Genomic DNA, 135,737 nt, shown 5'->3' with positions numbered 1-135,737 from the left:
CAGCTCAGCAGGCCTGCAGTCCCCAGTCGTCTCCCAGGGCGACTCAGAGAAGAGGAGAGGCACAGCTCTGTCCACCAGGAGCAGAGCAGGGGGGATCCGACCCTCGTAAGAACCTTTGGGGCGTGGTGATCCCCTTCTTTTAGCGGTTCGGTCCGAGTCTCGCTTCCTCCCACACCTGGCCCGGGGGCTCTCGAATACAGGGTGAGGAACAATGAAGGTTTCCAGCATCTCTGCAGGCCCAGCACTCCGCTCCTCACATCCAGACATCACTCCAGTCTCTCAACTCTTATTTGGCTCGTTGTTTTTGGGGTCTTCTCAGTACATTCGGAGCGGGGGACCCACACAGCATTCTGGTCTTGGAGTCACTTTGCATAACCCCCCTTCCCCCTCTCAGGTGTCTTCACTATTCTGGGAGAGGTACAACTTAGCCTCGGGCAAGGCTCTGCTAATACAAAAGGAGCGATTAGCCACAACGACCCGTGATTACAATAACAAAACACGCAGAACTTCGGCAGCTACAGTGATCTGGCTGCCTTTTTTGTAACTTTTTCTCCCAAAAAAATTTTAACCGAATTTTTGTTCATAACAATTAATGCCACTTTTTTCCTAAAGTTTTGGTAGTCTCCATGCTGGCTTTGTGGATTTGCCACCCAGCCCCCCACTCTGTGCAGAACAGTAGATGAATCAAATGCCTCGACTCTGTGTGAGGATCGTCGTCTTGCAGAGGGGGTGGAAGAACTCCGGGGACAGCAGCGAGAGCGGCTGCCAGCCCCCGGCAGAGGGGCAAGCAGGGCATTGATAAGGCGAGGGGGAGCTTTGGATGTTCCAGGGGGAGAGGAGGGTTAAGGGCGCAGGTGTGAAGCTGTGTCTGGGGGGGCCGAGGAGGCGGCCCGGGGCAGGGCTACCTCGAGGGGCGGCAGAGGAGAAGCGAAAGGCTCGTGATTGCCGGAAAAGGCGCGCCCTGGTGCGCGGGGAATCGAAAGCGAAAGGGACGGGAGAGAAGCGGCCGGGCAGCCATGGAGGGGCAGCGGCCGTGCTCCTTCCCGCTGCTGGTGCGGGGGGACTGGGGCCCCGCCGAGCCGCCGCCCTCGCTCAGGAAGAAGCTGCTCTGCTACTTCCAGAGCCAGAAGCGCTCGGGCGGCGGCGAGTGCGAGCTGCGGACCGGGACCGACAGCGGGACCATCCTCGTCTGCTTCGCCCGGCCCGAGGGTGAGCGGCCGGGCCGGGGCGGACCGGGGAGAGGGGACCCGGCGAGGGCAGGGGCCCGGATTGGCGTGTGGGCGCCCTGCGGGGGTGCTGGGGTCGTAAATCGCAAGTCTAAACTTTCTGCAAGTTAAAAAAGACTGTTGCATGTAATACTATATCCCGTCTGGTACGTGATGTGCAGTATCTGTAGTATATAATATGTCGTATACACCCCCTCCTGTGCAGTATAGAATAGACTGTATGTAAACTTGGTGTGATTCTTGCGGATGTCCTGTGCAGGTCCAAAAGTTGGGGTCGATCTTTGTGGGTCCCTTCTAACTGAGAATGTGATATTTACTTATATATATGCCTAGATTTGGTGCTTAGCACTAGCCTCTGGTTTGTGTTTGGCATAAAGGCTGTAAGTGAATAAATATATCCTAGGAGGAATATATACATGCATACTCATCTTGATGTGCAGTAGTATTCTCTAAACTGCACTGGGAATAATCAATCTTGTATTAACCTAACAATTAAATTAGTTACAGATATATATTAAAAATGTGACATCATATTTTTATGAACTTGCAGGAAACCGGTAAAGGATTTCGCTTCAGTTGAGTTAAATGTATAGACATGCTCGTATGTGCAGAAACACACAGATACCTATGTGCAATGTTTCCTTTTCTTGCCTTAACATGCTTCCCAGTTGCTGGCTCTCCCTGCTGGTAAGTTCAGGACATACAGCCCCAAGCCATTTCGGCACTTTCTGGAAGAGGATTTTCAAGGCCTGGGGGGCCGGTACCAGGCCTCTCAGGGTACCACCATGAAACCCGTGACAGACCGAGTTTTGCATCTCTGGCAGTTTTTCGCGGGAGTAATGTCCTCTGCTGCTCTTCCTTTTTTTTTTTTTTTTTTTTTTTTTTTTTTTTTTTTTTTTTTTCATTAAGGAAGAAAGCCCCGTGCATTCTGCGTCAGCGTTATGAGTTTAAAGCTCTTCCATTTCGCGGGACGGTGTATCTGTATGTCCTTGTTCCGGCTGAGGTTAACATTTCCAGGAGCCGGGAGGGCACAGCCAGCTCCCTGGGGAAATTCGATCCCCCTGAGCCGTGCGGTGGAGCACGGAAAGGGAAGGGAGGGATGTTTTCCGGCGTTTGCCGAGTGTGTTGTCGGGTGAGCAGCGGCCCGAGAATCGTTCACCTGTCGTGTACACTCTGTTATCAGTACTGATGTCGTTCCTGCTCATTTTTCGTACTTCGTTGCTGTTTGTTTGTAATTTATTGTTCTCATCTCATCCTGTAGTGCTTAGCGGTTTTGTGCCTTCAGTTCTCCTCTCCATCCTGCCACGGCGGGGAGAGCTCACTACCTAGCGGCGAGGTCTGGCTCCTTTCAGTGGAAACAGTAAATTGCAGAATTCCATTCTTAAACTGCGACAGTGTCATAATGGTGGGAAAGTGCCGTGCAATGTAAAGCTGTGTTTCCGTTCAGAATTTCACAGGGCTTTTTTGCTTTTATTTAGTCAAGGAACGAGTTCTTAGGAGACAGTCTCATCAGTTGCATTTGGAAGGACAAGGAAAACTGAGGTTGTTTGTCACAGAGTCTGAAACAGCACGAGCTACTAAAGAGGAAACATTTGAAGAAAAATCAGTTCCCACAAAGGTGAATAAAAATTAACCAGAGCTTTGAAATAGTGGTGAGAGTGTCTAATCTGTCACTGATGTTTGGCTTTCATTTTATTTTAGGCTTTGGATGCCATGAGCAGCCTTCAAACAAAAGGTAAAATGTTATCCATCACTGTATGTGCTGATTCTTCAGAAAACAAAAGTGTTGGTGCTTTTCTCCACACATGGCCTCCAGTTCTCTAAGTTGTCATCTATTTTGTAGTTATACTAGAGAGGAAGCTGGAAATCTTCAGATTCTGCTCTCAGTTACTTCCTTGAGTCAGCCTCGCTTTCAGTTTTGGCTTTTTGGTATTTTCTTCATCGGACAGAGTGGAGGAAATTACTCCTTCATTGGTCTAGAAATTAGTAATTAGCCTCAGAAGAACTGTTGCTTCTTATTTCTTTAGTTTTCTTCTTGGTGGTGGTAGGCCTTGAAAGGCAGCTGTCTTTTGGAGATGTTATGGGTTTGGTATCAGTAGTTTTTGTACCTCAGTGAGCAGGCAGAGCCAGCCTGTTGGTGATTCACCTCTGGCCTCATCTCTCTGCAAAGCTGGTGACGTGCTTGCCCCTGGCAGACCCTGTACTTCTGAGATACTCAGTGGGCACCTCAGATATATTTTCTATTTGCAAGATGTTGTTGCATCCCTGTGAGCCCTTTGTGCACACAGGCCCTCCAGCTCTGTCATGCTGCGCTGATGGCAGGGCACAGTGGTCATCAGGAGGCTTTACACCAAGTCACACAAAGCTACCTGTGCATATCCTGAGCTATGTTCAGGCTTGTTTGGCCTGCACGGGGCTGAGAAACAGCTGCAGAGGCTGCAAGGTCTCTGCCACCCCTTACTGACATCTGAGCAGCTGTGGTCTGTTATCTCAATGGATTTTAGTTTTGTTTAGTCTCTGACCAGAGACATACCAGTGACATTGGTCTGTTTTTGTGCCACCAAAAAAGCTGCCTGCAGCCCTGCTGAATATTGCATCTGGGCTGTTTTGGATCTCAAAATGTTCAATGGTACTCTGCAGTATTTGTTTGGCTAACAATCTCTTTTCTTGGGAAAGGAAAAGAGAGAAAGGGTAAGAAGAATCTGTTCATTCCAGGAAATGCCTACCAACATTTTATGTGCCTTATCTTTCTGCTGCAGATGATACAAAAGCCTTGAAGAATGCAGAGAGTTTTGTTCCAAGCAGTGAACTCCAGGAGGAGGTTGACTCTGCAGAGGCCTCACCTTCGGTGGTATTTGAGAACATAGAGAGATGCAGTCCAAAGTGCTTAGAGATGCTGTTGGAGAACATCAGTGGCCTGACTGTAGATGCCGACTTTACTGTTGAACTGATACCTGAAATAAATGTTGCTGTAGCAACCTTTTTAAAAAATATTGGTAAGACAGGATGACACCATTATTAATTTCCATGTATAAGCATGAGTAATAGCTTTCAGAGCTCGATTCCTCTCCCATTAGAGATCCAGACTGTTTTTAAAAAAGCACCTGGATTGCAGTCTCTCAAGAAAAATGTCTTATGTGCAGCCCCACAAAAGTGCCTGTGATCCAAATGTTACACTGAAAAAAGAAAATGGTGGTATCTTTATTATTGAAATTGGATTTGAATGTTTTGTTGTTTTTATCTTATTTTGGATTAGATGAAGAAGAATTGAAAGTGCACTGAGTGTGGGGATTGCATGAAGTCTCCTTTAGAGAAGGCAGTAAACTTATGAGATGGGAACAGAGACATAGTGGTAGTGAATAGCAGAGAGTCACATGGTTGTGTGCTTTTCCTGTTTTTTTAACAACATAGAGTTATTTGGCACCAGAGACAATTTTGTTCCAAATATGGGGAGTAGACTCTGCTCATTTCTCTGCCTGAAGTGATAGCCAGTGCTGATAATGACACAGGAAAACACAGTCAGTCCTTACTGCTCTTCTGTTTACAGATACTAAGGAACTTGTCGAAAAATGTTCACAGCACAAGAGAGTCAGAGAATTCAACATGACTGCCTGGCTTCTAGAATCAACACAGAGCATCAAGGCTGAAAACCTACCAGAGAGCATTTCCTCAGACTACCTCACAGTGTACTTTGAGAGCGCACGGAACGGAGGGGGGCCCGTGGCAGATGTCCAGCTCTTCCCTGAGGAGAACTCAGCCATCATTACATTCTGTGACCACAAAGGTAATTCTGTCCTTTGCCTGACCAAGGTACTCGCAGGCAGATAACCTGCCAGGAAGTTACTGAAAATATGGGCATTAGGAGAAGCCTGGCTTTCTGTTACTGAAGTTAGTGTACACTGTCCTGTTCCTAGGAAGTGCTTTGGATGTAGAAATACTGCTGCATGTCTAGGGATTCAGTATCTGTTGAGGGGGGGGGTTGTTTGTTTTGGTTTTTGTTACCAGAGATTTATTTCAATATCTGCCTTGTCCATGGGGTTTTCTCACTGGTGTTCTTTCCCCATTTGCAGAGGTTTGAATATGCAATGTAAAATTAATGGTACTTACAGGTAAAGGGACAGAGCAGAATCCATGTCACTAGGTCAATGACTTAGTGTCAGTAACACAGTTAACTTTCAGAAACTTAATAAGGTCAAATATCCTCATTTCAAGCTAATTAAGTCAAATATCTTTGTTATCAGGGAAGAACAGAGCTAAAGAAAAAACTTGTTACTATTTCTTGTGTTCCTCGAATCACTGTCCGGTTTTTGTGCCAGTGCAACTTCTGGTAAATATCTGTGAGGAGACTCCTGGCTTAATAAATTTACTTTGAGAAAAAGCTTTATCTGCCAGGTGATTTTCTTCTGATTCTCAGGATTTTCTGAAGAATATTTTGTACTTGAAGGTAAAACATAATTTGGATCATTGTAATGGAGTTTTAAGCTCCTGCCAACATTATAATTTCTTTGCTTTTTCCATTCCAACAAAAATGACAAAAAAAAAAGTAAAAATGTGCTGGCACTAGGAGATTTATTTTATGTTGAGGGTAAGGAGTATTTCATAGTAGTACGTTGAAAAGGCCTTGCTCTGTGGTGGAGTTTCCTTGGGAAATGAGCAGGGTGTAGCTCTGCATGGGAATGCAGGCATGAGCATATTTACCAAACAAGCTGGAGCCAAGGTTTCTATCTTGTCCCCTGCAGAGTTGTTTGGAAATCAGAAAGACATAAAAACAGTTATTTGAAATGAAAGAAAAGGAAAATCAATGTAATAATTCTAAGAACAGAGACATTTGCCTGATTTAAAGTTAATGATCTATGTTTGTTTGTACATTTGTGCACTGACTTTCAGATGTAACCACGGTCTTGAAAAAGAAACATTTACTGGACCAGACACTGATTTCTGTGCATCCATTTTACCACTCCCTGGGAACAGCTCTCTATGGAGAAGAAAGACCAGCTTTCAAGATGCCAGACCCCATTGGGGTGCCACTAGACCCGTATGTATGGCAGTTTTTACAAAGGCATGCCAATCTGACCCAGGACATAAACCAGGAAATGGCAGTTTGCCATTCTGAGCTCAAATGGCCCCAAGCAGACTGTGCAAACCCAGAAGTTATGCTGTGCCCATCACCATCTCTCTGCAAGCAGAAAAAGCCAATGATTAAGTTGCTCAAGACATGGCAGCAAGATGCTTCCACTGAGTTCTCGCGTATCATGGCACGTTACATAGCTATAAAGTGTAAAGTCAATTCATCAGGTTGGGAAGATGTGAAAAAAAGGTTGTCAAAAGATGTTGCTCTGATCATAACTGATATTTCTGAGGAGATGGTGGTGATTGCAGGCAACAGAGCAGCAGTGGACAGTGCAGAGAAAGAAGTGAGGGAATGCATGAAGCAAAGTGAAAGGGAAAAACAGAGCATAGAAATTTCTGTGTCAGTGATCCCAGGGAAGTATGCTGTGCTGCACAATGCTGGGTTAGAAGAGAATATTCAGAAGGAATATCCATGCCTAAAGCTCTTTTATGATGACAAAAAAAGGACTGTTCAGTTGTGTGGATTACCTGCAGAAGTATATAAAGTCAAAGCTGAGTTACTGGAAAAGGTATTGAGTATGCCATGTACATCAGTTACCACTGACCCCCATGTTTTCCACTATCTACAGTGTGTAGATAATAAAAAAACATCAGATATATTATTCATTAGGGAAAAAATTATTGCTTTTTATGAACTTCAGGATGATACTGTGTTGCTATATGGAGATGCTCACAAAGATCTTCTAGAAGCAGAAAAGCAAATAAAAACAGGTTTAGAAAGCAAGTGCATCAATGTGGGGGATGGTGAAGTTACTAAAAAGGATCAGTGGAGCAATCTTCTTCTCTCCTTGCTCAACACATATAATTCTTCCCAGGAAATTGTCATCACTTGGGAGTCCGTTGGAAAAGAAAATAAAATTATTATTGCTGGCTTTTCTAAGGCTGTAACAGAGGTTTATCAGAGACTTAATGCTTTTGTAGATAGAAACAAAATCATTGAAGAAGTAATCCCAGCTAAATCAGCGGTAATAGTGCAGTTTGTAGAGAATGAGAAGTCTGGCGTTTGTAAAGAATTGAAGAAAAAAGGTGTGACAGTATGTTTTGACACCAAGACACCATGTATTTCTCTGAGGGGACCAAAAGCAGAAGTGCTAGAAGCATTCACCATGTTTGAAAAAACTGTCTCATCCCTTTACTCAAAAAATGTGCCAATTGATAAACCAGGGGCAAAGGAGTTCTTCACCGACAGGAAAGATTTATGTATTTTAGAAGCAAAGCAGAAATATAGCTGTTTCATTAGGATTAAGGAAGAAGAAGAAGAAGAAGAACAGAAGGGTGGAAAAGCTGGTAATAAAGTGAAAAAAAAAATGTACTGTGAAAAAAACCTGCCAGGTGGAATTACGTTAGGAGTATATAGAGGTGACTTGTGTGACTACCCGGTTGATGTTGTGGTGAATGCATCTAATGAAAAACTAAAACACATTGGTGGCCTGGCTGAGGCGCTGTCAAGAGCAGCTGGGCCAGCACTGCAGGAGGAGTGTGATGAGCTGGTGAGGAGGCTGGGGGATTTCCAGCCCGGTGGCGCAGTGATGACGCGCGCCGGGAAACTGCCCTGCAAGAACGTCATCCACGCTGTCGGGCCCAGGTGGAGCGAGAGGGAGTCACAAAAGTGCATGTGGTTGTTGAAGAAGACAGTGAAAAGATGTCTACAACTAGCTGATATATACAATCATCGTTCCATAGCTCTGCCTCCTATAAGTGGAGGGATTTATGGCTTTCCACCACAGATCTGCGCGGATTCAATTGTGTCCTCCATTAGGGAGACCTTGGAAGAACTCATGGAGGACAGAAACTTGAAGGAGATCCATCTTGTGAGTAATTCAGAAGAAATTGTTCAGGTTCTGAGTGAGACAGTAAAAAAAGTGTTTTCAGCTAAATCATTCTCCCCAAAACGGCCGACGCTGAACAAAAGCCAGAAGGAGAATAGAAAAGGGGATCTGAAGATGATTACAACGAATGAAGGACTTTGCATCCGAGTGGAGAAGAAGAATATTCAGGAAGCTGTGGTAAGTCTTTACTTTTCGGACTCCTTTCTAACTTGATGGTAAGATCTTTCAGTTTAAATGAAAAAGGACAGACAGTAGGTTTTACAAGTGCTTGCAACATAAGGAAAACCAGCTGTGTGCTAGCTAAACAAGGATGCAGGCTTGCAAAACTTGAGTGTAGGTTGAGATCTGTTACTGCAGCCATTTCTAGAGGGCAGCTGTGAATTTCAGAATGTTTCAATTCCCAGCTAAATCTTGTTTGTTTCCTAGATCTAAGGCCAACAAGTAAAAGAGTTGGGGTTTTTTTTCTTAAAGGGGAGATACTAAAGTACTTTGTACTTTGTAAAAGTAACTGTCTTGGGTGGATATTAGGGGAAATAGGTACCTGTCTAGGCTGCTGTTTTGGGTATCCACTGGCATCTTGTTTCTTTTGCTTTGTGTTGCATTGGTAGGGCTTCTAATCTTGGTGCATTTTTTGTTGGAATTCTAGCTGTAGCTGTTTTCATTGTAATCTTGTTGCAGACGGATGTTGTTGTCAACAGCGTTGGCACAGATCTGCTGTTTGGCGAGGGGCCTCTTTGCAAAGCCGTGCTGGAAAGAGCTGGGCCAGCTCTCAAAGTTGAGTTTGACACCAAGAAAAGTCAGAACTCAGGTCCTGGGAGTGTGGTCTGCACCAGTGGATATGCTATGGCCTGCAAGTCTATCTTTCATGCCATAATACCCAAGTGGGGTGGAGGACAGACAGAGAAGGTATATAATAATTATTAACCCCAAATCCACCCCAGCTATATATTTGTTTGGGATCTGGCCTGAAATTTCAGGTTTAAATATAGTTAATTTAGATGGCTTGACTCCATTCTCTTCCATTGGAGTGACCTTAAAGATGTCTTGATGCACTCAGAGCTGCTTATCATACTGGTTTCTTTGGAACTAATAATAAATTATGCCTTTAGAAAAAAGTACCTTTGCTGTGTTTTACAGGAGTTAGAAGATGCAATCAATTTCTGCTTGAAGAAAACTGAAGAACTTGGACTGAAAACAATCACTTTCCCAGCTATTGGGACTGGAGGATTTGGATTTCCTAAAATCCTTGTTTCTAAATTAATGTTTGATGTGGTATTCAAGTTCAGTAGTAGTCACACTCTGAAGAATCTCCAGGAAGTTCATTTTCTCTTGCTACCACAAGATCTTGATAGCATTCAGGTAGTTCTTCTAAGGACAAATCTGTCTTTGTAACATACTGCTCTATTTACACTTTAATAATCTGTTTTACTTATACTGCTTTCTAAGGGAATCATTTGGCACTTTCTTACTGCTGTGGGCCAGCAACAGTGGGATGTCTTTCCAGTGTCTCTGAAATATAAACTCTCAGCAAGCAGAAGCTGCAGACAAAATTGGCCTTGCTGTTGGCACTCTGAAGATGCTTTAGATGCTTCCTCATCTTTTGCCAGAAGAGTTCTAGCAATGCAGAGCTATCTCTTATCACACTGTCCACACTGGACCTTCTGCTGTTATTAACAATTAAATATGACTCTAAAATGTGTGAGGTGTCTCAGCAAGAGGCTACACGGCTGTTAATGTTAATTACAGAAACATTCAGTGTACATACTGTGAAATACTATCTTTTTTTCTCTTCTTAGGCTTTTACCACTGAACTAGCACGTAGGGCAGGTGAAAGTGGCACTGCTGCAGCAGCACAGCCAAGTAAGTTGTGTGTGTAGAGGTGGGACAGAATGTAAATGCTGTTACATGGTTTTATGTGTATCAGGAAACAAAAGAAATGTCATCAGGGCACAGGGCATTTTTTGTCCTCCTAATGGACTTGCATTCTTAAATGTCATTTGTAAAATTCTTAGGGAGGAATTTCTTTTGTTGAGGGCATGCTGAACTCTTAGTGAGGCCGGTCTTATCAAAACAAAAAGGGTGTTCTGATAGGAGACACAGTAGTTTGTCCTGCTTAAAGGATATAAGAATTTGCAATCACTTGGCCAAACAAGCCATAAATAACATGTATTTCTGTAGCTTTAGTCTCCTACAAATATATATTTATATATACAGAGTGGATAATTTCCTTTCCATTTATTAATTGACAATAGTGGGACACAATAGCCAGAACATGTGTGTACTTCAACAAGGGCAGAGCCTTATTTGTAAGGATATAAAGCCCTTCCTCCTCAGTTGCTGAGTATCAAAGAGATGAAGTTAAGAGTGGGCAGATAAAATACGAGCTAGGTTAGATAAGTTTAGACTACAAGAAAGGAATAGTTTTGTATCCATGAAGGCAAGTATGAAATAACTTACAAAAGGGATGTGATCTGATCTCCATTACTGGCAACACTTAAGCTGGATGCTCCATTTCTTGTAAGAATTAATTCAGGAAACTCTGTTACAGAGCTGGTCAGGTCAGATAAACCTGAAGCCATTTTCTGAATTCATATTGCATAAATTTACAGGAACAGAAATGGTTTCACTTCCATAGCACAAACAGGAAGAATACTGTACCTCTCAGCTTTCAGAAATGGAATAAAGAGAAAAACAGAGACACTCTACATCCATCAAACTGATCTAGAGCATATTCCTTAGAAGGATAAGGAGTTTCAATCAGTGGAAGAGAATAACGCTCCAAACTAAAGGAGAAGTGATTTAATGTATTTTTCTTTCCCATGCAGGTTTCATCAGGCCTGTTTCTACTGACCTGTTGGGAGCTCATGAAATGAAGATTGGTTCCATCACACTGCAAGTAATTAGTGGAGATATTACCAAGGAAGATACAGAGGTTATTGTAAACATAGCAAATTCAACATTTGATGGCAAAGCAGGTAATATATTGAATATGTAGTTCTTTAGCAATAAATCTGGGCTAGTTTTTAGAAGGGGGTACAGGAAAGAATTGTCCACAAGGAAAACTTTTATGAAACATTTTTCAGATGAGTTATTTTCATTAGAGTTATGATTAGCCAGGAAATAGATCTTAAACAGGTTTTTTACATGTCCTGAATATTTGATTTCATTTTCAAACAGAAGGCTTCTGACCATATTTTTCTTGCTTAAAACCATAAGTGTTTAAATGGAATTTTTAGATTAAGTATAATTCTAAAAAAATGCTCTTATCCTAAAATGTTTCACTGGAAGACAAAGCTCTGGTTAAGTAAATTGCCCTATAAGAAGCAGAGGGTTTTTACTAATTATAGTGAATTATAAGCATGCGAGATACCAAATGATACCAGTTCAAAGCCATTGGAGAGTTTGGTGAGAGCCATATGGGTTTGTTGAGTGAAACAATGAAATAGGAGTTTTTAATGACTTCTAACCAGCAGTGAAGGAAACATTTTCTCTGCAGCCAAAGCTGTGTGTCATGGACAGTACTTAGGGAAAATGTCACAGTTTTGAACTTTGTGGTCTCTTGCCATACAGCAATTTAGGGTATTTGTAGGGTACAGAAGTTGGGTAGAGTTTTGAGTAAAGATAGTTGTGGAGACTTAATGAATGTGTGTGCTTTTCTTGTGTGATTTAAGGGGTCTTCAAAGCAATTATGGATGCTGCTGGTCCCCAGGTAGCAAATGAATGTGCTCAATATGGTATGTTAAAGCCTGTTATTTTTTTGATAATTCTTTTTTTGTCGTGTTCATTCTCACTGAAAACTTAAATTTGCTTTATAATTCTCTACTCTGACATAATTGTTTTATCTGAATAATACAGCTTTCACTTTTAGGAACTTTGAAAAGTCCCCTGCTTGTTTTGACATACTACCTTGAGAATTTTTTCTTTTCATAGTTGTTGATCAATAACTAAAACATCTGTGTTACACACTTTATTCTCATACTGGATCCAAAACACAGCCCTGAACTGGCTACTAAGAGGAAAACTAGCTCTATTCCAGCTGAAATCAGGACAACCCTGATCATAAGTTCTTCCATAGTCTGCATTCTGCCAGACCAGCAGAGCAGTAGAATTCCAGCTCATGGTGGTTGGTCTCTGCAAGCACAGAAAGGGACATTTTAGATGCATAACCTAAATGTGCCTGCTCTGAATCTGGAAACTGATTTTCAAGATGGAGTTTCCTAGATTTTTTTCCCAGCCTTTGGCTCTGTAGGAACTTTTGTACAAACAAACATATATCATTAACTTCAAATCAGGTAAATGTCTCTGTTCTTAGAACTATTACACTGATTCTTATTTTCTTGTTCTTTCATTTCAAAGAGCTATTTTTATGTCTTTCTGATTTCCAAACTACTCTGTAGGAGACAAGATAGAAACCTTGGCTCCAACTTGTTTGGTAAATATGCTCATGCCTGCATTCCCATGCAGAGCTACACCCTGCTCATTTCCCAAGGAAACTCCACCACAGAGCAAGGCCTTATCAACGTACTACTATGAAGTACTCCTTACCCTCAACTTAAAATAACTCCTAGTGCCAGTGCAGTTTTTACTTTTTTGTTGGAGTGGACAAAACATAGAAATGATAATGTTGGCAGGAACCGAAAACCCCATTACAGTGTTCCAAATTACATTTTACCTTCATGTACAAAATATTCTTCAGAAAATCCTGAGAGTCAGAAGAAAATCACCTGGCAGATAAAGCTTTTTGTCACAGTAAATTTATCAGTCTGATCTCAGTGCTTGCAGAGCATCTTACAGTCATTACTTTTGTGATCTGTGAGGTGGTCTGGGACTCTGTGCTCTTCAGTCCATTCATCCTCACAATATGGCTCCATTTTGTAAGCAAACATGAGTGCTCTGAGAAATCACAAACATCTTTTTAAAAATTCCATATTGTTCTTAAGTCAATTGGTCATAATCTTAATGATACTCTTTTAGCCACTCAGCTCTGCTGCAGTATAAGAATTCAGGCTTTTAAGGAATAAGTTGCATAAGAAAAGTTTTCACATATAAATTAATTTGGCATGCTTTTAAGTAGAAGTGCGATGTATTCAAAGTCATCATAAATTCTTATATTGTCCTTAATAGGAAAATGCTTTGTAGCAGAGGTCTCGGGAAATTAGAAAACACACATTTACTTGAATTAATTTTCAAAGAAACTCTGCAGATTATTTAAAAAGAAAACCAGAATCAAGTAAACCCACAAAAAAATAGCTCACAGCGGATTTCTTTCCACTTTTTCCACTTCTCTTGTACTACCAGTATAACAGAAAATACTGCCAAAAGAGATTGCCACTTTGTAAATATTATGTCTCCTCCTTTATCTTCTCTCTTCCAGCTGGGAAGCATCAAAGTGGCTTTATTACAACACAAGGTGGGAACCTGTTGTGCAGTAAAATCATCCATTTGATTACTGATAACCAGGTGAAGAGTCAGGTCTCCAAAGTGCTTCATGAGTGTGAACAAAGGATGTACAAATCTGTTGCCTTCCCAGCTATTGGAACAGGTTTGTGTTTTCTTGGGAAAGCAATGTGTGATGGGGGCAGTTCAGAAACAGACAAACTTAATATGGGTAACAGTAGACTTGCACAAAAACTGTTCACTGATATGTGCCTTTTATTTTTGTTTAGGTCAAGCAGGACTGAGTTCAGCCAAGGTAGCTGATGAAATGTTGGATGCTGTTGTGGAATTTGCAAGACAAAAATCAGTACAGCATTTACAGACAATTAAGATCGTGATCTTCCAGACAAATATGCTCAGGGACTTTTATGAAAGCATGAAGAAAAGAGAAAATTCAGATTCATCCACAACAGAATCAGAATCATGGATATCTATGTTTAAGTGTAAGTTGTTTTCTGTGTGCATGGGCAAATAAAACTGAAGTTCTTTTATTTACAACTAATAATTGATGTATTTATCCACAGCATTTTTTTGGGGCAGAAAACAATCTTCTGAGAAGAAAAAGTCCATGATTTTGGAGAAGAAAGTTCATTTAGTCACATTTCAAATTTGCGGAGAAAGCCAAGAAAAGGTGGATGCAGCTGAGTCCTGGATAAAGGATTTAATTTTAAAGGAACAGTTTGAAAACACCATTTCAGATGAGGCAATTGAAAATTTTGATGAGATGCAATTTGCTATTTTGGATGATCTCCAGAGAAGAAATCAAGTCACCATTGAGATTTTCAATAAGCTTTCTCCCCCTCAAATTACAATTTCTGGTATTAGCAGGGATGTCTGTTCCGTTTCTCGAAAAGTTCAAGAAATGGTCCAAAAAATTAAATCTACTGAAGAAGAGCAATCCAAGGCAGAACTGCTTTATAACCTGGTAGAATGGAGGTATCTAGGAAGCAATGATAGCTTTGTTGCTTTTGATAAACTGACAAATATGCAGCTGGAGTCTGCCAGAATGGATAAAAAGCCAAATCTGAATGTCAGAATTAAAAATAAGAACTACAAGGTGAATCTGAAGACTCTAAGGGCTACTGATGACCAAGGAAAAATTAAAATCCTTCAACGTGTGACAAAGGATGAAGGTAAATAACACTTTTGTTAAATAAAAAAAACTTGAATAATTATTATTGAATGATGATTTAGATAAATGCAAGCTCAGGTATCCCAAAGAAGTAAGGTATTCCTTAGCTTTTTTCCCTTTTTCTTTTTTTTTTTTTTCCTCAGCCAGGAGTTTTGAGTTTCATAATCAGTGGGAAGTATGAGTGAAATCAGAACATCAGTTTTAAGTGCAAATATTGTCTGCATATATGTGACTGGTGAGCATAGATTTCATGCTTTAATCTGACAAAGGAGGTGGTGTATGAAGAATACATAAAATTCTTCTGGAGTTTCAAAGCTTGTTTTTGTTAGATATTGGTATGGGGATGATTAGACAAAATTTAAAGTCTTTACAGTGTATTACAGAACCAGTGATGTTTGGAGGAGCAAGAGCACTCGTTGAATGAGTTATTGCAGAAGGTGTTGTCCTCTTTGTCCTCTCTGTGCTTTGTAAGATGTGCCTGTGGAGCTGAGCTAGTTGTCTGTCAATAATGCAACCTCTGTTTTGCAGATGTGCAGTCAATAGAGCTGCCTAAGGAGTGGACAGACATGCAGAGTGAACAGGTCAAAGTGGTGGAGCTCAAGCCATCACATCCTGAATACACAACAGTTGAGAAGATGTTCAAGACAACATGTGCTAATTTTAACATAGAGAAGGTGATACCATATGGGGTGGGGAGGGGGGAAAATGTCAATGCTTGGGCAAGAAACAATGTACTTCCTAAATATGTGCTTATGAGGTGTCTGCAACCCAGTACACCCTTTGTGTGTCAGTCTCCCCAGCATTGCACAGGGTGAATATAAATCACAGCAACTTTCCTAAGAGCTGTTCTGCCATTTCTGGCATGTAATGGTGCAAAAACAGTGACTGTCAGTCTTCAGGCTGACTCTTTGTTCAATTCATGTGCTAATCTCTAGCTATTATGGTATTTCCAATTAGGAAATTCTATATTGAAATGGAGGCCTGAGCAAATGCATTTAGAATACAAAGAAAAATACAAAGTCCTTGCAGACTGATATAAAGCTTTGGACTAATTTACAACTTCTCCCCTGTCATCCCAGAGCCTTTCAGGCCTGCCTGTCAGTTTTAACCAGTGTCAGTATTTGATCTTGCTTATTTAGAAGTCTGCAACACAATGCACAGAGATTTAATTGCCAGGAAGAAGATGGAATTGTTCTGAATCAAGAGAAGAGATAAACAGTAGAAAATACAATCAAATTAGGAGTGAGGATAATGTGCTTAAAAATTTTTCTTCCATCACGAGCTTCAATGAGCATGGTCATGAAAACACACAAAGAGAGCAAAATATTAATGTATTACAGAAAAAAAATCAAGTTAGTGACATTATGTCTTTTTCTGTTAAAAATGCAAAGCTGTTACAGAAGTGTCTTTAAGATTATACTTTGTTGGAGACACTGCTTTCCCTTAAGCTATATTCACATTGTTGGCATAGGGAGACAGCAACATCCATCCTCCCACCAAGTGATTTTTATTTAGTAATTTCTTATGGGTTGCTAAGCTACACATTAGAGGAAGCAATTTTGACTTGCAAGCTTAGATCTTGAAGAGAAACTTAACCTAATGCTATTGCTACACTCTGTCCTTTAGTGAGAAAATCATCAGTAAAGATGATGAGGATGTATAGAAGGCATCTTCCATCATTGCCTCTAGCAGTGGTACAGCAGCCTGTTCCTAGAAATGACAATGCACAGCCACCATGACTGCTGGGTACCTGGTACACTGGGCAAGACAAATGGATACCCAAAATTACTGAGCTTGAAACTCTTATGAGCTGCTTTGGTTTGTGATTTTTCAGGATGCCTACATATTCAGTTCCTTTACCCAAACCTCATAGTACCAGGACATAGTGAAAATTGCTCTAATTCTTTCAGTTTGATTTCATTTTAATGTTTTTCTGCCATGATAAATATTCATCCCTACCTCATTTTCCCCTCATATAAATATAGTTAATTTTTTAATTTTGCAGATTGAAAGAATACAAAATCGCATCCTCTGGCAGACATATCAATTAAAAAAAAAATCTATCTGTGAAAAGAACAAAAATCAAAATAATGAGAGGTTGCTATTTCATGGGACAGCTGCATCCTCATTGAGTTTGATTAACTCCTATGGATTTAATCGTGGATATGCTGGAAAGAATGGTGAGTCATTATCCAAATCAGTTGATTTCCAAGGCATGTATGAGAGCTGCAGGGTGTCACTGTTGTAGTGCTGTCAGCACAACATGAAAGCTTAATAAAATTACAGAACACAATAATAAACAGCTCCTGAGATTAATCTATATGGACAGAGGAATTATTCTGTTCAGTTAAGCACTTGTTGCTGGATGCCACCAGGTAAAGGATATCAAAAAGAGTTCCCCTGCTCTGAAATGAAGCTTGGGCAGCTTCTGGGAATTGTTTTGTGTCATTTACCTAGAGAAAGGAACAAGGAACACTGTTCAACATCCTTAGCTGATGTAACAGCCACTAGCTGATGGTGTCTCCTCTCCTCTTAGACAAAGACAGGTAGCAAAGTAGAAGTGCAAATCCTTCTCCTGTTGCCTCCAAAGATTAGGACAGTTTAAGATCCCACATCTGTACCAATTTTATGCTTACAAAATCTGTGAGATCCATTAGTTAATTCTTAGCCTTTAATAGTTGTTAGAGACAACTTAAATATTTAACATAAAGATATTATGCAGTAGTTCAAAGCTTGTTCTGTCCACTTCTAGTAATCTTGTTATGTGTATTATTTGGCAGCACTCAGAGATGAAGGACAGGATCCAAAGAAGTGGAATGTGGACTGAATTGAGCTGCTAGTTGATTTTAGTGGCCATGAAACCTCACTTCAGAAATCCTTAATTTTTGTTCTTAATGTTTTCTTCCTTGAGACAGAGTTGTACATGCCTAGGGCTGATTTGATCTTGAGAGAGCTGGGCAGCTTAACTCAGATCTAGTTGATACTTCAGTGTGGTCTGGATCCAAAGACCTTTCTCTGTCTGGATCCTCTGCAGGTACTAACTCTGAGATTTTCTTTAATAAATGAAGCCCAGCATACACAAAATATATCAGGTTGTGCACAGGTAGGAAATGCAGCCACCATTTCTTTTTAAAACATGGTCAGAGGAGATGTAGTTTTGTTTTCTTGCTCTTTGGTAGTGTCAGGAGGTTGGATTTATTCAGGAAGCAAGAGCCCTAGATCCCCATGTCCTTTCTCTGTTTTTCATCCACCTTTTCATCTCAGCTGTGATTAATGATTGGGAAGGCACACTTGCCTTCTGTGAGGCTGAGTAGCCAAGCAAAAGTATCCAAAGATCAGGGCAGCCAGATAGGAAGGACCTGTTTGGTCTGAACAGCGTTATACCAATGTCAGAAAAAAGAAATTTGTCTTGAACAAAGACATGTGATTTCTCTGACTTGCTGAGAAGTGTGACTAGAAAACTATAATTACACTTATATAGTCGTAAGTCCAAAAGTCTCTGAAGAATTGCAATTTGATGGATTGCAGGCTAAACGATGTTAAACAGAGGAGTTCTTTTCTCCATAGGAAAGAGAAGTCAAAACCTGAGTGTTGATATTTATCTGCTATCTATGTGGGTTCATATTTGATTCTGATACAAAGGGTTAGTACTAGAATTTTGTGTTTGAACTCTAACCACATTTATAGATTCTGCAGAGTTAAAAAAAAGGAGTTTTAGAGATTCTGAAGAGAATAAGAACAGTTAACTGTATTTGAAAATGTTGTTTTTCCTCACAGCTGCAGCCATTGGAGATGGAACCTACTTTGCTGTCCATGCAAGTTACTCTGCCCAGGATATTTATTCTGTTCCAGATGTCAATGGCAGGAAACACATGTACTTGGCTCGGGTCCTGACTGGGCAGTACTGTGCTGGGAGAGCAGGACTGAAGGCTCCACCAGCAAGGAGCCAAGCAGATCCTACTGACCTGTTTGACAGTGTGGTCAATAACGAGTTTAATCCCACAATGTTTGTCATATTTAATGACATTCAGGCATATCCACAATACCTTATTACTTTCAAATAGTAGAATGATCTTAATAGTCTTGAAAATTTTAGTGCCTTTTACATTTAAGAATTTACAGAGCAATTTTAAATTCTTTTTACATCTAGGTTTCTTCTTTATTGATCTGTCCATGTGTTGAAATATGTCTTCAAATTATCAACAGGACCAACATAAGCAAATATTTTAGAGCATGCTATTTCAGTACTCACATCTCAAGTTCAGTTATGCAGAGATGTAGGCAAGAGCTGTGAGAACAACTTTAACTTCTTCCTGCACAAGGCAGAGGGGAGTGGTAGAGGAGGAAGCTGCTCTGCCTTACCTGTGGCCAGCAGTAAGAGGTGTGGGGTCGGTCAGAGAACCTCTGCATGTTCCTGTTTCCAGTAGTCACCATAAAGCACTTTCTTGTGAGAATTTATTCAAAATGCTCTGTGCTGAGGGAATCTGAAAGGTCTTTTGCAATCAAAGCAGTGCTGTGATTCTAATTACCTCACCCACCAGCAGAGTTTTCAGTCATCCTTAGGTATCCACTCAGCCTTGTTGGTGCTAAAAGTCTGGAAGAAAAAGAATGCCAATATGAACATGCACTTTGCATTTATTATTTCAGACCCCTTACCTACCTGTCTGTTACCCTAGCATACTTTGGTTATTCCTTAGGTATAAATCACTGTATTCATACCCACTTCTTAGGGGAATTCTCTGTAGTCCCCTCTTGTTACTTCCAGCTTCCACAAAGTAATTGCTTTTGCAGTTTTCAAGACTGGAAAGAGAGACTTTTAAATTTTTTTCTTTTTGACACTGAATCATTGACGCTTTGTAGAATCACCAATTTGCAGAGTCAATATAGAGGCATAACTCATTTTACATGCTTAAATAACTTAAAAATTTTTAAAGTTCTCTAAAAACTGTAAATAATAGCATCTTTTCAAGTAGTGCTTTTAATCACATCCTAACCTTAAAACTGCCAATCAAAAGCCATATACTCAGTTTAATAAAAGTAGTTTCAAACAGCTACATTGTATTGCTGCGCTGCTAGAGGTACACACTTTACTTAAAAGTGTTGCTTCATATTTGAATTTGTTACAGTGATGCAATAAAGATTTCCAAGACAAAATGGTTTTCTTGTGTTGTTTGAGTGACATGACTTGTCTGTACAATTTCCAGGTGAAATTATTCTGCCTTAGCCAAAAAAGGACCTGTGCTGCAAATAGCTGCCATGATGTCTTAAAACTTTGTCATGATGTTCTCATTGTCTGCAAAGAAGAAAAGGGTTTACAGTATTTGAAGTTTGCAATATAAACAATTTCTGCTTTTCATAGCATACTGCTCATGCAGCACTTCAGATGAATAAATGTCCTGCATAAATTCCCATTTAAAGCAAAGCAGAGTGTTACCCACTCCCACTTAATAGATTTTGTTCCCTGTGAAAAGGTGAGGAGTCCTTTAATATTTTTCTGCTTTTGGGGGTATTTTTCTGTGTCATGGAAACACTGCAGCAGCCAAAGCAACTCGGTTTAGCTGAAAGCACCAGGCATCCACGGCTTCTCCCATTGTTGTCACCAAGCAGCTTGGAGAGCCAGGACACACCACTTTGTATTTGTGTGGCCTTCTTTATACCTGATTATCTTGGAAAGCAGCAGGAGCTGCAAGATAAAGAACCTCAAAAGCCCAGATAACTTTCATCACTGGTGGTAAAAGTTTCTTCAGTCATTTCCATAGCAGAAATGGGGGGGTTCCTCTGTTGTTCAGTGTTTGTGGACTGAGAAGCTGGGAAAAGCCTGTGTTGTGTGTGATTAATAAAATCCCAGTCACAAAAGGAACTGGGTGTGCTGTTTGACAGATGGCTGGCTATGAACCAGCCCATGCCCAGATGGCTGAGAAGATCAGTGACATCCTGTCTTGTATCAGCAATAGTGTGGCCACAGGACCAAGGGCTGTGACTGTCCCTTGTGCTGGGCACTCATGAAGCATCTTAAGTTCTGTGCTTATTTTTAGGTCCATCACGACAATAAAGACATTTAGGTGCTGGAGTGTGTCCAGAGAAGGGAACAGAGCTGGGGAAACTCACCCTGGAGAAAAGGAGGCTCGGGGTGGATCTTATTGCTCTGTACAACACCCTGACAGGAGGCTGTAGCCAGGTGGGGGTCGGGTTCTTCTCCCAGGTTACGAGAGACAAGACAAGAAACGGCCTCAAGGGTTTAAGTGGAACATAGGGGAAAATTCCTTCACAGAAAGGATGGTCGAGCATTGGAATGGGCTGCCGGGGAGGCGGTGGAAGCGTTCAAAAGCCGTGTGGATGTGGCGCTGGGGGCACGGTTTAGCGGTGGCCTTGGCAGCCCTGAGGCAGCGCCGGCCCTCAGGGGGCTCCTGTCCTGTCCTGTCCTGTCCTGTCCTGTCCCGTCCCGCCCCGCCCCGCCCCGCCCCTGTCACTCCGCCCGCACCTCCCGGGCCGCCTGCTGTCCCCGCTTAGCTCCAGCCCCGCCTCTCTCGGCATCGCGTCCAATCAGAAGCGCCCGCTGCTCCCGTCCCGGCCGCCCATTGGCGGAGACCGCTCCCCCGCCGGGCGCTGCCTCCATGGCGACGCGGCGGACGGGCACTCCAAGATGGCCGCCGAGCCTGGCGGCGGGCGCGCCTGGCCCATCCACTGCTGCCGCCCGCCGCTCGTCGCCTTCACCGCCGGGCTCCTGCTGCTCCTGCGGCTGCCCCCCAGCATCTCCGCCTCCTCCTCCTGTCACCATCGCGTACCCAGCGGCGACCAGGTGGGATAGCCGGGGGTCTTCAGGCGGCCGCGAGGGGTGTTGGGGGGCAGAGGCGCCCTTGTTGGCCGTTCCCGCTGTTGCATCCGGGCCGGGCTGTGCCGGGTCTGGCCCCGCAGCCCCGGCTGTGGGCGCTAAGGACGGCGGGTGGGCACGGAGCGTCCCATTGCGGCGAGGGAAGGGTCGGGAAGCGCTGAGGGGGCTGGCTCGGAGCGGTGCTGCCGGCGGGAGGGAGCCGGGGCCGGGCCGCAGTGTCAGCCCGGGTGAGCTGCCTCATCCCGCCTCGTGCCTCTCCCTGCCAGGTCGTCTATCAAGTTCCTCTAAAGGAAAATCACGTCTCGAAGAGAAACGTGGATCAACAGCTAAGAATTAAGATTGTGTATGACAGAAGCGTTGAGGAGTGAGTATAATGGTGTGGCAGATTTTTTTTTCCCCCCATGGCTGAGAATGGAAACCTTGTGAACTAAAGCTCGTTTGTTTTGTTTTTTAAATATAGTTTGCTGCCTGAGAAAAGACACCTTATAAAGGTACGTTATATTTGCTTCCCCTTTTTGTTTGTATGTAATATAGATGAAATTAAGTTTAAAGCCAGTTTAACTAAAACCTTGAATGCCAGCAATTTAGTATTCCCCTAGTCTAGGAAACCAAAGCTTTGTGTATAGATTATACCTCCATAACAAATAATTCCAGAGTTCTGCTGCAGGGTGTTTGCTATATCCCAAGGTGCAAAAGTATTAGTGAGAAATGCATATAAAGTTTTTAAAAGCCTCTTTGAAATTGTACATTCTAATTAATACTGTTTTCCTTCCCAATTTCTCATTCCAATAACAACATATGGGAATACTTAAACAAAGTATTTCCTGAATATGTTCATAATAATTGAACTTCTCAGAGAGTCAGGCTTTCCCCTATTGTGCTAAACCACAATATCTAGCAAGTTTCCTGTAACTTGGTGGTTAATGCCTTTGGAGTGAGGTGTGTCTGCACTGCTCTGGGTGACTCTGATTTTTGCTCTTTTCAGAACAAACTGTTCCCACAAGCTATATCTTATTTGGAGAAGACATTTCAAGTGCGCAAATCTGCCGGTGCTATATTGCTTAGCAGGTGAGTGAAAGTCTGCTGAAAATCACTTGCTATATTTGATATTTAACACTGTGCTGCGTAGCCTTTGAAAGAAGATTAGAGTGTAGCAAATGCCCTGCTGAATCAGATCAGTGACCCATCTGATCCAGTGGCAGATGCTCTTGTACAAATCTGCCAGTCTTCCACAACCAACACCTGCATTTGCTGTAGCAATTGAAATATTGAAATTGTAGATATTCAAAGCTATACATGCTTCCAATTCTCTTTTATGTGTACCCCCATTTATGAACCTGTTTCTAGTCTCTCTTTGAGCTTGTGGATGCTCCATTAACAACTGGAAGCATTATGTCTTCCTTGGTAAAGTAATTAATATTTTTTACTGTGAAAGCAATATCAAGTACCAACAGAGTGCTGTAAGGCTATTCTGTAGTTCTCCTTTAACTGTCTCATGTTTCATTGAAGGCAATGTGTGACAAACCAATATTTAAGGAGGAAAGCTGACCCTCACAGATATTGCCAAAAAGCCTGTGCAGACCATACAAGGTGTGGGCCAGTTATAGTTCCTGAGAAACATCTCCAGGTAAGCTCAGCTGTCCAAGTGTTTCCTAATCTTTGAAATATTGCTATTTATGGTAATTAATGAAAAAGTGAATATTGGTAATTGTGCATAAGTGACCTGTTTGCTGGAGACTAAGTCTGAATGAAAGAATAGAAAAACTTAAATTAGTGTCAGTTTCTGTAGTTTATGTTGTTGAATCCAAACTCAAATAAAAAAACAAACAGGAACTGGTTACTGCCTTTTGAGCCAGTGTTCTAATGGCCTCTAAAGAGAGGATGAGATTTGGAGCTTGCTAAATTGCCATTAGTCACTTTGTTATTCACCTTGGTCAATGAGTTGGAATTTCACAGAGTTAATAGTTGATTTTTTAAGACTTTGTTTGAAGAGGTAATCCACTCAGGAGCATGGTGCAAGAAATGCTTCAGACTTGTTTTCTTGATTCAACTGCAGTATGTGATCGGTAGATTTCTGGTTTTCTTTCTTTAACTTAGAAGTTTCAAGTGTGTCATTAAAAATACAGATTACATGAGAAACTTATGTATACTAATTTTGTGAGCCAAGATTTTTTTTTTAATTTATAAGAAATACGGGGTGCTAATCCTGGGAAGCTTGACAGGCTTTTTTTTTGTTTGTTTTTTTAAAGCTGCCACCTTCCTTGTATCTAATAAATCATAAGAGTTAGTCATTTGAAAGTTATCCCTTGGCTCTGGTTTTGTTTGCTGCTCTTCACAGGATGTTTTCTTATCTTCTGCTGTCTATTAGGATTTATTCTTGGCTTCAAGCTAATTGAATTGTGTCAAATGTTGGTGAAAAGTGAAGTGTTTAACAGTTGCCTTTGCCCACTGTACAGCAATGCAGGGTGTACAATGACAGTGACTGGCACCGCAGGCCCACGGGCTCCCCCGAGCAGGAGGGGGTTCGAGATGCTGACTTTGTGCTCTACGTGAGTGCTCTCACCACTGACAGGTGTGGCCATGAAAATATCATTGCATATGCAGCCTACTGCCAACTGGAAGCTGAAATGGACAGGCAAGTATTCCCTCTGCTGCAAACTCTGTTTTTAATTAAACTTTTGAGTTTCTTGATTGTTCGGATGTGGGGTTTGATTGTTTGCCTTTGTTGTATAACAAAGGAGGTGCCATCATGGACAAGCACTGCATTTATGTAAAATCACAAACCCATCAAATAGTGCTTTACTTGCAGAGTTGAGAAACAGAACTGAAAACTGATCCTCCACTGTTACTGCCTAAACTTTTTCTCAAGATCCTGTTTCTCCAAGGTGAATGTCATGATTTCATAAACTTAAAGAATGCAAGTTCCTACTTATATTTTGTTTCCATTCAGTTGTAGTTACTGTCACAGTCTTTGTACCTCCCTTAGGATCTTACCTAGAATTCAGGTCCCTTGTCACTGACACCTGTGCAGAGTACTAGATATAGAAATTGATTGACCCCATCCCACCACTCTCCATCCCAACAGTAAACTAGTCACTGTGTTGTTAACAGATATTTATTAATTATTGGGAAGGACATATTTTTACATTAGTCTGTATCTTCTTTAGATCTTCTGCTGCTTCAAGTTGAGCAATGATTTGAATTTTGTAGTGTTTTTCCAAAAACCATTTCACTTTAAAACTCTCTTCCAGGCCAATAGCAGGATATGCTAACTTGTGTCCAAACATGATTTCAACGCAAGCTCAGGAATTTGTTGGCATGTTGTCTACAGTGAAACACGAGATAATCCATGCACTGGTAAGAGTTGATAAAATGTTGCCCTGAAATGGATGCCTGCTTGCTCACATGCCTCCAGCTTGTTGCCAAGAGAAGGATATTTGGTGGAGGGAAGCTCTTGCTTTGCCTCCTTCAATTTGTGTTAATTGCCTTGCAGTGTTGTAGTTCAGTTTGTCTCTGGTGAGTGTGGGGATTCTTTCATGGTGTTTCACTTTGTATATGAATGTCTTACCAAAGGTTTCCATGTGCTTGTTTTTTGACTTGAAGGGTTTCTCTGCTGGACTGTTTGCATTTTATCGTGATGATGATGGAAAACCTTTGACACCAAGATATGCAGATGGACTTCCTCATTATAATGAAAGGTATTTTTTTTGATCTTTTGGTACTCCCAGTGAAGAATGTTTTCATGTTGCTTTTTTAGGATGTATTCTTGCCTGTTAAAAATCCAGTTCATTCCATTATTAGAGTGACTTTCCTTTATAATGTTCAAACAGTGGTGAGTGGTGACTCTCTAGTGTTTCCTTAGATTGTCATTAAGCACTTATACTATCCACATATACCATAAACTAAGAGAGGATTTCATTTATCAGAAGGCTGGAAGTTAAGCCTTACAATTATCCGTGCTGCCTAATGTCAGTGCAGTTCATTTTTAAGATTTATGGTTATGCAGAACGGATGATGTGTGTAATCTGCTATGTGAATTTTCTGATTTGTTACAGAATTAGCAGTTTGCATGCTTTTTTTCACGTTTTAGTTGGTATTGTAGATATTATTCTAGGAGATGGAGGGGTAGAGAGCTTTTTTTATAATAGCAATACTGAGGGGTTTTATTTAATTTCTTATATTTTTGGTAACTGTAGAAAACGCACCTTGAGTCTATAACTAATCTTACTTTGCCTTGTTAAATCAGTTGTGTGTATAATAAACACATCTTAAAAAGGAGAAATGCTGCATAAAAAAATTTTTATGCAGCATTTAGAAAGCATGAGGGAATATAGAGATTATTCATGATTCTGTTTCTTATGGAGATAGATCTTTGCACAGTACCATGCCTTTCTTTGTGGGAAGGATTTGTAACCAAACCTTCTCCTTACAGCCTAGGTTTGTATCAGTGGAGCAATAAAGTTGTTCATAAAGCAGTGAGGCTGTGGGATGTACGTGGTGGCAAAATGCTGCGCCATGCTGTTCATCTTCTGGTGACACCTCGCGTCGTCGTAAGTGTGCATTGCCTTTCAAGCTTTGTGTGCCAAGGTTGCCAGGACATTCTTGAGTCCTAAATATTTCTTATTCTTGAAGAATGCTCATCCCTGAAAGCATGGCCCAAAGCCCTTGCCATTGACATTGTGTAATTGAGAGGGTGTAGCTAAAGTAAAGTAGAAAATGGGTGACAGACAGTATGAAATTAATAAATTGACATAGTAAGAGAAAAGGAAGGGAAATGAAATGACAGGAAGGTGAATTATAAAAGGTTAAGCAAAACAGATGTTGAAGAAATTCCTTAATCCTACTCTTTAGATGTTTTCCTACAGACTTAAGACACCTCCTGCTCCTTTAATATTAATATTTTGTCATGTTTAAAAAGAAATTCCTCAAGGATTTTCAGAAATCTTTCTTGCTTCCCACGCGTCAGACTCTCTCTTTGTGCCCTCAGCAGAACATATGCTCAAGTGTTAACAAATTGGATTTGGAAATAAGTCATAGTGTTAATCTCATTTGGCCACAAATAATCTTTTTGTTTTAAATCTAAGACAGTATATAGAGCAAACATGGATTAATTACCCCTGGTTTTGCTCATTTATTTCAAGGAGATGAGTAGATAGTATGATAGACTTGCTGTTGGGGTGCTTGCTTAGTCAGCCTCTGAGTAGAAAACAAAATGGTAGAAAAAGAAATGCTGAAATACTTTTAATAGGTAATTCCAGAGCACTAGGACTTCATGTGGGTGTCCATCTCAGTATTTTGAGAGCTGTGTTGAAATGTTTTCTTTCTAGGAAGAAGCCCGAAAACATTTTAACTGTCCAATTCTAGAGGGAATGGAGCTTGAAAATCAAGGTGGCATGGGTACTGAGCTCAACCACTGGGAGAAGAGGTTGTTGGAGGTTTGTGCTGATACTAGGAATGGAAGGGAACGTGGAAATGTCTGCTACCTGTGCTTTGATTTTTAGGTTTATGGTGGTACCTACTGGAGCCTTGAAAATGCAGGAGTATCAAACCTCATTGAAATACATCACAAATAGTACTTGATACTTAAATATTTAGAGGTCAGATTTCTAGATACATCTGTCTTTTAGCCTTCTTGCTAGGTTTCAGAGTATGAGATCAAGTGTTACTGAAAAGCTAAATGTCTCTTACTCCTGTCTGCCATTTACCCTTTTGAGAAGGTTTGCTCCTGTTTTGTGGCAGAGGGAGTAGTCCTTTTAGTCAATTGAGTTTTGTTGCCCTCTGCCTCTAAAATACTTCATCATTCTATTTATTATCTTGACTTCATCTTTTTTCACATGCTCTGGTTTAGCTTTTGTTCTGGCTCCTCCAGAACGTAGCCTGACCAAGGAAACACTTCCCTCTTGGCATTTAAGCTAATTTTTATTTGTAACTTAGCACTGTGTGATATTTTTGGCAGAGTTACATTGTCTAGTCGTTGTTTTATGCAGTAAGGTAAACAAGAAGGGAAATACTTCAGGACAGTCTTTTTATGAAGGAGTATGGGATTTGATTGGCAATAGTAAAAAGAGAACAGAATAAAATGCTTTTTCCTAAGAAGCATTTTCTTACAATAATGATTTTGAGTGGCTTATCAATCATAACTGGTAACTTTCAGAATGAAGCAATGACTGGATCCCACACTCAGAATCGAGTCTTTTCCAGGATCACCTTAGCATTAATGGAAGACACAGGGTAAGAATTGAGAACGGGAGGGTGGGTTTTAGTTCATTTGTGTTTGGTTTGCATTGTACTTGATTTTATTTCAAATTGATGCACTTGTGCTTATCCCTCTGCAGCAGAGTGGAGTATCATATAATTAGTTTTACATTACACAAGTAATCGTACCTTGTATGTTACTTTTTCTTCATGTGTTTCAAAACCCATTTTTAATCTAGCCTTAAAAAGCCAGGCATTGCAATCCAAAGTGCTGTTTGTAGCATTTAGTTTTTGTCTTAATGTAAGCATTCTTTCAATTGTATCCAATACATATTGATTTTTTTCAGCTCTTCTTGCAGTTAGAAAGCAGAAATTGACTAAGGTTTCATCTTTCTGTATGCATTGTTATTTTGCAGATCACAACATTTTCTTCTAGTTCATTGTGACTTGAAAAATAGTGAAGTCATAATGTATTTTCCTATAGGCAGAAGGGGATGCAGTTTCCCATTTTCTTAATTTGAAAACCTTAAGGCATAATATGAAATTTTTGGAACTGCTGTTTTATTAATCAGAACAGTAATTTTTGAAGTAACTGTATTCTCATTTCAAAATACCTTTACAGATGGTACAAAGCAAATTACAGCATGGCAGAGAAATTAGACTGGGGACGCAATAAAGGCTGTGACTTTGTAATGAAGAGCTGCAAATTCTGGATTGACCAGAAGAGACAAAAGTAAGAATACAGTCTTAAAAAAAAAATTAAAATAAAGAGGAAACCCTGATGCTTGTCTACATTTGTCTTTCAAATGTACCTCAGTACAAAGAGGCAGAGGTTGGTAGAGATGAAAAAGGAATACTGCTCTGCATCTCACCTAATTACAAGAAATAGAGGCAAGCAGGGTGCAGAATGCTTTTACACCATAAGAAGGCTGCACTTTAGAAAGGACAGGTAGGACTCACTCTAAAAGTTTTTGCCTTCTTATTTTATCCCTTTTGATTGGGAATGCTGCCTGTGTCATTTTGCTGGACTGTACTTAAAGCAGCTGAAGGAGATGGCAGGCTGTGTCTGGAAGATGGCTGTCTTGTTTGTTCCTTAAAACCTTGTTTGTTCTTTACAATCCTCAAGCATTTCTGGGACACAGCTGCATAGTGGGGCTGTTTTGCTTATATTTTTTGTTCTTTAAAATTTACAAAGCTGTGTCATTAAAACTAAATAGCTGAATGCATTGTAACTTTGTTTGCTGGCTTGATAGTCTTTAAATCAGAAAGGTCAAAACCAGACAAATAAGAAATACTAGCCTCCAGAGAAGAAGTCAGTGCTTCTTTGTGTGATTGACTGAGTCTAGGGGAGAATGGGAACAAACAGTCTTGACAGGCTGCTTATGTAAAGCAATTTAATTGATCTGATGTGATTTTTATTCTGGTTTTGTTGGCTTGCTTTTTGTTTTTGAGGAAGCAATTAATCAGTCCATACTGCGACACTTTGAGGAGTAATCCTTTGCAGTTAACCTGCAGGCAGGACCAAAGAGCAGTAGCAGTGTGCAACTTGCAGAAGTTTCCAAAGCAGTTACCTCAGGAATATCAGGTATAATGGATCCTACTTTACAAATAACTGGAGTGTTTTCATTGTTGAGCTTTGCAGCCTGATGATTGTATTTGTTTCTGTTTTTTTTCTTCTGAACTATCAGATGACAGTAGATACTGTGAAAAATGTCTACCTAGTTTATTACAAGGAGTTGGAAGACTGATAAAAACCCCTTGTGATCTTAATAAAAGAAAATTATGTTGCTTTGCTGTCTAGCCAAATACCAGATAGAAATGTTGCCATGTGACAGAAGTCCCCCAAAATATCTTGTTTGAGGGATTTCTTCCCCCAGTCTTCTGCCTTTTGTCACTGCACACTAAGAAATCTGTTCTGTTTGCATCCCAAGAATGTAATTATTACACAGGGGAATCAGGGACAGAAGCTGGATGCATGTAGATGTGAATCTCTGCATTATTTATGTATTCTTAAATACTTCTGGCTCACCTGGTTCATGGGTATTGTAAGGTGCTGTTAATAGCATTCCTGAGTAGTAACAGCTGATGTTCTTGCAGCTGCAGTGATTTGGTCTATTTAAAAAAACAGCTGTACTCTTGCCTTTGCACAAACTGCTTCACTACTGTATTTTGCTTTGCAGTACTTTGACAATCTTAATGGAGTACCAGCAGAAGAACTGCCTTACTATGGTGGCTCAGTAGAAATTGCTGACTATTGTCCCTTTAGTCAGGAATTCAGCTGGCATTTGAGTGGCGAATTTCAACGCAGTTCAGACTGTAGAATAATTGAAAACCAGCCAGGTCAGTATTCAGGACTTCAGGGTGGTTTTGCAGAGATTGCATTTGTTAACTTGGAATGGACTTGCTGCATGTTCAGACTAATTGCATGTGAATTTTTTCACTCATGAGGCTTCACACCACCAGCTGTGTAAGAAGAAGCATAGCACAGCTGTTGTGTACACCTGAGGCAAACTCACATATCTACTGCAGGAATTGCATAGGGAGTGAAGAGATACTACCCCAAATGACCCAAATACAAGACAAAGAATGGGGGTGGGAGAGAGGGTTGTTGATTGTGGCTCTGAAATGTGATTGCACTTTTCACCTTTGTGGGTATTTTGTTCAAGGCCAGGGTCTTTGTGGGTTACCAGAACATGGGCTTGTCTCCTAGTGTAATGCATGCATGTTCAGTATTGCAGAGCTCCAGAATGCTGTGGGATATTACCTGTCTGTGCAGTTGTCTCAAAAACAAACACCCTCTGCCTTCAAACCAGCAATCACAGCTGGCATTCCCTGAGGGTAAACATAACCACTTTCTGATAGAAATGCTTACTCATTGTGGGGTTTTTTTTGTGGTTAGTTGATTATTTTGTTTGTTTCTTAAATCTTGTGTTTCTTCCCACGTTATTTTCAAGATGGTATAATTCCCAAATTGATAATAATTCAGGGTCTGAAATTTTCCCAAAGTAAACCTTGAATTGCATGTGGGGACATTGATTAGATAGCCTTTTAAATTGATGTGGGCTTTCTGTTCCTCTGGTTAACTTGTAATTCAGTGTATTCCTTCTACCTTAGATCCTACCAAAAACTATGGTGCAGAGAAATATGGACCAAACTCTGTATGTCTTATTCAGAAATCTGCTTTTGTTATGGAACAGTGCAGGAGGAAACTCAGTTACCCTGACTGGGGTAGTGGATGTTATCAAGTAAGTATTCATTGGATTTTTAGTGGGTTTTCTTTTTTAATAACCCTAAAGGGAAAAGTCAGGCTTAAAATGTTGGTTGTGACTGTTAGAATTTTTCACTTGCATTGTAATCTGTGGATCATATAACATACTTTGAAAACAATCTTCCAACCATAAGCCTATGATTTAGATAGTTAAGTGTGTGACTGCTGGGATGGCTTCCAGTCTCACTAGGGACGTCATGTGTCTTACCCTGTAGCACTTTATCCTCAGCTAAGAAGCAATACTTCCATGAAATGTTCTGTTGTTGAAGCTTAACATTAATTAGTCACTCTGATTTTTCAAAGGTGGAAAGCACTGTGCACATGTCACTTACTTCTCATTTTCTTTGGGACAATTTCACTAAAGGTGTCACATTCAGTAACTGCACAACTCTGCAAAAGTGGTCATTAGCAGAAGCCAAGTTTTACTCATTCTCAGCTGATGATCTGCATAATTGCACAAAAAGAGTATAGTCAGTGCTTTGAAGAAGCATTCCTGAATCTTATAGTTGCCCAGATTGCATTAAAATACCTGCAGTTAATCTGTGCTTCTGATAAATCACTGTAGGTGCAGTTTGTGGTGATTGGGAGTAGGGCTGGCCCAGCCTCATCCCCAATGGGCTCAGCTGTGAGCAGCAGGTGAGCAGCACTGACAGCAATGAGCCATGGAGTGCCCAGGGGCACTGACCAACCACCAAAGGGAGCAGAGGGCACACAGGTGCAGTGCATCAACATGGGGGTATAAAAGGTTAGGCTAAAGAACAAGAAGGGCAGACACTGAAGCCTTCTGAAGTAGTCTGGTGTTACTCTGAATGGGTTGAAGCCTTCTGTAATTGTGTGATGATATTCTCTGTATTGTGGCTGTCTCAACTGTGATATGCTGCAACAAATCATAGTACAGACTTGACTCTTACTCTTTTATTTGAAGGTTTCTTGCTCTCCACAAGGGCTGCACGTGTGGGTCAAGGACACTGCGTACTTGTGCAGCCGCTCAGGCCAGGTGCTGACTGTGAGCATTCAGATGAATGGCTGGGTACACATTGGCAATCTGATCTGCCCAGCCTGTTCAGACTTCTGTGACTCCTGTCCCCCAGAGAGGGATCCTCCAGCTTCTAACTTAACAAGAGCTGCACCCATTGGTAGGTTGCCTTTTTTGCTGAAGTGAAACTTCAGTATTAAATATCTGAAAACGTCAAAGCTTTGTGTCAGCTCTGACTGTCAGGAACAGGAAAGGAAGGCTGTGGCTATTTTAAGATCCTAGGTGTAGGAGGCAGAGGAAATAGGAAAGGTGCCCTGTGTTTTGCTGTGCAGTCGTGCAGAACAGTGACTAACACAGGAGAAATGTGTCTGAAACATAACGCCTTCATGTCACGTCTCCTTCTGGTAATCATCCCAGAGATCCAGCTTTAGCCTGGGAATTTGTCAGGAAATCTGACCTGTGTTTTGAAGGCCATATTGTTATTATAATCTTTATTTTAATTATCACCTTGATGGAAAGTGAGTTCTCACATGTAATAACTTCCTATTGATAATGTTCATGTTGTAATGCAGAAAGATGAGAGTCAGTTTTCTTTTTGAGGAAGGCAAAAAGCTGAATTCACTAAATACCAGCCAATGTTTTGTCAAGAAGCTTGTTTTAACTCTTTGGTAGTTTTTAGTGTTCTCTTTGTCATTTTATCTTGTCTTTAAATGTAAAATTATTATTTTTTTAATTTTAGACTTATGCTCCTGCTCATCCAGCCTGGTTGTAACCCTTTGGCTGCTGGTGGCCAACTTAGTTCCCCTGCTAACAGGATTGTTTCTCTGCGCATAGACTTGAGCTTGGGGCAAGAAGAAGTTCTGAGACAATTCCCATCCTGCTGCCCTCCTTGCTGTGGAGCACGGGGGTTCTGTCTCAGCAGGCAGCTCTCTCCTGCTGAACCTCATCTCCTCTGGCAAGTATTGCTGCACACAGTAGTCAGGGAGGTGTTGACAAAAGCAGAGAGAATTTTGAGAGGAGGAAAATTTACCTTGTCATCTCAATAAGTGCCAGTATTTTCCTGAATTGCAATCTATGGGTTTTTTTGATGCAATAACAAGATCCACTTTGCCAACTGTGTTAAACTACCTGGCAGCTCAGTCAACATTTGAAATGGGAACTCTTCTGTAATAGAACTGAGGGCTGGTTTTTTGTTATGTCTGTTGTGTGATTGGTAGCAAAGCATCCTCAAACTGGAAATATACCTCAGTGGTTTAGTCAAAAGCCATGTAAAAATCAGTTGTCATCACTGCTGATAACCAAGGCCTAAAGAGGCTGGTAATTTGTTTGTTTGTTTTTTTAATTCTTAAAATTTATGAGGGAGGAAAGAATGTAATTGGATAAACCAGTGGTTGGCAGATTCCTCCACAATGTATTCTGCAGCATTGAGCCCCCTCAGAATTCATACTGGGTAAAGCAGTTAATTCTTGGGGTTCATTACATCTTCCTACATGCACAAAATGGAATTTCAGACTGGTAACCAGCTGTCTAGAAATCCCATTGTCATTTAGCATGTGCCAGTTCTACTGTGAAATTTAATACATCACATTTGAATATCCTGTAGAGTTTGCCAGGCAAATGCATTTCAGTACTGATACTCAGACTGTAAATTTGGGATAGGATTTATGATTATTTTACATTTTGTTGGTTTGTTTCTCAAATAATGGCATTATTGTTTCAAAACTAGTATGGACATTACTGCAGATGTTCTCACTTGTTGAAGAGCAAACCAGTAGCAATGGCAGCTATAATCTTACAGGATCATGCTGATGTCTCTAGACCAAAAACTATATTGAATGTGGAAGGAAAGCCTAATCTGTTTTCTTTTTTTCTTCCCTCTATTCTTTTTGGACATGTAAATACTATGGATTATTTGAGTATTTGTAGTAAGCTGAGAATCAGATGGTTTGAGCCACATGAGGGCACACCTTGCTACAAAATTAATCACTTGATGACAAAATATATAAGAGGAAGGAAATGAGTAAAATCTGTCAAGGTAAGGACAGCTGCTCTATAGGACCCTTATTTCTATTTATTTCTGCCTATAATGTGTTTACAAATAATCCTGTTCAGAGGTAAAGAAACCCTTTGTGGTTCAATCCACTGTCTGTCCTTTTAGGACAGTTTTCACTCCTGGAAAAGTGTTAAATTTAAGGAGGCAGACATGCCCATTGCACTAAAAAATGCAGATGTAGGGAGAAAGATGATGTTACTCTGCTTCTTAAATGTTCTGTGGCATTATAATTGTCAGTGGCTGGATCCCTTTCCTAAATGGAAAGCAGGGAGATGGAGTAAAACTTTAGGTACAATTTTACTGTAATAATAGGACTTCCATCATGATTGTAAGAAATTCTTTGTGCCTACTGGACTCGATTTTGTTGGGTTTTTTTATTATTATTATTTTTTTATTTGAGGAAACTTATGACACTGCTGAGGCAAGTAAGGTGCAACCTTAAACTGTCTAAAGACATCACAGTTGAGAGCACCTTGCACTGGGCTAGTTCTCCCTCCTAACTGCAGGTTAAGCTTGCTGTGAATTACACAAGGCCTAGGCTAGCCTTAAATCAGTGTCTCAGAGAAGCAATACAAGTCAGGACTCAAAGGCTTTAAAATTGTACAAACTGAATTACTAAACATTCAGATTGATAAGTGATCAGTAATTATTTTAATATAGCCACAAAACAGTCAATGTAAACTGATACCTGGAAAACATACAGGTTTGAGAATACATCTTAAGTCCTAGAGGTTGATATTGTATTTTTTGTCTGTTGTGCAATAATGCAGTTCAAATGGTATCACTCAACAACAATGCTTTTGATACTTGAAAAGAAATTACTGGTTATTTTTTCTTACTGTGAAATGTTTGCACTGTCTGAACTTTCTGGTTAACTTTATAACTGTTAAACTTTTTAACTGGTGTTAATATATTGTGCTCAGTATTTGATATGCTGGTCTCCTGTTTGTCTAAGTGTGAGATTTGTCATATTTAATTGAATATTTTTATCTTCTACACAGTTGTTTATCTTGAGGGCTTTTCTTCTTTTAATCTCTCTTCCTGAGAATTAACTGAAAGATGGGTTAGAAAGTTGATGCTTACCTACTTCTGAATTGTATGCATTAATTAAAGAAAGGGGATGTAGTGCTTTGTATTGAAAGGGGAAAAATCTATCAGCCTGTTAGAGCTCTTGTGGTCAGGTTCACCAGTACCTGCAAAGCAGCTGCATCAGTGAATCAGTGAAGTAAAACTGCTACTGCCTTAATAATCTGAGCTTTCATTGTAATTTCTTTGTGCTGCAGCCCTTGAGCTGCCTGTGAACTGCAGAACTGGACATGGCTTTGGGGGGTTGGGCATGGAAGGTACTTCAGTCAGAAAAATGCAACATCATCCATCCCAGCAGTGGGTTAGCAGCTGCTAGCAGCTGTGGCCTTGTGGGAACTCCCAGGGAATGTGTCAGCTTAAAGTGGCAATGAACTGGTAGCTGTCATAGAGAATATTTGAGTAAAGCTGACTACCTCAGTTCTGTTTGTCTTTGCGTTCAGCTTTTAGCCTGCTGTGAACTTCCAGATCTTAACATGAATTAAGTCAAATCATGTCTCAGGTTTTTAAGAGTAAAATTACTACAGTAGGAAGCATAAGCCATTTTTGAGTATAGAACACAGCTAAAATTGTAGCTTAAGCAGCTCAGTTATATAGCCTTAAGTGTAGTTTCTGCCATAAAATTCAGAATTCTTTTAAATAAATGCAACGTTTGCTGTGTTAGGTGTCCTGACCACACATGACCAGTCCCTCCTATTGCATCTCTTAAGTGTGAAAACTTGGAAATACAGCCCATGGAAGCCTTTGTGTTTCCACCAGAGAAGACTGGGCAGCAGGAGCCCTGGAAGTTGTGCTGAGATGCATGAGTTTGCTCATCTGTAACAGAAACATTTTTGGTGTATAGTGTCCACAATTTTAACTTTATAATTTTTAAAAAATATTCCACGTTTGCTTAGGGAAGATAAATTAGTCTTGCAGTCTTTTTTGGTCCCGGTAGTTCAAATAATTTCAATTAGAAATTGAAGCAAGTCATCTTTTAGGAACACATTTTTTCTAGTGTTGCAATTATAAGGAAGAGGGATAGCTTTTGGCTGGAGAATGCAGCAAGTAAAATCATATGGAAAAACAGCAATTCATTCCTCCTGAAATGAGTTGAGGTCTTGGGATACAGTCAGGGCCCTTGATGTAGGTTAATTACTGAATTATATCCCCCATTAATTGACTGTCAGTCCAACACAGCTCATTCTTTCTGCTGAGCTCTAATAAACTGGAGAGGCTGATGTCTGAGAGCAGACATATCCACAATCCCTTATGAGACCAGTTGTTTTTAAATCTTCCTGTCCTGCACATCTTTCTGCTTGATGATATTCAGTAGAGAGGGAGGTGTGCGTCCTTCCTTCCCCACATTTCCAAGGAGTGACTTCCAGCCAGCTGAGCAGCTCAGGGTGTTTTCCCTGCAAGACTGAACCCCTGTTTTTAGCTTGTTTGGATGTGGGGGTGCCTGCCTGCATGTATGTACTGCTCTGCAGGATTTGGGGCTGTTTGTGCACTGAATAATGGGATCTTACATTACCAGACTTCCAAAGTGCAAATGTTGCCTTTTTATTGTGAAGCTTACCTTGCAGATAAAACAACAGTTTTGAGAGAACTGGCTGACCTTGAACATGTGTTTCCTATTTTGGTACAGAATGTAAATACAGAACTATTTTACACAGATTTTGGCTGGACTGAGATATAAGGGCTAATTTCCTTATTTTACTGTTTAAAAAAGGTATGTCATGCAACAGAAGAAAAAACTGTTCTTCAATAAAATATCTGTAGAATATTAATTCTTCTTGTCCTTTTCTTTGAGAGCTGACAATGATTAACTGCAAGAGTAAGAGCAATAAAGGACCAGTATTACAACAGTAATTTATTTTGTGAGAATGTTGAAAAATGAAATTACATCAAGTCTGCATACTGATCACTTTATTAAACTGTTATTTGATACACTTTGAATGTAAAATATTCTATGTTATTATTAGCTCATTCATGACTTATCAGAAATTCAGCCTGATGGTGAAGGAAGGAGGTTCCTGAATTCTCTATCCCATCCTCATGTATTTGATACTTCAAAACTGTGCAACTTGTATTTTTCCACTTCAAATTGAAGATCATAAATTCCCTGCTTTGTGGGAAGGATTTGGTCACATGATTTCCATTTCAGTGTTAGGAATGTTGGTGTTGCTCTGCAGAGCCCCAAGCTGTTAGCTGTGCCTGGAGTCTGAGCAGGAGGAGCTGAGCTACCCTTGCTGCTGTTCAGGAGGATCAGGGATGCTGCAGCCACTGCTTTTGGTGCCTGAGCTAGCTTTGCTAGCTGTGAGACTGAGATTTTTTTACAATATATTTGTAATTACAATACATTATTTTATATATATATTACTCTGGTAAATGTGAAAGACCTATAATTCCTCTAAAATCAGTTGAAATTATTTTATAATTAGCTCATTTTTTTCCTCTAAGCAATATGACAGCGAATACATAGATTTAAAAAACCTTGCCTTCCTCTCTGCTATTTCAGAAAATCTGATAAAGCACAGCAAAAGTAGGTTACTCTTCCTTTTTTTTTTTGCCTTCTCTCAAAATAGGAGTATTTCAAAAGGGGATTAAAGCTTATAAAATGCGCCACTGTTCATTTTGTAGATGTTTTTAACTCTGAAAAATATCAGGTATGTAAATTTACCCAAGTACAGCTATAAGGTTAAAAAACTTTAATGTTTCTAAAATTCACGCCACTGGTAGCACAATAAAAACCCCTGGTCTGTGAACCCAGTTTGTGTTTAAAATTCAGAAGCAGATGGGAGATCTCTCTCCTGGAGTGTAAGATGTGCTGCTGGAGCAGGATCAGGACACAACTCTGCAGGCTGGGAAGGAGCAGTGGAGTTTCCTGGAATGCAGCCTGGTGTGAAATGCCAGTTTACAGGAGTTCTGTGCGTCTATAGCGGTCATCTCCATACAGGTACAGAAAGTCAAGTATCACAGAGAGTTTGTCACTGTTACTGGTTGCCCCCTCAAAATATCAGCAAGTGCACAAGCTGCAAGCTGAGCCCTGGGTACATCTCCCTGTCAACCTCCACTTACCCCCTCTCAGCTGGTTCAAATTAATGGTGAGGACTTGCTGAGAAAATCTGATGCTAACAAAATTGTCTTTGGTTATTTCGGATGGTTTTTTCTATATTTTAAAGGAATACAGTAAATTTAATCAAGGTCAGATTACTATTGAGGATTCCTAGTGTCCCAGATTTGAAACAAACAGTACACCCATCCCAAACCCTTTCTCCTTTCCCCCACCCCTTAAACTGTTTTATTTATACATCTGATGAACATTCTTGTGTGTCTGAGTACAGTAATAGTACCTATTTTTCCAAAGAAGCTTCTACTGGGAAACTAAATCAAGGAAGGCCTAAATGTCCCAGAATACAAAATGTTTGTGTTTGAGGGGAATTATGGAAATCCAGCATTTGCCCATGCAATTGCATCTAACTGCTCTTGGATTTTTTAAACTATGATTTGTCTGTTTGAATTAGTTCTTTGATTTTGCTATGTGTTGTGCCATTCTAGAAGTAACTGTAGGCAAAACGTTGAGTTCTATGTGAGCTATTTAGCTCTGTTGTAGAAATTACAAGGGGAACTGTTTTCAGTCAGCAAGAAAATAATTATAGGGAAATACCCACATTACTAACTCAAATGAAATAATGTTAAGTTTTACATTTGTTTCCTATTCCTTAGGTGTAAATTGAAATTAAAGGCAGATGTTTTTACCCCCAGGACAAGGGGAATTAAATACATTCTTTGCTGCTTTTACAACAAGTGTCACACAACCTGTTTCTCTACTTCAATTGCTGTGGAGTGGACAGAAGTCCCAGGAAGGTGAGAATTCAGCCAGGTGAGGAGAAGGGATCTCTACATGTGCTCTGGGTGGTTCTGCAGGCACATGATGAAATCCTGGATTGATCGACCCTCGTAGCAGATCTTGTAGATGGTCGTAAATAATGGAAACCTGAAAGAAGCATATAGGAATTAAAATAGTTTTAAAAGCTTATATGAACATTTCTATTCCATTTTAATGGAAAGAATTTTTTTGTTCTGTTGAAAGTGAAAAAATTCTGTCTCTCTTTACAATATAATTTTAGCTTGGGGCTGCCTTTATTGGAAGACTACTGGGCGAAGAAGAGGAGCTAAAGAGGGGCAAATAATGGGTGTGACAGCACGGAAAAGCTGTTTTGGAAACAAAGTACCTATCCAGTATTTTTTATTTAAAAACAATTTTGAATTGCATATCCTCTTTTCCTGCTGTGTGCAAAATGGATATATTATTTGCAGTCGTTACTGATATCCAAAGGACTAAAAGGAATGAAAATGTCTAACGATTTTCTTTTCTTGGCTTAAAGGATTCCTTTCCTTTTACAAGCTGTCTTAGTCATTATGTGGTAAAAAATGAGTCCACTGAATGACTTGGAGCTGAGCATGTAACAAAGGGCAATTATAGGATAATTATTAGATCAAGCTGTGATTTAAAGCTGCTGTCAAAATGAGCTTTCCTTTTCGCTCTCATTTTTGAAAGATATTGCAACTTGAATCTTCTCTATCTGTTCCAATTTTAATAAGTTTTTATGGATTCATTTAGCAGTGTTTGACTTTTCAGTACTGCTGATGTATGAGAGGAAATGGGATGGAGGGAAGTCTAGTTTTTCTTTTGTGTAACTTGAGGCAAAGGTTTCAAATTATTTATAATCTTACCTCATCCCAAGCAATTAGAGGTACTTTTTACCTTTACTTTTTACCTTTATGGGACTAAAGCATTGGTATCAGCACACATTACCTTTTCAGTGCATGTAAAAATCTTTGATTAGGAATATGATCCTGAAATTTGTACTGGATAACCATATTCAGGTTTGCAATGAGAGCAGGGCTGCTGCAAGCTGCAATGCTGGTATAGTGAGAACAAGAAACCTTTTGGCCCATGAATCGTGTCTGCAAGATAATTCTATGCACAGCCTGAAATCTTATTTGGGGGATGTCTGGGAGGCTTCTTTACATTATAATTTCTTTTGTTTCCTGTGTATGGGCCATTCACTTAAGCGTTGGTGATGATTTTTGTGGGTCCCTTCCAACTCAGAATATTCTGTGATTGTTTTCCCTGCTGTTCTAATATGTGATCTCACATTACTGTATTAGGCACTAACAGTATCCCCTGAACCCACTCTATCTGTGACTTGTTTTTTCTAACAATGCTCAGCCCCTCTCCCATTCAACTGACCCTGGCAATGAGGAGTCAAGCCAGGCTCTAGCAGGGGCCCACAATGTAGAAAGCTGTTGTTGCAGAAATGAACAAGATATTTAAACACAAGTACAGTTAAGAAGGTTATTAATCACTCATAATTTGTTGTTGTTTTTGTTGTTTTTTTTAAACTCAAAGCACTTACTTATGGAGCAAATCCTTCTGTTTCAGAATTTTGTAGACTTCAGCTGAGGTCTGAGGACCTTGCAGCTTTTGTCCATTCAGCATCTCCTTTTCCAGCTCCTCAATGGACTAGAAGAGAGAAGACTGATTACTTGGGTCAGAGGGGAGGATACTGCTGTGATACCAGCAGTTATCAAGAAGGTAAACAATTAATGATGCCTTTGTAAAACACAGAAGGACTTCTTCATGCGTTAACATAAAATATTTCAAATCCTCCTTACTTTTCCTGTGCGAGCAAAGGCTTCTGCTACTTTCCTGTTGCGTCCCCCGTAGCAGGTGGTGATGAGATCAGCCACCCCACAGCTCTCCAAGAAGGTGGCTATTGACACTGGCCCCTTGCAGAACATCTTGGCAAAGGCCACCATCTCCATGAGGCCCAGGCGTATCACTGCTGCCTTGGTGTTGTCGCCGAAATTCAACCCGTCGCAGAACCCCGCGCCCACCGCCACGATGTTCTAAAAATGGGCCAGTGCAAAACACAGGGGAGGGAAGGAAACAGTCAGCCAAGGTCTGCAGCTTACCAGCATGCACTGAGCTCCAAGGAAACCCCACAACTCTGTCTTCATCAGAACAAGGGTTAATTTCCAATGGCCATGAGTTTATTTTATGAAGAAATGGGTGAGATAATGTTGAGCAAAAGTCACTGGAACTTTAGAAGATTTTTGAGTATCTACTCTTACTCCCATGGGCAAAAACCAAAGCAGTGTTTTATACACTAATATTGCAATCACATAGCATGTATGCAATTAGTGTTTTGTTTTCCTACCAGTTCCAAGTTGGATCTCACTGACCTTTCTGTTTAATTATTTAAAATATCCCACACAGAGTCATACCATTCTAGGTTTTCTTTGTGGGTCTCTGATTTGAGCAGGAATGGATTCTATGAAGATGCTGCAGTAGATCAAATTTTGGGTTTACCTACAAATATCAGTAGAACTGCCCTTGTCTACAGCTCTAAACAAATCTCTCAGGATCATAAACATCTTCACAAGTCCTCACCATTGTTCAGCATGCTTCCCTTCCCACCTTCCAATTCATAAGTCCCTAAATAAATGTAGTTCAGTGTGTATGAGTAATATGCCACTTAGTGCTACTATTGGTATGTTTGCAACCAAACCAATGATTTCAAGAAGTGTAATGAGTTATAAAACAGTAAAAAATTCTCCCATCTGTTTTTGCCCCACAGAGTTCTGCTCTGTTTGGTTTTGTATGTCAAAAAATTTTATTTTTGTATGTGAAGTTAAACAGAACCAATTCTTTCCTCATCAGTCACCCACCCCCTCCACGGAAAAGTGAATAAATGACTACATGTATAAAGAAGTAAAAAGGATCACATGCTGAAGTCACTTTCAATTAATATAAAAGTAAACTCTGAATCTCACACTATTGTCCTCTCCTTGGAAATTTGGTGATTCTGGTGTCATTTCTGATCCCACCTGGAATCCCCATGTGGACATTGCTGAATGCCACACAGATGTGCTGCCAATACAGAGCTTTGCTTCTGATGTGAATTTTCTAGCAGGTTAGTACTTAAACCATGGACATAATTATTGGTGGAGCTAATCTATGTAGTGAGAGTCTTTGTTCCATGTGCTCACAACACGCATACAAGAAAACACCATGGACTAAACTGCTCTCAAAAACAGATGTGCCTCTGGTAAAATAAAGATAAAAATACAAGTATTTTTAAATACTTCGCCTGCAGCTGCATTTTAAATAAATTTTCCCTTTTTGGGGGAATTTATTTCCCAGGTTGGAAAATTTATTTCCCTGGTTTATTTTCCAGGTTGGAAAACTGGCTTATGAATGATGCATCTTGTCTGCACTCATTCACTCACATGGTGACAAGACTCAAATTAGACCCCGTGGCTTACAGAAGACTCAGGTGAGGTTAGAATTTGGTCCTAATAAAACATACTGGGTTGAAAACACTCACTTTTAAGGCTCCACAAAGCTCCACTGTATCGGAGTCAAGCACCACAGTAATCCTGAAATTGGGGGTCTGCATTAATTCTTTAAAGATTTCCCCTTGAGCTTCATTTTTGCATCCTGTGGGAAAGAGGGATGAAAGAGCACTTTTACAGTATTGCAGAGTGCACACAATTCACCTGAAATAAGGTTCTAGGGACTACTTCAGCTTTTGTGATCCCATTCCCAAGGTGTTGCTAAACCAGAGATTTGTGCAACAGCAGTTTCTGCTGCTGGATGCCAGTGTTAAGTGTTGGCAACTCCTTGGCATTGATCAATATTGCCTAATGACACTTTAAAGGGCTTAAAGGTAGATACCCCTTAGTGAATCTTTCTGCCTGGGAAAGCTTGTACAACCACAGACCTTACAAAAGACATTATTTACAAACTGCTTCCTGCAGGACAATGGTATAATTTCTCCTTTGAAAATGTAAACCTGTGTCACTGTTAAGTAGTATCATGGGACACAAATTACTATTGCCCAGTGACAGGGGTAATAGTCCCAGTTACAGGGGGACCCAGAGATGATGAAATGGAAGATTGGCACTGCTAAAACCTTTTTCCTGCCAACTCTATAGAGGTCATGTATCATGTTGTTGCAGTGTTCAGCCAAGGAGAGCCCTTAGTGCTAAAGGAACTGAGATTTGCCTTGACCCAGCAAGCCCATGACCAGCTGGGCAAAGACCTTTGAATAGAGTTGCACTTGAGTTTTGTGCAAGATAGCTTGATTGCCTTCAGGGTGAGCTCAGCTGTGAGTTTTACTAGCCAGGGGCACCACACTCTGGTAGCTGGGAGGTTTCTCACCATCTCATGAGAAACTTTAGGTTTGCTTCCTGTTCTTCACAGTACCAGTTCTCTTTGAGGTGGCTGTCTCTGGACTGCATGGCTTTCCATGGGGACAAAAATGAGGGGCAAAGCTCTTTGCACAGTCATCATTACATTATGGCTTCAAACCAGGCCAGGAGAAGTTAAATTCCCCCCAAGAGAATTAATATAACTCAGCTCTCTTTATCATATCTAGTCCTATTTGTGCCTAGGTGCTTATTCAGTAACAAATGCCCAGCTGGTACAGTTGCACCATTACTATAATATTTGCAAGGCAAAAGAACTGGCTTGCAACACAATTTGTTTTTCTTTTGCCTTTTCTAGCTATGGAAGGATGTAACTTTTAATTTTGACTGGCTCTGAAAATGTCTGAGTTTTCAAAACTACTGGATGAACTTTCCAAATCAGGTCAGACCCAGTCCTGGGAGGATCTGAGGCCGTGTCTTGGCAAGCAGTCCAACTGGGAGAGAGGAACAGAATGTTACTGGATTTTCTTTTCCAAACAAAGAAATTTTAAGATGAAGAAACACACCTCTGGGAGTGTGAGCACATAGGAGTTTATGATTACACTTCTTTATCTAGAGTGCATTGTGTATCAGCTGCTGATGTATTCCATATTGAGCTCTACAGACACAAAAGGTGGCTCTTGCCAACTCCTACAGAAACAGGATTAAGCTGTGATATTTTCAGTGGATTAAATTAACTCTCAGCACTGAAGCCCACTTTCAGTTTGGATCTGATTTTTTCAGCACCAAATTCTCTGGAAATAATCCTGGCTCCCTGAAGGAGCTCAGCAGGCACTGCTCCATTCAGGGACCACCTGGGACCAGTCACATCCCTCTGCTTCTTCCAGAGGTTATCCTGCCACAGGTGACTTTAAACCCCAGCTCTAATTGGCTGTTTGCAATAGTTACCAATGGTGGTTTCACAGAACTTCTCATCAGCCACTTCTTTGGCTATGTTGGCCCCCATCAGCACACTGATCTCTATCTTCAGCTGCTCTCGAATGAGGTCAGAGATGAGCTTCAGGCCATCAGGACCCTCATCAATCCCCTGAAAAGAACATAGTTAAAGCCAGGGTATTAGAACAGGAAAATGACAGCAGTAGAGCACTGGCAAAGCAGAAGGTGTTCTATTGCTTGCAGCTCTCTGGTTTGAATTTAAAAAAAAAGGGTCTTAAAATCACCAGTGTTAGCCATTAATACAAATGCTCTGGGTTTGTACTTTGGTAACTGCAAATTCAAGGCAAACTCAGGGAGAAGGGGTGACAGTCAAGGTAATCCTGCAAGAGGCCTCACATGAAGTGCTGCTGTCCTGAGGCTTGCTTTCTTTGATGTTGTATTTTTCCTTTCAGTTTAATTTCTGTAGTACAGGAAAAGACATCTAAAATGAAGTCTATAAGAAATGGCTTTTCTGCAAGATCTAAGTATAAATCAAAGTGCTTTTTGGGTGTTAAGGAGTATACTGAATTGTCCTGGGTTTTTTAAACTAAATTTGCAGAAATTTCCTTCCTCTCTTCTCCTTACTGCTGCTTATGAGACAATTTCTATAGAGCAGAAGAGCTGGTATTGAAGTCCAAAAACTTGAATTACATTTATTTCTTTACAGTTTTAAGTGGGATATTTCCTGTAATGCAATCAAACAAAGAAGTGGTAAGACTACATTCCTGTGCTTTGCCTCTGGCTTTTAGTTTGACATTCTCTTAAAATATTAATTCCTTTAAAGATTATGACATCTGGTACCTCTCTAACCTTAAAAAGCGATTTCTCCATTCATGCCAGCTTGAAATTGCTTCAGTTTTGCAAAATCATTAGTGTTATTATGCCATTTTAATGCTGCCAAGAACAGCTTTAGCATGTACTTGGAAGAGGCACTTTGACTTGGAGTTCTCAGTTAGGAGTTAACTGAGGCTGTAGTCTCAGAGTATTTTTTCTGGCAGCAGTGCCAGCTTTACGCATCCCTTCCTCTGCCCATTTTCACCTCCATGCTGGTCCAAGTGGGAGCTGATCCAGACTAAACATGACTGGCAAAAACAGATACTCTTAGCCTGGATAGGTTGCCCCATCCTTCCCTCTCCACAGCCACGAGAGCAGAAGGACTGGCAGAGCTGGGGAAGATTTAACTCTTGCAGAAAGAAATGCTTGTGTTTATGCAGAGCATGCAGCTGAGGGCTGCAGCTCCTGCCCTTCAGTTGTAGCTGTTTATTTACTCCATTTTGACTGAATACTGTGGAGACAACAACTTACCTTGATCAGGGAAATCCCAAATGTCCCAGGTTTTATCTGTCCTGCAATCTGCCCACAGATCCGTCCAATAAATTGATGTGGCAGAACAAACACTAAAATATCTGCCCCGTTTGCTGCTTCAGCCACGTCTGGCACAGCCACCTGGGACAAGAGTGACAAACAAAATGAACCCCAGGAATCCTTGCAAGACACCATCATGCCAAAGCCATGGCAGATGCAACGTAAATGTCCTTAATTTTAACTGGCCCTGTTGCATAGATGCCAGCTTTCCACACAAGCAGCTACAGATCTCTTCTGAAATATCCAAAGCAGCTGAACTGTTTTGGGGTTGGATTTTTTATAATTTTTTAATAATTTAACCCTGTGTGGATAATCTGGGAAAGATTTTATACTTCATAAATTTGTGGTGTGCTGGGAAGCCCTTTGCTAGTTCAGCTTCTTGACCTGGTTCCTGAAGATGGCTGACCAACCCCATATGATTCTTCTGGAATGAGTGATAGCACTGGGGAACACAGGAGAAAAATGGGGTGGTGGCACAGAGGCTCTTCTAGAAGTCTTTGTTTTCCATAGGTCACCAGCTGAGTTACTGAGGGATAAACTGTATCAAAAGACAGAGATTATCATCATCTTTGGGTGTGTGTCTGTGTTTTAAATATATAGTAATTTTCCCAAGAGTTACAAAAACCTATAAAACAAGCTTTAAAACTACCTAGCTGTATCTTTTTCCAAATGCTGGCATTACTCAAAACAACAATTCAAGCCAGGCTACAGAGGCAACAGCAGGTGAATTTGAGCCTGCTAGAAGCAGTTTGCAGTAGGAGCAAACAGCACTCTTGGATGCAGCCTTAAGCAAGTGGGACTCCCAGCAAGAAAACCAGAGCTGCTGCCAGCCAGGCTGCTTCTCTGGGAAAACAGTGAAGTGGGAGTAGGGCAGAGGCTGGCAGCACTGCACAGGCTGTGCTCCTGTCTCTCCAAAATTCTGCAGAGCAATGCAAGGAAAAGCTCAGCTTGTTTTTCTTTTTTTTTTTTTTTTCCTCAGTTGGAGATGGTCTGAGGGTCCCTCTACTGCAACCAGCTGGTTTTTGCTGGTGAAGCCTCAGGCTTTGCTCTAAACAGGATGAGACTGGCCTCAAGGGATGATGACAAAATCTGCTAGAGGGTTGTAAAAATAACAGTGACAAGTCAGTTGTAACCCAGGAGAACTGTGTGCCAAGTTCAAACACTAGGAGTGCAAATATGCAATCACAGCACAAAATGGAATACTAAATATAACCACTCCCCAAGCAAGGAGATCCACCACATGCAGCATTTTAATTTCCCTTTACAACTGCAACTGCTCCAAAAATGTGGCACTACTCACAAAGCAGCAGCATCTGGCAAAATCTTGAACAGCCAAACCCCCTCACCTCACTTGCTTCAGTAGCAGTAAATTATCTAAGGTGATTAATTTAAGTAGAGATGTGTAACTTGGTATTTTAAATGTCCATGAAAATAAATAGCTTATATTTTTTGATGGAATTTAGAACTTTATCAACTACAGCTATCCTGAAATCACCCATGAGCTGATAACTCATTATTCACCTCCTTGTAAGCCACAGCTCTGCTTTTGATTTTTTTTTTCCCTGAAGAAAGAACAGTAGCTTTGCCTGTTTGTCCAGAAGATGCTGTGGGTTTGAAATAGCTCTGTGTAGACAGAATTCTGCCTGCCATTTCTAAGTTGTGCTGATTTCTGCCAGGGAGGAGGATGGTGTGATACCAGCACAGACACAGTTGGTGTTTGAAGTTGTTCGTGACATACAAGACAAGCAGAAATCACAGAACTGATTTATATTCCAGAGAGTTATAATGGAGTAAGTTAGATGGCAAACCAGAACAAAACAGTGAATTGCTTCCTGATTTTTATTTTTCAGACATTGCCTCCCTTATTAACAAAAAAAAAAAAATTAAAAAAAAAAAAAAAATATATATATATATATATATTCAGTTATTTTATTTTTTTTTCAACTTACCACATTGTGGGGTATCTTATACCCAGGCAGATATTTAACATTTTCATGTTCCTTGTTGATGATTTCTGAGAGCTTTCTTCCATTAATGATCTCTTCAAATACCCACATCTTGACAGTGGGATCAAATCTGTTTGACTTCTGGACATTTTTGCCAATGATTCTTGCTATGGCTGATCCCCTTTAAAATAAAATAAAATAACTTAAAGGGGAAAAGTACTTTTATTGTGAATTGGAAACACTAGTTACTTTAAACATCATAACTCATAAAAAGCCTGTGCTATAAAGCTGTCTAGGTGCTTGCAACATTTATCAGAAAGTTTTATCCCCTGCTCTCTATCAAGAGCCCCTCAAGTTTAAGAACAGAGGAAGTAGAACAGTGGAAAAATGTAACTGCAGTAATGGAACTGAAGTAGTATCAAAGGTTACAGAGCAGGAGTGTGATGTACCATCAATAACACTAAAAATACATTATCTGAGATTAAAATCTCTTGTGGTCCTCAGATAATTCTGGTTTTTATCAAGATCAATAAATGTAAAATAGTCCAAGTGGTAAATAAGTGCTGAGCAACCTTGCTGTGACAGTCTTTGTGCATCTCATGTAAAATAGATGCATCCCACTTTCCTATCCGTAACCAAACAGTTACAATAAGAATTTACATAAGAGCTAAATAATCAGAAACAAAACCAACAACCCTTCAATCTGGTGGTTTCTACTTATTGTTCTAATTATCACTGTAACAGCACCTGTAATACTTGCAGCCTGAGGATATTTTACCCATCCAGTTTGTTCATCTTGAGTTATGCTGAGCATTTTTAATTTCAGGTCAGACAATAATTTTATTCCCCATCATCGCTGCAGCCTTGCAAATGCTCACATGGCAAGGGAGAATTAGAAACCTCACAAAAAATATTGGAAGTATTGTTTAATGAACTTAAAATTATTAGAGGAAGAGGGGTGATTATTTTTACTGCTCTCTTCCTTCTCTCCATTTTAATATTACTTTAATCTCTCAAGCATTGGCCACTTCATTAACACGAGTGAAAGAGAAACTCCAGTTGCAGCACTCTTGTCCTCTGGCCCACTTGTAACAAGGAGCATGAACAGGATTTAGCTGTGGTGTGTGTTCTGGAACTGATAAAGTTCTTGGGGATATCAAAGTCCAGGTAGATCTGTGCTGTTAATGATTCAAAGGGAAACTGCATTGTAACTGACCCTCCTTGGTTCACCCATATTTTTCATGTAACCAGTTTGCATAAGGTTAAATTGCTTAATAACTAATAAGGTCTTATTAATAGGTAATTAAGGTCTTAATCTTTAATGATAAAGAAATCCTGCTGAGATCACCTTTCACTTCACCCAGTGTTGATTATATGCTATATCCTGAGCTGCTGTAGTGCTTTTTAAATTTAGTTACTTAGCTTTTTGGGTGGTTTGTGGTTTTTGTTTTGGGGGTTTGTTTTATTTTGTAAGGGATGATTTGGTTTGGTCCTTTACAATATTTAGGGAAGTGTTTTAAGGGTGAACCTTTACCATAAGAGTTCTGCTGTTTTGAAAGAAAGGCATGCAGTTATATCATATTTTCATATTATTTCTAAAATTGCTTATATTCTGATTCTCTTGCCCTGCTATCAACAGAAGGCACATTCAAAGCTTGAGCTGAGGATAAATTTTGGCTCCACACAAGAAACATGTTTTTACAAGAAAAAAGTTTGGGGTTTTTTTTATAAACTTTAGATATAAATCTATTTTTCAGGTTGCCCAGCACAACCTGGATGATGAACTTACACATCAATCCTACCCATAAAAATAACTTTTCTAGCTAAGTACCAAGAACATACAATTTTCTGTTGAAAGAAGCAGACTCCCGCTCTAATCCCTGAAACCCTGAATGGGACTTGCAACTCTCAGTAGATAAACACAAACCCTCCTGCACCTACTGGCAACCACAAAATGCTGTGCAGCACTTGCTTCGCTCAACCATATCCATGAGCCTCCTGGCAGTGTTGACTTAGCAAGTCCCCGTGACCTGCTGAACTTCTGCAGCTGACATGAGCTTTTGCAACGTTGCTGTGTCACGTGTCAGCCACGATTCTGAGCTGCAGGAAAGCCTCAAGAGCACGGATCTGAACTGCTGGCCAAATATTTATGAGGAACATGAGGAAAAAAAAATGTTTGCCAAAGGTAAATGTATTTCTCTGTAGCACTAAAACAACCTGTTCTGCCACCAAGGCTATGAATAAATGTTACTCATACGTCAGGGCACAATGCTTATGTCCTCCCTGATGATTTTAGAATTGGTGTATAGGGTAGGAAGCAAGAGATGGGCCCAGGCAGACAGGCAGAATGGGTAAGTAGACGGTGTTGAATGGGCTGGGGTCTCAGTATCTCTGCAGTATAGCTGAAGTTTGTAGGTACATGTGGAAAAACAGGGAATTTCCTCGAATACAGATCTGAATACAGCTAAGTGACTTCAAATGATGTCTCGTGGGAAGGTGGACGGCCTGGAAAAAGCAGGAGGTCCCTGCTTGAGGATATAGCAAGGGAATGATGAAGTTTGTAACTGTGAATTGACCAAAGGTAAAAAAGTTGCCTTCCAAACATGCAGTCATGGCTGTTGAGGGCTTGGAAGAGGCAAAGAGCTGTTACCTTGTTACAGGCAAGCGAGGGAAGAGAAAGTGGCAGGGAGAGGGATGCCTTCCCTGAAAAAAACATGTGAAAGCAGCAGTTGAGGAAACAAATGATGGGGCTAGAGAAAGCCAGAAGTGTGACAATGAGGTCCAGAAGACTTGGCTGTGCAGTTCCATGTGAAAGGCTGTGAGATGTCATGCACAAAGAAAATGCATTGCAGGCAGTGGACTGTTTTTACAAGGCAGGAAGGCAGAGAGCTGTGCTTTAACTCTCCTGTGTTCTCAGCAGCTCACCAGCAACCACTCCCTCATTTACTGACTCTTCTGGCATTACTTCCACCTAGCTGTCAGATATTTTTAAAATCTCAAGGAGCTTGCTCTCCTTGTACAAAAACAATCACCAGAACCTGGAGGCTAGGTTTGCTAATCCCAAATGCATGCACGTGCATGTTGGTCTGTTTGTTTGTGCTCAGTGTACAGAAAGCATAAGAAAAGTAAGATGCTAAGTCCTGTGAGGTGGATCTACTGATCTTACTGGGATCTGTCAGACTCGAGGAGCTCTGGAGACCCGTGCTTTTGTCCAGGCTGGAAAGGACCAAGCAGTAGCAAACATATTCTTAAGAATGAGGATAAATGGGAGACCTGAACACAATGCTGTGTCTGCATTAAGAAGCATAAGGACACACTGAGGAGGATGGAAGTGAAAGGTGCCAATACCTCGTGGCTTTAAATGAAGCCTGTGCCCCGGTTCCTTCAGAGGAACACAAACAGCATCACCACCCTTCACACTGCTGAATGCTGCGATTTGAACTGCCGGGCCCTGCAGCAGGCACACACAGCGACAGCTGCAGCTCCGGGCCTCTCTGGATTCTGTCGCCAGGCTTTGAGCGGCTCACACACCTGGGATGGTGCTTTTCCAGTTCTCATTGACCGGTGCATCTCTCGGGACCGATGGTCCCTGCCCAGGAGCCCAGAAGGGCGGCAGGACGGGGCCGGGGTCGCGGTTTCAGGACCATGGAGACCCCTCGCCCCCGGCCCCCCCGCTGCCCGTTCCGCACCTGTTGCGGAGCCCCCGCCCGCCGCGGGGGGAGGAAAAAGGAAACACCGAGAAAAGAACGGGGGAAGGCGGAGGAAAAGGGAAAAACATGAGGAAGAAAAGGGAGGAGGACAAAGGGAGAGCCCCCCCGCGCTGCGGCACTCACCAGTTCCCCGAGCCGACGATGCAGACGCGGAGCGGCGACATCCTGCGGGCTGCGTCCCGCCCGCGGGGCTCGGCTGGGCTCGGCGGGCTCGCTCCGTCCCTCCCGGCCGCCAGCACCGCCCCTGGCGCCCGGCCCGGCCCCCGGCGATGCGGGAGCGGCGGGCGGCGGCCCCGGGGCAGCGCCGGCTCCTCCCCGGCCCCGCCCGCGGCCCCGGCGGATGCTCGGCCGGGCCGGTCCTCTCTGCTGGGAGCGGGGGGATTCGGTGCCCTGGAAGGGGAAATGGGGGAAATGGTGCCTTCCCCGAAATGTACGGGCATAGGACTGCGTGGGGAAAGCGGGAAGCCCTGCGCTTCTCGTGGGGTGGGACCTTCCTGCTCACCGGCAGAGCCCAAGGTTTCGGTAGGGGGGTAACGTGGCAGAGTGTGGCAGCTGGGCTCTTCGGGACACTGAGAGACATCTCAAGGTCCCAGCTGCCCTGCCCCACGAAAAGTAATGGTTTAAATCCTTCAGTCACATTAGGAGCACACCAAGAAAAGGCTATGAGTGCATTAGCAGAGCCAAATTCAGCTGATAAACCCTGAACTGTCACAGCTCTTAATATGGGACATCAAATACAAGTTGTCTGCAGGGAAGAATAAAAAGGAGTCTTGGTCCTTTTCTCCTACATTGTTTAATCATGCCTAACACCCTTCAAAAAAACCACATTTTACCTCTCAGCCCTTTAGTACACCCTGTCTCCTGTTCAAAGCATCCTTCTCTCATTTTTGAGCCAAAGGACTGCACTTGCCACCTCTCCTGCTCTTGCACTCCCCCTTCCCCTCATCCTGCCGTGTCAGGGTTTCTGTCTCTGCCGGGGGCTGTAGGCTCAGCAGTGACCACATCTGCTGCCCTCAGCCCAGAGCCTGCTCAGTGGGCTCCTGGCTCTGTGGGATGTGGACACCTGACCCTGTGATTCATAGAGGGAGGCTGGCTGCCAGCGCTGGAGGAGCCTGTGGGTGTTTCTGGAGGTACACATATGTTCATCTCGCCTGCTGTCAGCTCCATTGGCTCAATTATTTGGTGCGTCCTGATAGCAATGACTGTGTGGACTTAGCAAAAAAGACTAGAGAAAAATCTTACAAAATAATATTTTGAGAAAATATTATTTTCTCAAAATATTATTTTGCAGGACAGCTGGTGAAAAGGAAGGTGTAGCTGGGACCTGGGGCACATGTGAAGCCTGATGGGGATTCTGCAAGAATATGCCTTACTTGCAAGCAAAGTTTGAGCACAGCCAAGGCACAAGAGCCTTTCTCTGGTTCAAGGAACATTAGCAGTATCCTGCTTTTTCATCATGATTTGCTTCTTCTTCTATGTCCCTTCATTCTCTTCTCCCTTTAACTCACCTTCTCCTTGAGAAGAAGATCTAAAGTGGAGGTGGAGAGTAGCCATCATCCTTCTTGTTCCTCTGCTTGTTGCAAGCTCTTCTGTCCTAGTGAGTTGCCAGGCCCCAAGCAGGGAACATAGTCACTGAAGCTTAGGCTTCTGCAACTAATGCATGCCACAGAATATGTCCCTGGTCTATATAATACATAAATGTTGCAAACTGTGTAGTGTTTTTTTTTCTAAATTAAGGTGGAAGCTTTTAATTACAAAGGAAAACTCTAACAGTTTTGTGGCCTTTGGACTGATTTATGTGGCCTCCACATCATGATTACAATTACCATTTGGTGGGTGCAAATAAACTGGCAGGGGACGAGCAGGCAGATGGACACAGCAGCACTTGTGAAGAGCAGGGGACACAGCCTGGGACTGTGACTGCACACATTAGCTTATCCATCTGTGACACTAATTGGCTGTGGAAGTATATAATTTGTGCTGCTGCTGAACTCTCCTCTGGATTTGTGTGCTTTCTGCTCCATGGAGATGGACAGGGAAGTATTCACTCCCCACAGCAGTTTCAGGTGGTCTGCAGGCAGTTTTAGATGTCAGGTTTGGCTGTCAAGGCTGTCTCAGTGGCAGAGTTGTGTGAGGCCCTGAGAAATGTGTCTTTTGTTAGATTTCAGAGCCCCGGAGCAACAGAGCACACACTGGCGGGTGCTGACGGCTGTTGTTTTATCAGGCAATGGGAAGAATCCGTTCTTTCCCATGGAGGCTCCATGTTTGTTTTTCACATCAGCCCAGGAGCGCTAGCTCTGATGTGTGAGTCGTTGGGACAATAGCAGACATAAAAGCTCAGTCGCCATAAAGGGAGGCTAAAGACAACTCTCTCAAGGCCACCCCCACCCAATCTCACCTGATCTTCCACACCGTGACTCAGAGATTGCACAGCTGAACCCTTTTCCCCTGCAAAGAGCACGACCTCACTATCCGTGCAGAAAAGCCAGGGCAGCAACAGGAGATTTTGCTAAGCCAGGTATGGCACTTCCTATGGTGGCAATGCAGTCTTTGAACGTCACAAAAATAGTGGCTGAGAAATGCCAAACTCAGTGTCCCTCTTAAGACTGGTTAGAGGTTTTGCCCCCTCTTCTCCTCCTGAGAAGCTGTTTGAGACCATTACTCCTCTCACAGTGAGAGCCCTTCTTCCTCTTTCACATCCAACTTCTGCCCATCTGCTCAGGCATGAGTGCTGTCTATAAATGTGAATGTTTCTTCTCCCCTGATGCTTATTCTCCCTCTCTGCCTGACTAAAACCTCAAATGTATTTACAGAAAGGAATCAGATCGCATCCCACCATTCATTTTGCCATGCCCAGCAAGACATGCTGTCTTAGCTATTCCTCTGATTGTCTGGATGTCACTTCTCTGTAGTTGTTCCAGGATGGATTCAGGCTTGCTGACCACCAATAACCTGTCTGATGCCCAGAAATTTCAGCTGAATTTTACCCAGTATTTTGTATCTATTTGTTTATTGTTCCTGAAAATACAGGGCTTGCTACATGTAGGACTCTGTTTATCTTTCTAATAACTACACCACACACGTGATTCTTCCTCTTCTGTTGTTCATAGTGGATAAATTCTAATTTAAGGCAGAAATGTTACCAGTCTCTCAGTACATGTCCCTGTATTGTATGCTGTTACATTTCTTCCCATGTCTGTTATTATGGCATGAGAATTATGTAATTCTTCCTTTAGGATTTCCTCTCTATTGAAAATATAAGATATAAATATTTAATATTGCTGTTAGCAAATTTCATTACCTTACTTGTAATTTTTTGCATCAAGCTAACTAATGACATTACTTAGACTTACTGACTATTCCAGTCCTATAATTTTGCTCTCAGCCCCATCAGCAGTTTTCACTCCCAGTTCTATTCCTTCATCATTTCATAGTATTTATGTTAATCCTCATCTTCTCAAGTTTAACTAATAATTATCTAGGTAATGCCAAATCAAATGCTTTACCAAAGTCTAGGTTGATAAGATTTATTATTTTTCCTTTGTTCTGATATGCCATTATCTTATCAAAGAAAGACATTGAGCTGGTTCTACATTTAATATGCCTAATCTACATTTTAACCCATTTTCTGCTTCCATTCATGTATTCTTTTACTCCTGGCTAAAATTTGCTCTAAAAAACCCAAAGATATCATTGATGGAGATTAACAATATTCAGAAATGAAGGATAAAGAGCCCTCAAGTTTTGTGGCTTTTGTGTTACGCAATAATTTCCATATCCATGCCCTTTAGCCTCTTTAGTGTGCTCCCGCTGCTCTCTGGGGTTAGTTACATTTTTTTCTTTATGGAGTCTGAAGCAATATCTTCCTTTAGCTTTTAGATATCTGCCCTGCTGCTATTGTGGTCAGTTTCCTTCCCTATGCAGGTCTGGTTTGTTTTGATTTTGAGTCATACCTTTAATTTTGGATGTTTGAATGACAGTCCTCTCTGCATTATCACTCCCTTCTCATTTTTTTGCTGGACTTTCTGCATATTTCTGAGATGTCCTGCACTGTCTGCATCACAGTTCACATCCTATGCTGGCATCTGGAGCTCCTGGTACTACTCAGCCTTATTTTGTCTGATCTCTTTGGAGAGAAATAAGATGCAAGGACCTCTTCCGTCTTGTGACTCCTTGAAAGCAAAGCAGAATATGAATTTTGCACTCCCTGGGGTGATGATCAGATTGCATTGCTCCTCAGCATCTTAAGGAATGTGGGCTTTAGAGTTTAGGGAAAGAGAAGATTAAAACTGAGGTATGTTTTTATATTTTTCCAAGCCTTGTGGGCTGATGTCAGCAGGACTCGTGCATTCAGTTTTTTCACCTGTGAATCTATTGGTAGAGTTAAGTTTGGGATAGATCTGGAGTTTAGAACAGGGTTTCCCAATGACAGCCTTGGTATGTGAGAGGAGCCCATCTGTTGTGAGTGTCCAGAGAAACCTTCCCCTGGCTGAGCTCTGCAGACCATTAAAAACCTCCCACTTCAGCTCTACCCAAAATGCAAGTGCAGTGCCTGACCTTCACCTTACCCTAGACAGCCTAGTGGACTGCCCTGGCAGAATTACTGGGCAATATTATTATTATTATTATTATTGGCAGTCGGAATTACTGGTATATCATGGGCCTCTTAATTTTCTTCTGGAAAATTTCTTCACATAAGCTCTCCCTGAATTACATCCTAAACAGAAGATTTGCATGGTTTTAAATGCATATATAAACATTAAATTAATATGCTTAATTACTTTTAATTATAGGTAGTAAATAATAGGCATTTATACTGAGGTAGCATATAATATCTCAAAAAGACTCTTACAGGATATTAGGCACAAATAAACAATGTCATTTTTGCATCCCTGAAAGCTGACAGCCTGAATTGCTGACAGTTTTACAGCTTCCACATGAACTTCTTGTGTGTGGAAACTGTAAAACTTCTTACTCACTCATGGGATCTAGAAAGCAAATCAACAGTGAAGCTTTGACTCCACTCCTTTCATTTAGTTGAATTTTCTGCTGCAGGTTCTGATCAGGAAGAACTTTTTTTTCACATTTAAGTGAGTTCTCCAGCAAGGTACTTAGCAGAAAATGAGACTGGATTTCAGCCGTATAGAAATCTACATAATTCCAAGCAATTTAAGGAATTCAAGCAGAACAGACTGAGAGGCCAGTTGTAAACCATCTGTACTCTGTACTCTTCAAGGCTTTCTGTAATCCAAAAGAGAAAGTCTTCAGGGCAAGAAATAGGACTATAGCAGAACTGAAAAATACATTTGACAGAAAAGAAACAGTATTGGTAACATAATTTTCTATAAAACAGATATCAAACCCCAGGCAACAGACCAACAAAGACTTTCCAGAATCCAAATATACCCACTCTGTAGGCAGCACAGGCTGCAACAAAAAGAAAGGATATAACTTGGAAATTAGGAAGCTAATCAGAATCAGCTAGAGAATGCAGGTAGGAGATCTGGTGATGAGAACAGCTCAGTATCAGTATCCCTCAAACAGAGCTTAAATGGAAACACAGCAGTCAAATTATTGACTATGTAGGTTTGCCTACAAAAATTACCAAGTGCTTTGGCTTGGTTTCCAAACTGAATTTGTTAACATGATACACCTGGATATGGCACTTGAGACTGGGATAACAAGCACCTAAACATGATAATGGAGATCTACAGCAGATGGAGAGATACACATGTTGCCATAGAAACTGTGCAGGAAAAGTGTGTAGGAGTAAAGCATGGCACAGAAAAGCATCTAGGGGAGAGGGCTGATGACTGAAGAGCTGAACTTACTCAGCAGCTCTTAAGGTTAGATGACACATTAATGAAAACACAGTTCTTTTTCAGGATGTAGACAATCAGAGAGGAAAGGAGTCCTAACAATGAGCTGCAGAACGACTGAAGGCTGCAGTGCCATGTTGTGCCATAGCGTGGGGCAGAAAAAGCCTCTAGAGAAAGGTTGGAGATGGCCATGAGATGGATGAGACAGCTGGGAAGCCCCTCAACCAGAACCTCAGCAGGTGCCCCCCTGTGCCTGCTGAGCATACCCAGACCCAAGGGGTGACAAGGGCATGTGCATTCCTTGGACTCCTCTCCCAGCAGCAAGTCCATGGAGGGTGACCCACAGAACCTCTTGGGTGTTCTCACAGAGCTGCAGCACTGACTCCTCTGTGGTGGACTCACATGTGGCTACTTTCCTTGAAGAAACCAGGCCCTAAGCAGACAAATGTGTATTTTTGAATTCCAGAATTCCCACACAAAGAGCTTGAGTATGGGGAATATCTGGAGGAAGCTCCTGCTGTACTCCATTGGGGTGAGTGACGTGGCATGAAAGATCTCCTTGGACTCAGGGAGAGGAGTCAGCTGGGGGTTGTTGAGGCAAGGCAGAAGGCAAATCCTGCCATGGAGCAGAAGGACCAGACAGAGGTGACAGGGTCCAGCTGCTGCCCTTTGTGCTAGAACAGCTGCACTCAGCCACAGTGGCCTGTGAGGCAACACCCTGAGCTCCCTTCCTGCTTACAAGTTGGAGAGAAAAGGGCAGGGAGGCATCCCTGTGTGGCTTGAGCAAGCAGAGGGTTGGCACTTGGAAAAGACCCAGGACACACATCCAGCTGTCAGCAGCTCCCTCACATGGAAAGCCATGCGTGCTGGGAAGTGATTCAAGGGCAGGAAAAGAGATTGAAACATGGGGTTCATCAATGGTGTGCCTGTAGAAATGTCTCAAACTCTGAATGTAACACGGTTATCTCCTGCTGCTGCTGCTGAGCTGCATCTCTAGGACAAGCTTTAGCCTGTGTGGGGAGCTGGGAGTCCTCCAGGACAGTGTAAGTGCTTTGAGGGTCCCAGGTGGTGGGGCTGGGTGGTGGGCAGAGCCAGCAGCTGTTGGGGTCTGAAATATGAAATGCAATGTGAGCGTGATGATTGCAGTTTGCTGGGGTGGAGCAGGATGGGGTGGTGTGGGCATCACTCTTGAGTGGTGGCTGCAGGGCAGTGTTTCTTCTGACACCTCTGCAGCTCCATGGCTGCAGGGCAGCCTTCCTTCTAATGCTTCTGCAGCTCCATGGCTGCAGGGCAGTGTTCCTTCTGACACCTCTGCAGTTCCATGGCTGCAGGGCAGCCTTCCTTCTGACACTTCTGCAGCCCCATGGCTGCAGGGCAGTTCCTTCTCACACCTCTGCAGCTCCATGGCTGGAGGGCAGGTTCCTTCTGACACCTCTGCAGCTGCATGGCTGCAGGGCAGCGTTCCTTTGTCACCTCTGCAGCTCCATGGCTGCATGATGAGGATGACAGCTCCAAGATGTGGCAAGATGCATTCTCTGCATACAGAAGAATTAAAGAAAAATCACACAGGCAGCAACTCCAAAGAAGCCTCTCTGGAGGCAGCGTGAGGTCCTTCAGTCCTGTTCTTCACTGAGTTCCCAGGGCACAGTCCTTTCTTTGGAGGGTGTCTCCCAAAGAGGAAGCTACTGGGATTACACTCCCAGCTTCCAGCCACACTGAGCCTTTGCTGCTGCCCCTATTTCCATTTCCATGTCAGGATTGTGTAGGGTTGAGGTAATGCTGGACCCTGGAGCATGACTCAGTGCAAAGTCACACTGTGTGCTGCTCTAAATGAAGCCAAATGTGTGTGTGAAGAACGTGAGTGGGTTGTGGGCAGGGATGGAAACTTTGTAAGCAATGTAAGCTGCTGACATGTGTGAGTGTGCTGCTTTCAGCTGGCCCTGGATTACAGAAGGATATGACACATAGGGATTGATAGAGAAGAGCAAGGAAATTTGGGGATGGCTGACAGTGATTGAAAAAAGATTTTGACTCCTTAAGACTACAGAAGATCAGATGTCCAAAGCAGGAATCAATGCTTCATACATGTTAAAGAGCAAAACCAGAGACCCAGGGACTCAGTCATGCCTCTAAATCTCCAAAATTAAGACATTATGTCAGAATATATTCACAGTGTGAAGTACTCTGGTGGGTGAAATAGTTTGTGTTTCATTTACCTGACCTTACCAGCCATTTTCACCTACAGTCAGGAGAATACAGACATGGGCTCAGTGTGTTGAGGGAGAAAGGCTAAACAGCCTTTTAAACCAAATTTCCTTTCTTGTTCTTGTGTCATGGAATCTACAGTTTTAGGAGGTAGGTATTGTTTATACTTAGCGAGAATAGGAAGTTCTTTCCTGTTTATTATCCAGAAGAGCCCAGAAACATTGTTTCCCAGGCCAGTAACATAGTATCAGTTGCCCTGAGAAAGAATTTAACCTCAAGAACAACTGTACGATTAAAATTGCAGATATGAAGCTCCATCAGTGCTTTACTTTTCTGTCATTTTCTCATTGCCTGGCAGCTCCCTCAGTTCAGCAATGATTATGAAAAGTTGCACTTCTCATGAAGTAAAGCCAGGCTGCACTTCTGGCTTTCCTTTCCCAGGACTGATGCCATTCCCCCGGATGCCTGTAGAGGATGTAGTTCCCTTAGCAGACAGGAGCAGTAAGAGTTTTGTCTTCTGTGACCCAGCTACCAGAGGCAGATCCAGATTTAGGACTGTTAAACTTGGTCTCATCCTAAGATACTAAGCCAGGAAAAAAAATCCCAAATTAGACAAAAAAGAGAGTGATAAAAAACTTGTATAATTTTATATATCTATTTTTTAAATATGCACTTTTATTTTAAGCATGCAGGTGATGAGAACTATGCTGAAATTCAGAGCTTTAACTCTTTGAACCTTGCTCTGAAGACACAATATTCATGTGAAGAAATGCTAAGCATGTTAAGTGGCTTTAAACTGAAAGAGAATAAGTTTAGATTAGATATTAGAAAGAAGTTCTTGACTGAGAGAGTAGTGAGGCACTGGCACAGGCTGCCCAGAGAAGCTGTGGATGCTCCATCCCTGAAAGTGTCCAAGGTCAGGTTGGAGCAACCTGATCTAATGGAAAGTGTCCCTGCCCATGGCAGTGGGGTGGAATAAGATATCTTTAAGGTTGCTTCTAACCCAGGCCATTCTATGATTCTTTACATAGCCAGGCTATAAACTTTGAAAGAAATAAACAAGAATTGTTTTAGTGTTGATCCTGGTCTGTTTCCTGAAATTAACAAAACGTTTAGTTGTGGGAAATTTGCTTGAGCTATGATAAAATACAACCTACTTCAACCATATTTGGGCCTACAAGGATCGATTTGACAAATGTCAATAAACATTTGCTATCCTATTCACGTGCTCCTCGTCCAGATGTACAGCTCTTCCTCATCTCCTCCTCCAGAGCCAGGAATCCCAAGCAGGCAGGGCACAGCTGTGGAGCCCCAGGACTCACCTCTGCTGCTCTCCCCAGGGCCAGGCTGGCATCTGGGTCATTGTGAGCCACGAAATTGTGGCAGGGGAAGGAGACTGAGCGCAGCGAGCTGAGCACAAGTTATAATTAGCAACATCCCAAACTAAGGAGAAAAGGCAGATCACACTGTGCAAGCCCTCAGCAAGCGTGGCGTAGCTGTCAGCCTTTCTGTGCTATTCAGCATTTTGTCAATGCCATCTTACGAGAGCCTCTGGTACTGCACATGCAGCACCTTTTGTAAGACAAAAAAGCAAAGGCATGGGGGGAGCAAACCTGAGCTTACCATGCTCAGGGACCAAACACTGAGGGGCTGCAGAATTATCACTAAGGATTGCTGGCCTGTCTGGGGTGTTGGAAATGTTCTGGGTGGAGGAACACCGCACTGACCACCTGTGATGGTTACAAAGGCCAGGCACGGGTGAAGCTGTGTCTGCTGGGACTGGTTGTCCTTGAGCAGGAGGGAAATAAAACACACAATTGGAACTCTTGCCTGAGTTGCTTTTGCTTCAGATTTTTCCAGGAAAATTTCAGGGTTATAGGCATACATTATGATACCATGCAATTATATATCTTCAATTAAAGTTTCAAGGGATTGCCAGAGCAGGAAGCAATGTGTTTGGAGAGCAGTTTTGGCCTTTTTTTTTTTTTTTTTTGATAGACAATGTTGCTCTGCTGGTCTGCTCACCTGTAGATTCCCAGGAAAAAATGCAAGGGAAAACCACTTTTTTTTTGCCTGCAGTGACAAACATGCTCCTAAAAATGTAGAAATGGAGAATTCTATGTCTGTGCACTGGTAGTATCTCCTGTCCCTCTAGGAGAGATTCTAGGCATAGATGCAACAGGCAGTCCACACTGGTCTGCTGGAGGAGACTGTGTATGTGCTTGGCAGGGAGGGCTATGTGGTAATTTAGAACCAGATTAAAGTTTATAAATATATTTTAAAGACATAGTGCTCATAGTGGGCCATCATAATTTGCTGGGCCAAGGTAAAAGTGTTTTGAATGTCACTGGAAACGCTGAAATGTGGTGGTAGGAGGTAGGAAGGCCAGGGCAGCTTTCATGGGGTAAAAAGCTGCTACCAGAGGGGTGCTGTGAGTAAATAAACTATTTGTCTGAAAAATGCTCTCCTTTAAATTTTTGCTTCTATGTATGATTCTCACACTGGGAATTTTTAGCATCTTTTGCAATATAGTTGTTTACAGTATTGTAAGTGTATAGTAAGAGCTGGAGAGCGGAGGAGGGAGTTTGGGTGAGATGAGGATTAGTCTCACTAACCACAGTCATGTCTGGTTCTGCCTTCCTCTTCTTCACATGCAGATTAATAAAGTCAGAATGAGGATCCTCTGCCCCTGATTTTAAAAAATAATGCAGCTGCAGTCAGCGAGGCTGTGATTGACCAAAAGCCATGACTGGCCTGAAAGATTTCACAGAGCCAGACCAAGCTCTCCCAGTTAGACATGCTGGCATTCCATGAAAGAAAAATGCAGGAATTGGAGGAAGAAAAGGAGGAAAAAAATGTGTTTCCTCTCGAGGATGTGTCGTGGCATTGCTCAGTGCATGAAGTGCTGGGTTTGACCCTGCTCGGTGGGTCTCAAGCAGGATCCCAGCTGTCACATCCCTTTTTGTGTGTGGCACAGCTTGGATCCCTCACTCAGCTCACTCTTGTTTTGCAGGGAGAATTCCTGTAGCCCTTATGTGGGAAGATGACTGGAGGTAAGAAGATAACTGTATGGAAATTATAGTGGAAAATGTGGTTGCTGCTCGCTGGATGGAATGTGGTGAGCATCCCCGACCTCCCATACACAATCTAAGGAGGACTAAGCAGAGGGTGGAGGGTGCTGGAGATACTGCAGCCAGATTCTGGCAAAACCCTTGCAGAGTAGGGAACTCAGTGGTACTTTCTAGCTGATAATCCCCACAACAGCTGAAAATCAAGGGAGAAAAAGGAAGATATGCCATTGTTGAATCAGCATCTGTGGTAAAATCACTCTCCTTGGACTGAAACAGATCTCTATCGCTGGTACTATTGTGATACCCACCCAAAGGTGCGAGCACCTCTCGTTGAGGTGTATGACTAAAGTCACTCGTGCTCCACCTGAATGTGGAGAAATGGTGAAAAGTTATATAAGGTAGGAATATAAAGAAAAGAATATGGACGTATGTAAGTTAAGAAATGGAGAAAAGTGAGGAAAGACTCCATTGTGACTTCTGGGATCAGTCGGTGAGTGAACCTGCTTTCTCCCCTTCAGGGATGCCTATAAGGTAAGAACCTATATGATTTTCTCAACCTAACTTTTGTGAGCGATTAGAGCTTGTTAGTATGTTGCTCTGAATTCGTGTACTGCTTTGAACACGTTTGTGCGGTCAGATACTATCACCGTCAATCCTTGATCCTTAACCCACCACAATTTTATTGTTACTCCGTAACCTGTTAACGCGAGTCCTCCCGGAGCGCTGACAGCCTGATCAATTATTACCGCTTTGAGGAAATCTCTCCTTTTTGGCGTCACACACGAGTTTCAATTCGCTCCGAGGGTGTGCGAGCGCTGCCCGCACTAAAGATGGCGGCGGCGCTGACCCGGAAGGGGCGGCGGGGCCGGGCCGGGTGAGGGAGCGGGAGGGCGGGATCGCCCATCCCGGCGCGGCCGTGCGGGAGCCCGGCCAGCCCAGCGCGGCCAGCCCGGCCCAGCCGAGCGGGGCGTGGGGGTGCCGGCGGCCGCCGCCATCGCAGCCCGCATGGGGCGGGCTCGCTCCGTGCGCCGGGGCCGGGGCCGCCGCTGAGGGGCGGCAGCCGCGGCGCCATGCAGGGCGCGGACCCGGCGGCGGCCATGAAGGGGCCGGAGGGCGAGGGCAAGACGGAGCCGCTGCCGGCGGCGGCGGGGCAGAGCAGCGGCGGCGGCGGCAGGAGCGGCGGCGGCCGCGGCGGCAACAAGGGCTGGCAGTACAGGTGGGCGTGAGGCGCGGTGAGGGGCGGCGGGCCCGGAGCTGCCCAGCGCGGGTGGGCGGCGTGGCTGCCCCGGCTGCGGCAGCAATGGAACCCCCCCGGCACCGCCGGGGCGCGGCACGGGGGACGCGGCTGCCTCGGTCCCCGTGCCCACCATCGCTGGGGTGCTCGTGGGCGGGCGGCTCCCGCTCTCCATCCGCACGGAACTGCCGGGGGATGATGTGCCTTTGCTCCTGCCTCTCAGATCCTCTTTTCCCCTCGCAGAACGTGGAGACCTGTTTAAAGTTGCTGGAGGCGCTTCACCCCTTCCCAGCCTCTCCAAAAAAAGCCAAACTTTGTGCCGAGTTTTAGATGTTTTTAAAGAACTTAATGGCAATCATTAATTTTTTTTATTGATGCTTTCTGTTAGTTGCTGGTAGCAAAACTGAGTGTGCACGGAGTTTCATTCTTATCTAACTTGTTTTAAGAACAGCGTTGCTTAGCATAAATCAGAGTGATTACTCAGGTTCAGCAAGTCAGCAGAAGGGAGCAGGGAAAGCTGGAGAAGCTGAGCTCACGGTATTAGTTTGAATTATTTGCCGTGTGTTCGGGAGACTTGAGGGTTTCCATATGCTTTTTTCCTGCTGTGCTTTCTGTTTGAACACATTCCCCCCTCACACGCTGCTAGCGGGCTCCACAGCATCACCCGGGAGGTTCCCGTCTCTCTCCGCCTTGGCTGGAGTTCTGCCATGTTGCTGTTGAAAATGCTGCTGTTGTGTGAAGTTTGCACACTTCTCCTTCAAATGGAGACTCTCCAGAGCCGTCATCTGCCAGCCCAGATGGACTGGCTCGCTGTTTGCTGCGTGTGGGGACCGCAGAGCCGGAGCGCGCTGCAGCCGGACGGAGGGACCGGGGTGACCCCGGGACACCGGCACCCAGGGCAGGCATGGGCAGGCACCGAGCGCCCGGAGCTTTGGGAACAGCGCGGTCATCGCCGAGAATCTGGGTCATGAGTATTTCACTTTTCTGGTGACTAGTGCCGGAAAGAGAAGTGGTGATTTCAGGGTGAATATTTCAGGCTGTTAAGTCGGGAAAGCTAATTATCAGATGTAGCTACTGGCTGTTTTAACCACGTTTTTTCCAGTTGCTTTTTAAACTCTGGGTTCAAGTAGAACTGAATTTTCTAATGAAAATTGCTGTTACTATAACCAAGCACACACTATCCATGGCTCACTGTGAGAAACAGGAGTTAGTTTATGCAATCACAATGGAGATATTTTACATTTTTATGTGGAATTGGAGGCAGTGGAAGGGATGAGATGCCTGATTTGCCTGGATGTCTTTTCAGCTCTACTGTGTTTGTGATGGTGGTCAGTGCTGTACAGTGAAATTCCACTTTTTAAGATTATCCATCCAACTGCTTTGTTTCTTCTTTCAGTGCTATGGCTTGTATGACAAAAATTGAACTGACCCCAAGTACTAGCCATTTTCATGGCTTGACAGCTCTAAGTGGGAGCTGTCCTTCTTTTCCTTGTAGCTATCAATATCTGGTTTAATTTGCTCTAAAACTTTAGTGCAGTTTATTTTTTCATTCTAGATCATTTGGAGAAATTTAGTGTACTAATTCTATTACTGTGGACACTTGAGATACCTCACTGTTAATCTCTGCTGTGTTTGGGATCAATTATTTACTCCTACATTTGTCTCTATATCTAATTACCCTCAAAATATCACCTTTCCCCCCTGTCTCCTAGAAAGCCCTCCTGAATGAGATGCTGTAGCTTAGTTTTCACTTTATGAATTACTTTTGTGCTAAAATGTATTTGACAAAAGACAAACTCCCCAGTGATAAATCAGTGTCTAGCATACAGGTTTCAGAAACAGATTTTCTGGGAACTTTTGGTGGAAGTTTGGTATTTTAACTTTCCTAGCACAGAGTTTGAGCAATGTGTGGTCTCATAGATTGGCAGGAGTAGAATCATGGGGTACTTGCTCTCCAAAGACCACATCTGGTGCAGAAGTTTAGCTCACTGTTTGGTGAAGCAGCTGATCAAAACAGCCATAGCAGAGTTGTCAGATAGTGGGACAACAGGTACTTGGTACTCCAGTGCTCCAAGTGGGGAATTGAGACTATGGATAAAAAATAAACCTCCAAGACTGCTGGAACCTGAAATAATGAAAACTGAATTTCTCAGAGGTGCAAGGTCACATATATTCGGCATAAATTGAGTATCTAGAAAATAAAAAAATAATTAAGCAGGAAGTCTGACTTTATATTTCTGTAGGGGAATAATAGGGAGATTTTTAAATAGCTGTGGTAGAGTTAGATCAGATATTTATCATAGTGGAGAAGTGACAACCAGAGGCTGCCAGACACTTCAGATGATGTGGAGATGGAGCTGAATCCCCTGTCAGACTTCATGCTTTTAGCCTGTGCATTGGTGAGTTTGGGCAGCCAGCATAGCAGTGGCTCTTCTGAAATTTGTAAGGGATTGGCTTCTGCTGAGGGTAGGAAGATGATTTTTTTATTTTTAATTTGCTTAGTAGAAGTTAAGAGTTCTTGAGAAACTGCTCTTTCAGCCATCTGACAGGAAGTGATCTTGTTTTCTTGTGAATATGTGATCAGGTCAGAGTGTGTCTGAGAACAACCAACCATTGGCTTCATTTTCCTGACTGGGGCAGGAACAGCTTGAGTGTAAACTTGCATTTCAGTAGATAAAGAGAGCCCCAGAGGCTGTGCTACACACTGAATTCTTTAACCCTATCTTCATTTAGAGAAACAATTACCAGGAGGTAAGACTTCTGAATAACTTCAGATTGTTGTAAGATTACTTGATAAAGTAGTTTAAGATGATATTATTTTCTTTACTTTCAGCAGTAACCAAGCTGTGAAGTAAGTACAGCCTCACCCACAGAATTACTTGCAGTTCTGCCTCACCTTATGACCATGTTCATTTGGTTTTGCCTTGCTCTGGGTTCAATGAACAAGAGCTTTCAAAGTAGTGAGGGAAAGGAGGCAGGTTGGGCTGGTACTTCTGCAACATGTGATTTGTAGTCATTCAAATAACATAAAAATTTCACAACCAGAATGCAGAATCTTCTATGAACTGGATGAATGGAGAGCTGACCAGAACATGTGCCAGGGAAGTGTAACCAGTCCTGTCAGCCTGGCTTGAGGGGCTTTCAGATTTTAATAATTTTGAGAGAAGTGAGTGGCAATCACTGGTTCTTATTTATCTACAAAATGAAATGTTCAAAGCACTGTAGTTGACTAGAGAAACAAGATTGTCTTTCCCACTTGGAGACATGATAACGTGCTGTCCTCTTATGATTTTCTTAGTGGTTCTGCTCTCAAATATGTAGATCAATTCTGCTATTAAAAGTATTCCCAGCATTTCTTCCCCTGCCATTAGAAGTACAGGTAAAGTTTTCATGAATTTCCCAAATGATTGCTGATTTTGAAGCTTACAAGTTATATTTAAAACCTATTTGCTTTTTCACTTCTGCTTGTATTTTTTAGATAGCAGTCTCTGTTCCTTATTTTTCAAATGGTTTTAGCATCTGTTTGCTATGGATTTAGCCATGTATAGTTATAAAATGCTGCAGATTGTGTCTTTTGCTCTTTGTTTAAGGAAGTGAGTTGCCTTTTTGTAGTTGTTCCTGAGAGTTTGCCTGAGTGCTGCAGGGTTACTCACAATTGTCAGTTAGTATAGAAAACCATTTGGATGAAAGTAGCTTCAAGGAGTAAATTTCCTAGACTAATAGTAATTTTTTTACTTTTTTTTTTTTCTTGCTATGTGTGACAATGGCCAGTAAGAGGATTCCTCATGCTGGGTGGCTTCTGCTTGTCATTAATTAATTTATTAAGTTAGGCAGATTCTCTTGCAGAATTACTCCGTGTGGCTTTGGGCTGGAGCAGGAGGCTGAGAAAAAGAGCAGAGAGAGACTTTTGCCAAAGGGTAACACTAAATGTTTTTTGGTATTGAATGCAAATGGATAACAAATTTTTAACAAGTGAAATGGTTGTCAGTCTTCTTTTGTGGGCTTTAGGCCTTTTTCAGTTGACACTATGCAAATCTCTTCATAAATCCTAAAAAAGGGGAGTAAACAGTTACTGACCTTAATTCAGTCTTCTGTGCTTGAGCAGGCCAGCATGTGACAATGTAGCAGAACTGGTAACTGAAACAAGTGAATATATTTTAATTCTGCATTTTGAGATGATCATGAACACTTTTTCATAAAATCATCCAGCAGGAAATGTGTTTTAAAGGCAATGCTCATTTTTCTAAGTTTGATCCCAGTTGCTGTTGAGGATGACTAACAAGGCTTTGCACTTCAAACACGTAGAAGCAAAGCATGTGAAACTGAGCTAGGCTGTGGAAGCATTTGGTTCTCATTTGTGCCATCTTGCAAAAGTGATCTAATTAGTAATAATAAAGGGAAGTGTCTTGAAACTGATACAATACTGATCCTTGTGTTGGGGGTGTCCCAATGTCAGTCTTAGTTGCAGGAAGATGTACTGGGTGTTCCTAGTTTCTCTGTGTTTCTTGTCACAGTCCAAGAAATGTTTGATCTTGGGAGGATAAATTTCATCTCTTTGGTCTTTAAAGCTGGAACCAGCTTGGTAGAAGCAGATACAGGAGGTGATGGCAGCTCAGTGTTCAACAACATTTGCAAACCTCTCCCTTGCTGGTCCTCTGTTCTTGTCTGGGAATCAAGTCCTTGCTTAGGCTGCAGGAGGGTGCTGTGTGCTGACCTCATCAACTGGCTCCTGAGAGCAGGCCAGAATTTAAGCTATGCTCCCTGTTGCTTGCTAAGTAGAAGAAATGTCCCAAACCTTCATGAAAATGTCCCAAAATGAAATATCCCAAACCTTCATGAAAATGTTAGTGTCATCCCAGGACAGTTCTCTCTAACACTGGTATCCCTAGTGCCTCCTTTTTGTTACCCATCTCCCTTGTTCTGGTTTTTATTTTTCCATTGCTTGAAACAAAATTCTTTGGGATTCTAGGTGGAGTTTGTGTATATTTGCTGGAATCAATCATTGTAACTCCCTTCTTTGTGGTGCACAGCTGCAGAGGGACAGAGGCTGTAATTTTGTGGTGTCACTCCCAGATGGGAGCCCTGGCAAGGCCTGCTCCTGTTTTGGTTTTCCCCTGCTCTTGCAGCTCACTTCCTCAGGATCCCACTGTTGTAAGAACCTGCTGGCATTGTCACATTGGGGTGCCACCTCCCAAGGGAGGTGATATTTGTAGCGGCATCTTTTGGCTTGGCTGGTGGCTCTGATGCCTGTGTCAAAGTGAGTCCTGACCTTCCTTGCTTCTGTTTCTGGTGATGTGTGGAGATACCTCAGCACTGCAGGACCTTCAGAAAGCCCATGCTGCTCTCTTTGTTGCTGGTCCTTTGAGGTGTGATTTGGAGTGCTGAAGAGATGATTTTCTCAAGTGGTTGCTATGAAATTCAGAATTTATTTTTGCAATTGTGTATGTTCCTTTTATTACTAAAACTCAGATTAGGAGTGCTGTCACATTTATTTTTTTGGCTGAAAAACCTGGTGCCTGAATTTCTTTATCCTCATTTGACTCTTTGCTTAAGGAGTATATCGTGCTCCTAACACTAATTTAGAAATTCTGCACTTCACATAATTTGCTCATTAGAATAGACAAGAAGCTCATATTGAAAATGATCAGCCAGTTACATCCATCTCAGGATGCATTCTGTGTTATTAAAATATTAAGGTCATCTTTTACCAAACTGATTTTACAGTTGCTAAAGCCCCAGGCACTTTTTAAAAGGCAGGTGAGCCCTTCATGTTCACACATGTATTTAAACTTGGATAATTGGCGTTGGAGCAGATGTGTCATAAATTCAGAGAAGCAAATCTTGATGTGAGGGGTAGTCAGTGGATACAGTTGGGGAGACAAGTTTGGGTAATTTAAGCAGCTTCATGTTGACTGATGTTCTGGTGGGGAATGTGAGCCCAATTCCTGACAGGTGACAAGGTCTGGGGTTCCTTCTCCAGCCCTGTGGCAGTGAGTGACTACCAAGAGTCCCTCTCTTGCTTCTCACAGCCTCTTCATGTTGGGCAGACAGGGGTGTCACATGTGGGAGTTGGTTCTGGCATCCAGTGTGCTTATGTTCACAGTGGGATGTTCACTTAGAGTTCAAATTAACTAAAATGAAGCAGCACCAATTTTTGGGTAGTGTCTAAATACCAACTAATTTGTGCTGTCCATGGAATAGATTTCTGCAGGGGTTTATGGCTGTTACAAACATCTATCTTTCACTAAGTACAAAGAGTATTTTTCATCTTCACCTTTTCTAATGTAATTATGTAGCAGCCAGTTAATTAACCACAGTACAACATTAACATCCTGCTGTGCCACACGCATTCTCTCCCCAGAGAGAAGATGGAAAACAAACTGCCTGTGCATGACCTGATCACATTGCTGAATGCAGAAGCAGAAAGGAGCAGCTGCTGCTGTTACCTTACCCTGGGAAGGTTCCTGAGCTGTACTCATCACACTGTGAAAATCAAGGCACAAGTGCAGTGAGCCCTGTTTACTCACAGACCTTGCCTTGACGTGCCCTCTGATCACCTGCCAGTGAATTCTTGTGGGGTCTGGCTGTCCCCTGGCAGTGCTGCCAGACAACTTTCTGCTTAGGGTGCTTTCAAAGCTTGCACCTTTTCAGATTTTCTCTCCTGTGTGTGAGGCTGAAATGGGAGGGGAGAGCAGGCTGAAGCTGGGTAGGAGAAATGCTGCTCCTTTGCGTGTGTTAAGCTGCCAATCTTGTGTTTGACAGCCTGCTCTGGAGCTTTTTGCTGTGGGTAAGCATTTTTCCCTTTTTGCTTTCAGTTGTGAATTCCAGAGTTTTCAAGGAGGCTGGAAATCTTTGAAGTCTTGGTTAATGTTTAGGTACTATTAAATTAGTTTCCCAAAGAGCCTGTTTTGCACTGAGAAAATTGGTTACTTTCATTGCACATTGATGTATCAGAAAGCAAGAGATCAGCTGGGCAGAACTGCAGGATGCTGCATAAAGGAGCTGGTTTTTACCCTGGCTCTGACTTCCTTTGTGGTAATAGTCATATATTATTCAAACTGCTTTTCCCTGGTGATCACTAACTGTGTTCCCCTTTTTCTTGGAGGACTGTTTTTGGAACAGTTTGCTCTGATTTTGCAAAACTTTTGCAGGGTCACAGTTGCAGCTGAGATCAGCAGAACCCATGATTTGAATGTATGAATAAAATAAAATAAAAATTGGACTTCATCTGTCTCAAAATTAGGCAGAAATTCATTGTGCTTCAGTTCCCTATATCCAAATGGAATTATAATGTTTTTGTCCTCTTACTGTCCAGTGCACAAGTCCTTCATAAATGTCCATAGCAAGCACAAGAAAACCATGAGGGAACTCATTATTAGAGCTTGAGTGCCAAATGCATCGTACCTCATTGCACCATGAAAAGGAGCATTTTTGAATAATTCCTTGTCTGGGAATCACCCTTCCCTTCAAGCACCAAACAAGAAAGTAACCCTGCTCTCTTTATATATGGTGATAGTCATAGGTTGTTAATGTGTATGCTTTCTTATTTACAGTTTAAATCTTCCTGGTGTCCTCCACCTCAATTTTAATGTAAGAGTATTTTTGCTTAATTTCTCTGTGTTCAAGCTTTATGGAATAATTTGAGTTGAGATGGGCCTCTGGGAAATCTCTCATTCTCCTGCTCAGAGCTTCAGAATTAGAAGATGTATTTCAGTGTTGCTTTTAATTGTTTGCAGCTCGACTTTAAACTACTGACTATTGCTTCTTGAGTCTGGTGGTCCACACAGGCTTTTGCTTGTATTTATGAATATTTAGGTAACATCAATTGACAATAGGCTATTTAAATGTGTTCTTATTTACTTGAAAGGTAATAACAATTATTATCCTCAGTATTTAACCTGAAATGTTGCAAATAATATTTCAAAAATAATTACAAAGCAAGAGGCTCATCTGAGGTAGCTGATCCTATTTACCTTCCATTTCAGAGTTTTATTGCTGCAGAGTCCAGAATGGCAATGTGTAATTGTTAATATAATCTTTTAAAAATGCATACTCACAAATACTCAGTCTCAAGACTGCAAGGGCATATCTGCATATTTCTTTTAGGATAAGCACTGCTAGACTAGAAGAGAGCAGAATGCCTTGGGATGGAAGGTGTAGTAAGCTGAACCACGTTGGACTGTGCCAAAGAATAACTGAAAATACAGAGGTTTGCTGCACCAGTGTCTGTGGATGTGTTTACCAGGATCCACTGTTTTCCCAGGCAGCACATTGTCCAGAACTGCAAAGGTGCTCACCCATCACTGTTTGCCTTGTATATATTATATCAGCATTGTTCAATGGGCAGAGCAGTTTTAATTTGACTGATTGAGCTTTCTGAAGCTAAATTTTGTGAGAATTTTGGGTTTGGTAACAGTAATGTGTGAAACTGTGCATTGTAAATGGTAGCAAAGCTGCAGGCAACCTCTCCAGAGGCATTAAGGGGAGAGTTCACACCTTTTGAGGTCCTTGCTTTTTGTATGCTCCAGCTCTAAAATGATATTGGCTAAATCTACAGTTTGTTTTCCACTGATATCATTGCAGCAAAATCTGCTGGATTGGCTGCTGACTCTTTGGTGCAGCTTCAGTTCTGTTCTGCTGATGCAAATCCACAAATAAATTGTCCATAAGTGGAGTTCTTGCTGACTTGGGGTGTTCACCTGTGTGTGAGACAAGCTGCTGAGCTGAATGTCACTGCAATTTTTTCTAGGCAGATGTATTGTGAGAGATAGAGAGCTCTCTAAATTATAAAGTAGCTAAACAATCAGTTTTATAGTCGTTATGTGAGAACAATTTTGCTACTTATTAATTAAATATTGTCTCTCTTCTTCTTCTTGCTGGACCACAAAAGTGTTACAGTAGTTTGATTTGTATGTATTAATGCTGAAAAGAGGAGAATGGAATACAAATTTAGTTAAGATTATTTTTAAAAAACCCAAAAACTGTTAGCTTGATTTATCATTCTCCTTGAGAGCTAGTATTGGTAGAGCTTGAGGTACCAGAGCAAGTGTTGTGTTGAGAGCAAGGGTTGGGGTTGGGGAGGAGCCCCTCACCCCAGGGTAGGGAGGCTGGGCTGCATTATGGGAATCAAGGACACCTGATGGCTCATTTTGGCTCTGCCACACCTTTTCTTTGTGGAAACCCCGTGCTGCTCTTCCAATGCTTGTCTGTGCTCCCAAGGATTTACAGGAGTGCATGTGGAGAGAAGTTTTTGTATCTAATGAGGGGGTGTGTGTTGCTGCATACTTGGAGCCAAGTGGTGTTCTGAAGTATCCTCAGGGTCTGCTGTTGATGTTCTTGTCGTGGTGTTGGGACCTCTTTTCCTTGCACTTGTTTCTGGTCTCTAAATTTGTAATTGAGTAGTCAAACACAAGACCTGAAGAGCTGGAGCTTTGCTGCCACTTCACAGCTCACTATAGAGCACTGCTGGTGAGTTGCACAGCAAGGATAGTTGGTTTTGCTTTCTTCCAGAAGCTGTTTGGAAAAGCAGAGGTAATTGATTGATGCTTCTGCCTTACCTTGGGTTTGCTGGGGAACCTGCTCCTGCACCACAGAGCTGTGGAGTTGGAGTGTGCTTAACTTGGTGCTGGTTTCTTGCAGTTGCAGAAGATGTGCCTGAAGTGTTCAATGCTGACATAGCTGTTGGGATTTTTTTCCCCTTTCCCTTCTCCACTGCCAACCCCTCTGTGTAAGGAAAAGGGAAATCAGTGCACTGTAGATAAGCACTTTGCAGTACCCAGTGAGGAAAAAGCAAGCCATTGCCAACAGTGAACCTGTGAGCAAACAGAGATGAGCAAGTTCAGTGAAAATGGTCACTTTTTCCAAACTATAATTGAAATCACTCATTGGTTTGCACTGTTACAAGCCTCATTTCTTTCTTTTTTTTTAATGCTTTGCCAGCTTTTAATACGAAGACACTCTTTCACCAGGGGTTTGCATCTTTCTGGGAGCTCAGTAGAAAGGAGCATCTTCCCTTGGCCAGGATCCAAAGCCACTGTCATAACAGTGGTTGTGGCAGCTCTGGAGGCAGGATCAAAATCTTCTGGAGGCTGAATCCCCCTTCAGGAGCCCTCCCTGACATCTTCATGGGCTCCAGAGTCCTGGCCATCCTTCCTGCTGGCAGCAAATCCACACATACTCAGCTGCTGCTTGAAGTCAGGCCTTATGCACGTCAGTGGGGAAGCCTTTGGCCGCTGTGTTTGCTCTTCAGACAGCTGTTGGGTCTGGAGAGACTTGGCTGCTCAAAGCATCCCACGTGGTGCTGTCTGGGTCCCAGCAAAATTGAAATCATCTGAAGGGCAGTCTTGGAACTGTCCTGTAACTGCTTTGCTGTTGGGTGTAATTTTTGTGCCACTGCTAGGTTTTTTTTTCTGTGGGGCTTTCATGGCAACCTTCCCGTGAAGGGTATGGAAAAAGGTTGGCAAAGCCTTTTGCATTTTTATTAATTGCTGCTGCTTCTCAGAGAAAATGTTGGCCCAGGTGTGAGCCTGGGTGTCTTGGCAGAAGCTCCTGAAAGACGTCATTGTGGGACTACTGTTCCTCTGTATCTGTGTCCAAAGCTCGGGTGCTGCACATAAACAGGATGCAGGGGAACTTGGCCTGATTGTCACTGTCTTCTTTCTTCCCTGGGACAGGGGACCACCCTGCAAGGCACTGACAGCTGCTCCAACTTAGGAAAGGACAAGTAAAACCAGAGAAGGATAAATAAGCTAAAAGATCCTATGTGAATCTTTTATTCCTATTCTTTTTTTTAGTGGCATGTAGATATGTAGAAATCTGGCTTGTGGTAAACATCTTTGATGTAAGGGAGGGATAATTTTGTGGGAAGAATATGAACTGATGTGTAATTGTTCACAGATGTCTGTCATTTGCTTAAATGGATAGTCTCAGTCCATCTCACAGTGTTTATGAACTAAAATATTGTGATAAATGGACAGTCAAGTTCAATGGTGTTCAGCCTTTGGGAAAAAAGCCCCAGATTTTGGGAGGTGGTAGATGTTGCTGGGCTAGAGTTCAAATGTTGTTCTGAACTGAAAAGTATGTTGTTCTGTTCTGAAAAGTATGTGTTCTGCATACCTCTTTTCTGGATTGTAATTTGTATAATACCCTCATTTAAAGTAGTCTAGCAAAAGTTAATTTTTTTTTTGTGTCCTTAAGACTGTGATCCGTCTGTTGCAACATTTCCTTTCTTTGACAGGACATGTGAATTTCAACAGAACTAGGCCCTTTAGGGATTGTTGACTCATGATGCTGAGCTGTTGCTATTCCTCTGACAATCTGAGACTGTGGTGAGCATTTTAAATAGCAACAGCAGCATCTTGGCTATGGAAAGACACACATAGCCATAGGTACAGGTACGTGCATGTAGGCAGCAGTGTGACTGCAGAGGGATTCTGAAAATCAGGAAAGATCCCAAGGGAGCCAGTCCTCACTGTCAGCCTTAAGCTGCTCAGTGTTGTGTGTCAAGTTCACTTTTGAAATCTGTTTTCTAGAAGTCAAAAACCCATATGTTGGGAATTTTGAAGTAGACTGGTGACTTTGAGGCAGTTTTGCCAGCACTGTTACCATGAAACAGCAGTATGGACTTACTCATATTTTATGAACTGTGGTTATCTGTGAGCAGAGCCAGTGCTTGAACCTCAACCTCTTGCTCTCAAAGTCTACCATTTTACAAGGATTCTGCAGTGCTCTGTAGAGCTTGGCTGTGAGTTCCATACTAGTGAAATGTTACTGGGTTTTCTTTGGGTTGGGTGTGCTTTTGTATTTTTTTTAATGTTAACTGCCTTACATCACTACTTTAGGAACAACAAATATCTTGGTTTAACTCTTGCTGTGGAGGCACTAACCTTAAAATTGTTGAAGAAATATTTTAGTTACAATCCCTGGCCTTGTTTGTAAATAATACTGAGAATATTTTTCTGTACATGCAGAAAATTAGGAGGTTAACTGTTGTTCTGTCATCTGTTTATGTATAGTCATAGAATTTGCTTTATTTGTTGGTTGCAGTTTGCAAAGTGGATTTAGATTTCTTCAGTGTATATAATTTTCACTTATTTAAAAATAAGCCTTCGTTCAAATGGTGGAATATTGGTTCCCAGTCACTTTCTCAGACTTCCATGGGGCAGTGTTTTCAAAGCCTTGCAGCTGAGTCCTCTGGGACTGATGAGGTTAGAGGTATAAATTATTGAAGAGGAGGCATTTGGAGATGTTTGGGTCCAGACAAAGTGAAAATCCAAGTGGAAAGGAACATGCAGATGATGGGAAAATGTGATGGTAATTTAATGTGGAGCCACATCACCAGAAGAGCTGCACTCCCTTCTCCAGTGTGTTTTTCTGCATGACAAAGTCAGCTATTTTATCTGTCACACCCAAAAAACCAACCCAGAGGTCAAATTATTTTAATCAAAGGCTATTTAATTTACCCTTGTCAGATGAATGGACTTCCATAGGTCATACACAAAGTCCTGCTGCATTCACTGCAGTCTGAACTTACCTTTCTGATGTTTCTTGGGTTCTTTAGAGGTATCTGTGATTTAGGGAACATTGGTTAATGGGGGTGCAGTGGCTGTACCCTGAATGTGCAGGCCTATGTGCAGTGTGTCACTGAAAAGCAAGGGTGTAAAAGCAAGTTTGCATTCACTGGAGCTGAAAAACAATTAGCTGTGACTAGGGACAATTTTCAGATGAGTAAAACCCAAGCTCATGCATTTTTATGACTATGCAATCTCATAATTTTCAGCTAAATGAAGACAGTGAGCAAGTCTAAACTGTACTTCCCTTGTATGCCAATAATAACAAATGAGAGGCGTCTGCAGAGGATGAGTTTGATTATGTTTCCTTTAGCTTCTCTGTACATTTAAAATATACAACACTCTCTGCTCTCCTTGGTTTTATTTTTATCTGTAGTACCACTTAATGAGCTATTAGAAATTAAATTCCTGGATAGTCCTGCTGGCTGCTCTCCATTACAGGATATGACTGCAATACTGATTGTTGCTGTAATAGCTAGGACACATATTTTTTGCTTTTAAAAGTAACATTTAAAATCAGCAGCTTGGTTTTTTTCTTCAAAAAATGTACATTCTTGTATCTCTTGGTTTGTGTTATATCACTGAATGGCAGTGATTTACTCTGTGGCTGTTTTCATTAGTGTCACCCTAAATGGCTTCCTTCAAGATGAAACAGTGTAACATGTTATATTTATCAAACTGTCTGATTTCTAATTAATCTGCTGTCTATAAATGAGGTATAGACAGCAGCTTCAGCTGTTACTTAGAATTTACCCCAGTACTTAGCCCAGTTATCTTTGCAACCAAAACCCACTAAGGGAGATGATCCCTTGGCTCTCACAGTCCTGTTTTCCCCACTTTTCCCCTTTTGCTGACATGGGGCTACTTTATCCATTTAACAGCTAAGAGAGATTGCTGCTGCTCCAATGGACTCTGAATAATTTCATTTACTCTTCAACCTACTACAGCCTACAGAAAATTTAAATAAGATTAGAAACAAATTTATTTTGGAGAAGCAAATAGTGTCTGATATTTGGGTCATTGTTTCAATTCTTCTTTGTAATAATAGGAGCTTTTTTGTCATGCTGGACCTGAATTGTCTATCAAGAGTGTGTTCTTAAGTGTGGGGTTATGTCCTACTGTGGGGTGAGGGCATTGAGGTGGCATTTCTAGATTTTTGGGAACATACAGCATAAAGTGGGTCTTAAAACTGTGGTCTTAAATTGAGTAATTTGTAGCCATGGTACTTGTAAGACTTATTTAGGGCAATTGATTTTCAGAAATGGAACTGTATTTTTCCTATAGTGATATTAAGTCTCCATGCCAAGTGCCTTTGGTGGATTCTCATTTTTGGTGGGTGTTGCAAGTCACATCTTCGAAGGACAAACTGCTGGATTTTCCTGTCAGGCCCGCGGAGATGTTTTGGCTGCTGGTTTAGGTTTCAGAAAATGTTGATGTGACCTGCACTTGCATGTTGTGTTCTGTAGGACATCTGTTCAGGAGCATGGCTGTGTAGGGGAAGGACACATGGGATTAATAACACCACACTGATGAAGGAGTAGCTACAAACTGTTTAGCTTGGTGGCTGCAGTCCAGGGCTCTGTTAATAAACCAGTGAAAGTTAATTTTGTCTAGGAGTCCAAAAGTATAAAATCTGTTGTGAAGAGAGAGCAGGAGCCAGAAGCAGCACGGATATAAAGTCTTTAATTACCTGAAACTTGTAAGAATGTGCCTAGAAGTGCCTGTTGAATTGGTGCATCTAATTATGGTTTGAAATTATTTGGAATTCAGTAAATCTTGTTAAATTGTTGTAAGAAACTATTTTAGGAACAAGGCTGGAAAATCTTTAAAGTGTAGCTATTAAATTGATAGTGCCATTCTAAAAATGAACATTAAAATTCATCTCCTGAGAATAAAGATGGTCAGAAGGATCTAAAATACATTTAGCATTGTCTGATTGCTTTTCTGTCTCTTTTTATAGTGATCACATGGAAAATATTTGTGGCTACTTAATGAAATACACCAACCTTGTCACTGGCTGGCAATATAGGTAAGTTTTTTATGGTGCTTTTTAGTAATGGTGGTGTCTGCAGCATCCAAATGAACATGTTTCAGATTTTGTTAATAATGCTTACATTTCCCTTTTCCTAGTAGGCAAACTTTATGCAAGAATCTTCTGCTTTTCTCAATATAGATTAAACTAATGTGTAGATGAATAATATTTGTATTAAGGCATGAGTATAAAAAAGGCATAGACAGTATAAAGCAGTTAACTCATTTAGTGGCTTATAACTGTTTGTATGTGTAAAAAGCATTAGGTTTTTTCTCCTTTTCCATTAAAAAATATTGTCTTTGTGTTTTCTGCTGAGTCTTCACCTTTGTGCCAAATAATGCTATTGCTTAAAAAAAATAAGACCTCATTATTGTAAATTCTAATTCAAGCAGGCTTTTCTCTTTCCTGAGGGTGTTGCCTCCCCTGGAATAACTTGATTTTCTGTGTCAGGTGAAATTCTCTGGTCAGGTTTCATGCTGTTCCTAGAGCAACACAGTGCAACCACATTAATGTCGGAGAGAAAAGTCCTTAGTGTACCACACTGTGCCACCTGTGCTGCCCCTGGCATGGAGTGACTCATGTCAACATACTCAGCATTAAACTCAAGTGCAAGTTGAAGCATAATGTCCAGTTCCATTAAAAAAAAATAAAAATCTGGCATTGCTTCAGTTTCATGGTTTTGCATCTCAGCTCCTTTGTATCTGGGGCTGTTTTACTTTTAATGTATGTAGTTTAAAGATTTATTAAGCCCTAATGCTTCAGGATATAATTTTTGATTCCTATAATCTTATGATAATGTTCTTTTGTGGGCATGTTGTTCTGTTGTGCAATCCCTGTGCTGTAAGAGAAAAAAATGCCAAGAAATTAATTTTTTTGCCATCTTGGGGCCATAATTCACAAGTTTAGGGTTTTTCTGGCACAAGTCTTTTAGTCCCAATCTCATCTGTGCAAACTTGTGATGAGAGTATTGACTTTTCCCAGTACCACCACCTGCACAAAAAAAAAAGAAAAAGGAACTGGTTTTATTTAGTGTATTTGCTTTGCTGTCCTTGCAGGTATTTTGTGTTAAACAATGATGCTGGCCTGCTGGAGTACTTTGTGAATGAACAGTCCAGACACCTGAAGCCCAGAGGTACCCTGCAGCTGGCTGGAGCTGTCATCTCACCCAGTGATGAAGACTCTCACACCTTCACAGTCAACGCAGCCAGTGGGGAGCAGTACAAACTAAGAGGTAGGACCTGGATGCTTGGGCAGGGGATCCTTCCACTAGGGGACAGCCCTGGCTCTCACCTGGGGCTGCTTGGCTGCTTTGGCTGCAGGGCCAAAGAGAGAGAGCCTGGTTGGCAAAGTGCTGCCATGAAAATCATGTGCAAGACTTCCATCCCACTGTTGAGCTGGAAATGGTCTGTATTTATTAGCTAGAAATGCTCTGTATTTATGGATAACTCCATGATGTTTGGGTCTGATGTCCTTCAGAAGACTTCATATATGTAGAATCTTCATGTGTACTGTCCTTAAGTTGCACTGATTCAAAGTTTTCTAAATCATTGTAGGCAGCAATACTGTGGTGATGCTCACAGCAAATCTAATTATGCAGCTTGTGAGCCACCTTATGGTGGTTATAAAAGCCTGTTCTCTGATTTTGTAGGCTGCAGAAATCTAGGCTAATAACTTTGAGTATTTCTTCCCTTGAGGACTTGCTGTTATTTTCTAATTTGGAGTACCCTACTCTTATTGCAGGAAAATGTTTCATGTTGTTAGATTACAATATTTGTGAGGGTAGTTGTGGTTTGTTGATGTTTTTAAATTAATTTCGTAACACTAAAAATAGCATAAAAAAAAGAAAGCATATACTATTTATGTTAAACTTAACATTATAGTTATTACAGGCAAATGAGTTTTAGATTAAAATTACTTTGCACTGTTATTCTTGTGATTTTTAAGAATGAAGCAGGTTTTTTTGCCCATACTTTGAAATGTCTTCATTTAACAGAATCCTTTTGGTTTGCTTTATTAGCTACAGATGCTAAAGAGCGGCAGCACTGGGTTAGCAGGCTACAGATCTGCACCCAGCATCACACAGAGGCCATTGGAAAGGTATGACTGGTGCTGTCATGGGCAAAAATCTGCCTGGTGGTAGGAGTATTGCAAACACAACTTCAGTGTTGTTAAAGCCCTTCCTTTTTGGGAATGGTCCTTTTTTTTAAATTTTTTTTTTAACCCCTTACTTTTTTTTTTTTCTAAAAACTGCTCAGCAGCCCACAGATAAGTTTAGGGTGAATTTCCATGTTTGAGAGAAAAGTCCTGAACACTTTGTCTGAGTACTGTTGTTTCCCTTTGCTAACCATGTATGGATATATGTATGGTGTATTTTACAGAACCTCCTGATTGCCATAACACCTGTTCTGATACCTGAATAAAAACTTGCTGTTAAGTTAAAACCAGCTGATTTTGTTGTAAGAGATAAGTAGAACTAATAGCTCTGAATGAAATTCCATTCTTCTAAATGTCAGCTCTATCCCTGCAGGATCTATTAGGAGTCATTTTCTGGTGCTGTTGCAGATCAAGGACTGATTTTCAAGTCAGAGAAGTGATAGTTACTGATCCATCTCATTTCACAGATTGTTCTTAATTAGACTATAAAAGAGGGCAGCTAGAAGCAGACAGTGGAAAATATTTAGCAGTTGCTACTAATGCATCATTAGGGCTGTGACATCTTTCCTTACTGTATAAAAAAATTAAACATTTATTATTATAAATGTTCTGCTGTATCTTTCACATTAGAACATTTGCTGATTATTAAGATTAATTGTAAATGTTTCTCAATATGCTTGTTTATTCACTAGAACAACCCTCCTCTGAAATCTCGCAGCTTCTCTCTTGCATCCCAAGGAAGTGCCAACTCTCCTGGTGTGCAGAGGAGACCCAGTCAAAATGCAGTTTCCTTCTTCAGTGTTGGACATCACAGATTGCCAACAGGAAAAAGAGTTCCCATTATGCAGCCAGATCACCTTGTGGATGTTAGAGAGGTTTGTATGCTTTAAATTCCCTTGCAGTTTTTTGAGAGTGCTGTGGTGTTATTGGTAAGGTTGTGAAGAAACCTGCTGTTCTTAGTTGGATGTATTGTCAGTAGCATGTCCTAAGCTCTTATTGCACAGCTGTGTGAGGATAAATAGCTGATCCTAGCTAATTGTAGAAGTAAAGGGTGTATATTTGGTGTATATTTTATATTTTGTACTTTGCAGTGGGATCCAGATGCTGAAGGTAGAACCACATTCTCATCTTTGCAAGTCCTAGCACTACAAGTGACAAGAGAATATCCTTAAGGGACATAACGTCACATACTATGATTCTATTGTAAGCTTTTCTTCCCTTGTCAAGCTATAGAAGAACTGATTAAGCTGTGCTTGTATGTCTTATGACCAGGGAGAAGTTGGTCATGATTGATATTTCAAAATGCTAATACCTTTTTCTGGTATGCTGATTCATTTAGACAAATTGTCTAGGAATGGATGTGACTAAACACAGAGCAATTCAGATGCCTGGGGTTTTTTTCACCATATGTTTAGGTGTAGTGTATTTTGAGAGAAAAATCCAGAAATAATTACCTTTCAATCTTGACTGACAGAACAGACTGATACTGGTTGATTTTCATTTGTGAATATATCCAGGCTGGATCTTGCCTATCTAAAGATAATGCATTGCAAACCTGTGTTACTTAGTGGTGGTATTAATGTTAATAAGTATTTTAATGTTAACTATAATTAATGTGGTGTGATAAATTTCTAGGCAAAAATAAATTTCTAATGGAGAGCTTTTTAATTTAGCAAATAAAGATATAGGAAGCAGGAATAGCTAGAAATTGAACTTAGAAAAATTGGAATAGAAGAGTGCTGTATAATATGAGCCTCATTAACTTTAAAATATGTGGCTGAGCACTGTGGTAAGTTCTCCAGTAACTGGTTGTTGCAGGTACTTTCACTGGTATGGCATGCTGTCATTGTGCCTTGATTTATATCAGGTATTGTGGTGTAATTATTCAGGAGTTTACACAAAGTGATTGCCTCTTTAAACCTTGGGGTCTGTGAATCTCTCCACAGCAGACTGTTCTTGCAGACTGTTCTTTGCAAAAGGGTAATTGCTACCATCCTGCTTTTATCCTCTTAGAGCACTAAAGTCTCCTATAGTGCTAATGCAGAGACGTGTGAAGTGCTGCTAGGTACTCAGGAAAATCAAAATGTTTCAAAAATGGCTTTTGCACTTTTTGAATTTTGCAACACCATTATGGCATACAAAATTTCAGGGAGGAAAGAGGAGTATGTGTGAGCTGGAGCACTGAAGCAGTGGCTTGTGTCCTGTAACTGGAATAAAGTGGAATGGCTTTTCTTGGCATTGCAAAGAGCACAGGAAGCTGTTCATGCTCTCTTGGTTGCCACTGAATTTGGTGGCACAGCATTACTATTTATCAACTTAAAAACTTGTACAGATGAAGAATCCTCAGTAGTGCTGACTCTTCTGAGTGTTAGTTTGCTTGCCTTTTTTAAGCTAAAATGCTTCTTGGATACAATGCCTACTTTTTTGTGGATATTATTAAAATACTGAAGGGCAGGAATGTTCCTGTTACCCCTGAGCATGGTACAGCTTGAACACTTAGAAATTAATTTTGAAAAGCTGTGAGAAGAGCAACTTCTTTCAAAGAATATTCTACAATTTTACCTTCTTTTATTTCCCCATGAATTGCACTATATCTGAGTCTCCCTTGGCTGTCCCTTTCCCTTTACCTGCCCCTTGTTCTTGGCTGAATGTCATGATGCTGACGTGGTTACTGTGCAAAGCAGGAGGTTTAAGAAGATCTTTTTGCTAACTTGCACTAAATGCAGGTGTCTGTGTGTTTGCAAAGTGAAAACAATAGCCTGTGTATTTTTCCAAGATTTTGACTTTTTAGTCACTGTGCTTTTATTTTCCTGGCACTATTTTTTTTCCCAGTGCTGAGTGTAGAACTAAGAAACATCTTAAGACTGTTCAAAGTGTGTCCTTTGAAAGGGAAGATGTGCCTTTTTAAACTTCATAGTTAAGCATAGCATGGCTTGTCCTGTTGTCTGGTCCTGGAATGAAGTGCTTGGGGCCTGCCACATGATGAATACTAACACTAAAGGTCACCAGAAGGATTGTGGTGATTTGTCAACTGATTATCTGTGGGGTTTTTGTGGGAGTTTCTTTTTAAGCCAGCACACTTTTTCAAAGTTGGAAAAAAGTGCACAGAAAGGCTTTTATCACACTTGTGTCTGGAGAAAAATGAGACACATGTTGTGACAGCAGCTGGTGTGTTTGCACAGGCAAAGCTATCTATAACTAAATGTTTTAGTAGCTTTCTGCCCTGTTGCTCTTGGCATATGCTAAGGCTGACTCTGCACAGTTAACACCAGTTTTAAAGAGCCACTGCTTTGCAAATTCACACCTTTGAATGCTATGGAGCCAAGCCCTTAAAAGTTCCAAAGATCATGTACTATGAACTTGGGTGAATGCACGTTCCTTAAGTATGGCATAAAATCTTAAAGCAGTTCCTGGAAGGGATTGCAGGTAGTAGTACTGGAAAAAAAAAAAAAAGTCAGATACTGCTAGGATTATGGATTAAATAATTGGAGTGAAAAAGCTACCTAGTGGCATAGCATTTAAATGCATCTTTCTTTAAAGGCTTTTTAAAGGGATTCTGCTGCTGCTCTGCTAAATCAATCTGTCCTTGCCTTTACCTTCACTACCAGAACACACAATGATTGCAGGCAGTGCTTGTTCCTCCCCAGAAAGGGTACTAGCATGTGTAGGAGTTTGCTTTCATCCCTGTGATGCAAAATCAGGTAATATTTTGTTTCTGTGAGTATAGAGAGGGAAGTGCTGCTTGATGGCTGGTGTGCTTTGCCCCTGTACCTCATGGGGGCAGATTCTGTGATTTAGGTGTGTGGAGTTCTGTGATTTAGGTGTGTGAAGGAGGAAAGGAGCCTGGGAGGAGAGCAAGGGGAGCAATGACAACAGGACAGGACAGCTGCAATTTGAACACAGAATGAAGGTGAAAACCCTGCTGGCTTTTCTTCCCTCCTTGCAAAGTAAATGCTGAGATGGTGATAATCAGTGTGGTGTCAATGCAGGCAATAAATGAAGATCCTTTTTGGTTTGAGCCAAAATGAGGAATACAGGTCTTCTCTGTTAAAATACTGCACCTCTGATTGCAAGGAGTGAAAAAAGTCTTTGATACCCACAGACAGTAGATCCTATTCCAGGCTGTGCAGAGCACAGAGCTTAATTACTTCTCACACAGAGTGCACGTGGGTGATGCCTTAGGATTTTAGCTTTCATGTTTTTCATATATTTGTAATCCTGCAATTCCCCTCTCACCCCCATCCCTACCAACTAGTCATGAAAGTGTTTGATATTTACTGCAACAAGTGTCTTGTTCAAATTCGTCTTTACCTTTCTTTTTAAAGTCACTTTGATATTCTTTTGCTTGTTAATAAAGTGTCATGTACTTTTGTGAGTAGATTCACCATGCATTTAATGACTCTGTAGTAGTAGTAGTTCTCAGAGTCAAGAGGAAAAAGTACAGGTAATTTTACATATATCTGTTACCTTGTAGTTTTATTATTGACCCAAAAACTGGGACAATAGTTAATTTTACATCTATCTGTTAACTTGTAGTTTTATTGTCCCAAAACCTGTGTGAGCACAGCTGAGCAGGTATCACACAACACTTCTACCACCTGATAAGTGACTGTTTTGTTTGACAGATGATGTCTCAGGCTGAGGGCCAGCAGAGAGACTTGATCAGGAGCATAGAATGCCTTCCTGCCTCCGGTCACCTTACATCCTTGGATCAGGACCTATTGATGCTCAAAGCAACTTCCATGGCAACCATGAACTGCTTAAATGACTGTTTCCATATTCTCCAGTTACAGCATGCTTCTCAACAAAAGGGCTCCTTACCAGCAGGTGGGTATAGGTGCTCACAGAGAGCAGAACTCTGGTTCAAATACGGCAAATACAAATCCTTTCCTGGCAGAAATGTTTGTTCCACTAACACATGGGCAAAGGAAACTGCTGTCTGGTTTCTTGTGTATTTTTCTAGACCCCAGCTTGTGTTGGGTGGAACTCTGTGCATGTTGAATATATATTTTTAAAGCATTTGTTCTGTCAGGAAGTCTGTGGCAGCAGCTGCATAGGTGTAACATCTAATTGTTGTACAACATCTCACAATAGAATAAACTACATAAGGCACCCCAAAAGGAAGGCTGCCCTTGGGATATAATTGTAATAGTGGAGGGGGAATTTGATGACATTGCAGATTCTACAATGTGTCTGCTACATCTCTGCCAAATGTCATGCTTTTTTAATTCTTTTTTTTGCACACTGAATACCTGTTATTGGTATTTACATGTGTGTAGCTTCCATTTCCAGTTAAGCATTAAAATGCAAAACTCTAAATTTGCACTGATTTTTACTGATACTGTTTAAATATCAGTGTATTCTTGTTTTGAGTTACTGTCTTAGTCTAAACCATGGTCTAAGGAGAAGTGTTGTATTCTATTCTGAGGCCAGAATGGACTTGTAAGTAAATGAAAATTGTTTAAAGGTTGCAGAAAATAGAAAATCTCTTCTAAAAAACAACTGGCTATCTCAACAAACAAACAAAACCCCCCTAAACCCTACTGCTCATGGGTGTGGAATATGTGCATTCACAGGCAGCAGACAAATATGTTGCCATGTCTGCACAATTGATCACTTCAATGCAAGTAAGAGCTCAGTGGAATTGTTCTACCTGATTCATGTGCTGTGTATGGAATTGAATGTGGTTGTGGTTGTTTGTAAATTCTTCTGCATCTTATTGTGCCTTTTTTCACGTGTTTGCTTTGTGGCTTTTTGTGAGGTTTATAGGATTTTCAAATGCTTCTCTTGCACAACAGATCAGTAGATGTAGTAAGTATCTAACAAAGGACACACATAAATTGTCTCTCCCCTTATCTGTCCCATATTCCTGTATTTGTGGTGCCTGCTTTGCCTTGGCATATTATTTCTGAGCTGTAATTAATTTAGCTTCCAAGATGAAAAAAATGTTACACAAAAGTATTAAAACTATATAAAAAGTGTTTGTGATTCTGAAATCACCAGAGGCATTAAAAGAGAATATGTGAATAGATTGATTTAATTTTTTTGCTGTATTTCAGTTCAAAGTTTAATTTTAAACTCAAAAAACTGAATGGCAACTCTTGAGATATTTGTCTGAACTCTGAAGTTATGCTGAAAGAACTCTTCCTGTTCTCTGTGAATTTTTTCACTGTTGATGCATAACTGTGGGAGATGCACATCAGAAGTATTTTTATTTTGGCATTTTCACATATGCACTACTAAAGTGGTTTTTTGACTTGTATTTGGGGACATAAGTAGGGTCCAATGAGGACCACTGCAATAATTTAAGAAGATAATTTTGGTTGGGGGATTTTTTGACAAGTGATGTAGGTTTTTAATTTTTTAAACCATGCAGGGAAAAGCTTTAATTCACTGGCTGCTATTCAGCTGGTATCTGCCTGTTATGGCTGAATCTAAAAATACTGCTTGAACATGTCCAAATCTTGAAGATTTCCAGTGATATCCTGGGGAGATGGATGGAGAAGAGAGGATCAGCAGATTGGATGATGCATTACTGGGGCCAGAGTTAAAAAGAGACCATTAAAAGAATGCATGTGTCTTTCTGCAGCCTTCCATCTCCCCCCTGCTGTGGCCTTTCTCAAGACACTGTAATACATTTGTTCCTTTCCAAGGATTGCCAAGAACTTTTAAAAATTATATTTTTAAATCCATTTAGCTTAGATTTCTCCTCTTGACTAAGGAGGGATACTTCTGGTTCAACTGGTGGAGCCAGGCTTAAAAACCAAGGACTAGAAATACTGTAAGAATGCCAGTTTACTATAGATTATTAGAAGACAAAAAAACCCCCAACAAACAAACAGAAAATAAAGCAATCAGAAGACTGAAAATACTGCCCCAACACATCAAAGTGTGTTCTGAATCACAAACTTAAAGATGAACAAGAAAGTTCCACCTATTAGCTTTTGTGCAACAGCAATTTGCAACTGTTGAAGAAAAATGTAGGAAGTGAAAACTCAAGAGGTCTGCACTGTGCCAGAGAGGAAGTGCTGACAACTGTTTGAAAAGCAATTGGTGAGGACTGTAGGGGAGGAGGATGTCACAAGTAAGGAGAATGGCTTGTGCCTATGCAAAACAGCTGAGAGCAGATTTGTATATGCTGTTCCAGTGGAGGAGAAGTCTTAAGGTGGTATCTTGTCCATTCACAAGGATTCAGACACAGGTAGTAGCTCAAATCTTTCAAAAATACCCTCCTAACAGCAAAAAATAAACAGAAAATGTAATAAATAAGGTTATTTTAGGTGTAGCTGATAGAAAATATTAAAAGGAGACTGTTGGGTAAATTCAAGCTACTACAGAGGCAGAGGGTGTGGATGAAATGCAGCCTAGAACATGCAGTTAGAGATTAGCATGTTGAAAGTTACAGCTTAGAAAGCAGATGTCATGGAGAGGTTTTTAAGACAAGTAAAACCTTTTCAAAAAGGTGTGAAAGCAACATTCTGAGCATCTTATTTTTTGACTTCTTTGAAACTTCTGTTTAAATAGCTTTAATTTAGTGTGGTCAGGAATTCTTATTTCTTGTAGTGGATTAATGAGTGATGGATGTTGAAAATAAGCTGCCTGGCTGTGGAAAAATTATCTTGTCTCAAATAGCAAATCTGGACATTTTTCCTGTGTTTTCCTGGTGGAAATGCTGCTGTTAATCTGAATTAAGCTTACTCTGCCTGTTTTGGTTGAGGATGTGACCTAGTTGCAGGTAACAGGGGTCTGGAAATAAAGGATTGTGTATCATATGGGAAGAGACAACAGACACCTTAGTATAGGACTTAGTATAGCACAGGGAACTGCTATCTGGTGGTAGAAATTTGGGTTTCCTGGTAATTTCTGTGTTTGCAACCCAGCCAAGATGGTTTGTCAGTTTGTGTATTCTTCAGTAAAAACTGATTGGAATCACCTGTACATTTATTGCCCTTTGAAAAAGAATGGAACATTTGTATTATTAATGAGGAACCCGACCCGTTCTGATAAATTAACTGGGAGTAACTAGAGATGCTGGAATCATCAGGTGGGTAATAGCTTTCCAAGCCCTGCAGGTTTGTTTTTTTCTTTTTTTTTTTTTTGACAGCTATTATTTATTCAACAGTGTGTGCCTGCCTTCTCTGCAGCTGAGAAAAGGCAAGCACCCTCTCCAGAGAAAACAGTGGCAACAAAACTTCTGCTTTTGGTCTTTTCAGTCTATGACAGAGCTGTGTTTTAGAAGCTGATAAGTGGAAAGCTATTTTTAATTTTGGTACCAGCTAAAGAGAAGTGTAAGGGCTGCTTAGCATTCCCATGATACTAGGCTCCTCCTGTAGTGTCTGATTACGCCTTTCATGACACCAACTAGTTTCTCCAGTCCAAGTTGCATGTATTACAGCTCGCCAATCCCAGTGTTTGTGCTAATGATCACTGAAGGTGGTGTCTCGTTGCACCACCTTTGTTTCGTGGCTGCTGGAGGCATTGGCTGCAGGAGGAATTGGCTGCCTTTGGCTTATTCCACAAGAAAGAGTTCTTTTGTTGGAAAGTGCTGTTTGCTGACCTTGCAGAGGATGAGCAAGCTTCAGCGCAAACTTTCCTTTGCTTCAGGAACGACAATCAGTTGGTTGGAACCGAAGATCTCCCTGGCAAACCACTTCAAAAATGGAGCAGCTCAGAATTTCCCAGCAGAGATAAACAAGGCAGCATCTGTCAGAGAAGAGCAGTCCATTGCAGAGCCCTGCCACCTAACAAGGGTAAGGTAATGTGACATCCCATTTCTGTGGGGAATTATTTGGAGGAATACCTGTAAATGTTTCCATCGTGTTATGTGGAAGTGATTTAACGACAGCTGCTCTCATACTTAGGGTTAGTTGTGTAGGAGGAGGAGTGAGGACAGTTGCAGTAAGTGAAACTCTCTACCTTGTTTATTCAACAGATTTTTGCTGCTTTATGTAACTTGTTGTCAAGTGGAGGGAGCCAGTTGGGGTGGTAATGCAAGGCAATGAAATAGGGTTTTGGCACTTCATTATTTACTTGTTTTAGATGAAATGCAAAGGAATACTGCCTAAATAAAATTTGTGACACTCTCAAAATAGGCCCAAGTAGAACTGCCTAAGCAGACAAAAGACAAAATTGCTGGTCTTCAGCTATTACATTTCCCTTTCTTTTCTAGGTCTTTTTGCATCTGTTTTTCTTAATCTGAGCAACTCTCATCATTTGACTGTAGGGTGGCTTAGTGCATTTGAAATACAGTTACAGTCTGTATCATTTTCAGCTACAGTCTGTATCATTATAACTGACAAAATGGATTTGAATTGCAAAACAGTGAAGTAAAATCCAGCAGGGATTATGAAGAAGAGCATGTTTTCCTAACTAAGCTAGAAAATCATAATTACATCCTCTTTATGCTAGTTGGTTTCACACAGTTGTTTGGCTGAGACTGTGTAACTGTGAAAAGATAATGTGCTGTTTTATATCTCTGCAATAGCACTGGGCTGTCTTAAAGCAAAATTGAAATGGAAAGGATTTTTTTCAATTGCTATAGTTTATAGATTTTTAAATGGGTCAGAGTAGTTTCTACTAAGTTAAAAAAAGAAAAGATGAAACAAAACTAGGAGCTTTCAACTAAATCACTTAATTCCTTCCTTTCAGTAATTAAGGCAGTCACAGTTTGAGTACTTAATGTATGTGAGGTATGACAGGTGTTATCAGTCCCTGTAGGTATTTTCAACTCCCTTATTTCTGAGAGCATTCTTGCAAAGGAGTCACCTGTGTGATACTGCACTTGTCATCAGGATTTGAGCCCTGTGTGAGCGCTTGGCCCCCTGCTTTTGGTGGTTGAGTGTTGATAAATCTGCCTTGAGCCAGGGCAGCTGCTCCAGGACAAAGGCTTTGCTTAGGCAAAGGCAAATTGCTGCCTTCCCGTGGCATTCAGTGCCTCTCCCCTCTCATTTGCCTCCCTCCAGCAGTTTGTCCCAGGAGGATGCAGCTCAGAGCCCTAGCAGTGCCAGCATCCCTCCTGCCTGCAGTGTTTGACTTTCTGCTTGTGCTGTGGTGGTTGTTAAAACAGTGCAGATGTAATTTCTAATCTGTCTGCTTAAATTACACAGACAGGGGCACCTGCAGTGTGTGTGTATGCCTGGAATTTTGTTATTTTATTGATGCTGCTTTAAAAAAGTTACTTTTTTTTCTTTCACTGTTACATATTTGCCCTCACTGCAACATGATAATGCTTGTGCAGCCCAGCTTGCCGATGCCAGGTGTGATGGTAGTCAGGGAACTCAGAACTACAGTCTGATGCAGCCCTTGGAGTAGTGAGGGCAACACTGGAAAGGCTGAAGTGGTGTGGAGGTGCAGGGGGCTATTGAGGTGGTTGGAATTGCTGCTAGCTTTTGGTTTGCTGTTTTTGTGTGTGTGTTACATGCTTGACATTCTGCGAACTCACAAAACTTACAGGAATTTCTTTTAAGCTTTTTTCTTTTTTTCCATGACCCATATGAGAGAGGGTGAGAAATCTGAGCCTGAATCCTCCAGATGGAATCTGCATTGAGTTATCTTCATATCCATTCAAATTCTTCAGCTGTTTATCTTGGGAGTAGATTCCATTGTGTAGCTCTCTGCAGGGGTTTATTTAGCCTTTTTTCATACATAGACAGTTAAATACAATATGAAGTCTTTTTTGAATACTGTCTGGCCAGTCACATCTTTGAGCAAAGTTTATGGCTCTTATTCCAGGAACCTGAAGAAATAAATCCAGATGAGGAGCTGGAGGATATCTGTGATGATAAGGAAGATGACCTAGGAGCGGTGGAAGAGCAGCGCAGCGTTATCTTGCATCTTTTGTCTCAGCTGAAACTTGGCATGGACTTAACAAGAGTAAGTGACTGAAGTGTGAGAATTGGCTGTAGTAAAAGTGAGGCATCATTTAAAACTCAGGTCCTGTATTGAGCAGTATTGAGTTTAATATGAAACTGTGGCCAGTAGCAACATCAGGTCCCAATATCTGATGTCCCAGATTGAGGCAGGTATAGGTGAAATGTGCTGACTCAATATTTTTTATTACCTTCTCCTTGTGTTTTCTACTGTGCTTCTGCTGCCTTTCCTGTGATGGCCTGTCTTCTTTCCAGTGTTTGAACCTTAGTCTTTTCATGCTGTTTTCTTCAGCCTTCTCATATTTATCTTTCTGCTTTCTTTCCATGATCTCTTTTCTATCTTGATAATGCTTTTTGACACAACTTGTATAACCCTACACCTGTGTCCATGCTGCTCCTGAAAAGAAGTTTTCTTTTGGTTCCCCCATCTATCTTTGGATGCCTGTTTAAACCTCTTTCCTATTCTCATTTCTGTGTTTGCTCACAAGCAGGCAAGAACAAAGTTAGGCTGGAGGGAATTGGATTTAACACTTGAGTGCAAATCTCAAAAGCAAGCAGCTTGAAAACATTAACACTCAGGTGCTGTTAGACAACTTGGGCAGCAAATCTGGGAAAATCAGGCTGCTACCAGCTTATGTTCAATTCATTCTTGTAAAGACTTCTTGCCATAAGCACTAAGCACTTTGAAATAAAAAAATGGATTTTACAGTGGCATGGAATGAAGAAAACACTCTATTTCGGAGTTATGGATTATTGGGGTTTTTTTAAACCTATGTTTTTTAAGCACTAGCTACATAGCCCCTAGAAACACTTGTATTGTGCAGCTTATGTTTCACAGCTTGGGAGGCAAAATGAAAAGATGGTTTGAGCAGGCTCTGCTGTCTGTGGGTCAGACATAAACCCCTGCTGCTTAACAAGGCCCTGATGAAGTCACTCTATCACTTACATTGAAGATTGGATTTAGGGTATCTTTTGCTCTTAGTTGAAATAAATTGTCGAGCCTGTCTCCCAGGTGACTTTTGGCTGTATAGGGAGAATTATGTGTATTTCAGAGGAGGCAAACACTGAAGTGAATAAATCTGACTTCAAAGCAGGTAATGAAGTTGTTAGAATTGTACTTGATTTAATTATCAGAGTGCTGAAGTGAGAAGCCACTTAATACTCAAGGTTAGTGTTGTAACAGCATGGCAAGTGTATTCAGTTTTAACTTGAATGGCTATGAAGTCTTACATCTGTGCTTTTTCTCTTTGAAAAAGAGATTGAAATAGATTTAAATCTGATTTCAATGGATTGTCTTGATCCCATGGTTGAGATTCTCTGTGCTGCTGTTTACAACAGTTAGTTATGTCAGTTATGTAAGTTTAGCTATGTGGGGCTTGTTCCTACTGCAGAGAAGGAAAACACTGATGATACCCACAGCCTTTCACCCCAGGGAGTTGCCCTTGGCTCAGGAAGGACAGGGTTGAATGTAACTGTGAAAGTATAAGGTACCTCTGCTCAGAGACACAGGATCAACCCATCCTATGCTCCTTCTCATGGATGCTTGTCCCATTTGCTGTGTGAAGAGAGATTCTGCAAGCTCTCCAGAGCTGGCATAGCTTCCCAGCTTTCCTCTCCATTGGACCATACGTTTCCTAAATTCTGCTCTGAACCTTCTTTGCTGTAGTTTGAGTTCCTTCGTGCTTGTTTTCTCTTTCACACATATATGGGACACGTTATCTCTTTGCAGCTCTTTCATGTCTTAGGGTATTTTTACCTGATGCTCAGTTCCTTTCAACCTCTTTAGTACCACTTGTACTCACTGGGCTTTTTTCTCCTTGTAAATTGCTTTCCTGGAACTTCAGATCACTTTATTTTGCTCACATCTTACAAGAGGAACAAGAAAGTGCACTCTGAAAGTGTGGTGTCCCAAGCAGGACAGCATCCTCCTGCCAAGGCCTTCTCTTATAAAACACTTGTCTCTGTTTTCCTTACCTGAGGCTTTTGGCTTATGGCTTTTCTTTCATTTTCAGGTGGTTCTTCCCACATTCATTCTAGAGAAGCGCTCGTTGCTGGAGATGTACGCGGACTTCATGTCGCACCCCGATCTCTTTGTGGCCATCACCAACGGCGGCGGCCCCGAGGAGAGGATGATCCGCTTCGTGGAGTATTACCTCACCTCCTTCCACGAGGGCCGCAAGGGAGCCATCGCCAAGAAGCCCTACAACCCCATCATCGGGGAGACCTTCCACTGCTCCTGGAGATTGCCCAAGAGCAGCGTGGCCACCGAGGCCGCCACCAGCTGCTCTGCTCACTCCCCCTCGGAGCAGGTCGCTCCGCCCAAAGATGCGGAAGGGCAAGCGGAGCCGGACTGCTACACGGTGAAATTCGTGGCTGAGCAGGTGTCCCACCATCCCCCTGTCTCAGGGTTTTATGCTGAGTGTGTGGAGAGGAACATGTGTGTCAACGCCCACGTCTGGACAAAAAGTAAATTCCTAGGAATGTCAATAGGAGTGACGATGGTTGGCGAGGGTAAGTGTAAATTCTGCCCTTTGTTCCTTTTAGAGGGTTGTTAAAATACAAATTTGTTAACCATGTTAGTATTGTTAAATAGAATTTTAAATAGAATTTTAAATAGAATTTTAAAATTTTAAATAGAATTTTAAATAAATTTTAAAATAAAATTTTAAATAAAATTTTAACAATTTTGTTTCTTAAAATCTCAAATTCAATAGGAAATTTGATACTATTTTCAAAATATGCAATTGTCACTGTATGCAGCAAATTTTCATATGGGAGGAAAAACTAGAAAGGTTAATGCTTTGCCAAAAATCAGGATTATATTTGGAAATAAAATATTGCCTTTTAAGCAAAGGTCAGTTAGTGCAATGTAAACTGATATTTATGATTTGTAAATTAATTTGCATCAGACATTTATTAGATTGAAGTGTTGTTGCATTTCTGTGTATTGCTCTTAATATTCATGTGTATTGCACATTTTGGTTTTCTTTAACTAGAAAAATTGGATCCTTTAGGGACAGTGAAGGGTAACTGACCTCAAATTGTAATTTTCCTTTAGTTATCAGTATTTACTGAACAAGATGAGACAGCCTCTCCCACCCTATGTGTATTTTGGCCAGTACCTAGAGATACCAGGCACTTGCATATAAATTACACTCTGGGCAAGGGAATGACCAAGGGAATGCCAGGGTATGTGAAAGGCACATCTTTGAGTGTACAGATAATTTCTGAAGTTGATATCTCTTTATCAAATCAGAACTTTTTTCAGGATTTCCCATGTTGTTTGTGCTGATGCCAGACACTCAGAGGTTCTGTGCTTCAGAGTTGTGGGCTGAGGCAGGCAGCAGTTAGATGTTGTCTGTTTCCTTGTAAGGGTAAGAGGGAGATCTTGTGCTTTTAGTTTCTTTATAGGAATCAAACCCACTAATCTTTAAACACAAAGAAAAATTGTAGTATTTAATGAGATTCTTGGCATTTATTGCAAAGGTTGCTGTCAGGAAGGAGTTGGGTTTATCTTGGCAGAGAGGTGCAGTAAGGAGAATTGTCTCTGCTTCCTGCCCTCAGGTTGGGTAAGGTGGATTATAGAAAGGGAAAGCAGGAGTATTAGCCTTCCTCAGGATCTGCAGTTCAGGGAATTCTTTTGTTATTTCCTTTGGTCAGTGTAAGTCTTGCTGTGCTCCAGAGCCATCATAAGAGAGTGACCATCCCTTGTATACACTACTGAAAAGTATGTGCATACCATAGGATTGTATTTTATGGAACAGTATTATTGAGATAAATGTTTTTTCCCAAAAGAGACCAAAATGCACATTACTCAAATTAGTGCTTCCAGGAAAATGTTTGTATCGAGAATCTAATAAATGTCAGTCTTATGTGAGTTTTTTTAATCTTCTTTTTTTGTATGAGGGGCTAGGAGGAAAGGTAGCAGATGTAATATTGACTGTTTATTTCAACAACTTGTTTGGCCTTTTCTGAAATGGTAGTGGTTTACAGATTGTTGTATTTCTTCCCACAGGTGTCTTACATCTCCTGGAACACGGGGAGGAATACACCTTCTCTCTGCCCTGTGCATATGCCCGCTCAATTTTAACTGTTCCTTGGGTAGAGCTGGGAGGAAAAGTCAACATTAACTGTGCAAAAACTGGGTATTCTGCAAGCATTAACTTTCATACCAAGCCCTTCTACGGTGGCAAGTTGCATCGGTGAGAACATTTTGTTTGTTTGAAATGAGACTGATCTCACTTTTGAAGAACTGAAGCTTACATGTAGTTCTGTTTCACTTGGTGCTATTTGAAAGTGACACATCATTTGGGGCTTTTTCCCTGGCTCACAATGTATCTTCCACTTTGCAATAGCTACTCTTGTGTCATAAGAGATAAGTTAGAGGATGTACTTTTACTTCAGTGATTTAATTTGGAAACTGTTTTGTTATTTGTCTCTCTGAAGTTAGTCACAGATACAGAGGCTTTTTAAAGAGAGATCTGTTCAAGGTGCTGTAACTATTGAAAATTTGACATGGTGATGATTGGACATTGCCAAAAGAATCTCTTGATGGGAAGCAGCAGTGTTGTCATGGTTACTCAGAGCGCACAGCAGTTGCTATGGCAATGATATGGATTTTTTTGTAGAGTGACCCTTGTTCTTAGGCCTTAGCTGGATGTTGGCTCCTTGGTCCTGTACCTCTTTAGCTGGATGAAATAGAGGATAATGATAATGGACAGCTATGTATCAGCCATGCCAAGATTACACATAAGTGGCAGCAGTTTTTTATCACAAGTGCAGGTTCAGGCAGATACTGTGGTCTGTGGTGATTGTGTGTCAGAGCAATGCAACCTGGAGAAATACAGAGTTTAATGGAGCAGTTCAATTCTGCACCTCAGTAGTGAGGGATATAACTTGGTTTACTTTCAGCTGAGAAGAGGCAGTAATTTTGAGAATGATATTAAAATACTGGATGTCAGTATTGTCTTATCTCACAATGCTTGGAAAAAATCAAGCTGTTATAGTTGTGAAGAAGTTACTGCAGAGTCTGACCATGCTGATCTCTGGCATCCTGTGGATTCAGGCTTTCAGAGATCTCTTGGGAGGAAGACAGCAAGCCCACCATGTGTAAGAGCTTCTGTGAGGTGTGGAAGTCACAGGATGAGAAGCAGCACAAAATTAAGGCTGCTTGCTTGTCAGCTGCTCTTTCTGCTGTTTTCAGTAATTGTTAGTACTACTTAACTTCCACAGAGAAAGAAATATTGCAAATGTGCTTTTATTGCTCATGTTTTTTTCAACAAATCTTAAATTTTTGTAATTTAAAAAAGAAAACTGTGTAAAAAAACCAACTGTGTGAGCAGTACATACTTATCAGTCTGGGTTTTTAAAGATATTTCTCATGAGATTAATTTAGGTTTGAGCTGCTGGACCGTGGTATGACAGAAATCTTAGCAGCTGCCTCCTGTTGTGAGCTGGCTGTGAGCCTTCCCCCCTTGCCCTGGAGATTCCCTGCAGGTCTGCTTTGGCTGGCATCCAGTCTCCCTGTGCTGGGAGGTCTGACCTGTGATGCTCATGTCATTGCTAGAGAGATGAATTTCTCTATTTTGGTGCTACAGCTGGGGAGGACGGGTAGGTGCAGGCACAGTGGGAAGTGACCAGTGTGTGTGGAAGAAGGGAAGGGGCACTTGTGTCCTGTGCTCCCATTTGCTCTGAGTGTGGGAGCACAGAAGTGCTGCTTTCCTCTCTCTGGGATGCAGTTGTTCAAAGGACATCAGAGGAAGGTGGTGGTGTGCAGGTTAGGTGTCCTCAGCTGCACACAGTGGAAGTGTGGAAGGAGATGTAGCCTGTGCTTTGTGTGAGCACTGATGCAATGCAGGAGGACTGGAAAGTGGTAAGTTTTAGGGAGGTTATGTACAGATAACTGCAGTTTAATTGGAGCTAGAGGTGATATCCTTTGTGAATCCTGCAGCACATTACAAGTGAGAATGTCTCAAAACTGGTTTGCATAGTGCACAGACCCTTTTATTTGTTTGTAGGAGAAAAGTTCTGTTTGAGACTGGCAATTTGCTTGCCAGGCAATGCTCAAAAACTGGGTCAGGATAAAGTGGATGTCAGGAGGTCTTTGTATAGGTCTTGAAGATGAGAAGAAAAATATGTGTAATTATGGTGATACTTGAGCATTATGCAACACTTTGAATGAAGCACTGCATGTTAGAAAGACACTTTCCTTATCTTGTTATTGGCAGAGGTTTCTGTGGAAGACACAGGGAACAAAAGCAGTTCTCCTGATTCCTAGTTTCCTACCTTGCTTCTGCCTTTGTGTGTCTGCTGCTTATGTGATCAACATGAAAATCAGACCACCTACGTAAGAAGGTTGAAGTGTAAAGATGTGAGATGAAGTGCCAGCAGGTAGTGAGATATATTCTTGCTAGAAAGTTTAGCTTTAATTTGTTAAGTCTGAGCTATGTATCTGATGTGATACTTCAAGTGGAAATTATCAACTGCTTGTTCTATGTGAATCAGCCTGTGTTAGTTTCTTTTTAATTTTCAATTTCCTGAAGAGGCTTGAGACAAGCTGAAGCCAAAAATGGAGTTTCCTGGATAACATGACAAGAACTAGAGCAGTGAGTGAAAGTCACTTTGCTCTTTGAGCTTCTCCACACAAATGCAATTCAAATAACTAACCTTTTTCAAGGCAGTGTGACAAGTTTGAAACTCATTCAGGATTGAGTGATTATGCAAGGAATAGTCCTCAGGTTTCTTCAGCCACGGCTTTTTAAAAATAAATTTTTCTCCTAGAGTCACAGGTGAAGTGAAGCAGAACGTGACGAACACGGTGGTGTGCAGAGTGCAGGGGGAGTGGAACAGCGTGCTTGAGTTCACCTACAGCAACGGGGAGACCAAATATGTGGACTTGACAAAGCTCTCTGTGACAAGGAAACGAGTCCGGCCCCTGGAGAAGCAAGGCCCCTTTGAATCTAGGTAGAGTATGTGTTTGCTCTTGTCTGACCCCTTTTGTCCTAAGCAGTCTGGTGAGTGCCTTAGGAAAAGGTGCAAATGTAGATTTGTAGATTGTGCTTAACAGCAGTCATCCTAATATTTTTATGTTTTCTAAAAATAAAAATCCAGAGAAAATGCAAAACCCTAGTGCAGGTGCATGGTTGTTTATTTTGCCTCCTATTTACGAGCAAAGGTTTTTTTGAGTACACAAAGTGTTTACTAGAGAACAGAATCTCCCTATTAATTTTATTTTTACCCATCAGCTACACAGCAGGGCATCTCCTGACATCCTCACAAGAAGCTGCTTGTTGAATAACACTTCCAATAGCAGCTTTAAAGGGTTTGCAAACAGAGTGGCACTGCCAGAACCTCAGAGCCCTTCCTACCTGCTCCCAGCTGCTGATGTAGGTCTAAGACTTGGCCATGAGCCCTCACCTGCACTGCAGTGCTCTGACCTGGGCTGGTTTGTCACGTGTAAGTGGGGGGAGTGCTTCTGTTCCACAGTGATCCTGCAGTGTGAGGTGGCTGCCTGGGAAGCCTTCGGAGCAGTGCAGTGACCAGTTGATGTTGCAGGAGGCTGTGGCAGCACGTGACAGAGTCTCTGCGGGATGGAGACATCGACAAGGCCACGGAGCACAAGCGAGCCCTGGAGGAGCGGCAGAGGAACGAAGAGAGGCTTCGTGCTGAAACAGAAACTCCTTGGTGTACTAAATACTTCCTTAAAGATGTAAGTTTCCAAGCAGTCACCTGCTATTGATGAGGATAGAAGCAGAGCTGTTATGCAAGCAAGGGCATATATGGGTCTGTGTCCCATCAGAATAGAGTATTTGGCCTTAGGTCTTACAGTTTAGCTTTGTGGGATCCATAGGAGTAAGATGACATAAGAATTCCTAAGCTTGTAAAAGTGTGACTTCATTCTCCACTTTGCAAATGCTTGGATTTTGCATCAAAATGTTTTCCAGTTTCCTGGTCCCATTTCTTTTACCAAGCACTTCCTCAGTGGCACATGGAAAATAGTTTTGCGTATACACATGTGAGCAGACTGTAACAGTAAATACCCACAGAATATAATCAGTAGTACTAATTTTGCTGAGGTTGTGTGTTTATGTACCCAACATATTGTTAGCAAGAAGGAATGTGAGTTCATTCTCAACTTACCACTTTTTTTGTTCTTCTGCATTACATTTTGGATAGAGCTTATTTGTTCAGTGTCTTAACCTTTGCTTCAGTAATAGTAGTAGTTATAATATAGTAAGGCTTGCAACAAGGGCAAATGCAGCCTGCCCAAGAGGATTGGTGAATGCTGGTATAATAAGTTTGGAATAGGCTTTTCTTGTGATCCATGTGATGAGACCTTGCTTGCGTAGACACCTTTGCAACAGGAGAGTTCTTGAGTCAAATTATTGCTGTAGTAGTTTAGATTCTCCTTACAGTGAAAGCTTTATCTGTTACACTGCAGTAATGTAATTCCCCCTTTTCTTCCCATAGCTGTGATCTAATAACTGTTTAGAACATAGGCTAAAAGATTTCTTTCTCTTGGATGTATTCCAGGTTTGTTTTGTCAAGTTCAGGACTAGCTCTCATGAAGGTTTTCATTCTCTAAAGCTGTGTTAGTATGATTAGCTCAAAGTTAGATAGCTGTATTGTTAGATCTGAAAAAGATGAAATTCTGTTGCTAGTCCGGGATACAAATGTACTCAGAAAACATTTAAACATGATCCTGAGCACTGCATTTCCAGGTAAGCAGTTGGGCTGAGGTAGAGCTGATAATCCTGGGTGTCTGGCTCTCTGCTGGCTGCTCATTTGGCTTCTGAAAGTGGTTTGGATCACACAGTTGAGAAGGGTGGCTTTTTGGCAGGGTTAATTACAGGTGCAGCCTGCTCCCAGAGAGCTGGAGGCTGGGAGGAGCCTGCAGTGTGTGAGCAGCCTGCAGTGCCTCAGTCTGCAGGAGTTAAATAAAGATACCAGCTCTGTCCCTCTGCTGTTCACAGCCTTCAGTCTCATAGTTGTGTGAAGGCACTTCTGCCAAGGCAGTGTCCTTATGATAACCATGCTTTCTCTTTGAATTGCAGGGAGATGGCTGGGTTTACCATAAACCCCTCTGGAAAACAGTCTCTGCTGCACAAACTCAACAAACAGACAGTAACTAGAAAAAAAGCTGCTTTAAGATGAGTTTTCTGGTTTTCCTCTCCTTTTCCTCTGTCTCTCAGAACACAGTAATCACACTGAGTGTCCCCTTTTTATGTAATTGTGCAAGTTTAAATGAGCATAAAGAAATAACTATACTAGGGCACTTTAAAGCTATTTAAAAAAAAAAAAAAAGGTAAAAATCCAAGTTGTAGAGACAAACCTGCCAGGTACATTCAACCAACTTGTTTTTTTGTATGATCCAAGAGATTTTATCTGCATTGTGTAAGATTCTTCCAAGTAGATCTGATTGCAAAAGCTGCCTGAGAGAAGAAGGAGCCGGTTGGATTTTAGAGTGACATAGGAACTCTTTTGGAATCTGTGTCAAGCTCTTTAATCACTGAAACCTCCTCAGTACACATGTAGACAACAGCAACAGAAAATTGCTGCTTTTATGCCCAGTAATTAACCTTCTTGGCAAAAACTGGAAGGGTGTTTGGAAGATGTGCCTGAAATCAGTATTAAGAAACAACTGGATCATGACGACCTTTTCTTCGGAGAGAGCGCGTGCATGCATTGGAGGAATATGGGATGTATGTAGAGACTACTTTTCTTTTTTATGGATTTATAAAAGCAATTAGAAGTGTAACCATGGAGAAATTTTTCCTCTGAAACGTTTTAATATACTTGAAATAGTTGACTTGAATTGGAAAAGTAATTTGAACACTTTTCAACTCTAATTTTATTAAATCTCTTTGAGTGACTGGTTTTTCTCAAGTTATAATATAATGAGATCTGGCCTGTTTTTTTCTCCTCCAACTTCTCTTCCTGAGGACTAAGGCTTTCAAAATGAACAGAAAACATGCAGTTTTGTATTTAAATTTCTCTGCCCATCTAATAGTTTCAGAGATGAAGTATCAGTGTTACAAACTGTCCTTTGGGTAGTTTTGTTTTTTCTCCTGTGGTGTTGTTCAGAACAAAGCAGTGAAATGTGACCTTGAATACATGGACTGTAGGTCCTGGTTTTTCATCTTTCCATAAAAAAACCCAAACAAACATCTGATTATGCTGAGGACTGAGTATTGATTTGAAACGCAATCAGATATCAGGAAACTGTATTCAGGTACAAACATCCTTTTTTTTTTTCTCCTTTTTATAACTATTTTATTGAAGTCTAAGAATTGCTGGCAATTAAGAATAGTACTTACTATGGCTTTCGTTATTGTTGTAACTACAAGCTACCTTAATTTTTCCAACAGTGGTGCCTTAATCTGTTTTTTCTTCTGATGTAGTCTTCCAATCAGTGTATATAACATTATCTGCCACTTCCCAGCCATGGCAATGGCTGCACCTGATCCAGCATCATAAAAACTCACAACTCTGTGATCTGGTGAGATGTTTTCCATAGAGAAGATGCAATTGTAAGAATGCATCAGAAGGTTTAAATAACCATGTTAACTTTCAACACAAACTGAAAATCATGCAAAAAAAAAAAAAGAGTTGGGTTTATGCACAACTGTTTTGATCCTCTTGTACGTTTTTTTTTTTTGCTGTGAAATGCACTGAGATCTCAATGCAAGTCATAGTCCGTTTGTGAGAAGTGGGGGGGGGATAATAAAGCTACAAAATGATTCATTTGTTCTGTCTGCTTTCCTAGAGATCAGGTGACCAGGAAAGAGTAGGTGGTTGTTTTCTTTCATGCTGGAGATCTGTCTGGGCTTTCCTTGGTCCCAAAAGAGGGGTATTTTGGCACTATGTGCTTGAGTGGTAACTATTCTCCAGCAGAAGAATGTTTTAGGCCCTACTTGTCTTGTTTGTGATATTCTATACAACCATCTTGTTGTGATAGTTTTGGATATCCATTGGGCATTTTAATGCTTAACTGGGAATAAAAATAAAAATTAAAATAGTGGGATTAGTTCCTCCTTGTTTCTGGGTCTGCGGCACATTCGGCTCCTTGGCCAATTCCAGGATTTGGGGTGGGAATTGTGGTGGCAATGTATGAAATTCTTCCATGGTTTGTCGGTACCTGCACCAAAATGGGGCTGGTAGAGAAACAGATTAGCTCTGTATACATTTCATAGTTGTTTTATCCATGTCACATGGCACATTTGCTTTAAACGAACAGCAAGGGCTGTGGTGCAAGGCCCAGCTTTTAATATTGCAGTGATCAGAGCAAAACCCAACCTTTTCCAGCTGAGCACACTCCAGGGATCAAACTTAAGCTAACTAAAATATAAACTTACAACTCAGTCACTAAACTCAGCTTAAAACTTTGATTTGAGATTTGTCAAGGTGATGGCTGTAAATGAGACTGAAAAGCTCCCATGTTGACCATAAACCCATTTGTGTTCCTTATATAATGCTATTAGTCAAGTTATTTCTCTTCCTTCCTCATCTGGTATGCTTGTGGTTTCTCACTAAGAGAGCTGTTACTAATTTTATTGTGTAAAAATAGACCTAATGCTGAAGAAATACTTTGATAAAATACATGAAGTGGTTTCTTTTAACATGAGATTGTTTCTAGGAAAAAAGAAGATAAAGCCTTCCTTTACTCAAGTGATCATGAGAACTGGAGTGGCTCCTGATATGGATTTAGTTATGATGCAAATTTCTGCTTCCAGAAACAAAGGACATAGTTGAAAACCATTTAAAAAGAAAAAAATCTAGCCACTGAATATCCAGCTTAAATTGTAATTGTGATTCTTCTGAGAATGGCAAACACCCTGCAGAGTAATGGATGTATTTTTAACTCTGGCCAGATTTGATTCTCTTGCATAACTGATGTTGTTTCCATCCTGTGCCTTCTGGAGCAAAGGGAAGGGCTCAGTGCTGCTTCCTGTGTAGATGCTTGCTAGAAAGAACCGCAGTGTGTTCCAGCAGGGACCATGGCAAAGTGGGACCCTGGCTTAGGTTACCGCCTGCCTTCTTGGCTTGATTGGGCCCCACTGAAGTTAAGAGCAGAATTTTCGTTGATCTCATTGGTTTTAGGCCCCCTAAATCATAACTCTTAGACCTTAAATAAGTGCCTGTCTTTAGAGGTGCTGTGCAGCCTGCTGCTGCTCATAGAAAGCAGAGTGCAGCAAGTCAGCCCTGTTTAACACAGGCATTCAGGTGTGTAATCCTGATGGATTTGTGTTGTATGAAAAAAATTCACTATGCAAATTAGGTTGTTCAAGATTTTGGGCATGCATAGGGGAAAAGGTAAAGTTTTTCAGCATATTTATAGTATGAACTGTCAAGCCTAGGATGAAGTCTGTCTCCCCAGGAGAATTTGGATTTCAGCCATCAGAATCAGAGATGCAGCCTTCGATGTCTAGTTTGCACAGGCTGATCCCCCTCTGTCCCTGTCACCTGTGGGAAGAACAGGTCAGAGTGTCTTTTAAATCCTTTTGAGCTTGAAAGAACAAGTGAACACATTCATCAATGTGTTCAAACCACTTGGTGCAGAACTTGGTATGGAAATTCTGCACAAAATACTATGGGAAGGCAAGACTGGACAGTCTGAGGTGTAGTTTGGTGTGTTCCTGTAGTTTTTAATCTCTGTGACAGAACAGCTGCCCCTGCTCTGTTTCTCTTGTGCTAGAGCAGTGGTTAATATATTAAAGAAATTATGCTGAAGTCAGGTGGGATGGAAAAGATGTATTTGTGGGGAGCTGGGGAGGGTGTGCTTGAAGAGAAAGGGATTAACTTGAAAAATGTTAAGGTGTCAGGATGTAGCAGCCAGGTGAAGATTAGTGAGAATGACAGGTGTGGTCACAGTTGCAGATGGCATAAGTGGCAGCTAAGCAAATTTTTTGTTATTTAGATTGGTGCAACCTAATTCATTCCCCTTTTGTCCTTATTTGAAGTGCTTAGAGGCAATTTGTTTCTAGGTTTTTAATTTAGCAGCTGTAAAAACAGTCGAGGGAGATGGAAACAATAGCTAGAGAAGAAAAGGTTTTTATATGGGTTGATGCTGTCATAGCTGAGCACTTAAGAGAACCAAACCAGCCCTGCAGATCTGTGTCCCTGCTCCACATGAGGAGCCTCAGCTGCAGAAAACTTGTGGCTGTTGCATGGTTTGCTCCCTTCCTCTCTTTCTGGGCTGATCCATGCAGCTGTGTGGTGGCAAAGAGTGTATTCCTCTTGGGTGCTATCCCAAAAAATACACCTCCGTGTAGGTGTCAGGTATGGGCTTGCAGGATTTCGAGGCACCTGAGGTCTTTGCTCCCAAGGGTGCAGGGATTGCACAGTGCCAGGGTTCAGAGTGAGGTGTGCCTTACCTTTCCTTAATTGCTGTCCAGAATGGAGGCAGCCTGGGTTGATGTGGTGATCGTGGGGACAAAGGTCTCAGTTCAGGTGGGGTAACCCAGCAGGGGGTGTGAGAGTTTCCAGAGGAATTGGCCAACACCCTCGTGTTGGCGCTGTTACTGTGGCACAGATCTGGCCAGAGGTGGCTGGAAACTGGTCTGATGGGGGAAAGGCTTGTCTAAATGTCCTGCATGGAAAATTTTTAGGGCGAAGCAGCCATGTCTACACTGGTGACTTCCATTTTCTCTCTCAAAGAAGCTTCATACACCCACCTAAACTATCAACCCAGGAATTCCCCAGTGAGGAAAGGTATGTTGGAGTTGCATCGGATCAGGCTTTTAAAAACTGGATTATTGTGGATCTTTGGACAGTGTTGCATGAGTGATTTTCTTGGATGTCAGCATTTCTTCCAGAGAGGGTATGGTACATCTCATGATGCCTTTTTTTCCTGCTACAACAGATTTTGTGTGTGTATGTTTAGGCCTTTAAAAAGGGGAAAATTGTTTTAATCACTGCAGAATAAACTAGAAGAAGAAACTCATGATGACAATATGGAAGGACTTAAAAAAGAGAGACGTGCAATTCAGCTGCTTATTAATAAAAGATTAAACATTATTATTTTAAAAAATAATAAAAGTAATGCTTTGCATCATTATACATTTTAAGTAAGTACAAAGTCAGTTCATATAATAATGTTTCACTTTAACCAAAATATTGATTCCTCAGTTCATTGTATCTCTGGGAGGAAACAGATCTTATAAATAATTTATGTACTAGATCTTAGTTCCATTTTGAAAAACAGTGAGGTTTTTGTTTCCCCCATGAGCTAAATGCTTCTCCCTTATCCTCTTGTTCCTCGCGCTGAGGACTTCTGCGTGCTGCATCACTGGGTATTTCTGCTGCCATCGCTGTCCTGGGGCTCCCCACCTGGAGCAGCTGTTTTGCTGGCCTCGTTGTCCGTGTTGTTGTTGAGGATGTCATCACAATCCATCTGTGCCATCAGGTTGAAGCGCTCAGCCACGCAGTGGGCGGTGAGCCGGGCCTCGGGGTCGTGGTCCCAGCACTCCGTGATGGTGTCGCACAGGAAGCGCATTCCCTGCAGTCAGAGGGGATGAAATTAGGATCAGAAGGCAGGAAGAAGAGGATCTAACACAGTTTTAGTGGTTTACCAGACTTCTGACAGCCTCCTGCCTCAAGGCTGTTTCTGGCCAAGCTTAAGCACAAGAGGAATCAGCCTCGGTAAGTTGTGGAAGTGCTGATGCTTCCACTGGCACTGCTTGTGTTAGAGCAGCAGCCTCAGCTCGCACAGCATCTGCTCCCAAACATTCCCCATGCTCCCTGGAAACTGGCTTGTGTTGGCTGTGAGACTTAGAGCCTGTTTCCTTCCAGCCTGTATTTATTTCCTGTCTCAGCCTTGCCCATTTGGATCAGAGCACCCTAAAATCAGGAGGGACAGGAGAGGTGTGGGCAGTGACCTGTAGGCTGCTGGCTGAGCCCAGGCCTCTGGGTTTGAGCTGCACCCTGCCTGTTACACCTGGAGAAGGGGAGGTGATTTTTAAAGGTAGGTTTGGAAATAATTTCTTAAATCTAATTTCTTGTTTTAGTGGCATTCTGAAAGGGTGTGCTGTGCCAAACACTCATTTCAGTGTGCAGCTGAACCTTGTTCTCTTATCACAAAGCAGTGTTTTGATTGAGATAGGCTGAGGTGCTTCCCAGTTTATTCCAGAGCACACGGAGTTCCTCTGAGCTACAGTGCTTACATCTCCCAGAAAGCTGGGGTTTTTTGTCCAATTGTGCAGGGCTCTGAAAAGAGTCACAATATTTTGGGCCTAGGAACACAAAATAAATGGTAATATTCAGCTGGAGCCTCCCCCACCCTTTAGCTAGTAACACAGCTAGCACCAGAAGCTGTGTTGAACCTTCCCTTGCCCATGTAATTCCATCATGTGCTATTGCTCTTGGCATCATTGTCAACTAAAGTTGGAACACAGTGGAAAAATCATTATTCTAAATAAAGCTTTGTGGTTTTCAGTAGGTTTTATGTAATTTTTAATTTGCAATTAAGAGAACCCTAAAGTTTCATATGGACCCACGTAAGAGGAAAATCCAAGTCCTACAGAGATACAGGGTCAGTTCCATCTTCCCTTCTGCACCTTACTCAGAATTCACTGCTCTCTGCTAAGGCTCATTGTGCTAAGTCTTCCATAATAGACACAGATTGGAGAGAACAGGATTGTACAGCAAAACTGACAGATGGTGTGTTTCAGCACCTCTGACGTCACTTATTTATTAGCTTAGTTGAAAGGATTTGAGGGTAATTGATTGCATGCAGAAATGAGCTAGCTTAGGTGAAGCTTTTAAAGTCACCATGTTCTCAAACAGTACATGCAAGATTTTCTGTACTTATTTTTCCCTGAAATCATAACATTTGTTTGCAGTTTGCCTTGTAGTGATGATGTTCTTTTGAATGGTGTAACTGAAACATCTTGTTTGTGACTTACAAAATGAACTTAGTTTGGCTTTTATATTTGATATCTGTTTTTCTAAGATTCCAAAGGACAATGAGTTGTACAAGTGTATTTTTAGTGGCAATATTGACTTAAGCTTCCATTGTTCCTTGCTGTCCTGCACCAGCCTCTGGTTGTGCCAGTACATCAGTCTGTTCAGCTGCTGTGTGAACCAGATTCAGGAATTTACCTGGCCTAAGAAACCTTTTTTCCCCTTTTTTTAGTATGCTGGGCTGTGAAACAAGATACAAGCACACACCTAAGGGGTGTGTAAGTTATCTGGGGAAGTGGGGGTGAATTTCTTCAGCTGGCTTTGTTGTAGGGCCTTGCAAGCAGTTGCCCTGAAGCTGCTGGTGGGTGAGTCAGCCCTGTCAGGGAAATTAGTGCTGACACTTGCTGAAAATCAAACCATGGTCTTCACTTGACTGAGAACAGTCCTGACAGTTGAAACGTGGAAGTTTTTATGACTTATTGTGATTGGTGGGAGCATCTATGAGTGCCTCCCATTCAGCTGAGTGACTTGTCACCTTTTCTGGATGTCACCCGACACCTCCTCCCACGGGAAGCCAGCCTGGACCCCCGGAGTGGCACAACCCGGTGGCTTTCTGCTGCTTCCCAGCAGATGGTGCTGCCCAATTCCTCATCCTAGGGAGAGCTGTTGCAAAATGCCCAGAAAATGCTGTGAAGCCAGGCTTGTAAGGAGAAGTTTATTAGACCAGCAGAGATTAATCAGAGAAAAACTTTCAGCAACATGAGGTGGCTTTTCTGTTCCTCTTCCCCAGTGGCCATCAGATGGTCCAATAAAAGTTCCCACCTTATAAGCCTTGCTCTGTTTGCCTGCTACACCAACATTATTTCTGGGAGCTGCCTGCAGTCAGCCTCCCTTCAGCCCTGGGAACAGCACAGTTATGCTCACACTCCATCAAAGTGTGATTTTTGACAACCCAAGCCTCTGTATATTTTTTCTGTGGTTTCAAAGTTTATCAGAGACCCTGTGAGGTGAACATCTGAGCTGAATACTCAAAGGCTTCAAACATGTGGCACTGCTGATTGAAGCTGCTGTATTTGCCTTTGTCAATGAAAAAGGCTGGGTGAGCTCCAGAAATGAACTCACCAACTGATCAACTCCCCAGGGGTCCCGCAGAAGCCACGGATTCATTTGATCCTGTTTGCAGTTTTGGTCAGTCAGGTCAGCTGTGAGTCTTTGGACAAACATGGTTTTGAGAGGAGACTTTGTAGGGAACATGTGGCCTCCTAAGGTTGAGAAATCCCCTCTTTCCTTTTGCAGAGCCTGCCTCTGTGTGCCGGCAGGGCAGAGTGGGAGCAGAGGCAGTGTGTTTTATGGGTGGATATTGCAAAATGATGCACTGAGCACTGCAAGGCTCTGAAAGCCAGCAGGCTCGATGCTCCAGCTTGATTTTCAGGTGAATGGAAGTGTTGATCAGCAGATGGTGTTTTTCCACAAGACATGTGAAATTCAAGAAGTATCAAAGTCAGGCAAGGTGTGGAAGTCACAATCAGCATGCCTGTTACCCTTTGTGTCATTTGTGTGTGGCAGAAAGCACTGGCCTGGGGCAGAGGACCCTGTCAGGGCCAGGAGGGAGCTCTGCTTCTGTAGCTGGCTGATCTGGGTGTGCTTGTGGGTGGTGTTAACAGAGCACATTTTGTCACTGCTGACTTGTTCCTGTTCTAGAACACTGGGTTGTGCCCCCTGTGCTGACACAGTTGCTTTCAGACCTTCTGAAGGCTGGTGAAAGGCCTTGTGGAGCCCCTGCTCTCAGCTTCACTCACTTTTCCTGAGTGTTTCGCATGAAGGAGATGCTTCCTGGTTTTCTCTTCTTTGTAGTAATGGAAATTTCTCTCATGTTGAAGGTAATTTTGAGCTTGAAAAACCCAGGCAGAAAGCTGGATGTGCCTCCCTTCCCCTCTGTCCCTGCTGTGAATGGCTGTGTGTGAGGGACTGTGTGTTTCCTGAGCCTCCCAGACAAGGTGCCAAGGGGAGAAGTGGGGTGAACTCCTATGATTTACTGTTTCGTGGGAAGAGCTGCACTGAAGTGCTCCATTTTGCTGTTATCCTTAGGGTAACTGAAGCCATCACCTGCCATGCACAACTTCCTGATCATGGCTATTGATCAACACATTCTGCTGTGTCTGTGGCTGGTGGCTTTTGTGCAGCAAGGAAATGAGTCCAGTGGGATTGTGTGGGCCCAGCCATCCACAGTGGAGCTGAAAGTAAATCCCAGGAGTTCTGCCCACTTTTCCTTTGACTATAAATTTAATTTTTCTGGCTGGTTTAATGAGGTTTAATGTGTATTGCTGTTTTCTGAGCTGCTCCCAGCTTACCTGGTGCACCAGCCAGCTGTTTGGGATCTCGGGCCGGCCTCTGCCATGCAGCACGATGTCCCTCATGGTGTCCACACAAGGCTGCTCCTGGACTTTCGACCCAAAGGGCAGCTCATAATTCTTCACCTCTGCAAGGAAGCAACAGCAGCGTTACAGGATGTTTCTAATGCATTCCCTGCTTTGTTTTGGTATGGCCCACTGGATGAGAATGGATTTGTTTTTAATAGTCTGCAAAAAAATAAGCAGATCTGGAAACAATTGAGAATTTGAACACAGAAATGTAGTGCTGGGTTTTTACATAGAGGTTCTTTACAGAGACAGCACAGAGAAACCATCTGACCTCCTCCCTGAACCCAAAAGATGCAGTACAAAGGACCTGGTTTGTCTTTGGGTGAGACAATTTGAGCAGGCAGAAAGTACTGTGCTGGTGAGGGATGGGAGAGGTGACTATGACACGAGAATTTCCAGATTTCTTCTACGGGCAGGGAATGGGTTGGAGGAGAAATGGCCCTTCCAGAAGAGCAACCCCATGTATGGAAGACCAAGGAGAAGCTGGCTGTTGGCAGAGGTGAGAGGCCACCCTGGTTTCTGCCATCTCCCACCCAGATGTGAATGCAGGTGAGATATGAGTGGGGAGAGATGGCCAGGGAATGCTGGCCTGGGAACAAAGGATGCATGGGGCATCCAAACCAGGCAAGGGCCTCCCACTGCTGACCATGGGGCTTGCAGGGCAGTTGGAGCAGCTTTGTGGCCAAGGGTTGAGGGTTCCTGCAGTTCTGTGGGCTTGTATTGTGAGCAGGTGGGATAGGGAAGGAAGGTAGATGGGAGCAGGCAGAAGGTAGGCAGGGCTAACTCCAGGGCAGTTATTGAAATGTTTTGGTACACACAATTGTAGATGCCAGGACATGGCTCTGGGAAGTGACAGGATCTGTCATACTGTCAGAGGCTGGAGTTTGTGAGTCCCCATTGCAACATAAGCTCTGGTGTTGTCTGAAGGAAAAAATGGTTGAGGAGGGGAAGGCACCTTTGGCTCTTCCTGCTTGGTTTGCTTTGCATCACCAGCACAGGCTCCATGGGACTTGGGAGCTCGTCAGCTTTGAGCAGGGGCTGGACCAGATGTCTCCATGGGGTCCTGTCCTGCTCCTTGACCACTGAGCCACCCCCCTTAAGCCATAGCACACAGAGCAGGGCAATCTGTCACCAACCCTCGGCAGCCCTGCAGAGACCTGGATCGCCCCAAGTCACGTCTCGAGCCATCAGTTGGGATGTGGAGTAAGTGAGCGAAAAGGTGCACAGCAACCTGGGTGTGATGCTCCTACCTCCTACCACTTCACATCTGGAGGCCATTTCCCACAAAACAAGGGCCATGGAGTAGACATCCATCTGCTTGAAAGACTCGAGGTCTTCCAGGTTCACTCTGGACTCCAGGACCTCCGGGGCCATGTACCTGGCGGTGCCCACCTGGCCACAGAGAGGAGAGAGGCATTAGCAGGGGTGGGCGAGGATTTTGGCCACGGGACATGGGGGTGGCTGGCAAAGGCTCCTCCAGAGAGGGCTGGTGGGTCATACTCGCCTGCCCGCTGTTGGCAAAGTCGTCCACGGTGAGGGAGGGGTCGAGGCGGATGGCGATGCCGAAGTCGCAGAGCACGCACTCCTGCTCGCTCTTCACCAGCACGTTGGTGCTCTTGATGTCGCGGTGCGCGATGGGGATTTTGGGGCGCCCGCAGGCGGTGTAGTCGCTGTGCAGGTGGGCCACCCCGCTCACCAGGGACCCGGCCATCTTCTGCAGCTCCATCCAGCTCAGCACGTGGTGGGACAGGTAGTCCTTGAGGTTGCCGCGGCTGTGGTAGGCGGTGATGAGCCAGTACTCGCGGCGGGGCCCCGTGCCCCGGTCCTCGGCCGTGAGGAACTGCAGGACGCTGTCGTGCCTGAGGCTGGTGTCGGTGAAGATCTGGCTCTCGTTCTTCCAGGAGGAATATTCCTCGCAGGGGAAGATCTTCACGGCCACAGTCTCGTACTGCCCCGAGCGGCTGTGGCTCAGCTTGGCCCTCCACACCTCGGCGAACTGCCCCTTGCCCACCATCTCGTCCAGCTCGATGGGGAGCAGCTCCGCGGGGCGGCCGCCGGGGCTGGTGCTGCCCGGGCTCTCGTCCATCAGCACCGACAGCTTCTCCTCCCGCTCGCTCGCCTTCCCCTGCTCCGGCAGCACCGGCGGCTGGCCCTGCTTCCCACCCCACGCCTTGGCTCTCTTGCGGCGCTTCTGCGTGCGGCACAGGTAAAATATCACCGTGATCATCACCGCCACCAGCAGCGGGGGCAGGAGGCTGATGGCAGCCACTGGGATCACCTCTTTGCTCTGCAGCATGGAGTAGCCTGAGGGGAGGAAAGCGAAGGCGAGGTTGCTGCTGCGGGTCTGCCACAGCTCGTTTTCATCGCGCGGAGGAGGGAACTTCGCAAAGCTGTTAATGGAGCGCAGCCCTCACGGGGCCGCACAAGGGCTCATCCCGACACAGAACCCAGATGGAGGCACTTAGCAAGGGGGATGATCGGCTGTGGCCTCAAATTTAGCTCCATTTATCAACAGAAGACACAGGCCAGCATCACTTGGATGTGGCACAAGAGGCTGCAAAGGGCATTTTGGGAGTCCTAAGCTCTGCTTGTGCTCGTGGCAAGGGGAGCTTGGCTGGAAATAGCAATGGTAAATCCGAGGCAAGGCTCGAACACAGCAAATCTCTGAGGGGGCTTGGGGCTGGAGCTTTGCTGGACCCCTGTGGTACACAGGGAGTCAGGAGTGATGCTGGGGGTGGTGCAGGACCACCAGCACAGGGGAGTGCCGGGATGCTTTGCAGGATAATTAGCACACGGGAGCATCATTTCAGCACTTTTATCTGCCAGTGCTGGCATCTCCTTCCTCAGCCCGTTACAGCAGCAACCCCAACAATCGCCAGGGCCTGGCTGCATTTGTTTTATTTCTTTTAAACCCTCTGTTGGCCTTCAGATTGAGAGGGGGAGGACACGCACACAAAGCCATAACCCTCACACAGCATATAATTGTCTGATCCTTTGATGTTCGTGATTCCTGGAATAAACATGCTGACTTCAGTAGAGATATTCAAGTAAAATCTTACTCAGAGGTTTTTCTGCCAAGTATAATAACCCAGGGGAAGAGGGATAAGAATCATTCCATAAGCAAAACTCTCGCTGCTTGACCTCAGTGTGTGCAGATCATAATTCAGGTTCTGGAAAAACAGAGCATTTAGCTATTTTCCTTGGCAAATTTCAAAAAAATGTGCTGCAGCTAATTTCTGCAAGGCTGTGAAAGCGTTTCTAAAATAGGCATCAGGTTTAAACCACAAGATCAACCCAAACTGATATAAATCAATAACTAACTCAGGAATATGTTTATTTTGGAAAGTATTTGGCTTGGATATCACCTACTGCTTTAATGGATTTACCCGATGCTTTGGATCCCATCTTTGAAACTCTGAAGAAAGAGAAGATATTTTTAAGGGAGTTGCATGCACCAGTCCCGAAAAGGGGAAGTTAACACAACTTCAGGAAATTCCTACGTGAGGATGCCCCTTCCTGATGGAAGTCTTTTGATACACAGGGACTGCAGCAGGGCTTAGACCCTTTCTGTGGAGAGCAAATGTTGTTGATCTGGCAGTAACCACAGGTCTGTAAGCCCACACCTTGTCGAGCATTGCTGTGTGGGTCTGTCCATCCCTGCTGAGGGGATATGGACCTCCAGGGATGGGCTCAGCTGGAGCACAGGTGGAAAGGACTTGCCATGTTCTACCCCAGCCAGCATCTTCCTGAGGTCTCACCTGGGCTTCTGCATGCACAGCTTTAGGAAATGATGGCTCTGTGTGCCCATTAGTGTGGTGTCTGGGCTCTGATGGAGACCCCTGCACCTCTAGTGCGAGGGCAATGCCAGCCAGCAGCCCAGACCTGGAAGCAGAGCTTAAGGAATCAAGAACCAGGAAAAATATCTGCCTGCTTCAGCAGCCGGAGAAGTGCTCCTGTCTCTGCTCAGGAGTTGCCTAGACCATTGAACGTGACAATAATTTAATAATTAGAATGCAAATGATCCCTTAAAGCAGAAGAGGAGGATGTAAAGAAGGGGGTCTGCGAGCCTGGGGTTTGAGGAGGGAGTTGTTAAAGAGCTGCACTGGTCTTGCTCCGGCTTCCAGCGCTTTCCGTGCCGGCTGCCAGGAGGAGCTGGTTATGGAGCCTTTGCTGGGGGCGGCATTTCCAATGAGCCAGTTGTCATTTTTGTGTGAAATTGCATATCCCAGCATCAGCTTTGGGATTTGACTATCTCTCCCTAGAAGTGTGTGTACCTGTTATGTTTGGCTGGGGAAGCAGCAAAGAGCCGCCAAATTTAGCATCAGTTGCCTCCATTAAAGTGGCCTGTTTGTTCAGAGAATTTGCATTTCATGTGATGTTTTTCTTTTTTCCTTATGTTGCAGGGGAAGCTATGCCACTGGCTTGCAAGTTCTGCTTAGGCTCATTTTCAGCATCTCCTTGTTCTGTGATTATGGAAAATTGGAGGCATTTCACTTTGCTTTTGTTACAGGTCAGATTCTTGATGGACACTTGGATAAACCTGGTCCAGTTGGAGTTGGGGAGGTTTAGACAAGCCCCCAAAGGCTCTGGTTGGAAATATTTCCAAAGTATACGACCCTCCTGAGGTACAGAAATGAGCTGTTTGCCTCCTGTGGATTTACAGCTCCCGTTGGATCTCCAGCCATGTGCAGCAGCGTGCCAGGCCACGCTCACGTGTGCGCTCAGCACCCGGCTAGCTCCAGCTGCCCCTTCCCGGGACAACACTGCTGCAGGAACTCCCAGGAGAGCAGCAGGGGAGGCATTCCTGTGTGCCCAGCCCTGCACCCCAGCATCTCCATCCACCTCTCTGGGTTACAGCTGTGGGGGATGGCAGCAGCGCCCCTGGGTGTGTTCTGGGGCGGGATTTGCTCCAATGTAATTTATTTAAAGCTTTCAGGGCTTTTGACTCTCATTATGTTACACCAGCTTCTGGGTTCCCCAGTTGATTCAGCCTGTGCTGAGGGCAGAGCACAGTGAGAGATATGGTGGATTTTCCATCCTGATGTTTCCAGATCAAGGCTGGAGGTATTGCTGTGAGGAATGCTTTGGTCACACACAAAATGCTGGGCTCAGTAACAGGGTAGAGGTTTTAACTGGCTTTTACACAGGGAGGTCAAAGAAAATGGCAAAAGAGCCTCTTCTGCCATTGCCTCTCCTACTCTGCAGGAAATACAAGGGATTTATGGTTGGTGCTGGGTGCTGCTGCCCCATGAACAACATTAACAAAAGCCCTCACCATTGGTGTGGTTTTCAAAGATGAGTTTGTCGTTGCACTCCTGCTCATCCACGCAGCCACAGAGGTAGATGGTGCTGTCCTCGCTGGGCTGGAGGCTCATGATGCAGCGCGAGGTGTTGTAGTTGGGCACCATGAGGTTCTCGATGGGGCGCTGGGGGTTGTGGCACAGCGTGCTGATCCTGATGCTCTCGTTGTCCTGTCTCCTGCGTGTGACAAATGAACCAACACAGCATCAGCCTGGCCCTTGTGACAGCTGTGTGTGACCTTAAACCTGGTCCTAAGATCATTTCTTTCAAGCTGTGTAGGGAATGACTGCTTGCAGTGGCTGTGGTATAATTCTACTTACACGTACTTATAGGACCAGTGATGGGCATGACTGGCCCTGCACAGCATTGCAGCCACTCCTGGGTGCATCCAAAGAAATGACAACCATTCATTACTTTTCCAGGAGCAGCCTCTGCCTCCTGACCTGGTGGTGCAAAGCAGGGGGATGCAGGTATGGGGAGATTTCACAGTGAATTTGGGGTCAGCTGGGAAGTCAGGCATAATAACCAAGGAAAGAACCTAAATTCATCACCCTCTCCCTGGTGAAGTCCCCTAATTTCTGCACCCTCCACATTTTTTTGTGGCTACCAGGTAATTTGACAGAGGAGCTCCCAGGTGAAGAGTCCTAGGAGGGTGAGATCCCTTCTGCTAAGGCTGCAGGGGGTGAGCATGAGGCCAAAGCTGCTGCTGTGACTGAGATACCCACTCAGGACAAGTTTGGATGACCCACATATGCCACTGCAATGAGCAGCAAGGCTGGCCTGGAGGTGAGCCCTGCCTGCAGGATCTTATTCCCTGGCTGAATCTTAGAGTGGCATGGGAGGTGCTGGGAGGGCTTGGCAGGGTATTTGTGGCTGTGTAGCTGCCTCACCCCATCCAATACACGTTGCAGGATGCAGCTCCATCCTGTGCAGTGGGATTTCTTCCCTGCCATGGGGATTCCTGCTGCAGGGCCCTGGCTTTTTCCTGTACATGTAAGCTGTAAATGGGAAAAACCCAGTCACACACTGGATTGCCTAGGCAGGATTTAAGGTGGCTTCTCCATGAGTGCGTAGGGGAATTTGGGGCAGGGGGTGGATTTTGTTCTTTGTTTGTTTGGGTTTCTTGTTGTGTTTTGCTTTTTAAAAGTCCATAATGCAACAATTAGGTTGTGGCAAACTCCCACTGAAAGCTGGCATGCAGCATTCACTCTAATTAGCAGGTTGAGATAAAGCCTAGCGATAAGTGCTTGGCTGGCTTTCACTTTGGCAGCCAAATTAAAAGGGAAAGTGGAGGAAAATCACTCTGGGCCGACCCAAAATGGATCCTTTTTTAGTTTTGCTCATGGAGACCAGAAAGCTGGGGGAGGCATCTTCCGGGCCAAACCATGCAGTGTGTGCTTGGCCTGAAATGCAAGATTGTGCTTCCTGCCCAAACACCTCTCTCAGGAGCAGAAAAGAATTTTTTCCAGGGGATGGGAAGTAGGTGGGTCAAACCCAGTGGGTTAACCCCAGTGTGGTGCCTGCTCAGATGTCCATGTGCTGGATGGGGACTGACCTTGGCTGCACCCTAGAAGTGAACTGAGATTTCACCCTGATGCAAGAGGACATCACAGGTTTGGAGGTCAGGGTTGCTGGTTTGCCCTTGAATTCAGCTTGTAAAGCTAAATTCAGAGGTTTATGGGAGTTTATAGGTCCTGCAGCAAGCTTGCCATGCTTTGTGTCAGGCACTCAAAAGCTGAATTTATTTAGAAAATAAACTGGTACTAATTACAGGGCAGACCAAATGATTTTTTTTTTACTGTGCATTGTAATTTCAATTCTAATGGAGTCAAGGAGAAAGGAAGCCCTGAATTAGTGCAACAGGCACTAACACAAGCACAGGGGTGCACGCACCCTTCCTCGCCGTGTGTCCCTTACCATATGGCCACGCAGATCTCGTGGGGGTGCTCGCAGTAGGAGTTGAGGTTGCAGTTGCTGTAGCACACCTTGTCCTGGCACGCCGGGGCCGTGGAGTCGCACCACTTGCACAGGTTGGTCTTGAGGCTGCGGCGGGCGCCGGCCCCGCAGGCTGCGGGCACAGAGGGGCTGCGGTGAGCGGGACAGACGGACAGACAGACAGACAGACAGACAAGGACAGGGACAAGGAGCCCCCGCTGACCCCGCTTCTATATGCCTTTTTTAAAAAGCCTTTGTCTGGCTCTGCATTGCCCGGTCACTTGTGCTCTGTGTTATCCCAAAGCCTGGAGCAGGTGGGGGAATGCTTTCCCAGAAGCCTGGGGAACCTCAGGGAATCACGTTTTCCCTCTGCTTTCCCCGTTCCATTTATCATCAAGGGGAAATTTACTTCTTCCTCTACAACCCAGGCTCAAACTGGCGCTTCCCCTCATCCCGGGTACATTCCAAAAGGGACATCTCGGGTCGCTGTGTGCCTCAAGGCTTCATTTACTCCTCCTCAGCAGGAGAGAGGTGCAGGGGAGGGATGTACGGCCAGGCTGGGACAGCTCCTGCCTCTCCTGCGCCTCCTCATCCTCTCCCTTCCTATTCCCTGAGGCCAAGCTGGGAAATGCGTTTGCTACCCACTGCCCAAGTGTCTGCTGAGAATTCCCGAGCTCTGGGGCAGCGGGGGCTGCTCCCTCCAGGGCTCCATGCCCACTGTGCCCATCCCAGCAGGAGATGTTCTCCCATCCCCTGAGCCCCAGGTCTGCCCCAGCAGCAGGAATGACTGCAGCCTGTGGGGAGCTGCTCTGCCTCCATCTCACAGGCATAACATTATCTCTATTTTTATGGAAAGGATGCATGAACTATGCTTGGTTAAGGGATAAGTCCCAGCTAAATTTAAACTTCCTGTCTTAAGGCTGCTAAATGTCTTTTTAAAAAATGCTACTTATGTAGAAATATTTATTTATACTTTTTTTTAAACTTAAATATATGCACTCCAAAGTGTTCAGGTATGAACCTGAACTACAGCAGCTAATTTTTTGAAGCTTTGGGCCGTCCATGATTCTCTGGCTGCCGTGTCCCTGACCCACCCAGCAGTGCTGGGTACTCCCAGCCCCTATGGAAAAGGCAGTCATAGCTCACTGTGCTGCCACAGCCCTCACAGGGATTTCCATCACCAATTGTAAGTATGAAGGAAAAAAAATTTTCCAAATTCCTGACTATGGCCTGGGGAGCCTCAGCCCCTGCCAGCACAGCCATGGGCACCCCCAGGTCTGGCAGTGACATGCAGGAACTCCTGCATTCTTTGTGGACACCTCTGTGACCTGTCTGTGTGCACAGCTGAGCCCATGGACCCTTTTTAGTGCATATTCTGTCCCAGCAGAAAAAAGGGATTTTTAACCTCCCTGCTCCCTAAATCCAGGGCATGCAGCCTGCTCTGACAGCATCCCACGTGCCTGCTCTGCTTCCCTCACCAGCCCAGACCCCCTCCCTGCAGCAGTCATAAAGAACTGCTGGAAGGCTCCCACACAGAAATAAACCATTTACAAGCTCCCATGGCCTTGTATTTAGGGCCAAGGTTAATGGTGAGGGGAAAATCTGGGTGCAGAGGAAAAGACTGTTGGATCTGAAGGGTGGAAGGAGGAAATTTTGGCTTTAATGGCCCATGCCAGGCTTAAAATGCAGCTCAGCAGGGATTGTGTTGTGCCAGGTTTTGGGGGAGCAGGGAGCAGGGTAGCTGAAGATGCTGCCCACAGGCTCTTGCTCAGCATCCCCCCATCCATGAGGCTGCTCTGGCCCTGCTGGGGCACCCTGGGATTTTCTGGGTGACCTCAAGAGATCCAGTTACCCACATCCATTCGAGGGTGAGCTACCAAAACCACGGCTTCAGCTGGGATTTGGAGCACCTGCAGCCGGCATGAGCGACCCTCACCTCCCTGCCTTGCTCTGCCAGAGCAGGGCTTGTAGATCTGAGCCACAACTCCACTGGAGATGAGAATTTTGGATGTGGAACAGAAATCAAGCCCAGCATTTGTGTGCAGCCTTCAACCTACAGCAACAGCCACTGCACCCTCCAGACTCCCTTTGGGTAATTTCATGGGAACAGAGAATTGAAGGCAAACTGGTTTCTCACCCCAAACCCCAGCCCTGCCAGGCCCAGGCCTGAGCTCTGGTGGTGTCACTGCCTCGGCTCCTCTGCCACCCTTCAGCTCAGCCCACCCGAGGCTCATGCTGTGCTCTCAGCAGCTGCTGTGGGATTGCTCAGCACCAGCACCCAGGGACACCTGCAGCCTCTGCAGAGAGTAACAACATCACAAATCCAGGTCGTGGATGCTGCTGGGGCAGGATGAGGTTGGGTATTTATGTATTTATACCCACCAGGTATGTTATTTACTTATTTATATCGAGGGTTTGCTTGGGATCTCAGGGCAGAATGGTGCACTGGTGTGTGCTGGGGATCTTGGCCTGGCTGTGCAGAGGGGAAGCCAGGGCAGATGAAGGAGTTAAATATGGAAACAAGAGCCAGAAATACAGCAGTAACTGGACAAAACCCTTTGGAGACAAATTGTTCTAAACTAACTCAGGCTGTGATTCTGTTATCTGCTCTGCAAGAAAGAGCAGGGATATCTCTTTTTTCTCCCCCCCTCCCTCTTGTCCTAAGAAGCTAAAAAGAGTCCAAAGCCCACTGCAAGGCTCTTCAGGACTGTGTGTCCTTCCACCATTAGCTGGTAGGTGCAATTTAACTGCCACATCACTCATCTTGGCCCTGATTAGACCCAGATGAACACTTTCAATATTAATAGTCAGATGATTTAATAAAGCTGCACAAGCAGTAAAAGTAACAATACACTTCCATAAACGGGTTCCAGATGTTGCCAAGGCAAATGCTAAACATCAAAATACAAACTTCAAAAAAAAAAGTTGGGGGAAAAAAAAAGCTGGATAAGCAAAACTTGGAACAAACTATAAACTAATTAAATGTGGGTTGAGTTTTCCAAAAATAAATTGAAGCCATAAGGATGTGATGTGAGCCAATAAATAGTACAGTTAGTCGAAGTTATTGTGGAAGGACAGTTGGAGAGATGGTTTGGAGTCACTGATAGGTGGGCTCACAGCAAGCTTGGCTCCCCATCAATAGGGAGCCTTGTTCTCCTGTGCACAAGAGCAGGATCAAATCTGCTGGTATCTGTAACTGGGACCCCAGAGAGATTACTGAGAGAATATGAGATGATTTTCTAGTCAGGGAATAATGGAAAAATGATGCCAGAAGTGCCTGTGTCTCTCCTGCAATAGCAGCAGGGGTGACACCACCACCCAAGGACACTGGGATATTTCTCCTGCATTTCGGGGCAGCCTTCCAGGCTCTCATTGCCCACAGGGCACCCACAGCCTCTGCTTGGCCACCTGCAAAGCCCACGGAAACACCACTGCTGTAGTCAATAGCCCATCCTCTTCCCCATATCCCCATACAGGAGTCATTGAAAACAGCTCTCCGAGAGAATTCCACCCCAGTCCCACCACTGCTGTCACAGAAGCAGCCACCCACAGCAGCTGAGCTTTCTGCCAGCAGGGACTGCACCTGTGAGAACATGGAGGGGACTTTGTGAGCCCCTCTCCACCACTGCAGCCCCAGAGAGCAGGTGGGTCACCCAGCAGCTCACTCTGGCTCCAGTTTTCCCCACACTGTGCTCCCCAAGGAGGAGGAACCCCAAAGGAGCAAGCTGGGTGTGCCTGGGGGTGCAGGCACAGCACTTTGGTTACAGGCAAGGAGAAAGCTCCTCACAGCCCAGCAAGGGCAGGAAATGCATTTTCACTGAGGGGCAGAATGAACACTTTCAATTCTCTGGTATTCTCCCTGACATGGTGCTTTGGGACAGCTGAACACCAAGATGGGGTGAAGGGAATGTGTTTGGAGTGAGGTGCTAGGGCACTTATCCCTGCTCCCAGCTCTTCCCAAGGTGGAAGGAGACCAAGGTTTTTGTCACACACAGCCTCCCCTATAGGACCTTCAGATCATGCTCTGTCTTGCAGTGATAACTATCCTTACGTGGCCTGTATTTCTCAAGGACAAAGAAAATTTGTTAATTCTTAGGTTGTAAATGTTCCACAGTGAGGTCTATTCCCCCTTTACTGCATATCTCCAGGCACCCCAGGATGGGGCTGACACTGTTTCAGCAGTCACAGAGGGCTGCCCAGCTTGCTGCTGCTGTGGTGGCTCTGGGCCCCTGCATCATCTTTTCCATGCAAATCAGTCAACCTGTAATCCCCAGGCTTTGCCCTGGGAGAGACCAAGGCTGGGGAGATTAGCTGAGATGCTCTTTGCTTTCTCTAATGAGAACTCAAGCACAGGACTGGAGAGCAGCTCTAACCCAGCCCTGTTCTCCCTGGAAGCCCCCAGAGAGGTGCCCTGGTGGAAACACCACCTGCACTGGGACCTGCTTCCCCACCTGGGTGAGCCTGGGCTCCGCGGCGAGTCCTGCGTCTCTGCCAAGCTCGGGATTAGGTTTTGCTTTGGGCTTTTATCCATGGTTAGTGACACAAGTATGCAACAACAGAGCCTCATAAAATTATTATGAGAACAAACAAATTCCTTCCCTTTTATATGCAGTACTTTGTTTTTAAGATTAATCCAGCAGCAGAGCTGATGGGCTCTGCTCTCTCGCTGACCCATGTGAGAGCACCAGGTGTTCCCCATCACCAGGTTACTCCTGAGCTGCCTCCTCCATGATGCAGCAGCCAGTGCCACAGATGGGCAATTCCTGTGCCCTGATTTCTGGGAGATTCTGTGCAGGGTCAGGAGTTCCCATGGAAGTTGTTCAGCATGACCTGTGTAACAGTGATCCCAGATTTCTTGCAGATTTCTTGCAGTCTTGCCTGATCTTGCCGCATCCTGCTGTGCTGCAGAATCTCCCCAGAACCAGACCTCAAAGTGTTGTACTTCTATTTTGGATGCAGCTCAGTTTCCTCTTGTTCTCCATGGTGGGGTCTGGTGCTGCTTGCAGCTGCTGAACCAAAGAGGTTTTTAGTGTCAGGCTGCTCTTCTCCATCCATCTGTTTTACACTTCATCTTTATCTTTGTAGGAGAGGTAGAGCAGGCCAAATGGAGCTGGAAAATCTTAATATCTCAGTTTTTGCCTCTGCAAGGCACAAGCCACTGGATCTCCCAGGAAATCCATCAGTGCTGCATTTGGATCAGGGGATCAACCCTGAGGATCAGGACTCCATCCTCAGGTATGTGATTGCACATGGTCCTGCATAATAAATACTGCATTTGGCAGAGTACAGGATGGAGCAAGGAATGAGCCAGAAATGTTTCCTGGTGCATAAAAAAGGACTGATTTTGATTGTGTTAGACACCAGCTTTTCCAGTGCCAGGAGGACATGCAGTAGGCATTTCTGGTTCACTTGGACCTTCTTCAGAGGGGCTGGTAACTGACTTACTCTACCACTTATTTTTCCTTTGTGAAAATATCCCTTTAAATTCAGTGTTTAGCAAATACTGCTTAGTCCCATCACAAAGTAAATTGGGTATGGATCGTAACAGCAGGCTCCTCCAGTCTCTTTCAGATGCTTGAATTACATCATGATCTAACTTCACCCAGGGGAGGGACGAGCTCTGCAGATTGCTGTCTGTCCTTCTGCTTTGGTAATCTCCGGTGTTTCTCGGGTGCCTTTCACAAGTTTTCTGTGTATCAGCACAGTGACTCTGCCTTTGGGGTGTGAGGATGTTTGTGCTGAGGTACCCCAGCACCCAGCAGCACTCAGGCAGGCTGCAGTGCCAGGGGCCAGCGAGGAGATGCCAGCAGAGAGAGTTTGGCCAGAGCAGTTTCTCTTTGGTTGTGGTCGGTTGATGTCTGGGTGAGGACAGGGGAGTGCCCCTGGCCCCGCACTCCCCACCGGCCCCCGCAGCCACTTGTCTCCTCCGCCCACTCTGACCGGGTCTCGAGTTTCTTTCGCAGTTTTCACTCTCTGTCCCCTAAAGCTGCTCCCGCTGGGACAAGCCCTGCTCCAGCCCTGTGTCCCTGTGTCGGTGCCCAGCCTGGGGCTGGCAGGGCAGTCCGTGCCACAGCCTGGGATGGCTGTGCCAGCAGGGATGCCAATGGCGGGGGGCTGCAGGGGCAATTATTTGCCATATTGTGCTCTCGCTTGTGTTTAAAAACAACAACAGCTCAACTGACTCATAGGTCCTACGGCCTCTGAGTCATTTTTTATTTCTGGATTTCACTGCTCTGCCCTTTGCAATGAAGGGAGTTGCATGCTCACACACACACACACACACACACACACACACATCAAGTTCACATTTGTTTTTCCCCTATAAAAACAAAACGATTTCCATTCCATTAATGAAACAGAAATGATTTGACTTCGCGTACTCTGGCTTTTATTTTCCATTGTATAAACTCTGCAGATGAAATAATGATGGTTGTAAAGTAAACCTCTCTCTCTCTCTCTTTTTTTTTCCCTTTCCCTTTCCAGGCAGCCTCTTTTCGAAATAGCAATAGGGAGTCACTTACAGACTTGGCTTGTGCTGTGCCTGTAGTAATTAACCCCTTCATGCCCGGCCTTTCCTCTGTTGGAAGTCAGCCACGGCGTGGGTGAAGGCATCAGCAGGGCTCCTCTGGGACCAGGAGCAGAGCGGGGGAGCAGAGCAGGCAGGGAAATGTGGGAAAGGAGGCCGAGGGCTGCTCCAGGGTGGGCAGTGGTGAGTGCCTGGAGCGATACACCCGTGGGCTGGGCAGCTTTCCTGGGAGAGCCAGGGTGCTGGCACTGCAGGGCCAGAGGCACCTCCAGTCTTCCTACACCCCCCACTTCTTTTGGGTTTAAATCAGCACTTCTGTTTTGTGTCCAGCCTGGCAGCCCCGTCCCGGGCCACCTCCCTTCCTCCCCACTCCCCAGGGACCACCAGCGAAACGCTCTCTCTCCTCCCCACACACTGCAGGATAATCTGTGGTAAATAATTAATCACCTAATCTTGCTCTTTTTGTTTGCAGGGCGGTTGTGATTTTAGGAAGCACTCGGGGGAGCGTTCCTGGGGTGAGGTAACACCTTACACAGCAGCAGAGCCAGCTGGAGCTGGGGTAACACCCCACACAGCAGAGCCTGCTGGAGCTGGGTGTGTGAGCACTGCCTGCCTTGCCCCCCAGGACGGGCTGAGCTGCCCTCCCCACGAGACTGTGAGCTCCCCTGATAGACCCTCACCATCACACACAATCTGTCTGTCCTCAAGGCCTCCACACGTGCCACAAGCATTTTTCCCAATCACATTTATCATGCAGCAGCACTACCCTGCATCCCCCCAGCACTGGTTCAGATGCTTCCCTGCTGCCTGGCCTGGGTGGGTTGGTGACACTGACTGAGTTACTGCTCCTCTTCCCAGACTGGGTGATGTGTTTTATATTATTTCTCTTGGATTTATTAAGCATTATGTAACTGGCTAACCAATCCCGCATGCGATGCAATCGTGGCTGATTTCATGTCAGTGGAAAGTAAACAAAAAAATTGCTCTGAAGTGGCTAAACTGAAATTCATTTCCACATGCAGAGCAATTCCTGGAGGATCTTTCCCATCTCCTCGTGGTTAATTTGCATCCAGGCTCTCATGCAACCCATTAGAAAAGAGTTATGGAAAAACTGCACATAGATCATGACAGTGTGTTGCGAGGAAAAATTATTAAGATGAAGTTTATTTTACTTAAATATTTTTAAGTAAGTTTTTTTATTTCTCCTGTGCCTGGAAATGTGTGACACTTGCTTATTTCTTTGTCTTTCAGCTGAGGAACTCAAAATGTGAGAGTAACTCCCCAATGAAAGTTTGGGATTAAAGTTTAAAAAACCAGGCAAGCCAACCCTGCAGCCCCAAGGTGCTGAAGCCCAGCAGGACCCAGCCCAACATGACAAGGAGAATGTTCTGCCCTTACTGAGCTTTGGAAGCACTGTAAATATCAGGTGAGGCAAAAACTATACCCCCATTAGACTCTGCACTCAAGCTCTTTCAGGAGCACCTGCTTTCTGGTGTCATGGACTACATCTTTCCCATTAACACCAGTTTACATCCAGAGACATTGAGCTGAGGATGAGGGAACGTGGAGTGTCTAAAACAATAGTGGCTTTGCACTATTTCATTTGTTTTTCTCAGTGTCTTTGAAACCTTCAGCAATGTCTGAAAATGATGTGTCTATTTCTGGATCCACTTCACTGAAATATCAGTAAAGTTGGTGGTTTGGCTTACCTGGTTGCATGTTATTTGCATTATTTTTCAGTCAGTCCCTGAGGCAGCCAAGCACTGCTTCACCTGGGCAGGAAGCTCAGTCTAATTAGGCTGAAATGCTATATTAGACCTGGCTGGGCTCAAGGGCCCTGTGACATCATTTGCCCATTGCTGGGCTGGAATTTGAGCACAAAGGTGACTCAGCTGTGATCCAGGGGCGTGAAGGGGCAGGATGGGACAGCCCTGAGGGCAGTGCTGGTGGGCAAGCTCACAGCTCATGTGGGTGCCACCACTGCACCTACCCTTGTGCTGCTTGCTAGATGAGGAAAGCTGTCCTGAAACAAGGAGAAAACTCAAAACTTAGGGGTTGCCCCCCTGCAGGAGGCTAGTTTATTCCTTTGTGAGATGAGCAGGGATGCTCTGCATCCTTCTTTGAAAAGAGACCTCAAAGGAGGATTGAGGATTAGAACAGAAGGTTCTAATCCTCACAGGAATCCCTCACATTGCCCAGAAAGCAGTTTAAGAGTAGGGGTTTTTTACTCCCTACCTGCTGGGTATTGTGGGACATTGTGTAATTATGGTCAGTACCTCCAGAGCCATGATCAGGCCAGGCAAAACTTCCCTGGCAGACAAAATCAGGTGTGAGTTTGCCTGGTAATACCTGTCCTCATCCCTTTAGGCATTTGTCAGCCACTGGGCTATGACTGCCAGATGAGGGGAGCTATGACACAAACCAAGTTTTGCAGACATCCTTGTCTGAAGGTGCAACCTTTTTTGACAGCAATTCCCTTTCATTGCACCTCTGTCCCCATTTCTTGTTCCTATATTCTGCTGTCCTTTCCACCCTGTTGTATTGAAAAACCCCAGAGAGAGCAAGCCAAGCCAGCAGCACAGCCTGCAGTGCCTGGGAGGGAAAAAACCCCACAGCCAGGGGTCAGCCCAAGAGAAAATAACCATGATATCCACACCATGGATACAGAGTGGGACCTTCACCAGCATCACAGCACGGCCCCAGTGCCACAGCAACTCCCACCAGCCCTGACAGCACACGAGGGGAACGTGCCACCCCTCCTTGTCAGATGGAAAGCAAAGCAACTCATTCAGGGCCCAAGGAGGTGGGGAAATGCTGAGTTTCAGCAGTTCATAAGTAATTTTAGCAGCTCTGCCAGCACCTCTGCATATCTGGGGCCTTTGCAGGGTGAGGCAATGCATTATCAGCACATCACAGCCTGGGGCACGTGGGCTGCCAGTGGGGTTTGCAGGGGGCTGAGCTGGCACAGCCCCAGTGGAAGTTGCCTTCTAATGATTGGGGAGTTGCCTGCCATATTCTCAGAGCCTTTCCAAGATTTCAGCCCTTTGAAGAGCCCTTTGCAGTGATTCTGTCCTGACTAAATTCTTGCCTTGAAAATAAGTCCATTCTGCCACCTCCCACACTGCTGGGGAGCAGGAGTCACTGCCTGGCCACGCTCGGGTGGTTTGAGCTCATCCTGTTGCAAGCTGCTGCAGAAATTGCTGAGGGTTTTAGAGCACTTTTAGGACCAAGAGCTGCCTGGCAGAATGCAACAGTCAACCAAACCCACTCTGCTGTTGCCATAATTTCTGTTGCTCCTGTTTCTTCAGAGGTACCAACAGTCTATCCTATATCCCAATTAACTGCAGCTCATTCTCAGATGCAGCAGTCATGAGTTCCCCCTTCCACACAGAACAAGCAGCAGCAATCAACCAAGAAGCAAAAACATGTGAGCAGTTGGTAGCGGACATTGCTCTGCCTAAACTAATGCCATTCAAGTAAAACTACTGTGCAGCAGTCAGTGTTTTTTTTATAATTATCATCATATTATGCTCTGGAATTCAATTTTCTGTGTGTTTTTCAGGCTCTGCATGAATCCTGGATTTCTGTGAATAGATGGAATTGAAATGGAAGGATAACATCCAAATAGGTAAACACGTCAGAAACTTTATCTGGGTCACATTTGGGCACCAGGGTTTGCTCTGTTTTAAGTGCAAATGTGTTGCTGGGGATTTAGATGAACTTCCTGAGGAGTGTTTGAAATTCCTGGCACACATTTGGCATCCCATCTGCTGGAAGGTCTTTGATGAGCCCACAATGAGACATTGGAGTGGAGCTGTGCTCTTCATCTCTGGTTGGACTTTTATGATTGACCAGTTTGCATTTTTTGCATTTGTATGGCTTTGATTCCCAAGGAGAAAAAGGTCTTGCAAGGGACTGTGTCACAAGCTGCTGGGGCAGAGGAGTTCTGTGAACTCTCCATCCATGTGCTGTCATGAGCTTGTTCCAACACTGCCAGCTCTTTATGTCTGCTGAAATCATTATGGAGAGTAGAATTTTGCCCTCGTTTAGGCCAGCTCTAACAGTAATTAAGTAATTTGTTCTGGCAGAGGGAACTTGAGGCTAGCTTGGGTTACAGATGCTAAAAACCTTCTGCCTTCTCCTGAAATGTCCCATGTTTATCACATAAATAGATGGTGTGTTCTTCTCTTTCATGCCCTTCTTCACCTGTGAAAAATATCTTTTAAGGAGCTTGTGTTCTAACTTACCAAAACACACTGCCCAGTAGGGTTGAATTTAAATTGAATATTTTCCATTTTTTTAAAGCAGAAGAGAGCTATGGCATGAGGGCAGGGGGACAAGGGTTGGAAAGGACTTTTTCAGGAATGGAACCAAGAGTCCTGTTGACAGAGCCTGAAGCGCTTTTTCTTTGCACACAGAAGTAATAGGAGCTTGTGTATCTTTGCAATGCCTTTCAAGAGATCCCCCTTGCAGGGGAAGGAGAAGGTTCCCACAATCCCGGCCCCTGGGCAGAGCTGCAGCACAACTCCAGGGAGACTCAGCAGCTGGGGGACATGAGGTTCAGGGGGCAGAGCTGCTCTTCCAGCATGGAATAAATGACAAAGCAGGGAATGTTCTCTATTCCCCACCTCCTGGTCCACAATCTCATCACTTTGCAGGAGTGCCCTGTCTTTTCAACTCAGTGGCCTAGCTCTGGGCACCTCCTGAGACATGCCACAATTTGCATATGCTGAACAGTGCTTCTGCCCAAGACCACAGCCTGTTGCAGAGCTGAGAGCCCTGGCAAGGGTGAAAGGAAGGCTCAGATGTGATGGTGCTGTCCTACAAACAGGTGAGCACAGGGCACATATACAAAACCACAGTAAATGTTTGCTGAGACCTCACCCCCAAGCTAATAGCTTCTGCCTTTGGTGGGAATGCCTGCATTTTCTCCCACTGAGTGCCTTTTGGCATATTAAAGGCATGGCAGGAACTGAGATCCCAGGGGATCCATTGGTCTTATTTCTGTGGATGCTTGTAGCCGGGGTCTATTTGAAGAAGGATGATTCATTCAACTGCTTGAGCTTATGGGTCTGTGTGTCACTTCCCACTGCAAGAAGAAGGGTCTTCTTTGCTATCATGGACTGGTTGGGGCTAATTTTGGGATAGATCTAGCATGGAAAAAATGCTTTACGCAGCAAGACAGCAGCTGATTCAGTTTCTTCCATGCTGGATGCTGGTGTTTAGAGTCTCCAAGGCAGGAAGTTTTATCAAGCAACATCAAACAGATGTTCCTCATCGTGCTCCAGCTGCATTGACTGGCAACCTGCTCAGTCAAACACTCGAGGGGGACACAGGCATTCATTCTGCATGGACAGCAGTTTATTTAACAACCCACCTGGAAGCAGCAAAGGATCTTTTAAAGGAAATGTCTGTACCAGTGTTCATTGCAAATGCACCAGAAGCTCTTGTAGTCACAGCAGTTACAAGAACCATTTCCAAGAAGGGGCCTGAGTTATCCTCCTGATTTTGCATGAAAAGTGAAGAAATTTTTCTCTGGATTTTCACACCTACTGGTCACAGTATGAATCCACATTGGCAACATCATCTTTTGATGGGGTGCACAGTGAACTATGGCAATGCAGGATACAGCTAAGCATTCTGGTTTGGGATGGCTGAAGGGAGAATGGATCAGTACCAAAATCCCTGATCCCCTTGATCTAAAGAAAAGGCCCCTCTTAGTGGCCAGGAACTCCAGCAGATGTCTCTGAACCTTCCAGATGCAAAGATGTAAGTTGTTCCCAGAGGGTACATCTTCCCAGGGATGTTGCAGGAACTGAAGAGATTAGGAGAGATTTGGATAGTGGAGCAATATCAGACAGTGAGTGTCAGCTCAGGTGATTGCTTCAGGGCTCTGCCCTGCCTGGATCCCAAGGCAGGGCAATAACCCAGCCCTGTTTGCTGGCAGCCGTGGCTGTGATGGTTCCCAGGGCTGGCACAGGCACATCTGTGCTGCTCTGTGTGCAGGGTGTGCATTAGGGGGTGTGTGATGTCCTGGAGGTCTGGACTCTCCAGCTCCAAGGCATGGCTAGAGCACTTGCCATTGAGTGCTGCATGGGCAGGACAGCAGCTCTTTGCAGGCTGAGTGAAGGCAGTCTGGAATTTCCTTCAGAAACTTCACACCTCACCAGCACTGAGTCTGCAGCCAAGCTGGAAGCTGCTGGGGAAGCTTTCTTTGGACACCTACTTATCCAGAAAGACTGGAATTTTGGGTCCAGTGGAGAGTAACTGACATGGAGCTGAAGGGCACATATCCATCCACAGTGTGGGAAGGTGAGAGGCCTTCCTGCCACCAAAACGTGTCCAATATGATGCTGCTTCAGCTACTTTGAGAGTTGTGGCCACTTTGAGAGAGGCCCAGGTGGAACTGGAGCACAGGACCCTGCAAAGTGACCCTCTGTAGTTGCCACTGCTGGGACATCCCTCAGCCCCCCACTACAGCTGGAACAGCCCACCAGCCCCCCACACACACCATGCCCAGGCTGAGTGCTTCAAATCACTCAGCTCAAATGGTGATAACATCCTTAAAAAACAAAAAATCTTTAATCCAGATAGCCCTGTGCAGGATTTAGGGTAGCTCTTGGGTTTAGGCATGTTCTTGGGCTGCTGGAGTCCACATGGGCCACAACCCTGTGTCCGGCACAGCCTGGCAGGCTGTGGTCACATTAATGACCCACATGCCACAATGAATTTGCTGTACTATAAATCAGCTGTCATTTGTTCCTGGCTTATCAATGGGAAGGAAAACACTGCAGTGCAACAGCTCCATGAAAGTTTAAGTCTTGGAGCCTCATAATTAGTAGGAGCATGGGCTGCAGAGGAGATTGCACGATAAGAAGGCTCTTAAACTTCTCCTAAAATTTTGACAGTTACCAGAAGCTGGCAGCAGAGTTTCAACCCTACATGGGATGTAACAAAAAGATGAACCAACAGAAGAAGAAGAAATATGACTCTGATGGATGCTACACATAATTTCCAGAGGCAGGATCACACGAGTTGACTCTGAATTCAGGGATGTGCATGCAAGCGGGGCCAAGACAGCTTTCAGCCACTCCTTCCCTTCCCCCTGAAGATCCCTAAGGAAATGTTATCCCACAGTTGGGGTCCAGCACGGACATAGTGTAGGTTTGATAGGGCAGGCAGCCATCAGTGGTGTTATCTCCCTTCTGCATGGAGGCCCCTTCCAGAGCAAGGCTTTCACTTGGCACACAGCGCTGAACTCGGGATGTGAAAGGAGCAGAGTGTGTGGGAGCTGCTGATTTTGTCTCCTTGGTGGGACTGTTTTTTTTAATAAAAGTATCAGATGTTGGGCTTCCTTGAAAACATGACAGTCTATGGGAGAGTTCATTAGTTTATGGCAAGTTGCAGCACTGTGGAGCCTGGCTGAAAGCAAATGTTATTGCAAAGAGTTATCACTAAGGGGAGAGGAAAACAATGTCCTGAGGAAATAAACTCGACAGAGCAAATCACAGAGCAATATAAAGCTGTGCATACAGGCAGTAGAGCGGAATTCTTTCTCAGAATAAAAGGCCCCAGTCACCTGTTTTTAATGCCAGTGTTTACTTTCTGAATATTCAGTGAATATGTGGGATACATCTGTGCAGAACTCTGTCTCTAATGGGAGTAACAAGTATCATGATTGCAGCTGGCTGAACTTATTTACTACTAGTACACAAAAGTGTCTTTGGGGCCATCATCAAACAGTGATAACACCAGTAAAATACCAGGAAACATCCGTTTTGTGTTGGTTGTTGGGATTTTTTGGTTAGAAAATTGTGTGTTTTAATTTCAAGCTGTACTGAATGTTTCAGAAAGTATTTCTTTCCTCAAAAGCCCCTATCAAAATGCAAAGTGAAGCTTTAGTGATAGTCAGCTATGCCAATGACCAGCCTGTCTCAAGTCTGAGCAAAGCTGGAGGTGCAAGGGGAGAGGAAATACCAGTTTTCATTCATCTCACATAGCTGTACACTGCCACTCTTCTTGACCTTCAGTTAATCTAATTCACACCAAGGACTGAAACCGTAGCATCAGATTTGGAGGTGTGTAAAGGTGAATTGAAAATAAGCCATCACTTTCCTTGCTGAGTCTGATGGCACTTGCAACATTGCAGTGCACTCCAGTTCTGCATTATCAGGGTTTTTCTTGTGCCTTCCATTTTTATTTCCTAATTGGAGAATTTGCTGCAGCTTTGTTCTTATTTAGCCTCATGGTAAGATGTACAAGTTTCTCCTTCAGGCAGTGGGATCCTGTGCCTGCTCCCAACCCAGCTTCCTACACCGAGCCAATGTGGGGCTCTGGTAGCCCTCAGAGCTTTCTGACGGTGGTAATTTCTTCCTTTATTTTGGCTGTATTAAATCAATATGACATGGATTGTCACAACCAGCCCTGCAGCCCTGTGTCCTGGGGTGGGCAGTGCTGCATAGCCTGGGAGGACAGGTTTGCTCTGCTGCTCTGGCTTGCCCTTGGACCTGCACAGCTCCTTTCTGTAAATGCCTGTGAAATGGAGGGTGACTCTTCATTTGTCTTTTTCCTTCCCTCATCCTCTCACTCTTTGACCCAGTGTTCCTAAATTTTGCATGCGTTGGTGTTGGGCTGCAATCCCAACAGAGCCCCTGCCTGAGGAGCAGGCTGGCATTTTGGTGGCACTGCAACCCCTGGCTTTAGCTCTGGTGACCTCAGAAATAAGAGGCCAACTTCTTGAACAAGCTGCCTGAGGAGCCTGGGATAGGTCAGAGATTTCTTGGGCAGATCAAAAGCCAGAGATGCTTTTCTGACAGCCCTGGAGCTCCCTGTCCTGATTTATGAATTCTATACGCTCTATATATTTAGCTGAAGAGGCTCACTGGGGGAAGAGTTTTTGCAAGCAGGAAAGAGAATGCGGCTTCAGAAAGCCACCATCTATCAGGAGATTACCCTCAAATGCACTCTCTGTAGAGCCATCAACCATGGCAAAGGGAGCCCAGGAGACTTGGCAAAAAAAGTCAGGATATTCCAGCTGACCAGCATTTTTAACAGGAGACCTAGTTCAAACCTCAGGAACTGGGAGCTCTGCACTTGGGGTGGCAGACCTGCAACCTCACCTCATTTCAAAAATCTTCTTTCTCTTTCTTTGGAACCTCACCAGAGCCCAAGGAGTACAGCTTGCTCTCCCTTGGTAAGTGCTACGTGCCTTGGCAGATTTGGAGTTTCACATCCTCTCTTGGAGGCTGGATGCACAAAGGCTCTGCCAGACTCCTGGGGCTCTTACAGCCCTGAGAGCTGCTGCCACACCAGTGACACTCAGCTCAAGTTATTGGTGCAGTCTCCACAGGTTGGAGGTTGTGATGCTCTGCTGTCCCCTCTGTGAGATGAGACTGAGCTCAGCCCCTTGCCTGTTTGGATGTGAGCCCTGTTCCTGACAGATGGAGCACAAGGGATAATTTCCCAATATTCATAGAAAACAGGGCAGGAAAACTCCCAATTCCTACTTCTGAGGGCAGAGTGTTTCCATGTGCACAATACAGTAATCCTGATACCAAACCTGTAGTTTCTGTATAGCTTATAGACTTCCAATCAGAAAGTCTTGCAGTCTTGAAGGCTTTGAGAAACAAACACCCACCACATCCCAAGCCTGAGGAACTGCCTGCTGGAACAACTTTGCTGTGTTGTGCCCCATTTCAGCTTCCAGTGTGCACATCTTGTTTTATCTCTGTTCCACAGAAGAGGAAGGCCTCTGCCAGAAAAGGTTTTCCCAGGACCTGGCTGTAGATGACCAGCTCACCTCCCAACTCTCTCCTGGCCAACCTAAAGACACTGAAAGCCTCCAGCTCCACCCCCTCTATGACAGTTTTCTAATTCTGAATGATGCTCATATTTTTTTGTGCAGTTAAGTCCAGGATTGCACCAGCCCTCTGTTCTGGAAGGATTTTCTGCCCACCTCTGTGAGGGTTTGTGTTTGCAGTGGTAAAACTACAGCTCCTGTCTTCATCTCCTGCTGAGAAAGCCATGTAAAATTGCTGCCCTCCAGCAGGCACTGCCATTGAGGAGAAGTTTAAGGGTGGATATCCAGGGTGAATATCCAGAGATATCCATTAAGGGTGGATATTTTGAAGCCTTGGTAGGGCTGGCCATGGAGAATTAAGGAAATCCAGTAGCTGAATTTCAGTGTTCTGGGCCATGTTCTCTATGGCAAGTCTAAAATCTTTGTGCTAAGAGGATCAGCTTTGCTGCTGCCACCAAGCCAGAGCTGTCACTCTTCAAAGAGAGGCTTGATGAGTGGTATGATTTGTTGCTTGAAGAACAGCTGATTGTGCATGTTCTGTCAGTTTGGGGAATTTGAGGACCTAGCTCTTCCCTTCTCTTTTAATGTCAATGTGAAGTGGCCTCCTTGGGTACTTTTACTCTCTCAGAATGACTGAAGGGTCAATCTTAACACTAAATGCAGAGGAAGTGGATGTAGTCCCAGAAAACATCTATCACTGGTGAGCTGAATCACAGATAACAAGCCTTGGCTTATTTTTTTTACCCTGTGCAGAGGCAAATTTTGTCATCATATCACTCATATAACCTTTCAGATGAACTTAGTAATGGTGATATGTTTTGGTTTGGCTTCTTACAGATGAAAACCTTGCCTTTTAGAAAAAGGAAACCATAAGTTAAATGACTCCAAAATTAGGTACTTCTGAAGGATAGTTAGTGGTCTTCTTTCTTACCAAAAACAACCTAAGACTGCTTTAAATAACAACTTGTAGTAACTCCTGCTCCAAATGTGATTAAGTTAGCAGGATGTTATCAGTATAGCATCCTACATTTCAAACCACACTTCGGGGTATTATCTACAAAAATTAATACTATAGATCTCCATAGCTTTGAAAAATCAACCAGATATTATGTCCTAAATCTCTCCATCTGGTTCTCTCTGCTTCAACAGTTGCACCCATGGTTTTGTTTGCTTACACACAAATTACTGACCAATCATTCTTTTATTCCCTGGTCTTGTAGATAGGGGGACCCATGTAAAGTGAACGCAGATACAGATCCCTGCCCCCAGTGATTTCATTTGGATGCAAAAATACTGGAATTATAATCCTCCTCCTTCATCACTTTGACCAAAAAGTGATTTTGGTTGCATTGGAATTTCTACATCAAGGGCAACAGGTCTGTGTTTGTAAGAGTTCACTTTTTAAAGTAGTGTCCATGCAAATATATAAACTTTGTAGGGATATATGCCTGTATACACATACACAGACTCTGTATATACATAAAGACACACACGCACATACTTAGGAGATGTGTATATAACACTCACTTATATACAAATCCATTCCCTGTTATGAAACAATCATCAAGATATAAACAAGAAAAAGTTAAACCTCGGATGGGCACATTTTCAAGTGCTGCTGGAGAGTTTTATCTACAGTACTGAAGAAGTGCTATCAAAACTGAAACAGGGCACTTATTACAAAGAGATCTTTACGTAAGCGCTGGAAAGGTTTGCTGAATAACCAGATGTTGTGGCAAAGACACTTCTCCTCCCCCTCTCCCACTTTTTTCCTCCTTTAATAGTTCGATTAATTCTGCGCATAAACCGGGGCTGATAAAAGTTCTAAGCTGCAAACTTCACCACATCTGGACGCTGTTGGAGCCAGATCGTTCAGCCATCGTGCACTTCAGTTGCTTTTAATCTCCCTCAATAAAATAAAAACTTCCAACAAGTAATGCTGACCTATATATATTTTTGCACTGTAAACACTGACATCTGCGAGCTGCTCCAAGCCAGCACACAGCACTTTCCACCAGGCAACCGCTTGCCCCTCGCCATAGGAGAATACACAGTTGTAGCAGAGTATTCAGCTAAACTCTCTGCTATTTCCAATCCTCTGGCTAATTGCTGTCAGGGGAGAAATCAAAGATTAGCTGTTTTGCTGGAGGAAGGAAAAATAAACGACCTCTCTGAGTACGTTGCTTAAAACATTGCCTGACCAGAAACACTTTTCTACTCACACAAGGAGAGCAGCAGCAGGGGAAGCAGACCGGGTCTCCTCCAGTGCCCCATTTCTGGATGCCCCGGCAGCAGCAGCCAGGCTCACGGCGGGGACCGGCTCATCCTCCTCGGGCAGCGGTCTGTGCGAGGCTCCTGCTGTCAGCCCCAGCCCCGCTCTGCGAGGCTCCGGCTCGGGAAGGAAGGCGGATCCAGCGCTGAGCCCAGCTGTGCGTGGGGTCCGCCCAGGAACTGCAGTTTGTGAACAAGCTGAGCCCGGCTCTCCTCTCGGAATATATACAAATATGAGCGGGGGGGCTGGGGGAAGGAGCCGGGCTCTGAGAAAA

The 135,737-nt window shown here is 43.2% G+C and overlaps 5 protein-coding genes across 5 annotated transcripts; 3 read left to right on the top strand and 2 right to left on the bottom strand.

The window, feature by feature from the left end:
• Positions 1–1,016: 1,016 nt before the first annotated feature.
• On the top strand, positions 1,017–19,886 carry LOC128937962 (protein mono-ADP-ribosyltransferase PARP14-like). Its single transcript, XM_054277863.1, has 17 exons — positions 1,017–1,209; positions 2,705–2,844; positions 2,928–2,961; positions 3,986–4,222; positions 4,774–5,010; positions 6,114–8,362; positions 8,864–9,091; positions 9,323–9,544; positions 9,982–10,045; positions 11,011–11,160; positions 11,857–11,919; positions 13,560–13,727; positions 13,852–14,064; positions 14,146–14,754; positions 15,282–15,427; positions 16,759–16,933; positions 18,531–19,886. Exons 1-17 carry the CDS (start codon positions 1,017–1,019, stop codon positions 18,815–18,817), a joined length of 5,415 nt encoding a protein of 1,804 aa, XP_054133838.1. The 3' UTR covers positions 18,818–19,886.
• A 1,510-nt stretch (positions 19,887–21,396) lies between these two features.
• LMLN (leishmanolysin like peptidase) lies at positions 21,397–35,186 on the top strand. Its single transcript, XM_054277693.1, has 17 exons — positions 21,397–21,552; positions 21,852–21,949; positions 22,046–22,076; positions 22,571–22,653; positions 23,095–23,212; positions 24,042–24,220; positions 24,837–24,942; positions 25,189–25,283; positions 26,018–26,135; positions 26,913–27,020; positions 27,740–27,816; positions 28,403–28,513; positions 29,233–29,365; positions 29,961–30,120; positions 30,895–31,025; positions 31,974–32,184; positions 32,764–35,186. The coding sequence occupies exons 1-17, from the start codon at positions 21,397–21,399 to the stop codon at positions 32,856–32,858; spliced, it is 2,010 nt and encodes a 669-aa protein (XP_054133668.1). The 3' UTR covers positions 32,859–35,186.
• A 1,811-nt stretch (positions 35,187–36,997) lies between these two features.
• LOC128938255 (glycerol-3-phosphate dehydrogenase [NAD(+)], cytoplasmic-like) lies at positions 36,998–51,938 on the bottom strand. The gene is given in 11 exon segments (XM_054278402.1): positions 36,998–39,139; positions 40,566–40,672; positions 40,825–41,058; positions 42,540–42,652; positions 44,311–44,449; positions 45,643–45,783; positions 47,652–47,829; positions 51,482–51,663; positions 51,666–51,706; positions 51,709–51,803; positions 51,805–51,938. Coding segments are annotated over 11 exon segments (1,461 nt in total). The 3' UTR covers positions 36,998–39,042.
• Positions 51,939–63,523: 11,585 nt separating this feature from the next.
• On the top strand, positions 63,524–102,325 carry OSBPL11 (oxysterol binding protein like 11). The gene is made up of 13 exons (XM_054278246.1): positions 63,524–63,669; positions 78,217–78,285; positions 79,344–79,519; positions 80,306–80,385; positions 81,135–81,317; positions 85,068–85,269; positions 89,047–89,192; positions 91,174–91,314; positions 93,323–93,821; positions 95,326–95,512; positions 98,091–98,273; positions 98,865–99,018; positions 100,364–102,325. Exons 1-13 carry the CDS (start codon positions 63,524–63,526, stop codon positions 100,439–100,441), a joined length of 2,244 nt encoding a protein of 747 aa, XP_054134221.1. The 3' UTR covers positions 100,442–102,325.
• Positions 102,326–104,911: 2,586 nt separating this feature from the next.
• On the bottom strand, positions 104,912–135,498 carry LOC128938066 (TGF-beta receptor type-2-like). Its single transcript, XM_054278054.1, has 7 exons — positions 135,414–135,498; positions 116,849–116,999; positions 114,906–115,108; positions 111,135–111,934; positions 110,881–111,022; positions 109,562–109,689; positions 104,912–105,807 (listed from the first exon to the last, which is right to left on the bottom strand). The coding sequence occupies exons 1-7, from the start codon at positions 135,463–135,465 to the stop codon at positions 105,595–105,597; spliced, it is 1,689 nt and encodes a 562-aa protein (XP_054134029.1). The 5' UTR covers positions 135,466–135,498; the 3' UTR covers positions 104,912–105,594.
• Between the last annotated feature and the right edge of the window lie 239 nt (positions 135,499–135,737).

The sequence above is a fragment of the Melozone crissalis genome, unplaced genomic scaffold, assembly GCF_028551555.1.
Source record: "Melozone crissalis strain CALT ecotype California unplaced genomic scaffold, PUWL_Pcris_2 ptg000023l_1, whole genome shotgun sequence".
Lineage (NCBI taxonomy): Eukaryota > Metazoa > Chordata > Aves > Passeriformes > Passerellidae > Melozone > Melozone crissalis.
The sequence above is the reverse complement of the archived record's forward strand: the minus strand, read 5'-3'. Positions and strand labels throughout refer to the sequence as shown.

Coding starts and splice junctions, on each gene's coding strand:
- LMLN (XM_054277693.1), top strand. CDS start 21,397: ATGGCCGCCGAGCCTGGCGGCGGGCGCGCCTGGCCCATCCACTGCTGC. Junction 22,077..22,570: donor AGAAAAGACACCTTATAAAG/GTACGTTATATT, acceptor TGCTCTTTTCAG/AACAAACTGTTCCCACAAGC. Junction 27,021..27,739: donor GGGAGAAGAGGTTGTTGGAG/GTTTGTGCTGAT, acceptor GGTAACTTTCAG/AATGAAGCAATGACTGGATC.
- LOC128937962 (XM_054277863.1), top strand. CDS start 1,017: ATGGAGGGGCAGCGGCCGTGCTCCTTCCCGCTGCTGGTGCGGGGGGAC. Junction 10,046..11,010: donor TGCTGCAGCAGCACAGCCAA/GTAAGTTGTGTG, acceptor TTTCCCATGCAG/GTTTCATCAGGCCTGTTTCT. Junction 11,920..13,559: donor AAATGAATGTGCTCAATATG/GTATGTTAAAGC, acceptor TCTCTCTTCCAG/CTGGGAAGCATCAAAGTGGC.
- LOC128938066 (XM_054278054.1), bottom strand. CDS start 135,465: ATGGGGCACTGGAGGAGACCCGGTCTGCTTCCCCTGCTGCTGCTCTCC. Junction 111,023..111,134: donor ACTTTGCCAACAGCGGGCAG/GCGAGTATGACC, acceptor CTCTGTGGCCAG/GTGGGCACCGCCAGGTACAT. Junction 105,808..109,561: donor ACAGCTGGCTGGTGCACCAG/GTAAGCTGGGAG, acceptor CTCTGACTGCAG/GGAATGCGCTTCCTGTGCGA.
- OSBPL11 (XM_054278246.1), top strand. CDS start 63,524: ATGCAGGGCGCGGACCCGGCGGCGGCCATGAAGGGGCCGGAGGGCGAG. Junction 78,286..79,343: donor GTCACTGGCTGGCAATATAG/GTAAGTTTTTTA, acceptor CTGTCCTTGCAG/GTATTTTGTGTTAAACAATG. Junction 98,274..98,864: donor CAAGGCCCCTTTGAATCTAG/GTAGAGTATGTG, acceptor TTGATGTTGCAG/GAGGCTGTGGCAGCACGTGA.